The sequence below is a fragment of the Zootermopsis nevadensis genome, unplaced genomic scaffold (assembly GCF_977971745.1).
Source record: "Zootermopsis nevadensis isolate Lab colony 2312 unplaced genomic scaffold, Znev_1.0 Znev_ptg000016l, whole genome shotgun sequence".
In the NCBI taxonomy this organism is placed as follows: Eukaryota; Metazoa; Arthropoda; class Insecta; order Blattodea; family Termopsidae; genus Zootermopsis; species Zootermopsis nevadensis.
In genome coordinates this window covers 10773473-10898970 of record NW_028259148.1, presented here as the reverse complement: position 1 = coordinate 10898970, position 125498 = coordinate 10773473, and the positions used below count along the sequence as shown (strand labels likewise).

Here is a 125498-nt window from a genome sequence, read left to right as displayed (position 1 = left end):
GTGTTGGTATAAATAGCAGGCAACAATCGGCTTTCGTCACTCTGGTTCGAATTGTGCTGCAAAGAGGTTTTGGATTAAGTGCTTCGAGAACGAGATACTTTTGTGTTGCCTTAATTAGCAAAAGCCTTTCGTGGATTTACGTTCTATAATTTAGTGACAATTAATATTTCGTTCGATTAATATTTAATTTATAATTCAACTTTCGCTGCCTGTGAACATCGAGATTTCCTCCTCTCCACAAAGGTGAGCCAAGGGTTTCCTATTTAATATTATTGCTCATTACATTTACAGGTTATCATTTACAATTGTGAGAAGGATTATTGCAGTGATGTGCTGTCTCTTACGAAAGTTTACCGCGGATTTAAACGCTGTTCTTCCCTTCTGGAAGCTGTCGGTCTCCGCATTCCTGCTCGGAATCTGAGGGACTCTTCTCTGTTCAGTTGCAGCCCTTCGATTAAAAACATTCCCTTTGCTGGACGCTCATCAACTGCTGATGCTGTCTGCTGGGGCGTCCATGAATTTGTAAGGAAGATCGCTTCCTTTAATCGGATTTTACGAAGTTCTATTTTATTTGATTTATTTAAATTATTATTACAAACATCTGATGCATTCAGTAGCAATTTTTCTTTGTGCATTAACGTCCTATGCACTCGTGTGTTGTTTGATAATCTCTTTGTTGTTACCTTTCCATCTTCATTGTTGTGTTCGTCTCGCGTGCTGTAACTGTAAATGGCTATTGAATTTTTATTTGTAATTTTCTGTGGCATCGTGAGGATTGGTATGAAATTGTTAAACATTGTTGTTGTCCTCCAAATACTGTCTGCATTTATGGTAAATAGTTCAATTTCTACAGCAATACAAAAAACCTAGTGAATTAATTTCGTAACTATTTTAATTCGTGGATGGCCCAAAGAATATTTAAGAATTCCGAATAATCGCTGCTTACAGAGTAACCCTTAAATAAGGAATGTAGCGTTAACTCGTGTACGAACTAGCACTCGGTTTCAAGTGACGTGAAAACTGTGAAGTTTTTCTTGAAGTTCAGTGCGGAGCAACGAAGCTTAATGGTGTTTTGCTTTTGAGTTTGAAACGATGATGAACCAACTGGCAAGTATGATATCGTCTTATTAACTGAAGGAACGTAAATTCTGTTTCTCGGAATTGAAATCGTAGTAAGTCGATGTACCTGATCTTGCTTTCACCGAAAGAGCAGGAAACGTTTTCTCATTCCGATTTATCCTGCAGTGCGTCCAAGGATGAATAATATATACAAAATATCGTATCCCTGGATTAATTTTTAGCATAATAACAGACTAATCAACCGGTGAAAGAGCAAAATATTAATAATATAAATATAAGAATACGTAGTATAAATTTGTATTTCACGTGTTCCGAATTTCGTGTTGCATTTAAAAGGGCACTGATGCTTTAATAGCATTGGAAGGTAATAAGATGTATCTTTTTTGACTGCAGGTGTCTGAGGAGAAAAGCGATAACGACCATGGAGAACGTTAAGACATTGATAGACGATCTGAATGGTGATGGAAAGAAAGAAAAGTGTGGACAACAAATATTAGCCGAGGCGGACTGCAGTCAGAACAGGGACGAGGACTGCAGTGAGAACAGGGACAAGGACTGCAGTGAGAACTGGGACAAAGACTGCAGTGTGAGAACTGGGACAAGGACTGCAGTGAGAACTGGGACGAGGACTGCATTGAGAACTGGGACGAGGAATGCAGGGAGAACTGGGACGAGGACTGCAGTCAGAACTGGGACGAGGAATGCAGGGAGAACTGGGACGAGGACTGCAGTGAGAACTGGGACGAGGAATGCAGGGAGAACTGGGACGAGGACTGCAGTCAGAACTGGGACGAGGAATGCAGGGAGAACTGGGACGAGGACTGCAGTGAGAACTGGGACGAGGACTGCAGTGAGAAAAGGGACGAGGACTGCAGTGAGAACTGGGACGAGGACTGCACTGAGAACTGGGACGAGGACTGCAGTCAGAACTGGGACAAGGACTGCAGTCAGAACTAGGAAGAGGACTGCAGTTAGAACTGGGACGAGGACTGCAGTGAGAACTGGGACGAGGACTGCAGTCGGAACTGGGACGAGGAATGCAGGGAGAACTGGGACGAGGACTGCAGTGAGAACTGGGACGAGGACTGGAGTCAGAACTGGGACAAGGACTGCAGTCAGAACTGAGACGGGGACTGCAGTGAGAACTGGGGCGAGGTCTGCAGTCGGAACTGGGACGAGGACTGCAGTGTTAACTTGGACGAGGACTGCAGTCGGAACTGAGACGGGGACTGCAGTCAGAACTGAGACGGGGACTGCAGTGAGAACTGAGGCGAGGTCTGCAGTCGGAACTGGGAAGAGGACTGCAGTGTTAACTGGGACGAGGACTGCAGTGTTAATTGGGACGAGGACTGCAGTCAGAAATGAGACGGGGACTGCAGTCATAACTGAGACGGGGACTGCAGTGAGAACTGAGGCGAGGTCTGCAGTCGGAACTGGGACGAGGACTGCAGTGTTAACTTGGACGAGGACTGCAGTCGGAACTGAGACGGGGACTGCAGTCAGAACTGAGACGGGGACTGCAGTGAGAACTGGGGCGAGGTCTGCAGTCGTAACTGGGACGAGGACTGCAGTGTTAACTGGGACGAGGACTGCAGTCGGAACTGGGACGAGGACTGCAGTCAGAACTGAGACGGGGACTGCAGTCAGAACTGAGACGGGGACTGCAGTGTTAACTGGGACGAGGACTGCAGTCGGAACTGGGACAATGACTGCAGTCAGAAATGGGACGAGGCCTGCAATCAGAACTGGGACGAGGACTGCAGTGAGAACTGGGATGAGGACTGCAGCCGGAACTGGGACGAGGACTGCAGTGAGAACAGGGACGAGGACTGCAGTAGGAACTGGGACAAGGACTGCAGTCAGAACTGGGACGAACACTGCAGTCGGAACTGGGACGAGAACTGCAGTGAGAACTGGGACGAAGACTGCAGTCGGAACTGGGCCGAAGACTGCAGTGAGAACTGGGACGAGGACTGCAGTCGGAACTGGGACGAGACTGCAGTGAAAACTGGGACGAGGACTGCACTGAGAACTGGGACGAGGACTGCAGTCAGAACTGGGACAAGGACTGCAGTCAGAACTAGGAAGAGGACTGCAGTTAGAACTGGGACGAGGACTGCAGTGAGAACTGGGACGAGGACTGCAGTGAGAACTGGGACGAGGACTGCAGTCGGAACTGGGACGAGGAATGCAGGGAGAACTGGGACGAGGACTGCAGTGAGAACTGGGACGAGGACTGGAGTCAGAACTGGGACAAGGACTGCAGTCAGAACTGAGACGGGGACTGCAGTGAGAACTGGGGCGAGGTCTGCAGTCGGAACTGGGACGAGGACTGCAGTGTTAACTTGGACGAGGACTGCAGTCGGAACTGAGACGGGGACTGCAGTCAGAACTGAGACGGGGACTGCAGTGAGAACTGAGGCGAGGTCTGCAGTCGGAACTGGGAAGAGGACTGCAGTGTTAACTGGGACGAGGACTGCAGTGTTAATTGGGACGAGGACTGCAGTCAGAAATGAGACGGGGACTGCAGTCATAACTGAGACGGGGACTGCAGTGAGAACTGAGGCGAGGTCTGCAGTCGGAACTGGGACGAGGACTGCAGTGTTAACTTGGACGAGGACTGCAGTCGGAACTGAGACGGGGACTGCAGTCAGAACTGAGACGGGGACTGCAGTGAGAACTGGGGCGAGGTCTGCAGTCGTAACTGGGACGAGGACTGCAGTGTTAACTGGGACGAGGACTGCAGTCGGAACTGGGACGAGGACTGCAGTCAGAACTGAGACGGGGACTGCAGTCAGAACTGAGACGGGGACTGCAGTGTTAACTGTGACGAGGACTGCAGTCGGAACTGGGACAATGACTGCAGTCAGAAATGGGACGAGGCCTGCAATCAGAACTGGGACGAGGACTGCAGTGAGAACTGGGATGAGGACTGCAGCCGGAACTGGGACGAGGACTGCAGTGAGAACAGGGACGAGGACTGCAGTAGGAACTGGGACAAGGACTGCAGTCAGAACTGGGACGAACACTGCAGTCGGAACTGGGACGAGAACTGCAGTGAGAACTGGGACGAAGACTGCAGTCGGAACTGGGCCGAGGACTGCAGTGAGAACTGGGACGAGGACTGCAGTCGGAACTGGGACGAGACTGCAGTGAAAACTGGGACGAGGACTGCAGTTACAATTGGGACGAGGACTGCAGTCAGAACTGGGACGAGGACTCAAGTGAGAAAAGGGACGAGGACTGCAGTGAGAACTATGATGAGGACTGCAGTGAGAACTGAGACGAGGACTGCAGTTAGACCTTTGACGAGGACTGGATTCAGAACTGGGACAAATCCTGCAGCAGAACTGGGACGAGGACTGCAGTCGGAACTGGGACGAGGACTGCAGTGAGAACTTTGACGAGGACTGGAGTCAGAACTGGGACAAGGACTGCAGTCAGCACTGGGACGAGGACTGCAGTGAGAACTGGGACGAGGACTGCAGTCGTAACTGGGAGAGGACTGCGGTGAGAACTGGGACGAAGTCTGCAGTCAGAACTGGGACAAGGACTGTAGTCATAACTGAGACGAGGACTGCAGTGAGAATTGGGTCGAGGACTGCATTCAGAACTGGGACGAGGAATGCAGTGAGAACTGGGATGAGGACTGCAGTCGGAACTGGGACGAGGACTGCAGTGTTAACTGGGACGATGACTGCAGTCGGAACTGGGACGTGGACTGCATTGGAAACTGGGACGAGGACTTTGCACCGTTTTTCAAGTCGATCTATCCTGCTGACTCGTCGTTTGTGTATTCTATGCCCCTATATAAAATTGGTTAAAATAGGGAACATGAAATTAGGTAGTTGTTTATCAGATAAATCACATCCATTAGAATTCAAACAAAACAACTAATGTAATATATTCAAAAAAAAGCAAAGTAATATGACAATATATAATAAAAAATAAACAAGAATATAAACCAAAAAAAATGAATAGGTAATTTGTCTTGTACAATTCTAATATAACAGAAGGAACATTCGTGTTACACACACACGTGGTGCATCCATACTTCACTGGCTACCACACCCAAGACACAGCAGCGAGAAACATTCCCCTATGAAACAGAATTACAGTAAAAAGCTCCCCCCCCTCAAAATTGTAGGGTTGTGTGCGCTGACTTAGCTGCTTGACTTTTCCCGACCACCTACCGGCCCAAACTCGCCACTGCAAGTGGTACCCCTTGTAACCACGTTACAAGATTCAAACAGGAAATGTTCACGTGCATCACCAATGTGATGACACATATGATTTTCCAACTTCAACAGAACTTACATATATGTTACAACAACAAAAAATCCAGAACACCGGGTGCCCCATGGCACGGTTCACACGTTTTTCTTCACTTCACAAATCCAGAAACTACACCTTCTCTAACGACCAAACACCCGCATGGTCAACCAAGCCACACACTAATCTCTCTCAACTCCCACTCTCCTCTGTTTAGCGTCACCAGGCCACGCAAAAATTATGAAATCACGCTAGCCTCTCACCATTCGTAGGCTTTAGAAATCAAGCAATAATTACGCAGTGCCTCCTTGTCAACTGCGTAATTCCTAGAACTGACTACCCTCGCTTGAATATTAAATAAAAAGCATGTTTATAAACTTTCCTTTTGTTATTTTAGCAAAGTAATATTTGAACGTGTCTCCATCCGTGGAATAGAGGATAATGTGCTCGGTACTGGACCCAAGGTACGCGGGTTCAAACCCGGCCGAGGTCGATAAGAATCCATAGCACAGCTTCCTCCAGAGGGGAAGTAGAGCCGGCGGTCCCATGACGTAGATTTACGGCGCGTAAAAGAACCTTACAAGCACGAACGAGATGTTTCTTAAGCAAAATTCAGCCATTAGCAATAATTTTCCGATGAAGGAGAGCATTTTTAGTTTAAACAATTTCAAGATAACGAACCATCGCTGCTACCCGCACTACATGACTGAACATTCGGCCTCTGAATTTATGTTCTTGTACGAGTTCCAAAACGTTTTGCTGATGTAGGACGTGCTTAATTTTGCCCACTGTTTAACAACACATTCCTTCGTTCTATGTAGGATTAGAGGTTTTGATGATACAAGCAATTCTGCATGCAAGCCTTGCGTGCTACATACCCAGCCCATCGGAGCCTGATATATTTCACTACCCTCACTGTTCCAGGTGACCCGTACTCGTTATACAGAATTCTAAATTCCCAACTCACTTCGTCCCTCGCCAGCTGAGTCCGGTCCTCATCCTTAAAGGTTAGACCTCAGACACGCGTTAGCATTATCCTACATTAATACCAACGTGTCGAAATTTATTTCCCCTGCCCTTCTTAAAAAAGCTTCCTCTATTTGCTGTATGAATGTGAACAGAACGTTTCTTGCTCCTTCTACATACGAAGTTACATTATCCTCTTTTAATAGTCCTCAGCGTCTCCCTCTCTTCTGGTTTCAAGACCTCAACTCCACACGAATTTCCCGCTGCTCGTTCACGTACCAGAAGCCGCGTTTTGTTAGGGATAAGAGAGGAGAAGGCGAAGGACGTCGACATGAATGATACACGGTCTCCATCTTCGGGGCATCATATTCCTGAGCAGTTACAATTCGGAAGTTTCGTGGTGACGTAAATGACCCCTTTGTCACGGGGACTGAGTAAAGTCTGGCTTCTTTAATGGACCTTCCAGTGATTACGCTTTCCCGAAATTATAAGAATTAGATAAAGCGCGTACAAAACGAAGTCACAAATAGTTCTTGTGCCTACACATGACTAAGCTTCATCCACCGGACCATTTTAATGGCGTCTGGTAACTGTGATTCTGCCGAATGTTCTCGATGGTTTAATATGAACAAGTTAAATGAAATTCCTACTTTACACACGCCTGTCCATCTGCGTGTCAGCATCTTTACCCTCTAGGACCCCCAGACGGATTTTGATGAAATGATGTATGAACGACACCCAGAATTTACATGTTTGTCGCTTAATCGATAATAAGAACGTGGCGAAACTAGCGCTAATAAATATTTTGACTGGGTGGCAGATGAAAAATTAGGATATTTCACAGAGATAAGAAGAATATAAGTGCCACAAATTTAAGTGGTATTCTTCAAAATAATTTTCTCTAAATTAATTAGGCGCAATTTAAAACATACACAAGAAAAATTTCCCTTGTGAGGATTTAGCGAAAGCGTGTGCATCGTACGGGTAAATTTCGCGAGTGAAAATCCCTCACTGCAACTACCAACAGTCGCAGAATGATTGCACGCAACACATAGTCAGCCATTTTAACAAAATGGAGTGGCCACGAATTCTCAGTCGGTATTGCAGCGGGTAATTATGTCGACAGTTTCTCCGTTCTTGTCAAAACAATTTCCCGCCTATTACCGAACCGAAGACTCGCTATCTTGTTTGCTATTCTGCGCCAGATGATTCCACGGAAGACTTTATATTTATTTACGCTCCATTTTAATATTATACCGTAATCTGCGTCTGGTTCTCTTTGCGAGTATAACACCGCCAGCCAATCACTGATGACGTGAGTCGAGTATCCTGACACTTTTAGTGCAGACAGACAAGAAAAAACTCACGTAGCCTGACTGCCCTCGAAGCTGCAAACTGCTAAATTATTGCCCCTGTAGGACGTCGACCCTTCCTCTTCCATCCTCCTGGAGTCCATCAACAGCCACTTGGACGAAGAAATTCGAAATGGGGTAACATCGGACTAATGCCGAGTTCGGGTTCGAACCGGGTGTTCTTGGTTGCTTGAGCTCTGGACTGGAATATGTTAGATTGTCAAGGACTCTGCTCCATGGAGATCGGCCACGGTAGAAAATACAGGGGAGTAAAACGAAACAGCTGGCAGGCACCAGAAATCATGACTGCCTTATTTATGGCAAGAAAAGACCATGGCTTACCTCCTCCATTAGGTAATAAATCTCTTATTGCGGAAGCCAAGGCCTACTCAAAAATTCCTTCCGCTTCTTGTTCTATCCGTTTTCATTACACGAGTTCTCACTCACTTAAATCAGAAGCTGATATCATGATTCAAGGGAAAAGATTATTAATGTTTAAATATGACAAAGTTAATTGACATAATTACATCTTTTGAATTAAGTGCACGCGAATAATTAAAGACGCAAGGAAAGAAACGAGAATTACGAATATAAATACGACGTTCAAAGCCTCACCAAAGCACTGGTTCGTACACTAGCAAAGAACGCCTGAGAACGCGACACCCAAGGATCTTCTGGAGGCAAAAGCCCCCGGGGGTGGGGCAGACGCCAAAGGACGTCAGACAATACGAAGGAACAGTCTTAATGCTTGAAAGAAGTTCAGGCCAAGAGATAAATCTACGACGCTATGATCATGTAAACTGACTCCTGAGACGCTAATGGTCGCTCAGCTAGTCAAATATACCAAAGAAGCTAGTGAGTCTAATAAAAATGTGCGTAAATGAAACCTGTAGGAAAATTCGAGTAGGTAAATTTGTTTCTGAGACATTCTACATCAAGAACGGTCTAAAACAAGGAGATGCTTTGTCTCCCTTGCTCTTTAACTTTGCGCTAGAATATGCCATCAGGAAAGTCCAACAAAGGCAGGAGGGTTTGCAATTGAATGGGACACATCAGCTATTGGCATATGCTGATGATGTTAATTTATTGGGGGACGATATGAATACAATAAAGAGGAACGCAGAAGTTTTACTAGAGGCTAGTAGACAGAAGGAAATTCAGAAAAAACTAAGTACATGTTAGTATCTTGTCAGCAGACAGGAGGACAAAATTATCTTAGGGTGGATAATAAATCCTTTGAAAGGGTTACAAAGTTCAAATATTTGGGAACAACAATAACAAATCAATATGATACTCGTGAGGAAGTTAGGAGGAGATTAAATTCCGGAAATGCTTGCTACTTCTCAGTCCAAAATATTTTGTCTTCCCGTCTGATTTCTAAGAACCTGAAAATTAAAGTATACAAAACAATAATCTTGCCTGTTGTTTTGTATGGGTGCGAAACATGGTCTCTCACTCAAAGGGAGGAACACAGATTGCAGGTGTTTGAGAATCGGGTGTTGAGGAGGATATTTGGGCCTAGGATAGAAGACGATGGGACATGGAGAAAACTGCACAATGACGAGCTTAAAAATCTGTACTGCTCCCCCAGTATTGTCAGGGTGATTAAGTCGAGAAGAATGAGATGGGCTGGGCATGTAGCGCGCATGGATGGGATATGAGGTATGCACCGGGTACTGGTTGGGAAACTTCAGGGGAAAAGACCGCTGGGGAGACCTAAACGTAGATGGGAGGATAGTATCAAGCGGGATCTATGGGAGATAGGAGTTGAAGAAAACTGGATTTTGTTGGCCCAGGACAGGGTCCGGTGGAGGGCTTTGGTTAATTCGGTGATGAACCTTTGCGTTCGGTAAGCCATCTAGTTAGTTAGTTAGCTAGTCAAATATCCCTCCTCTTAAACGCAAAAACCGAGATTGCATCACAGTCTTCAGCCAGATAAATCCAGTCCAGACCTTACTCCTGGAAGATACATTTTAATATTATATTCATATCTGTGCCTACGTGTCCGAGTTACCTCGTCCCTTCAGGATTCACACCAAAATGCCGTACAAATATCTCGCCTTGCTCACGCATGCTACATGACCTAATCATCTCAGTAACATTGAATTAATCGTCCTAATATAACAATTTTAACAGTAAAATCCATAAGTTCTTTGTTGTGAATTTTTCTCCATTTGTCTCTGGCCTTCACTTACTTTCTCCCTTTGGGTGATGACGTCTGACTTCTAATTCCCTTTCAAGAGGAGCGTAACTCTAGCAATAAATTTCCGTGTTCGTTCATCTGTCGAAACCCTAATCACGCATGCGCCTTGCGAACAAACTTCGACGATGTTTGCATAGACCTTGTGTGCCAGTTACATTTCCACTTTCTGTCGATAGTTATCATCGATTTTATATGCAAGCCAGTACGTTATATAAAACGACTTACAGAATGGAAGAAAGTGTTTTACTCAGACGCACTAATCAAACTAAACCCTTCAATGTTCCTAAAACGGCTTATCAAAGTAAATGAAAATTATCTGTTATCTTTCAATGAAGTGCATTTCAAGAACTCGTTATGGGCTGGTCGTCTCTGTCTGTCCGTCCAGTCGATTCAACTCGAGAACCAGTAGACGGACTTGTTTGATATTTGATGTGGAGGTTGGCTATTCTGCAAGATTCCAAAATCGTACTTTTGAATTTCCTACGAACGGTGAGAACAAGATGGCGTTTGAGGAAAGCAGTGAGGCAGTCGCTGATTTGCTACGATCTGGTGGTCAAAGTGGGAAGTATCGAAATAAGACGGCTTTAATACATCCAAATGCACGCTGCAAAGAACGCGTCACGGAAAACACTTTCCGAGCTTGGTCGATATATCGCTTGGCGCACAGGATCATTAAATTTCGTTGAGGAGGGCTTCAGAATGCAAAACTGCACAGGAAAATTACGACGTCCGATCCTCTCCGACAAAAGGCACAAAGGGAGTTGATCGTGCTCTTGATATTTGTATTTCCCAGTGTAATTAGCCCTCTGACGTCTTCCTCGTGGTTTGTTTCGTCTCGGGACGACAATATAAGGTCGATTGGAAATCATAAAGTTCAAAAATCGTCACAAAATCATCACCACAAAGAAACAAGTGATTTTCAAACAATTAAAGTGGCACAGCTCTTAAGAAGACGAAACTGTTCAATGCATTTACACAAGGGCATTGTAGAAAAATTTAAGCTTTACTTAAACAATACTTTTTTGTTCAAGGGTGGCTTCAAATGTTAACAAGCACGTATTGTTACAAGATGCTTTGGCTTCAATGACCGTCTTCAGGTAACAGGGAACTGACAACATGACGCACTGGTGCAACGTGCTCAATACACAATGTGGACCATTTTCACAATTATAACGATTATCGTTTAGAGTGGCAGAACTGTTATTTGAAAAACCCAGGAAATAACTTCACAACCTGGAGCGGAGTCTCCCGTTAAGTACAACCTTGAACTCCACAACAATGGCAGCTTTTGGGTTTGTCGCCTTTTGGTCAGTGCAGTTGTGCCCTTTCAACTTCTTATCGCATATTTATCAGCCACCAACTAATACGCCGTTGATCATGACCTAGGCCTATTCTTTACGGTCTGGACAACAACAGATGGCGTGGAATCTCCTTTTGGAACTGTGTGACGCGATGCGAAACTGACGATAACATTATAAATCTGTTTCGAATACATTCTCATAAAAGCCGAACTAAATTTGTATTAAATAAACAATTAATAATATCTCAACGTCTTGTCATTAAAGGACGTAAAATACTGAACACATACACAAAAATAAATATTCGAAAACGTCCATCCCAGGCGTTTTCGGCTACACGTAATATTTCACACTACAGTTAATTTCGCGACAAATAAATTACTGCACCCAGTGAACGGAATTTTTCGCCTTGTTAACTTGGAAGTTTATTCTGATCCCTGTTTTACTAATTGTATTTCCCAGTAAGTTAAGAATAATTTTGTTTGGATAAACTCAGCTCACTTCCCTGTAAACATTTTCTTATCAATTCGAGATCGAAAGCAGCTGAAACATTGATTCGTTCTTGATATGCAGACAATTAAACCACTTCAACACTTCACCAAACAGCGAATTCACAGCGAGGGACGGACCGAATCGCAAATTCACTTTTCCTTACGCGACAATAAACTGACAACAGGTCAGAATCCCTTAAAGGAAAGAAGAAATTTTGAAACTGATCCAGCGGGGGCGGGAAGCCTGTGACTTCACAGAAAGTAAGAATTGACCGATAAACCAAATTATCGAAACTACTATTTTCGTGGCGAGCTTCTGCCTTCTGCTGTTCGATTGTTGCTCCTCTGACCAGTCAGAGGCCACGCCCACCATTTCGGAACAATTTATTATTCTCACAGTCGGCAATTGTTAGCCCCGCGACAACCCACAAGTCCGAGAATCACCCCTTATCGGCTGTCCGCGAATGCGTATTCGAAACACTCCGTATCTGGCGGCCATAGTCGATCGCGATCCTAGTTTTGTGTGGACTACGGGGCGAAGTTCTCCTCCTCCCTTTCTGCGTTCAGTCTGCTTCTGGGGCCACCTAGCCTGGTATACCCTGACCACCGAGGGTCAAGCAGGCCGAAGCGTGAAGATGACGCTTGAGCACAGGAACAATTATCGCATCAACGAGTTATCTGAGGCAGAATCGGAATCAACACCAGAAAATTCTCTAACTTAACGAAAGTAAAACCTCGAAGTACTCAAGACAAAGCAGACAGGTTATCCAAGCGATATTCTGCTCGAATCTTCTACAACGAGACAATTTCCACCTTATCGAAGGCAAATTCCTTAGCAATTCCTCAAAACCATTTCCAAACAACGTGCTTTATTCAGCCGCTGGTCGAATGCGGTAAATTATATTACCACAAAAACTTTTCTAATATTTGGGTAACCCTACAAATTGTACAGCACTTTACTTTTGAGACATCTGGTGGCATCCGTGTTAGTCGGCAGTAATACAAATGAAGCTAATTTTGTGTTTCCAAACAATAAAATAGGATTTATCAATGGATTTAATGCTCCTGTGCTACGCCTATTGAAAATGCGTCGTTAAATAAACTACGAATAAATAAAAATAATGGGCTACTATAACCACACAAAATCTGCAGATTAATTCGGAAACACCCGGTAGCTTACAGGCCTCATCATTGAACGTGCGTCGTTTAATACGCCCGTAAAATTACCTCAGAAACAAACATCCTAACAGATACTCGAACAGAGGACTGTTTTCGTGTCTGTGACCTTAGACCACGTAATTTCCTCTCCGAAACGAAAGAATTTTGCCTTGGCGTCGATTTCTTCTCGTGGGTGCTTTCCCGTCAACAGAAACCATCCTTGTCGGGACTCGAACTCAGTGTCGAGGCCTTCGTTTCCGAAATCTCCTCTTCGAAACAAAAAACTCTGATCCTTTCTTCTGTCTCGCTTAGTTTCGGAGCTACAGGAATCGCCCTTGATGGAAATCGAACTCCAGACACTTCTTCCAGAGTTCTTACCTTCCTGCGTTCTCTCATTGGTCAAAATGAATAATCGGGATTCGAAGGAAGGAAACATTTTCCCTGTCGCAGGGGCGATGGGTTCAACAGCGCCCGGGCCCCTCAAAAATCGTCTTTGAAGCATAACACAGAGGATTGCAAACACTCAAGATTGTCAACGGAAGCAACACACAGCCAATTCAGTCCATCACCTACGCTCACAACCTTTTTCTCTAACATCCAGCTTAATGTGTATTCCTGTCTCCTTCTTGGTCTTAGTAATTATGTCCTTGAAAGCATACATGAAGCTGAACAGTGACATCGAGATCTGGATCTACGCCCCCTGCACTGATTCATGAATCATTCATAACGTAATGCAAAGGATGAATGATAAAATATCAGGGTAATGATTAAGTTTATGCTAGACTATTGTTCTGAGAAGGCAGTCAAGAAAGATGGATACTGTTGGAAAAAACATTTTTGATTGCCTTAGTTTACAGATAACAAAATATGTATCTTTATAATTTTCTTCAGCCATTTGTTATGAATTCTTAAAAAAAAAAGATTGACAATAATTCTGATACAAGAATCGTATGTAAAATCAATGAAGACTTGGCTGAGTTTATGAATTTCATAGTTAGATTCAGCTGTTCATAATTGTAAAGGTTTGTACACAGTTAATAATAAGAATAAGAAGAAGAAAGTGACAGTGAACTTGTGTTGAGCTGCTTCAGTACCAGTCGCTGCTTAAGGGCTTAGAAATCAGGTCTGTTTTTTGTAAGCAGAGAAATGGTAATTGTACTTACTGCCTACATGCAGAAGGTTAGGCAGTGGCGGAATCGCGTCACCTTAAAGGAAAATTTGATTTTCTTGCTTTATGAACATTGTTTACAATAGCTAAATGTTGAATCTTAGAGAGTAATTCATTGTGAAGACAACACATAGAAAATTTTGTAATAATTTCTGCTCTATGTTTGATTACCTAACAAAGTTTTGCAAAACCACATTTGGCAGACGTAAGCAGGTATGAGGCATTTCGGGTAGTTATGGTGAATGTATTGTGCTGTGTTGTCTCAGTTCAAAAACCATAGATTCCAAGTACTGACAGCCTGAGTTGCGTGTCGTGTGTTCGTTATTGCATGTGAAGACAAAAGAAGACCCAACTTCCTAAATGTAGTGTTTGTATCCAAAATTTAGATGATGAGCAAAGTGTAAGCCAGCTTTACAGATTATAATGCACCATCATCAGAAACCTTAAGACTTCACTCCTGCAAGGTTTCAACAAAATTTGGGTAATTTCCAAACACCTGTCCTGAGGGTCTATCTTCGCTTGCCATCTGAGAAAGTAATATTTACACAGATAAAACCTCTTGGAGACTGCAAGGACATTCATGCAGCTAATAAACTTCACACCTGCAGACCTAGACAATGACCATCACTCACTCACTCTTTATATTCTGTAGATGATTTTATCTCTGCTGAAAATTTTTAAGCTTTATATATATCTATAATCTATATGTAAAGCAAGTTTTGTATTTCTATTTTAAATGCTGAGGTTTATGTATATTAATTTGTAAAATTATTTTTCACTCTTGTATTGCAGAATATGAAGTTTATGTACATTGATATGTGAAATACGTTCTTGTACTTGTGTCAAAAGTTCTGAAGTTTATGTATATTGTATGAAATGACATGATCTACATCCTTTGGTTGAGTCCTAACAAGGATCTATGGAATGTAAATAAACTCTACTCTTCTATCAACACATCAAATTATTTTTAAAATCAAAACTAAATAAGTTTTAACCTAAAACAAACCTAGCCTAATTTTGTTTACCATAATAGCTTGTTTCCTGTTGCAGAGCAATATATATGTCACTATAAATGACTCACTAGAGCATTTCAGTGGACCATGTAAAGATGTGTCCTTCCCTTTACAACTCATTAATACAGTTAAAAGTATGACAGCCTTGCCACGAATATAAGAGATGCCTCTTGTATGAGTTCCTTTGCTGTCACTCGCAGCCTGCATTCCGATTCACTAGTTGGTTTAATTCCTTGACAACCATTGCTGTTTAATTTCGGGCCCAAGGCACTTTGTAAATATCAAAAGGGTATGAAAGAAATATCGGAAATATTCCTGCAGTTAATGACCACGTTTACCTCTTGATGTTTTTGAGGTTCATTTACTTATTGTAATTCTATGAAACTATTTCAATTGAACTAACTCACATGACCTGCCACGAAGTTGGAATTTCAAATGTATTTACTTTCTAGTAACACACCCCATTTTAACTTACCTCATGCATTAATCACCATATTGTAATTATTTGTCCACAATTGTTGGAAGCAGCAGGAAGAACAAGTCAGGCTTGATGAAAATTAGGAAGTTTTAAGGTTAACAATCCAAAACTCGTACCTTTCATCATTCACAAATACCACCCAGATATTCAACAGGCACACCAACTTAAATACAAATTAAACTAAAACATTGAAATTTCTTAATTAAAATACAACTGTGCCATTCATAACTGCATAAATACGTATTTTAATAGAAGACTCGGCATAATGAGGTGGTATGCGAAACAGAAGGGTAGGGCATGACAAAGAGATCTATGTACCAACACAACACATTTTGAAGATGATGTGATAAAGCTCCTTAAAATCTTAAATGCTGAATAACACAGTAATGCAGCTACATACACCAACCCCCATATTTCAAAGTATGAGCCCGGTTAGAATTGCGTTGGGTATGATGAATAACTGGGTTTCCATTCATGAAAAGAGCAGTCATTTACTCATCAACAACATCTTTTGACAATATTCAACATGATTAGGAAAACAATAAGCTGCACTGTTCAACACCTAGAATGTTTGCTGCAGGTTCCAGTCATGTCCCTATTATTCTCCCAATGTAAATGTGATGGAAACAGGCATGTGGGAAATTTGCTTTTTAATGGTTTGCACAAATGGAGAAGAAGGATATTGATTTCAGTTTTAAAGCATATTTCCTCCACTTCTTGGCTGAGTGGCTATATTAACAGGTATTATTTTAAAAGTCTGTAATCTGCAAAGATGCCTCATGCAAGATAACCCTACTACATAAAATTGATAGAGGGTACTTTATGTGATAGTTTGTACATAAAAAGGTATTGTAAAAATATACAAATGGAGGAAAAAGTGAATGCATATATGACATAAATTAATTGGTAATTGTAACAAAAAGCACTTATATAATTCTTCTGAAATATAAAAATAGGATGTCTTCTAGATCAGTGTTTTGGGTAACACATGCAGATAATTAGAAATGGCCAAATAGTTGGTTCTTCTTAATTGTATGCATCAAACAAAATAATTGTGTTCTATTCTTAAAGCAAACTCATAAAATTATTACAAACATAGGGTTGCAACCTCTTCATTAGTGAGAACTGGAAGCATCAGTAAATCAAATGAGACAAGTAAAACACCTTATTAGAAGCACATTCAATTTTGTTCTTAAAAATACCTTAGCAGTATTTTTATGGTCATAAAGTATTGACAAAACTTTCTGAAAATGTCGTCTGTTACTTTGAATGCGTAGCTGAGCTCTGTGGCACTGGTACACTGAAAAATGTCTGTTGTCACAGCCACTGAATCAAATGCTAAAGCTAGTCCTTCATGTTGACTCTTTCCAAGTAAATTACATCCTTTTGCTTCATTGCTGCAGCCACTAACAAGGCTCTGACCATATCATTACAGGAGCTTTATCTTGGCTTGATTCTAGGAAGGAGTAGAACACAATCCTTAAATGAAATGCATGCAATTAAGAATCAGCCGCCCATATATTATATATTGCAGGAGGTTCAGGCAATTAATCTGCATTTATTCTTCATATTAATACGCCATGACGCGTAATTCATTTCATCGCCTAGCGTGTGAAGGAATCTGGACCATGAAAAACTTGGCATCAAGACAAACTCTTTTTTGCCAGTATGAAGACGCAATTAAGGCTCTCAAGGAGGGAACAATTGCAAAGGCCATGTTCAAGTTGGAGAAGCAGCAACACAGAGTTAGAACTCTTAGCTGTGAAAGACTGTACTTTAATTACTGTAATTTCATTGAAACTTTATTTGTTTAATTATGCTATAACAACAGACAACATTGCAGCATTATGACGCCATTTGCAATGTCCATTCATTATTACCATCAGCAAATCAGTCATAGATTCCACTGCATTTTAGTATCTAATGACCAGCAAGAGGAAACAAAGTGTAACACATCATCATCATATAAAGTTCTTGCATCCAGACCTTCTAAGAAATATCAAATTGTAATACTTAAGTAAATTTAAAATGAATACATAGAGATATTTACTATACACCAATATTAATATAAAAATTACCTGTTCACTTAAAGCTTCTTAAAAGTAACATACAAAGTCATCTGCTGACGGAATGGTAATTCTGACCAGCAAGTGAATGGTCAGGAACAGAAATTACTAGACCTTTTGCCCTCTTAATTAAGTTTGCTTCTACGAGCGTTATTATGATATGTTTTCACTGTGCACTCAACTTATGTATTAACTCTCATGTTCCTGAGTATCAGCTGCAGTTTCTTTTCAGTTATTCGACCCACCATTTGTCTGCCTCTGCTTCTCAGCTTCATCACTTTGGTACTTATGATTGGCGTGACACTTGCCCCTTTTAAACTTCCTCAACACCAAGATATATATCAGTAACAATTGTTTCTAAAGAATGATCCTCTTAACATTTTAGTTTCACTTCCAGGATTTCCACTCATATCCGTTCTATTCCTGAGAAGACCAAAAGATGGTGCCATAGAAAACAAAGTACATTACCTCAAGTATAGTAATTTGCTGACAGTTTAGGTGGATGGAAAATTGTAACGGAACTGTTTCTGAATGTTTTGCATCTTACTCTGAATAATGCAGACAGTGGAGAATGGAGTTCTAACTGCATTAGTTTTCTTACATGTTTTGGAAGAACTTAAAAATGAAAAAAATTGGCAAATATGTAGCAATTTATCAAAAATGTTTATATTCATGTGTATGTTTCACTGGTAAATAACAAAACATCATTTATTGCATAGATTCAAATAAACTATTAATATTATCAGTTGAATTTCAAAGGCACAACATCTGAAAACTGGAGCTGAAATATCACTCAACACATCCCAAAGTTCAACACTGCTGAGAATTTCCACTTCATTATGATCCATTAGGCATCAGGACTGGAGCTATGCAAGAACAAGCCTGCAATACTAATAACAAAGGTAAAAAATTAGTGAGTAAATTCAGATATAGTGGAACTTAATTAATATGGTGTGTAAGAGATAAGTAACAATGTCTTATTAAGACATGATTATAAAAGTGTATTTTTGTTTTAAAATTCAGACTAGGCCCCTGAAAATTAAACAAATGTCTTCATTATGTGTAAAATTCAACAGTGACCTGAAGCTGAATTAGCTTAATGTAATTTACATTACCAATACCAATTTGTTAAGTCATCTTTTCCCACTGCATGGCACTTCCTCTGGTAGCAGGAGAAGGCATCCAGAAATGGAGGATCTCTGGAAATCAGGTGGGATGCTAACTCCTCACCATAAAAGGACTAGCATATTTATACGGGTCTAATTTTTTAACTAGCTGAGCGTGTTGTCAGCCTCTCAAAAAGAATGCTCCATGCAGTACAAATTTTTGTGCACATCTTCATCTCTATTTTCCATTAGGTTTCCTTGACAAGTTTCTCTGTGTATTCAAAATGTGGCAAAAGAAATCAAGCATCTCAAATGTGACCATAAAGTCCCTCTGTGAATTCATGCTGCCTCCTGTCCGAAAACGATCACTAAGCGATCTCTATCCCCCCCCCCCTCATGCCACATTCCCAAGTTTGGCATTCCTGACCTGCAGCATAATTAATTTAAGTAGCCATGGGATCCGCCAACGTAAAGCACTTATGTGAAGTGAATCTATCTTTCATCTACTGCGTGCACAGGGAAAATTTTGAGTGCCTTCACAGTTTATAGCACGCAGTTCCCCCACAACCTGTTAATTCTCGTGGGATGCTCTTCTTTCAAGTGCTTAGAATGAAAACACATTGAGCATTAACAGACTAAGAGCCAGTTGACAGTCTGACTGCATGCAGCCTTTGTAATAACACTGCAACTGCGCTCTCTCATTCAAAAATGAGGTATGGGATGAATGAGACAAGAAAGAAAGGACTCCAGCTCGTGTATTAAATAAAAGCTGATGTTGTAATTAAGAGTCTATAATAATGGAACTGTGTACCAAAGAATTCTAAGGCAATGAAAATTGATTTTGACATGCTGTGTTATATTCATCTCATTTTTATCCTCATAATCATCAACCAGAAATTAGTTCTTGGGCATGTTGTGATTCAGAAGCAACCTTCAACTATGTGACTGCAGGCCTATATTCATAAATTATTTTAGTTATCTTACTGTGTGGGTGTTGACAGAGGTTGAAGGTGCTGTTGCCATGAAAATGTTGAGTGTCTGCCAGTGACATAAAGGACTCCAGGAGGGTAAGGCGAAGACGAATTTTGTTCCTTTTCCCTTCTCTTTCGATCGCAGGAGAACTGTTCACTTTGATTTTGTTGAAAGTTACGCATCGTGACAATGACCTTGGTAATGATGCACTTGCTGTCTACGAGTTTTAGGCCAGAAATTGATGTTGAAACTGGACCATCTACCAGATTCACCACATCTGGCTATGCCAAAAACTGAACACTCATTTGAGGGGCCACAGAATTTCAGGGACATGCAATGGCCACCCTGAAAAGCATTCCTAAAGAGGAGTTACAGAAACGTTTCCAGCAGAGGATAAACCGCTTCACAAAGTGTATTGGTATGCAGGAAGACTGCTTCAAACATAACAGCAACCATTATTCGGCAAGTAATTAAACACAGCTTTTATGGGGCATTTCAGGGATGTAATTGTCACATCTCGTGAAACAAACATATATGTCATATGTTGAAGTTTGAAAAATGGAAATTTATTCTGAACTTCACAGGAAAAAATCTGTACCTCAGAGGATAGCCATTCCATTCTGTTATTCCAAAGATATTTGAGACTATTTTATTGGATCATAAAGTGGTGATTTCAGAGAATAAAGTTAATGCCATGCACTACTAAAAAACCTCATTCTAAGGGTTTTCAGACAGGTAACAAAAGAGGCTTATATTTCAGTGATGACAGCTTACTCTAAGGTAGAAAATTAATTAAACTGTAAACTCATTAACTCACACAACAGCAGAAGAACATTAAATATTGCAAATTAAATTATAATAACTGCAAGAACTAAACAGTTATTCCAATTAATTTCCGTACAAAGCAAGAAGTTAATGAGTAAATTATTAACTTTTCAACTTTACCTGGTGTGGCCAAGAATTTCATTTATGAGACAGAATGCACACTTTCAAAGTGCAGAATAACAAACATTACACTGGCACCAAATGTGACCAGTAAACAACACCGTTTACAATTGTGAAAACAAACATATATTTAAGCCATGAATGCACGACATAAAGGATTCACATTCCTATCAACAGGTGCATTTTTACATCATTTTATGTAGGTCTAATATGAAATCACATTAAACAGTTTGCCCTTATGAGTCCCATGTAAGTTAAAACCCACCCACAAGCATGTGATGGATATGTTCTAATTGTGACCACCTCATTTCCTGGCAGTTTGCTTCCTGCAGCTGCACTGGCAAGTGTCACAGTGGATTCCACATTTAGTGAGACACACTGTATGAGACCACAGACAAGATGATGGAATAATGTGCCTGATAATTGCTACAATACATACACTCCATGTACAGCAGGTATGGGTGGTTGATAATGGCCCTTTATCACTTCAAATGAGGATTTGTCTGAGAAATAAACGAATAATAAAAGACAAAAGTGAAAGGAAACAATGAAGAATTGTAAGGTAAGATCCTTATTTCCTTTTCCTTCTTCAAACATTAGTACTCTACTAATTTTTTTAATATATATACATATATATATATATATATAAAGAACAAAAAGCTGATTACTTATCAAAAGAATTATGAATCTTGTACTTCTTTCTGGGTACGTGGCATTAAAAGAGTGAAGATGAGTCTTATATATAACAATATATTTAAAATTAAAAATACAACACAATTTAATGAAAAAACAATCATATACAGGTTGAGTCAAAAGTATGTTTACAAACTGTGTGTGTGTATTAATGGATCAAAAATAGGAAAGAATGTTTCTATGAACATGTGGCCGCAAATGCTTATTTTTCAAAATAATAGCCATAAATAAGTCTTGATGTATGCCTTTATTGCCAAAGATAAGGACAGGGATGTTTCTTTGTAACAGATGCTCAAAGGTTGCTCCTCCATTCTCCACACATGCCCGAGCACGATGTACACAAGGTTGACGGATTCATTCATACGCAACAGGGTTTCCTCGAATCATCAGGCATGCATTCTGCCAGTACAATCACATAAAGTTTGTAAACATACTTTTGACTCACTCTGTATATATACACATACATATATATAAAAAGGCTAAATAGCTGATTACTTATAAAGAGATTTAAGAACCATGTACTTCTGGGTATATGGCATTAAAGAGTAAACATGAGTCTTATCTAACCATATATTTGAAAATAAAAAATCAACACAATTAATTTGAAAAAACAAATATAACAAAACTAATTTAAACATAACAATCAAATATAACAAAACAATCAGATTCTTCACCGGATGGCGGTGAGGAGGTCTAGGACTGATTTCTTCTCCTGAAACAAGAGATGAAAATCACATCAAACATTTTTATAAATGTCTACAAATGTAACCTTAAAAAATGTTAACATTACAAGATACAAGTTTCCCCCTCCCAATGAATAAGTTAAACATCTTACCTTCCGTGAACGATCTTTACTGAACACTTTCCAGAATCGCAGAGTCTCATCCCCAGCGCCAGTTACAATATCTTCTCTGTCTGGAGACATAGTGAGATTTGCAACCCGTGACATGTATGGATATTTCCAAATGTGTGTGTTGTATTTGGAGTCACTGTGGGTGCTAACCTACAACAAACAATTAAATTTCCATAAAACATAGAATCAAAAGTAATGTAGTGAATTATGAATGTAGAGAATTGAATGTAGTTAGAAGTAAGTATAGTAGACCTTTGCATGTAGGAATCTATTGATTCATTTCCTGTCTAGAGTAAAGCAGCAAGGCTAGTTCACCTTATTCTCAGGATATGAAAAAATGCAGACGTAGCCATTAGGAGTCAGCAAAATAATGTGGGAAAACGCTAACGGAAAGGTTGTGAAAGGAAGTTGAAGTGAGATCTAGAGCAGATGGGCCGAAACTTCGAAGATAGCAGGAGGTTACTAGAATCAAGATGGGCAAGGTGCAGCTGATTGGACTACTTCTAACAGGTAAGCGCTGAGGAGACGTATTCAAGTTTAGTACGGGTGGATGAATAAATATTCAAAATTTCGTAACTAGAATATACTAAGGATAAAGTGAATTAGCCTAAATTAAGAAGGTAATGTTTTAAATTAAATGTAAAGTTTATGTAGAACTTAGTGTTAGAAATAAATGTGATAGTCTTATGAAACAAGTTGTAGCCTCATGGACGTATTATCTATCATATTAGCTGAGCATGTTTAAGCTGACACCAGCATCCTTGGGAACTTGCCTTGCTCCATGCCAAGCCACACTACCACATTAGTAAGACTAATCCACACGAATTTATACAAAGTAGAACGTTACAGTAACAATCTGGAATAACATCCATACCAAATTCCTTGAAAATTTGTCAGCCATTCTCATTAACAGGTAATGATGCAAACAATGACATCATCAGTTAATGCACAGGATAATGGATATTGGTATCACTGTAGATCGTAATCCAGCTACCTCACAACTTGTACCATGTCATGTTGGTATTACAGATTGCAGAGTACAATTATGGAGTAGCCTCAAACAGAGTACTTTACATGCCAAACGTCTATTGTTGTAAGTGTATGGTAGTACAAAGAAAACTTATCAGGTCCTCTGCACGGACTCAAACATGCCTAGGAAACACGCATTGGTACATCGCGCACACCAAAGGTATTCTAAAAAGTAAAAAAAGTTTGTCCCACTATACGCCATGTAGGCGTTTTGGGGTGAGTGGAGGTATAGCTCCTCTCTTCCTTGACCTCAGCACTAGATGGGGGTGAGTGGTCAGCATCACGCCCCGGCCGGCTTTACCCCCGGTACCCATTATAGAGGAGGCTGGGTGGGCCCCAGAGCCGGTCTGGACGCAGAGGCTAGAGGAAAAATCCTCTGCCCCCGTCAGGGATCGAACCCCGGTCGTCCAGCCCGTACCTAGTCACTATACTGACTGAGCTATCCCGAAAGGTATTCTAGGAAAAGGAAAATTCAGCTCTTCATCATTTAAATGTTCCTGGTTTACAATGTCTCTGCTAACTCTGGGCAAGTCTGAGGCAACCACAGGGCAGATTCCATACCGCAACCAAAACGGTGATTAGTAAGAGGGTCCCTAAAGTTTACTGAGTGTTCTGAACCACAGTGGGGGGTACGGTACACTTCATTTCCCAAGAATTTATTTTTGGAAAATTTTAAGACATCAGTTCATAAGCAAAATCTGAGAGATGTGGATGAATGAAAACCCTGTTAATTCCTCTGTAAACGACAAGTATTAACCTAATGAAAACTTATTCGATGTAAAGCTGGCCCTTTTACACTGCCAACACAGGGTGAAGGCAAGGAACCGTCCCAAGTGGAGACGACTTCGCAGTTATAATTTTATGGTTACATTAAGTGCAATCTTCATCAAAGTACAAATGTACAGATTTTATAAATTATGCCTGAGGCAAATGGCATTTCAAAATTATTTTTGCGGTGCCCGAATTTATAACTTGTGTTGGGCAAGGCCGTGGTCTAGGCAACACGGAGTTTTCCTCCGTGGCATCCCAACAATTACTCCATTCACACACAGAAGAAGGCAATGGAAAACCACTTCTGGATCATCTGCCAAGAACGTATATGAACAGGTCCCAGTCCGAGAAAAGGATGGAAGGATCCTGTTCATATGGACCTGTCGTCAGACAGAACACTAAATAATATATAAAATGTTAAGGTGAACACAATATATATTTAAATTTAATCTTCTATTTTACAAATACTTCACTATCCGAAGAAAAAAAAATAATAATAATAATATATCTTACTTCTATCAACAATATCGTTCCAAGTACAAATTGCAGATCACATCGACATGCAAAGAACTTGCCAGTTCAGAGGAATGTTTAGACCAGACAGGATTACAGACTTGAGATCCAGTGTTCACACACTGCTTTGGTTGTCCTGTGAGTGTGTTCCAGAAACGAATACACTGATCAGCTGCGCCTCCACCGCTAGCCAAGAGTCCACGTTGGTGCGGGGACCAGGCAATAGCTGAAAAAAAAAAATGTATTTCTGTATATTAAGAATTGTGTCCAAATCATCAGTTTGATACATCATGCTGCATAGAATATTAAAATAAAGAAAGAGAATGAAGGAGGCAGAGATGAGAAATGTGAAGAAATTTACTTTGCAAATTATAAATGCTGCGCAGAACAGTGAAATCAATGACATCCAAAGAATATGAGCACCATATTGGAGAAACCATGAACTTGTATCAGTTATATTACGCTCTTCTCAATTTTCCATTCCAGCACTCAATTACGAATCATGTGAAGCAGCAAATACTATACACAGTACAGGAAAACGAAATGCATTTACATAAAAAAAATTTGGGGGGGGGGGGGAGGAGGAGGAGATGACCTGGAGTTTTTCAATTAATGCTCAAGGCATGGTATAATGGCATTAAACAAAATTTGCTCCTATTGTTTTCAATCAATCCCTTCCACGATCAATATCTTTTTGAGAATATGAACCAAAACATAACATTCTTTTTATTTCACATTTGGAATATATCCACAAAAATGGTGTCATAAATAAATGTGATTTACGGGCAATGATTGGAACCGATTCTTCCAGCACTTATGGTTTTAAGTGCATGATTTTTCCTGCATCAAAGACTGCACAAACACGTGACAATATAATAACAATATTTATTCACTTCATAGAATCTTATTTTAATCCGTCACAAATGCGGATGATAAACACAATGATTCCTACCTTTCACTGCTGCCAAATGCTGAGTGTAAGTCTGCACAGGTGAATCCAAATGGAGATTCCAAATATTGAGGCGATTGTCATTGCCACCGGATGCCAGGCTCTGCTTGTCTGGAGACCACTTCAAGCTGCAAACCTTTAAACAATGTATATTTATAGTAATTGAAATTGATGACAATAATTTAAAACATATTTTTCAGCTCTAACTATAATAACAATATTAGATGTGAGGTTCTGACCGTGGTGAAGATGTTGATGCTGTTCTTCTGGGTCATGATGCGATGCGGAGATGAAATGTCTTTATCTTCAGAGCTCAAGATGGAGACTGTATGTATGTGTCTCCAAAACTCTGGTATCTATGTCAGTCCACATGGTTTAACAATCCAGAAAAATATTACATCTGTTTTGCAGTAATAACACTTAAATGATTTCCTACTTACCTCTTGTCGATGGCCAAGCAACCTTCTCTCTGGCACAAGACTAGGAGTTCTCACATCACATTGTAAGATAAGTCCATCCCGACTTCCTGACGACACAACATCACCATTCCAAGCAAGCGATCCAACTCTGTCTGGATGGGTCAGCAGCTCATTAACTTGGGAATTTATAGCAACATCCCAGACCTGCACGTAGCCATGATGTGTGCCAACTGCTACCAAATTTCCCTACAAACACAATACACCAGGTCATAAATTTGTCCAATAATAAGAGTCAGTCCTAAATTATGTCAGAGGTGATTTGATGTGTTATCTGTTCGGTAACATTTCCTGGTCAGAATATGCAAATTCTTACCTATTATCTACAGCCGCTGAAGAATATGGCAATAATATTTCATTTATATAAAATTATGACATCATGGTACATCAGAATACAGACAAATACATTTTTCTTTGCAAGTCTTCATGGATGGAGTAGGCTATATAAATAACGCCCTCGTAACTGGCCCCATCTCATACCCACCTTGAATGTGTGTAACTGTAATGTTTGCAAAAATTACTGTTAACACTAAACACCCACAAGCCAAAGTTATACAGACAAATGCATGTATCCTGAAATAAATATGGCTACCTCACAACAAAAATCTCTATAAGACAAACCACTAAAATTTTGGGCTTGGTCTCCCTCACTTGGCAGGCGGAGGACACAATTCTTCTCCACCTTCCTCCAGGAAGTTTGCAACAAGAAATCCAAATTCTTCAGATTTCTTCTAATGCACACAACAGTGAACTTCAGAAATAACAAGGTGTTTCCTTTGTCATGGACACAAAACATAAAATGAAAAGCAGAAAGCACCCACAGAAATGGGGCTAGCAGCTGACACTGATTTGAGATGAGTACAAGGAAGACGAGCAGAAGCAGAATTGCAGCAGCAACAACAAGAGGCCAAAATGGGGACTTTGGCAACTTTCGGAATTAAGAACACAAGTCCACAGACTTACTGGGCATGAGACAAGCCTGAGGAAAGTTACTTTATGACAGGCAATAAAAAGTCTACTCCAACAGATAACAACCCTTCCTGATCCCATGTTGCTGTATAAGAGAGGGACCTTCTTTTGCTCTAACTTCAAGGGCAAAGTCCACAAGTCATATGTTAGCTACAGTTGAACACATCCTTCAATAACATGGTATAAAAAAGCACAGTAGTAGAGTGTTAAACGGGAAGAGGCTATGCAAAGCTCAAGAAATATTGGCCACCTAATATCAGGACCTGCTCTCCAATAAACAAATGTGTTAATTGTAAACCAACAATTACGTCAAATAGTATTCTAGTGGCGGGTGACCATAGGCTGCATCAACATTACGTACTACATGATAATTTTCCTATACAATTAATAATGTATTTATGCACAACACATACTTTAAGATTAACAACAAACACAGCAATAACCAAATACAAGATTTCTAGCTTCTGGGTTGTTGCGCTATGTAGTATGGTCGATGTTTACCAACGTTTCTGAGGGCGTGCTACCTCCGTCATCAAGGCGATGAATACTACACAGCGCAACAACCCAGAAGACAGAAAACTTCGTAATCACCGCTGTGAAAACCTCAAATCTTACAACCAAATTCAAATTTAACAGAAATACTTTTCAACGACCTGAGTAAAAATAGTCTGGCCAATACTTACGTGTTCATTCCATGCAACTGAAGTTACAGAGGTGCCATCTCCAGATAAATCACACAGCCTTCCAGCCTGATTTGTGCTTGCACAAAAAAGATATATGCAAGTTCCTAATCCCACGCTTAACACATTCTCTGAAGACCAGTCAATAACATTGAGGTAGAAGTCATCTTGGAGATAAAAGGCATCCAACATCTTCAACAGAAAAGACATAAAATTCAAATAAGGTAGTACAGCACATGAAACTCTCAATGCTTAATATAAAGAAGAAGAATATTATAACTATTTTATAATAAACACTCTATCACTGTCTCGTGGCTTGTGTTGGCAGAACAGCTGATCACGAAGTCACAACAGACACTTCATTTGTGGATTTTTGAAGATTAAAACTAATACAAAATATGACTAACCTTGTAGGGTATTGGTGATATTTTCCTCCTTGACCTTCTCGGTGCACTAAGCAACTTTTGGCTTTGTGCACTAAGTGGTGACAAGGAAAAGATATTTGATCCTGGAATGAGCGCTCTTCTCTCATCACATTGGTCTCTAAGATCTTGAATGTTGGCGCCAAGAAGTTCGTTTATCAGCAAACATGTGTATGCCAATCTCCCACTCCCTCCGCCACCATTTTCACGAGCCTCTTTCGTAGTAAATCCATTCTGGCCAGACTCATATATTTAAAAACAGACACAAATTTCAGTGACATTTCTACAACTTGCTTATCTTAAGAGAAATTCATAAAGCTTATAGACAATGGGGAGTTGACAACTTCATGCAAAAGACCTGATGGGAAGTGAGCTATACAAGTACATCACAAATAGCAGTTTTAAATGACGGTATGAAACACTAACTCCATGTCCAAACAGAAAAAAAGTAAATTAATTACAGGGCATACAGCACTGCTTATGTCCTCAAGTTGATAATCTGATAACATTTTTGTACAGTGCAATGGTAGTCAATTTTTGTGGATAAAGGTTCATTTACATATCTGATAAAGTACTGTCATGAACATAAATTGATCTCATCCTCAGCACAGCATACTCACTTCATCTATCCACTACTTTTAAAAAGTCACAAAAATCATAACTCAATGAAAAACACTTACTGTGTTCATCTCAAACTTCATCCGCCATCTGTTGCCATAGCGTGGCCGAATAAACCGATCGCCTGTCTGAAAGTAAGGAAAAGATGCCTGTAAAATCTCACAATTCCTTTAACCACATTTTCTCAACTAACTGAGAGAACAATATACAATATGAAGATAACTGTCTTCTGGGGCACTGTGCCAAGTAGCATCGCGGAAGTCCACAGACGTTTCAGAGGTGCTTGCTGCCTTCATCATCAGAGCAAAGAAGGCCGAATGTGCGTCTGAAATGTTGTCAAACTTCGAACAGACTACATGGTGCAACCTCCAGAGGACACTAATTTCCTTACCTGCTGCCATGAGAACCTGAAATGTCACCAGTATGGAAATATGTAACACACTTTTAAATCAGAGAAAAATTCTTATACTCAACTGCACACTTCATGTATTAGAAACCAGAATGCAAGTAAAATCTAGAAGCGTCCTCAGCTCACACACCAGAGACACACACGACTACAGTCAAAATGCCTTCATCACCACTAAGCAGTGCAATAACGAACAAAGCTATCAGAACGACAAAGAAAATTTCCACTTGGGTTGTGAATGAACCTATTCTTTGCTGCTGCAGACTTCAAAGTTGACATGCAGAAATTGTTTGCGATTGTCATACGAAGATGGAAGGATACCATCAGGCAGGATCCATGGGACACAGGAGATGAAGACGATTGGATTTTCATAGCCAACGGCAGGGACGGGGGAGACTTGGGTTGATATGGTGATGAATAGTGTTCCCTAAGCCATCAAGTAAGTAAGTTAGTTAGTTAGTTAGATGGTTGCTTCATCAGCATATATGCAAAACAAAAAGTGCAGCCTCACCTATGAATAAGTAAGGATAAATCACACAAATCACGGATATAATATAAAACGGGAAACTCAAAGCACTTTTCTGTGCATCTATAATTGTAAAATGCTAACTCCTCCAATTTTATCCTTTCCTCTCCCTTAAACAACCACACGTGTACATGCACATGCCACTCTGCCATGCTTATGAAGTCCAACATTTCATCTTACCCAAGAATCCTAATGACCACCAACCAACATCATGTGGGACTGAATGTCATCATGGCAGAAAGTAACAGAAGTGCACGAAATTAATATTGTCTAAAAGTGCCATCTTCAAGTGGTCACCTGCAATAATAAACATATGAAGGGGAAATCTTCACACACACAGAAATATTCATTATTTATTTCCAGTTCACTTGAAGACACTTTCGGTAGCTCTAACTATACAGCATCAAATGCTACAATGGTTTCTGAAGTGGAAGGGACATGGAAGGAAGTGGTCACAGCTTACTTCAAATACTATCACGACATTCGCCCAGAGGGACTGAACACAACCATGAAAAACTTCAAGATTTGAACTCACAACTTCCCAAACACAGTGGTAACCACTTAACAGCGACATTAAGTAAAGAAATGTTACATTCAGCGACAGGTTATAATTTAATAACACTTGAGCAGGTGGAAACCAACAGTCACACTAATTTTCAGCAGGTATATATTACAATCACTAAAGTTGTATTTTTCTCCTTAATGTAAAGAAGATGAATCAGGTGTCTTTATTTGGCCCAGCTCACTCCTCACACCTCTGACATTCCGTGTGAAACAGATCGTGCCCATCAGAGGGTTTCGCTGGATAAATAACAAATTACACTGATCCTATCATTGTAAGCTCACGGCCTGAAGATACACTTCCCAAGTGGGCAGATTTCTGGGTTACATATTCTGATTGCTCTGAATTCTGCCTGCCTAAGGAACAAAGTGCAAGTCTCTCCACAAGGATCAACCATAATATTCAACTTGAAAGTAAATGATGAGCTCCACGTAAACAACGCAAGTGGTCACATTTGCAACCGTTCTTCCTTTAGGTAGGACTTGAGGTACTCATGACAGCGGATGTGAAGACGGCTGTTTTCTGGGTTGTGAAACTGTGTGGTCCGGTAGAAGTTTACCAGCATTTCAGATGTACTTGCTGTCTTCATCATCAGTGTGACTTATAGCCATCATGATTGGAGGAAGCTAGTAACTCTGAATTGTCAGTAAACTTCAACCAGACTACATGGCATGTGAACTCAGAAATGAGCCATCTCCTTACATCCTTTGGACAAAAGACTTGGTTTGGCTCTAGAGGTGTTTTGACACGTTGATAACACAAAACTGAAATGTGTCCACTGGGATTTGTTCCCAGCCATCCAATTCAATTACAGTGAAACCTCGATGCATCGTTTTCGGCGGGGGTGGGAAATAAAAACGATGAATGCGGGAAAACGATAGATGCGGGAAAGCATTAAAAATTTAAAAAAAAACAATGTTTCTCTTTCAAAGTTACTTCTTTTTACCAAAAAAGTCTTTAATGGACAACTGGTTTGTCGAAACTTTACGTTTTAGGCCAAACAGAGCCCTTTCCACGTTCAAAATGTTTTCTTCGTCACGTTCACTAATATTATGCGCATAAAAGAACGACTTCACTTTTGCCAATGCAGCGTGTGCTTCGGCAAAACTCGGCAAAGTTCGGGCTCGCATTCGTCGTTTCTCCCTCTTCCTCACTGCTCCATCAACCTGCGCGGACTATAACAGGAAAAATGGAAGTACCAGTACTGCCGAACTCAACGAAACGTAGCTGTAGAAGACACGAGATGAACCAGAGAATGAAAAAGTTTCGCTCGCCTTTCCTTTGTACTTATAATAAAAGCATTTGTGAAGAAATTCACACTGCACATGCCATCTGGCATCGCTGGAACGAAATATGAGTGCACCCAAATTAAAATTTCTGACAATGGGCACCGCCATTCACTCCAACTATCACCCCTGCACCGCTGACCCCTCATTCCAAAAGAATCTGTGCTGGTTGGGCGACATAACAGGTTACCGCTACTGTGTATTCCAAAAACATTGTGCGTCTTTCGGTATTAATTTATCTCAAAAATCTGCATTTTAAATTCTCAGAAACGATCATTGCGGGAAAATTGTGGGCCGGGACTAAGATTTTTGAACGATCGATGCGATAAAACGATAGTTCGAGGAACGATAGAAGCGGGAAAATGTAACATTATTTTATATGGGATGTATTCGGGACCGAACAAAACGGACGATGCATCCGGGAAAACGATAGTTCCGGGAACGATGGATAGAGGTTTCACTGTATTCATCATGCTACCATAGTCATCAATAAGTTTACAAAATCAGAAATTAACTCCACTTACCATTCTAGTAGACTTAAAGTTGGCAGGAGTAACCTATAAAAGAAGGATTTATAATTAGTCAAGCATTTTAACATCAATCACCTTCTTAACTAACAAATACACACAAATTAGTTCAGGCTCAAAGGGACAAATTATCCTATAAAAGTGGGAAAGGAGATTAACAATGAATAAAAGTTACAACTACTGAAATAATAGAAATATTTGGAAGTTAAAACCAGTACTATTATTATTATTATATAATGTAGGAAAAATTAAATTTCTGCTGTTGTGAAAGGTTTTGTCACAAGACACAGCTCACCACTTTCTGTATGGTGTTCTACTTGGTACTAAGGAGTATTGAAACACAGGTATCAGAATATAACAAATTTCACTAAAGTAAAGAAGAAACTACTGTACCATTACAAATTAAACCCAACTTTAAAGACTTCCTTTACAGCAAATCTGAATTCAAAGATGGAACATTAAGAGAACCAAGAGAATGACACACAAATAGTCAATGTAGGAAAGCATTTAAACACAAACCTACTTACCTAATTACATCAAGTAGTCTAAAGTTTTCCACAAATTAATTTATATATCCAGTGTGTCTACGAACCTTGAATATTTCAGTTTTCAGTAAAAGAACCTACAAAAATTCAAATGCAGAACACAGACAGCTGTTAAAGACAAAAGAGTATCACCAAGCCCCATATCGATTAGGAACATTGCCACCTACACCTGCCATCTATGCATATATCTAAATTACACAAGAATGCAAGGGTGTCAATAGTTGAAACTGCTTTTTGCCAACGTTAAAGCTAAAAGTAATGAACTGTAGGTGTATTTTATTTACATAATTCAGCAAAGGAACCATTTCTTACCTGGCTATATTGTTTTACTCCACACATTAGTAAAAGCGTTGAGAGTGGACCCCGGTTTTTTCGGTTTTGCAGATGAACAATTAGAAAAAACAATTAATTTCAAAAACAAATATAACAAAAGTAATTTGAACATAACAATCAAATATAACAAAACAATCAGATTCTTCACCAGATGGTGGCGAAGAGGTCTAGGACTGATTGCTTCTCCTGAAACAAGATATGAATATCACATCAAACATTTTTATAAATGTCTACAAATGTAACCTTAAAAAGTGTTAACATTACAAGAAATCCCCCTCCCCTCAAATGGATGACTTAAACATCTTACCTTCTTTGAATGAGCTTTGCTGAATACTTTCCAGAACTGAAGAGTCTCATCACAAGTGCCAGTTACGATCACTTCTCCATCAGGTGACATGGCCAGGTAGGGCACACTATACAGATGGCCAGGGAGTTCTGCCTCCTGTCCCAAGCTGGGATACTTCCACACTCTTATTATGTTCTTTGGGTAGCCAAGGGAGCTAAACCTACAACAAACAATCAAACTTCCATTAGAATTGGAATTAAAAGCAACAATATGACATAACATCCATACCAACTTCCATAATAATTTGTCAGCCATTCTCAATTAACAGCCAATGACAGCACAACAGGTGTTGACATCATCAGTTAATGCACATTGGCATCACTGTAGATTGTAATCCAGCTACCTCACAACTTGTACCATGCATGTCATGTTGGTATTACAGATTGCAGAGTACAATTATGGAGTAAAATCAAAACAGCATAATTTCCATGCCAAAGTCATAAAAATCTATTCAGACATTCTAGAGTTGTAAGTGTATGGTAGGACAAAGAAAACTTATCAGGTGCTCTGTACGGACTCAAACATGCCTAGAAAACTTGTACTGGTACACCCAATTTGCCAAAGGTATAGCAGAAAAAGGAAAATTCAGTTCTACATCATTTAAATGTTTCTGGTTTACAATGTCTCCAGGGATGATCTCTCCAGGCCTCTGCCAACTCCGGGTAAGTCTAGAATCTCCTGTTCAGGTGGGGGCAACCACAGGGCAGATTCCATTACCCCAACCAAAAGGGTGATTATTAAGAGGGGCCCTACAGTTTAATGTGTGCTCTGAACCACAGTTGGGGGCCTGGTATACTTAATTTTCCCCAGGTTCAGAGGAATGTTTAGACCAGGCAAGATTACAGACTTGAGATCCAGTGTTTACACACTGCATTGGTAGTCCTGTGAGCGTGTTCCAGAAACGAGTATGCTGATCTGCTACGCCTCCACCACTAGCCAAGAGTCCACGATGGTGCGGGGACCAGGCAATAGGTGCAAAAAAAATGTATTTCTGTATATTAAGGATTGTGTCCAACCAAGTACTCCAACTCTGTCAAAATGGCCTTGCAGCTCATTAACTTTTGAACTTATAGCAACGTCCCAGACCTGCATGTAGCCATGATGTGTGCCAACAGCTATCCCTACAAATGCAAAACACCAGGTCATTATTGTGTCCACTAATTAAAGCAAGTCCTAAATTATATCAGAGGTGATGATGCGTTATCTGTTCGGTAACATTTCCTGGTCAGAACATGCATATCCTTATCTACTATCTACAGCACTTGCAGAATATGGCAATAATTTTTCATTTATACATAATCATGACACCATGGTATATCAAAACACAGACAAATACATTTTGGCTCATAGGTCTTTATGGCTGGAACAGCCTACATAAACAAGGCCTTCACAACTGGCCCCATCCTATAACCAACTTGACTGTGCATAAGTGCATTGTTTGCAAAAATTATGGTAAACATTAAACAACTGACATGTCAATGCATAGTGATAATTTTCCTATACAATTAATAATGCATATATGCATAACAAATACTTTAAAGAATAACAACAAACACAGAAATAACCAAATTCATATTTAACAGAAATAATTTTCAACAATCTGAGTAAAAACAGTCTGGCCAATACTTACGCGCTCATTCCATGCAACTGATATCACAGAGTTGCCATTTCCAGACACATACTTTAATACAGCATCCACAGCAAAGATAGACGCAACTTCCCAATCCCACACTTAACACATTCTCTTAAGACCAATCAATAAGAATGAGGTAGAGGTCATCTTGAAGCTCAGGGGCATCCAACACCTTCAAGAAAAAGACATAACCTTCAATAAATATGGACAAATATTAAAGTACAAAATATGAAACTCACAATGATTAATATAAAGAAGAAGAAAATTAACTATTTCATAATAAACATTCTATCATTGTCTCGTGGCTTGTGTTGGCAGAACAGCTGATCATGGAGTGACAACAGCCACGTCAGCCAATTCAGATTTCATCAGAGACGGGGGAGAATCAGACACTGAGACGGAATGTGGAGTGAGCAGAGATACTTCATTTGTGGATTTTTCAAGATTAAAACTAATACAAAATATGACTAACCTTGAAGGGTATTCTTCATATTTTCCTCCTTCACTTTCTCGGTGCACTAAGCAACTTCTGGCTTTGTGCACTAAGTGGTGACAAGGAAAATATATTTGATCCTGGAATGGACGCTCTTCTCTCATCACATTGGTCTCTAAGATCTTGAATGTTGGCGCCAAGAAGTTCGTTTTTCAGCAGACATGCGTATGCCAATCTCCCACTCCCTCTGTCACCATTTTCACGAGCCTCTTTCGTAGTAAATCCATTCTGGCCAGACTCCTATATTTAAAAACAGACATAAATTTCATTGACATTTCTACAACTGGCTTACATAAAGAGAAATTCATAAAGCTTATAGACAACTTCATGCAAAAGACCTGATGGGAAGTACATCACAAATAGTAGTTTTAAATGATGGCATGATACACTCACTCCAGGTCCAAAGAAAAAAAAAAGTAAATTAATTACCGGGACATACAGCACTTCTTATGTCCTCAATTTCATAATCTGTTATTGTTTTTGTACAGTGCAATTGTAGTCAATTAAGATGAAACCAATTTTTGTGGATAAAGGTTCATTTACATATCTGATAAAGTATTGTCATGAACACAAATTGATTTCATCCTGAGCACAGCATACTCACTTCATCTATCCACTACTCTTATAAAATCACAAAAATCATAACTTAATGAAAAACACTTACTGTGTTCATGAGAAACTTGATGCGCCAACTCTTGCCAGCACGCGGCTCAATAAAGCGATCTCCTGACTGCAAGTAAGGACAAGATGTCGGTAACATTGCAGTTTGAAGTACAAAACAAGTAACGCACTCCTTCCCAACTTAAGAATTTCAACTGCAGACAGGAAACAACAGTTAATGACAAAAGAGAATCAGCAAGGCACAGAGCACATACTAACCTGAAACACCGACTCCTGTCATCCATGCAGAATCTCCAAATTACACAAATATATAGAGGTGGCGGTAGATGGACTTGCTCTCCTCCTTCCCTACTCCAGACCTTCTCCCACCACCTTCCAACCCACATGGTCCTCCTCCAAGACCTGCATCCATCTCTTCCTCGGCCTTCGACGTCTCCTCCTTCCCTACTCCACAGCTTCTCCCACCACCTTCCAACACGCAAGGTCCTCAGGTCCTCCTCCAAGTTCTGCATCCATCTCTTCCTCCGCCTTCGACGTCTCCTCCTTCCCTCCAGTCTTCCCTACTCCTCAGCTTCTCCCACCACCTTCCAACACACATGGTCCTCGAAACAAGTGCTTTTGATGATCACACTATTCTTTAGCCTCTTCCGTGGGTGCATAAGCTGAAACAAAAGACAAGTTTCTGAAGAGTCCTTTGAGCCTTATCTTGCATATTCTGTCTCCTAAAGGCTCAAAACCTAAATAGCTTCGTTATTATCCACCCTGCCATGTCCATTCCACCTCACCTCCTCCAATGCCACCATGTCCATCCCATACTTCAGCACCTCCATCATTTTTCCTACCTTCATCATGGTTCTAACATTCCATGTGGCCATGGTCAATGTCGCAGTTCGCTTCTGAGTCTGTGAACGTTTGCCAGGTCCATTACCAAATGATCCATCCATCCGAGGCTCTTTTGAGAGTATCCTAACAATATTTGTTTTCCGGGGTGGGGTTGTTAACCCCAAGCCCAACCCCCAACCTGGAGGACCAGGGTATCACTCTTAGTCTGGCTCATCGCCTTAGACCTGTCCAGAATGGGTGACCCTACCAGGAGCTGAAGCTCTGGCCGGCATAGCCCTAAGGGTCATTTGAGCACGCAAGCCTCCTCACCCAGCAAAATTTATTTGCCTTCGACAAGGTGGTGATACCTTCAGGAGGAAACAATTTAACTATTTAATAAAACTAATCCATTTAACAAACCACAAATAATTAAACTATTTAACAAAATCTTAACAATTAAGTTATTTAACAAAATACTAAACAATTTAAAAATACTAAACTATTTACTAAAAGAATTTAACAAAAAAAATTTCAACTAATTTCCTAAAAACAATATAAGTACTGAATTGAAAACAATTTAACTATTCAATAAAACTAATCTATTTAACAAGCCACAAATAATTAAACTATTTAACAAAATCTTAACAATTAAGTTATTTAACAATTTAACTATTTAAAAATACTAAACTATTTACTAAAACAATTTAACTATTTATGTAAATGACTATTCTATACTGGTATGGACTTGAGATCTTCCAGAATCGAAGCATATAGATCTTCGTCCATTTCTGGGATCTGGAAAGGAAATAAACATTGGAATCAGAAAATGAACTGGAATAATGGGGAACAAGTATGGAAACACATGCGGCGAATATCTCGTGGAAGGCGATCTCTATGGCTGTGGTCACAGTGGCACTGACATCAGTCGTTTCGGCCGAACTCGCCCGATCTTTTCAAACCAGTTGGAAGGCACGTGCGTGGTCTCAGTGCAACCGATCTCATCGGCCGATTATAGCAGATGTCGGACGGTGATCGGGCGAATTCAAATCAGTTTGTTTTTTTCGGCCGATGTATGATTCATGTGAGAGATACAAAGATGGACTGTGAAAAATTGATAAGTTTGGTGCAGGAAAGAAGAAGTTTGTGGGATCCGCGATGTGGTCAGTATCATAATAGAGATGTAGCTCGGAAGCTGTGGATTGAGATCGCCACTTCATTGGAAACTACAAGTAAGTATTGAAATTATTAACATACACAGATATACAACCATCACACATTATAATTAATTATTAATTCAACCATCACGCAGTGTGTTAACAATTGAATTGTCATTTCTGAAATAATTAACGTAACCAACAAAGTTTTAAGGTACATTTGTGACAAGAAAATATTGTTTAAATGCATCGCGAATTTCATAAGCTCTCCGTGATGACCGATTGAAACGTCTTGTAGAGTTGGCCTGGTCACTATCATTGTTTTCATGGGTTGCGTTGGTATCTGATAATACAGACTCACTTATTCCTTATGTATCGATTACGATATTGTGCAATAAGCAAACGCACTTGACAACAGTATCAACGTGACTTCGATGTAATTGTAGTTCCGTCTTGAGGCATCTCCATTTGCTTACTAAGATTCCGAAGGCACATTCGATTGAGCGTCTAACTCTACTCGGGCGATAATTAAAAATCTCAGTTTCGTGGTCATTATTGTTCCCAGTAGGATACGGTCTCATCAAATATTCCTTTAATGGATATCCTTGATCACCAAGCAATACATGAGGCACACTAACATTTGTTCCTGGCAGTGGTTTATTGGGTGGTACGTTGAATGAATTATTTTCCAAATGATGATAGACACCAGTTTCCATGAAAACACCACTATCGCTCCTTCTTACATATGCTCCTACATCCACGGTTATAAATTTATATTTAGCGTCTGCGATGCCTTGAAGATGGATGGAGAAATTTTTTTTTTTGTAGTTATAAAACATGGAGCCAGATTTAGGGGGACATTTTATGCGGATGTGTTTCCCGTCAATGCTTCCTACACAATCAGGAAAATTCCACAAACGCTCATAATCACTTGCAATCTACTATAGAAATTTGTGATTAGTCGTTGTCGTCAACCAATTTGTCGTCAACCAATTTGTCGTCAAAAAATGATGCCATCAAAAATATCACCTTATATTTGTTTACTCGGCATTGTTGTGGAACACAACAATGCCGAGTAAACAAATAACGCTTCACTACCAAGCCAGTCGCATTATCACTGCTCCAGAAGCAGCACGTCGCATTATTAAAAATTGACCGACATCTGGCCTAAAACATCAGAAAAGTGAAAGAAGAAGTTATCAAGTATTTGAAGTACCAACTCTAACAACTCCTACAAGGTAAACTGATACTTATTCAATATATTACGATTACGAAAGTATTATGAAAACTGACTTTTGATCGATTTTAAGACAAAGATTTGCAGGGGTGGGGCTGGACGTAAAAAGTTGACTGAACAAGAACTGTTGGCCTCTGAACAGGGACGTAAAGAAGTACAACATCAGACCTATTTAAGAAATAAAGAAAAGCGAAAGAAGACTTACATTGATAAACGACACCATATTAACGACACACATAGAAAAACAGACGAAGATTTGCAAGGGTGGGATTGGACGTAGAAAGTTGACTGACCAAGAAGAGTTGGCCTCTGAATAGGGACGCAAAAACTTAAACATCAGACATATTTAACAAATAAAGAAAAGCGAAGGAAGACTTACATTGATCAACGTAGAAAAACTTATTCAACAAGAACAGAAGAGCAGGAGGAAACAAACGAAGACTTGCAAGGGTGGGGTTGGACGTAGATCCAGGCAATACTTTTAAATGAGAGGCACGTCAGTAATTGTGTGGTGGGCATTTTCTGTGGCAATAATTAACTGTGAGCGTGTAATTAGTTCTGTGTGATAATTAGGCAAGTACTGGCTTATACCTCACGCCTTGCCAGGTTCTTTTATTCTATAATACGTATTTCTAGATGTGGATACAAAGATTTTAAACGAGTTTAATTTGGCTAAAAATAGGTTCTTGAATCTGCTCAAAAATGTGCAGTGGCGTTGCACTTATATTTTCTTCTGTGTTTCACTTTACTAAATGTTCAGGGAAAGTTATCTTACATCCCAAATAATTCTGCTGGATAAATGTTCCTTGAGTCCTTTGAGATTGCCACCAAACAATTCAAAATCCCAGTTCGTCAATTTGTAGTTTTTGTTTTCAACAGGGACATTGAAAGTGAAAGTACATATTGAAATGAAGCTCAAAAGGACCATTTTAAAGCCAATTCTATTAACAATCACACATAATTAAAAATACACCTACAAAATCATCATGTGCTCGAATGTTCAGATATTTCTTAACTGTATAGTTAAATTGCCATTTTGAATTTTCTCTTAAACACATTTTACTACACCATTTACATAGATTAGTGCTTTCAGAAATTTATGTTGGGCCCAAATAATTGTTGTAATCAAAAGGAGAGTTGACACTAACCTCATCGTCAATAAACTGTTGGATTTCAGCATTCTCACTGGCGTCCAAAAATTCTGCCAAACCAAAGTCGTCATCAAATGGCACAGGAACATTTTCGTCGTCGGCCACTCTGTCTCCTGCGCATGACGGTTCGACATACATTGGTGGATTAATGGGCTGCAACGAATTAAACAAAATTCTTGTAACTTAAATTATTGATACAACATTCGATATAATAGTACGATGTCAGAAGACCCTGACAATAAAGAATCAGATGCACATTTATATCCAGAATGATAAAGTCTCATCCTTCATTGCAGTGAACGTGATGAATTTTATGCAGATGCACTCTTCCCAAATGGGATGTGATGAAAATGTGACAGAGGGTTTTGATGTAAACCCAACAGAAATGGTTAAGAGCAATAAATGTTTAATTACAGGTGATTTCAGTGCTCATGTAGGAAATGATGTAATTCTCGTAGGTCAAGTAAAATGGCGACCTGTGTATATTTAATGTCCATATAAATATAAACTACTTGTAACATGTCTTTCCTTTCAACGGCCAGTTTCTTTTTAAAATACAGAATTAATGTTTAAAACTTAGGGCAGAGTTTTAGGGATTTAAGTAGTGGAATCTGCTAAATAAATTCAACTGCGATGCGTTCTTCCAAACAGGGGCAGACTTACTTTCCTACTCACCCCGATAATCCAGAGTTTACAGCAGTCATTTTTCACCTCTGACATTCCTCACTCCTTTGTTTTCCATGTGCAAGCGACAGATGTCAGGCAAGTGCAATGACGACGTCTTACCTTTGATGAACTGACACGTTCCCTGCCTGTTGTCTCTGCCCGTTGATGTTCACGGGCAGGCAGGATACGGGCTCTCCTGGTCTTCACCCTGCTGACGCGTCGCTTCGCAGACTGGCGTCGCAACATTTTCTTCCGGGCCTTTGTGCGGAGAATCTTATTTTCGCGGGCCACATTGGGGTTGTAGACATAATCTAAAAACCGAAAGAATGACATTCAGATGACAGCATTCCGTACACGGTTGTTTCTGATCCCGTCATTTGACATCAGAGAAGAAAAATCAGTGACATTCATAAATCATGTATTACAGAAGAACAGAAACAGTACAATGTATTTTGATCATATCTAATTGCAGAATTAAATGTTTAAGTTACTCCATTTTAATATTATAACATCTCGATGCGTTTCGATATCTGGGTTCTGTTGCCTTGACTCATAAGTAGATGAAAACGTTTCGGAGAAACTGTCTCCAGCTTTCCTCAGCTTTCTCGTCGTCTAATATAAATATCTCCATTTCCCCGCATAGCACTACAGCCCTGAAGATTGTGAAAGTACCTTTCTCCAAAACGTTGCATCTACTTATTTGCCATGAAAGCTCCTGATAATACAAAATTAATATTTCCATTACAAATATTAAAATGAAGCAAACATTAATAACACTTTACAGTCAGGTCTTCCGTGTTACGTACTGCCTCAGTATCGAGGTTGAAGTCTCTTCAACTGGTACACACCCACATGACTTTGAGGCTTTCACGGCGGTGGGAATGAGGATGATGATTATATTCTGGATTTTGGTGCAGTGTAGACGTAGCAGGAAAACAAAAAATATATAAGCCGTCTGTACCTTTGCTGATTATTACCACTCCAGCTATGATCAACTCAAATCATAAAGCATGTTACTGAAGAATAAAGACTCAGCAACAGGTCAGTCAATCCCAAATATATCTGAATCGGTGATGTCTCTCAAAATTCTCGGGTACATTTTTTGAAAGTTTTCTGACGTATAAGAGAGCTGCTGCTTATTGACTTTAAAAGAAAAATTACTTACCAGGATATTTCTTCCTATGTTCTTCATCCGCCTGGCGGGCCCGAGCAAAATACTCTTCCTTGTCCTTATTTTGAATAGTCCTCCACATACAGCCAAGTCTGCAAATAGAAAAAGTGAAACTTGTAAGAATACAGGCAGGTTGCAGGACGAACATCAAGGGTTGCAGCTGGGTAAAGGCAAAGGCAGTGGTGTTTGAGAGCGCTCAAAATGTTTCACTTGTTCTCGACGATCAGAACATTTTCAGTAAATGGAAATAAGATATCCAATTTCAAATTTCACCTCATGCATACTCTACCCAGTGTGCATTGTAGTGAAGGACGATGACATTGTGAAGCAGTTCAGGACGATTATTCCTAATTGCATGACGTAAGTTATTCTGCAGAGAGGACATTTCCGACACAGATTGGCAGGATTTGAAGAAGGTGAAGCTGATGGTATTCGCCGTCTTCCTCGTCGTTGGCAGTGAGTACTTGATACACTAGGACACTACTTTGAAGGTTGCGAGTCTTAATGTAAGAATTGTGATTTAACTCACACTGATTTTTTTAATCACAATTGAATTTTTCGAGGATTAAAGAACGAAAAAAGGTCATTCCGTAATGTGTCATTTTTTCTTGCCTACTATACCTACAACCATTCACACCTACCTGATCTGACTACGCCAATCGGAGGAGTATATCGTGCCCTTTCATATGTATATTTTGGACTTACTTCAATATAACGTGTTTGTCCCCAAAAAATTAGTTGACATGACTTTTTAAGTACACACATTGCTTACCTTAAATTAATTTAAAATACCTTAAAATATTTGTAATTACACCATAAAAACACAAAAATATTATATAGTTATACAGTGTAGGCCAGTCAATGTTGAACATAACATAAAGTCATAAAAACATGTACCTAATTTATATTTGTGTTATGTTGTCAATTATCTTCACTTTTTTAAATTGTTTCCCAAGTGACAGCATTATGGAAATAAAAAGTACAGTGGAATGCGATTCATGTAAAAGATTTTGTGATATAATGTCATCTTTCACCAAAAAAGGCACAAGCTAAATACGCTCATCAGAAACCTCAAATAATAGGTCTGCTGAATTTGAATGGCTTTGAAAACAATTTGTCTTTCACAAATGCTCTGCACATTAAATTATTAACAAGTAATTGTCCTCAAGTACATTTTGTATAGAAACTTACCTCACACTAATGTGCTTATTTTTTTCCCCAGGATACAGGGCAGCCAGTGTCTTTCGCCAATCATTGGCGAAGACCAGGAAGGCGTTTGGGGGGCGCGTGATTTTCTGCGCCTGTCCTATGTGTCTCTTATCTTGGTCTGAATCTGTGATCTTAAAATTTCCTGAAAGAAAAGTGGAATCCATATATAACATAGTGTAAAACCTATAAGAATCAGAATATGGTCAACAGTATAATAGAACATGGCTGTCTCCAACGTACGTGGCCCTGCAGATCACTGAAGAGTTACAGACATACAAATCTTAAGTAATACAACATGCTGTGTTAACATATCTGAATGAGGTCTCACTAACATCCGTATAACAGAGAATATCTGAACTGTGAGTAAGAGACAAGAGTTTTGTGTTTCAAATGACTGGTCAGTTTCTGTATCCGTCAGCCGTAACGAATACATTTCCTAGTATTATTCCAGTAGTATTCAGGTAATAAAGCATGCATTGATGCACACAGTACTCAGAAAAAATTATTCCTTGGATGACATTTTACAGAAAAAGACCGATTTCCTCTTGCAGTCCTACTGACATAAATTTGAATAGTTTATTTTACAAGCTCCCTCAACTGCAGCCATTAAGTACTGCACCATATGAACATATTTCATAGGTCCCTTTTCACCACATATGACGCCTCCTCTGGTTGAAGATTGAGGAGGATGTGGCCCTCAAATATAAAAGTAGATGCAAATAAGCAGTCATAGGCAGCCAAAAATAGCGGTCCTTGACTTTATGCTGGATGGGAATTTATAATCTGTCACTGTAATGATCACACAGTGTTTTTACTCGGTGTTTCAAAACAATTAAGATTATTAGAATTGACTATATTTAATTCCACAGATCAGTTACAACCACCAGATGATTTTGTAGATGTAGAGAAACACTACAAGGTTCTTCTATGTCTTTAGTATATGCACCACAATGTACACAACAAATGGCTAGCGATATTGATTTTTCTCCCATGTGCTTTGTAGCATTGTTTCACAGACTAGAAGAGCCACACTCATTTGGCCTCGTAGCTCTGGCAAGGACTGGCATTGGTGGTCTGTAGATGCACACATTGATGACAAAGATGATTAATATATGACAATTCAGACACTATCCCACTGTAGTAATATCTGTGTCTAAATTAGGCCAACTTAATATTAGGTAATAATAATAGGTAATGAAATATTAAAGAAACAGTTGATGGTGTCACAACAGAATTTTTACAAAATTAAATGTTTTCTAGTAATGCCCATTTATAGTATTGTTTAAAGAACAGAACCTAATGGATGTTGGTGTGAGCTCATCATCTTATCATAAGATTTTTTGAATGTATTTTGCCTCATTCTGTCCAAAAATTGATAGTACTGACAATGGTAGAGATGAGAAATGCACAAATACATGCAATTTTAGTTGTAAACCTTAAGGAAAGTGACCTCGTGGAAGTGGGAGAATAATGAAAATGATATGTAAATAGTATTATTGAATTTCTCTGGCTCACGTTACCGTCCAGGGGTGGGCTGTTGGTAAACGGCAACAAACATTTTGATTCCATAAGAGCAACTGTTCCTGATTTATAAGAAAGCTTTTCAAGAGTTGTGTAACTAAAATACGTTGAATGCACACATTTACAAATTTTGAATAGACACAATTTTTATATTTCAGTATTTTCTGTCTATCTGATAAGTTATTTCCATAAAGCAACTAACTTATTAGCTTTGGTGTATCTGATGCAAGTAACAGTGTCCCAACAACAGTACTTGCTAATTTTTCCTTCCATCCAACTTGTTTTCGTTTCTTGGTAGAAATTTCACCTAAGAGATGAGTGAAATTTTATGTAGTTACTTGTGGATCAACCCCTCTGTCAAAAGTCTTATGATAGTCATAAATGATACTTTTATTATACTAATGCAATCTCAACTTATTTTAATTTAAGGTCACATTATGGAGGTAGGAGTCCCAAAATATTTAGGGAATAGGCTTATGTATATAGAATGAGAAAAAACAAACAGATCTACAAGTCGCATACCTTGAATAAATTAAACCACTTTAATGCAATCTCCTTCTGAGTTCATCTGCCCATAATATTTACAGTATCATTAAGTCTTCTGGTGAAAGATGGCAAATTAAGAAAGAATGAAAAAATTAAATTGTCATTATGGGCTCAAATTCACAATAACACTTGAATTAAATCTTAAGCTGACCACACAGAGCATGTTCACTTTATTGTAAAGCTGCCTTTTAACGTGACCAACCACTAATGTTGTAAAACTGCTTTCTCATGAATTTTCATAAGGAACAGTTGAATGGATTTCCATCAAATTGGATATTAGGGATTTTTCAAGTTTTCTGCACATTAAACTTCTTGTAAAAAATTGGCAAATATGGATATTTTACAGGATTGAAATTGTTTCTCAGGCAAGATGTTGAACATAAATTGCCAAGTAGATATTCATTGATGCAAGAATGTTATTAGCAGTAGTTGTAGAGATAAATGGACCACAAGGTTGTCTCGTGCTGTCATTTTATAACTTGGAAACCAATGGAGTAATTTTGATGACCTTTTGTACTGAAGGCACTTGTACAAATTTGCCAAACAATCCAACATGTCCTAAAGAGGAGCCCAAATAATAAAACATTTTCAATAATTGCTGTTTATACGACAGCAAAGTTAAAATATAACAATGACAGCAGAGCAAACACATCATAATCTTTACTTTCTTGGGAGGAGAGAGGTCTTACCTTCATCATCCAGGACACTGTTGATAAAGTCATCTAAGTCTTCCATTGTCGCAGTACTAGAACACACAGAGAGAACAGAATCAGCGATTAAATTCAGCCAACATACTTCTGTCTGTATTTAAAAAAATGACACTTTTGTGAAACTTAGCACCAAATTAACAGACAATTATTATCTTTGTATCACATGTTAAGGGTAAATAGACCATATGTAATGAAACTAGTGTTAATGGTAATCCATTAGTTCAGTTTGCCTAAATGAATAACTTAATGGTTATAAGTACCTGGTTTTACTGTAAGTTTATTTACAAAGGTACCTGCAAATCACCAGGTCAGGATGGTATTAACCAAATTAATTAAATAGGTCATATTCTCGTGCCCTCTAGACAAGGGCTGAGTGATCTGAAGAACCCTTAAGTAAGAATGATGTAAATGCAGAAAGAAATAATGAAAATATTAAACATGCTGCACTGCACAGCCCTTGATGATCCTGCTTTAGAGGAAGTGCAATATTCAAATTACAAAAATAATAAGGCTTCAGGTGAAGACCCTGTTGCTGACAAATGAAGAAAACATGGAGGTCAAGTATTATTTGTTAGAATATATAAATTAATATTTACGATAACAGTCCCTGAAGGAATGCCATCAGAATAGATGGACGGTTTGATATGCCCAATTTTTAACAATGGGGACGAGTATCATTGTAATAATTATGTTAATTGTGACATACAAAATTCTGTTACATATTATTCTTTGAAGACTTATTACATACATCAATGAGATAAGAGGGGTGGATGTGGATTTTGACCAATGCATCATGACCAAATACTTGTGATGAGGCAAGCAATGGGAGTGACGTTCGTTTTACAAATACGAATATTATTGGTGTTACAAGCATATAAGTTAATCCCTCTCCAAATAATGAGTCAGGCAATAAGGCTATACTATACTTTGATGTAAATTATATAGAATAATTTCTTGCATTTCAACACTGCATAAATTACATAAATATATAATGTATTTTACAGGCCTACTATGTGCTTTAATTTACTGCTCAAATACTTTCATTAACGTTGATGTTAATTTGCATTAATGCGGACGATATGGTAGGATACGATTACCTTATATTTGGTTTTACGTATTATAAGACGGAATACATTTCACATGTTTTCAGCTAATATTAAATGTCTCTTTAAATTATAATTATTGTGATGTTAAAATTTAAAACAACATTGACATCATCTTTAATGTCCATGCACTTAACATGTTTGGTATTTGCATCTAACACTAAACCTTCCATTTTCACTCATCAATTTATTATCCAGCTATAACTGGATGATGGATGTTACCGTAATAAGGCGAATTATGCTTAAAATGACAACTATTTTCCAGAAAATCAAACAACACTCACCAGTCCTTGTAGCAAGATGTTCCGGCCGTTTGCATTTGAATGTATTGGCACATCACACCAATCACAGCGATGCTCAATCATCCAATAAGAGTCGAGTACTAATAAAAAGCAGGATTTAAACTAATCTTGGTAATTAATTTATATAAAATATATTTTAAGTTAATAATAGATGTCTCCTTAAATTCGAAATTTTGTGATAATAAAATTTAAAACAACAATTACGTAATCTTTAATATCCACGTTGTTACTACTAAATATTATAATGCGGTAGCGGATGCACTCTATGGAGTACTCTAATTACTATAAGCAGAGGAGAGCACTTACTTGCTCGTTGCGCCATCTTTCGCGAATTGATGAACTTCTTCCGGTTTTGGTAGTTCTATCAATCATTTGAATTGGCATTATGATCGGCTTTTCTCCCGGGTTCTTCAAAAGTGACGTTTTAGACTCCCACATTTCTGCGGTTGTATGTTGAGGAAGCAATGAAGGAAAACTGAAAGAGAAGTTCAGGACAGTAATAAAGGATCAAGGGGAGAGGATAGCAATGTTAAGGTTCACTGATGATATTGCCCTTTTGGCTGAAAAGAAAGAAATAATAATCTACAGCACAATATGTGTGTATTCATTTTGTAGTGTGTTTCCAGGAGTCGCCATCTGACGGATGTCAGCTGTGTGTGTGTGTGTGTAGTGTAGAGTATTGTATTGGAGACTGTAATGTTGGACGTGTGTCCTTCAGACTGTGTCTCATGCGCAAGAAGACATCAAGAAATGTATACACACTTATTGTGTCCCAGAGTGCCAACAATTGTGCATGCCTCCATGTGAATAAATTTATAATATTGTGTTAATTGTCAGACCACAGATTGCAATTTTAAACTTACTTTTTAAATTCTTGTAATGAAAAATTCTAGACAATGGAAAGTTGCATACAACTCTGTTTCACAACAAAAAATGATTCCATAACGGCCTGGAGATGATGAGTGTATGAAATGCGCCCAGATTTAATTTTATATTGTTAATAATACAAAATATATTGTGTGCTGGAATCTTTGTTCTTTTACAGACTCAGTATTTGTTACAAATGGACTACTACAAGGTACATCTGATATGTATTGAATGTGGAAGTTTAAAATCTACAGTGACATTTATGCAGAATGCAGCAATTTCAAGCCGACATTTTGGAAAGGGATAGCATGAACAGATGTTTTTCATTTCTCTTTTTTCCACTCTCCCTTCATTAGACTCAAGAATCCTTCAGCTTTACAGAATTCTATTTAAAAATTTTCGTGTGAATATAAATCCATACATGTTTATCCCTGTTGACTAGTTGGCAAGGAAGGTGTGTAGGAATATCTGAACCTCTTCTGTAATTGTACAAAATAAAATCACAAACAGTCTTTTACCTTACAAATTATTAAGCCCATTATTATGCAGTTTTCACTATGCCCTATCCGTTTCTGTCCTAGGCCCAATTATCCTCATCAACGCCCTCTTCTCCTCAAAGTGAGAGACCATGGTTTTGCACCCATACAAACAACAGGTAAAATTACTGTTTTTTATATTAATCTTTATGTTCTTGGAAATCAAACAGGAAGACAAAATATTTTGAACTGAGAAGTAGCAAGCATTTCTGTAATCCAATCTCACTTCTAATTTCCTTGTGAATATCATTTTCTTTTGTTATTGCTGATCCAAAATATTTGAACTCTGTCACACTTTCAAAGGGTTAGCTGCTACAGAAGATGTGTGCTTTGGGCGTGGGGGTTTGTCAGAGGCCAGACTGGTGCACATGGCTGTGTCTGAACCTTGAGTGATAGAAGAATGTAACTTTCAATCAGGACAGTGTTTTCTTTCATCTGTATTAAATTTTGTATTATTTATTGCAACACTTCATCAACCATTTTTCTTGTGAATTCATACTGCTTTACAGGACTCTGAATATAAAACAAGAAATCTAATCAGAGTCTAAAGTATTTTGGTGATTGTGAAGTATAATGTGCAGAATTGCAATTTCGCACATTGTCCATCTTCTGAATTATTAAATACTAAGACCACAGTGTCTGGAAGCTGAATTCTGCTCTAATCTTCCAGTATTGAAGAGGGAGGATATAATTCTTTTCTTTTTTTAATCTGGAGCAGGTCTTAGGCAGGAGGGCCAAAAGATAGGATTTCTATCCCCTTTTGCTTTTGTATCTGATGACAGAAGCAGAATCCAGTTTTTCAGAATACTTTAGTTTATAATTTGGATGATGAAGTAAGTGAAATAGAATAATTTTATATATTTTAATGATACCAGAATACAGTCTGACATATTTCACTCAGAGATTGAACACAAATTTCAATATCTTATGGCAAGTCCTGACTAACAAACTACATTTTTTTATTCAGCTGTTCACGAAAATCTGTGAGATTATGAAACATCAGGCAGTGTTCATTACCACAAAAGCCCAGAATTGACCCTTATCTTAAGTCAGGTACTTCATCACTCCTGCATTCTCAAAGAGGAGAAATTCTCAACCTTTCCACATTATAACAATTTTTGAACACAAGGAAAGCTGAGCTACAGCCTAAACTGATTCCCATAAATTTTTCTATATTATTCTGCTAGAATTGAAGATCAGCTTTTGGGGAAAAATGTACCAGTCAGTGTACATAAAAATGAATAAGGAAAGTTTAATGAATTGTTCTCGGGCTACCAGCCTTGTAAGTTGCTTTAATGGAGGAAAAAACCTTACACTGTTGGTAGCCCAAGAATTCATTATACTTAGTCCCCGTGAAAGCTTCAGATCTTACACGGAAGGTATTGTCTCAATATGTAACTAACCAGTAAGGCACAGGCTGATCTACAAGTTAATCTCCATCTGGAGACATAGCCAGTTGCAAGACCCGTGCTGTGTGTCCAGTTAATTCGGCAACCTGAAATTAATTCAAGACTTGATTTAATTAACTTAATCAATGCTCTAATTTTACTGATAAAATTGTGCAAGAACCAGTTCTCCAGCTTTGGGGTTTGGCAATAAACTCTTGGAGTAAAAATACAAACTGACTCTGCCTGCAGAAGGTGGTACCGGTATTCGTGTTGTGTTAGTGGTTTGTTTGGACGACAAGATCCTGTCTGACATTTAGATGAAAAATATTTTATGGAAATACTTTATAAATTTGTACGGGGACCACAGAAGTTATTAATGTCTGTGGTTCCTGTACAAATTTAAAATATTCACCCAGTGCAATGATGAAAATAAAAGAGTTTCAATCCAAATTTAAGGATCATAATTCTTATGTTAAATAGTAAACTCCTTAACTACTAGATTAATGGCAGCAGAGATGCAATTTTTAAGAAGCAAAGACTGAAATACTAAAAGAGATAGGATAAAAAATTTAAAAAAATGAAAGAGAATCTAAGTTAAATGCCATGGAAGGAAAACTAGCAAAGAACAGAAGGAAATGGTGTGGACAATGGTTTATTAGGAATGAATAATAGACAAATCCCAAAGAAGGCTTTGAACATGAAAGTGAAAGGAATATGTTCACAATGGAGGCTGTGATAAAGATGGGAATGACAGGTTAAGAAACACAACAGAGACAGAAGAAAGGTCAAGAGGAAGAACCATAGGAGTTGTGGGTTGAGACCAAATTGAGAGGCCAGGAAAACCACCCCATTTTCTTCTTTCATTCCCTCAAGCATGGCAGAGTAAAGGTGATGGGAACAATATCAAAATAACCATAAATTACAAAGTTTGCCATGACAGTATTGGATAAACATTTTCTGAGATTTCAGGTTCTCATGTTGGTGCCATGTACTGCGGCATAAGTATGTATACTGACCCATGATTTATGATGAAGCAAATAGAGAGTGGGGGAAGAAGACTTTCGTTTACAAAATATTTGGTAATGGGTGCCTGACTGGGCATCAGGAACATCATGTTTGTGGTGCTAAACACTAAGTCAGACAGGAAGACAATAATATACAAAAGTGGCTGGTTTCACGAGCCTGTTCTACAAGAATTAAATCTCAGCCACAGGATGCTCAAAAATAAGTGTGAAATAAATCTATCTTCCAACTAAACAATTATATATGTATAATTTTAAAATACATGAAAATATCCTGAGTGAACTTTTGTAGACATCTCCCAATACAAACCGTTCAGAAATAACCAATTCATTTTCAATCCCTTCTCTATTAACATTTCATCTCACTAAAATTATGATCATTTACCTTTGTCATTGATGGATATTTCCACATAATTAGTTGATTATTTGCGTAACCATGACCTGAGATGAGTTCTCTGTATGTAGCTGACCACTGAAAACCACATACCTGTAAGAAATTTTTTACAGTGTAAATATTTCAGTGGATTCAAGGAGGTAACAAAATCCACTAAATAACCCAGTCCAAGGGGACAAATGACTGACAGATTTAAAAATTCAAGACAATTATGAACTAAGAGGATGAAAAAATGTTTAACACACATATCGAGACTTTTATTATTATTATTATTATTTATTATTGACTGCAAATGGGTTTATACCCGGTGGCAGTGACCTACAATAAGATATAAAACAATTAGACACAGCAAAACAATGAGACACTACAGAACAATGAGATACATCAACACAATGAGACAGAACAAAACAATAAAAAAGGACACAACAAAAACAATAAGACACAACAAAACAATGAGATACATCAACACAATGAGACAGAACTAAACAATAAAAAAGGGACACAACAAAACAATGAGATACATCAACACAATGAGGCAGAACAAAACAATAAAAAAGGGACACAACAAAAATAATAAGACACAACAAAACAATGAGATTCATCAACACAATGAGACAGAACTAAACAATAAAAAAGGGACACAACAAAAATAATAAGACACAACAAAACAATGAGATTCATCAACACAATGAGACAGAACTAAACAATAAAAAAGGGACACAACAAAACAATGAGATACATCAACACAATGAGGCAGAACAAAACAATAAAAAAGGGACACAACAAAACAATGAGATACATCAACACAATGAGGCAGAACAAAACAATAAAAAAGGGCACAACAAAACAATGAGGCACAACAAAACAATGAGATACATCAACACAATGAGGCAGAACAAAACAATAAAAAAGGGACACAACAAAAATAATAAGACACAACAAAACAATGAGATTCATCAACACAATGAGACAGAACTAAACAATAAAAAAGGAACACAACAAAAACAATAAGACACAACAAAACAATGAGATACATCAACACAATGAGACAGAACAAAACAATAAAAAAGGGACACAACAAAACAATGAGATACATCAACACAATGAGGCAGAACAAAACAATAAAAAAGGGACACAACAAAACAATGAGATACATCAACACAATGAGACAGAACAAAACAATAAAAAAGGACACAACAAAAACAATAAGACACAACAAAACAACATATCCCACTCAAAATCAACCAACTCTTAGATTACAAAACCATCTAACCTAAAGTACTTAACTTAAAAATAAATACCACCTAGACATAAGACAATAACCGTAATGAATTACAAACGTCATGAACTGATGCACTCACTCAACAATACAATGAGACATAAGGTAGTATATTTGCGTCATATTGTGAATTATGTTAATATTTTAATATTTTCCGTCAAATCACAATTTTAATAAGATAATAAAATATAAAATATTTAAAATATCATTTCACGTTCCGCATCGAATGATCGATTTACATATTGGAACGTCTCTTACGACATGTTTCGGTTATATTTAACCGTCCTCAGGTATAAATTAGATTGGTAAATTTAAAACTCGAATTACAATCATTTACAATGTTATGCAGTTTATTGAAATGTTCTTATCAGATTACTCTTATATATTAGAACGAAGGTATTGTTTTTTATATGGCGTGGTTCATCTGATGTTCAATATTAGTCGGTGATGAGTTGATAGAGACATGACGTGTCTGGCGGAAGACATCTAGAAGTATTACTGTGTCGGGTCGAGGTTTAATATTAATATTAAACCCTGACACAGTAACCACCTGATTAGTGAGAATTGGAAGCATCAGTAAATCAAATGAGACAAGTAAAACAGCTTATTAGACGCACATTCATTTTTGTACTTAAGCATAGTTTAACAGCATCTTAACTTTCAAAAAGCCCCCCCTCCCCCCCCCCCAAAAAAAAAATCTGAAAATACTGCTTCTTCCATTGAGTGCATAAATTACCTCTGATACACCAAGAATTCCTGATAGTAGTGCAATGAAAAATTCCAGTCATATGTGCTACTGTTGTCCCAGCCACTGAATCAAATGCCAAAGGTAGTAATTCATGTGGACTCTTTCCAACAAAATTATGCCGTTCAGATTCCCCCACAGGTAGGAGTTGGTAGATGTAAAATCGGGCCACAAAGTCGATTTGGTTTATCTCATCCATCAATGTGTGTGATGAGAGTGCAAAAGCTGCTTTATGTTGCAGGTAAATGAACAGGAGCTTAGCCTTGCGTAAACCACACAGTTTTTTTTTACACTGTCAATGGTACAGCCAGTAGTATTCAAGGTAATTCTACTGAAAATGTATATAAGACACCCCAAGAGTTTAAACACTAACTCTTAATGTGATCACCAATTATTCCTGTCCAAATATTACGTCTGAACTGATGCTTCATTGCTGCAGCCTCTGACAAGGCAATTGTGACCATTTGTTTATAGGAGCTTCATCTTGGATTGATTTTAGGAGTAGATCACAATCCTTAAATGAAATGAATGCAATTAAGAATCACACGCACATATATTATTTATTGCAGAGGTGTCAGGCAATGAATCTGCATTTATTATTCATTAATTATTGTCATGACACATAATTAATTTCATCGCCTGGCGTATGAAGGCATCTGGAGTATGAAAAACTTGGCATCAAGACAAACTCTTTGTTGTCAGTACGAAGACGCACTTAAGGCTCTCAAGGAGGGAACAACTGCAAAGGCCATGTTCACGTTGAAAAAGAAGCAACACAGATTTAGAACTCTTAGCTGTAAGAGACTGTAGACTTTTTTCGTTTAATTATGGTATAACAGCAGACACATTGCAGCATTATGACACCATTTGCAATGTCCATTCATTATTACCATTAGCATATCAGTCATAGATTTCAGTGCATTTTAGTATCTAATGACCAGAAAATCTCCACTTAATATCGTTATATCGAGTTCCTCCATCCAGAGGGTCTGCTTCTACCATCAAGACCTTCCAGGAACTATAAAATTGTAACACTTAAGTAAAGTTAAAATTAATAGAGAGATATTTACTGAATACCAATATTAATATAAAAAATACCTGTTCACTTAATGCATCTAAAAGGTAACCCAGAAAGTCATTTGCTGACAGAATGGAAAGTGAGTAGTTAGCAACAAACTACTACCCTCTTAATTACATTTCTGCTGTGTTCTGTTTCAGCAAGTATTGTTTCCTTCTCGAGCAAAGTTTATTGCGAGAAATGTTAACTGTGCATTCATTTTATGTACGGTGATCTTTTGTATTAACTCGAATGTTCCTGAGTGTCAGCCTCAGTTTCCTTGCAGTTATTCAACCCATCAAGTGTCTGCCTCTGCCTGTCAGCATCAGCGCATCGGCTCGACTCTTGCCCCTTTTGATAATCCTTCATATCACGATACATTGGGAACATTTCCTTTTAAAGCATGATTTCCTTAACATTTTAGTTTTGTTTCCAGGTTTTCCACCCATTCTCTTTATGTTCCTGAGAAAGACAAAAAACGGTGCCACAGAAAATAAAGAATGTTTCCGCAACTACAGTAATTTGCTGACAGTTCGAGTGGATTGAAAATTGCAAAGGAACTGTTTCTGAATGTTTTGTGTCTTAGTCTGAGGGATGCAGCCTGTAAAGAATGAAGTTCTAACTGAGTTAGTTTTCCTACAAGTATTAGTAATGTCACATAAATCTTCATTGCTGCATAATACTGCGACAGTCAAGTGATGACATACATGCAGATATAAGAATATATTTTGGGAAAACTTAAAAATTATACAAATGGTTAAAAATGTAGCTGTTTATCAAATAATCTGTTTATATTCAAGTATATGTTTCAATGGTAAATATCATTTATTGGAAATAATTAAAATAAATTGTTAATGTTACAAGCTGAATTCCAATAAATTGAAGCACCCAAAATATCACTCATCACATCCCAAACTTCAGAAATGCGGAGAACTCCCTCTTCAGTGCGATCCATTAGGCATCAAGACTGGAGCGATTTAAGAGCATGCCTGCAATACCAATAACAAAATCAAAAAATTAGCAAGTAAATTCAAATGTATTGGAACTTACTTAATATGATGTTGATAAGATAATAAAGTATGTCTTCTATGAATGGCCGTGTCGGGTGACACAAACAGAAAGAAAGCCCACTTAGCTCTGCGGTATTTTCTATGTGTAATAATACATTATACATAATCAGAATTATTTTTGTTAAACACATACTCCTATAATGTTTATGCTTTGAATCGTCTTCGGAGGGTCACTGACCCAGTCACACCAACTTGAAAACACAAGTTAATTTTCGCAGTCCTTCAATGAATGCTGTTTAATCAATATTCAACCATAAAGAAATGTTGTTCAAGAGCGTATCGCCATCTATTAGTCATTTATCAACGGTGATCGTGAAATATTTTAGTAGAGCGTTATCACAACAGAAAATTAGAATATCAATTACATCAAAGGAAGAAGCAGGTTATTTCTGAATATGGGTTCCATCTTATTTTGATCGCCCTCCTCTGGCCCTTTACCTTTGGTAGGGAATCGATTTCCACTAACAACATTTCGCAGATGACATTCAAGAAGAATGTCAATCACCCGTCATCAGAAAGAGAAAATTATCGTTGACAGAAAATTTTGATTGCCTTAGGCTCGGCAGAACAAAATTCCAAGCAATTTGTAACCATCTTCTGGAAGCAATAAACGTTCTCTGATATTCTGACACTAAATCTTTATAGAACATTATTAATCAAGACTTGGCTCTGAGTTTAGGAAGATTATGATCCAACAACACTTGTTCATATTAGCAAATGTCTGAATGGAGTAACTCTTGTAACTGACGTCTAAAATATTTATTGTTTCTGCAGATTCGTTTGCGTAAATGTAAGTCGCGTGAGTGTTCCTAGACGGAGGTTAAGCTCCACTCTTCTCACTTACATTGCTGTTGTCTCAGCTGATTTACTGCTACTGGAGCGGTTCACAAAATCAGGGCCATATTGTATAAGTAGAGAAATCCACAGTTAATTTGTGAAGTTTTTACTACAAGAAATCATACATGCCTCCTGTCCCCAGAAGTTGGAGCGGATCGAAGTCCTTGAGCCTCGGAAGGCCGATCTCTGAATGTTCGACCGCACTTGCAGAACGAACAGCCACATCTAATCTGCCTTGGTCAGCGCCCTGGCCGCTGTAGTCCTCGTCCCAGTTCTCACTGCAGTCCTTGACCAGTCCTCACTGCAATCCTCGTTCCACTCCTCACTGCAGTTCTTGCACCAGTCCTCACTGCAGTCCTCGTCCCAGTTCTGACTGCAGTCCTCGTCCCAGTTCTCACTGCAGTCCTCGTCCCAGTTCTGAATGCAGTCCTCGTCCCAATTATGACTGCAGTCCTCGTCCCAGTTCTCACTGCAGTCATCGTCCCAGTTCTCACTGCGGTCCTCGTCCCTTTTCTCACTGCAGTAATCGTCTCAGTTCTGACTGCAGTCTTCGTCCCAGTTCTCACTGCAGTCCTCGTCCCAGTTCTCACTGCAGTCCTCGTCCCAGTTCTCACTGCAGTCCTCGTCCCAATTCTAACTGCAGTCCTTGCCACAGTTCTCACTGCAGTCCTCGTCCCAGTTCTCACTGCAGTCCTTGTAACAGTTCTCACTGCAGTCCTCGTCCCAATTCTCACTGCTGTCCTCGTCCCAGTTCTTACTGCAGTCCTCGTCACAATTCCTAATGCAGTCCTCGTCCCTTTTCTCACTGCAGTCCTCGTCCCAGTTCTCACTGCAGTCCTCGTCCCTTTTCTCACTACAGTCCTCGTCCCAGTTCTCACTGCATTCCTCGTCCCTTTTCTCAATGCAGTCCTCGTCCCAATTCTCACTGCAGTCCTCGCCCCTTTTCTCAATGCAGTCCTCGTCCCAATTCTCACTGCAGTCCTCGTCCCTTTTCTCACTGCAGTCCTCGTCCCAGTTCTCACTGCAGTCCTCGTCACTTTTCTCACTACAGTCCTCGTCCCAGTTCTCACTGCAGTCCTAGTCCCTTTTCTCAATGAAGTCCTCGTCCCAATTCTCACTGCAGTCCTCGTCCCTTTTCTCAATGCAGTCCTCGTCCCTTTTCTCAATGCAGTCCTCGTCCCAATTCTCACTGCAGTCCTCGTCCCTTTTCTCAATGCAGTCCTCGTCCCAATTCTCACTGCAGTCCTCGTCCCTTTTCTCACTACAGTCCTCATCCCAGTTCTCACTGCAGTCCTCGTCCCTTTTCTTAATGCAGTCCTCGTCCCAATTCTCACTGCAGTCCTCGTCCCAATTCTCACTGCAGTCCTCGTCCCTTTTCTCACTACAGTCCTCGTCCCAGTTCTCACTGCAGTCCTCGTCCCAATTCTCACTGCAGTCCTCGTCCCTTTCCTCAATGCAGTCCTCGTTCCAATTCTCACTGCAGTCCTCGTCCCTTTTCTCAATGTAGTCCTCGTCCCAATTTTCACTGCAGTCCTCGTCCCTTTTCTCACTGCAGTCCTCGTCCCTTTTCTCACTGCAGTCATCGTCCCAATTCCCACTGCAGTCCTCGACCCTTTTCTCAACGCAGTCCTCGTCCCAGTTCTCACTGCAGTCCTCGTCCCTTTTCTCACTGCAGTCCACGTCCCAATTCTCACTGCAGTCCTCGTCCCTTTTCTCACTACAGTCCTCGTCCCAGTTCTCACTGCAGTCCTCGTCCCTTTTCTCAATGCAGTCCTCGTCCCAATTTTCACTGCAGTCCTCGTCCCTTTTCTCACTGCAGTCCTCATCCTAGTTCTCAATGCAGTCCTCGTCCCTTTTCTCAATGCAGTCCTCGTCCCAATTCTCACTGCAGTCCTCGTCCCTTTTCTCAATGCAGTCCTCGTCCCAATTCTCACTGCAGTCCTCGTCCCTTTTCTCAATGCAGTCCTCGTCCCAATTCTCACTGCAGTCCTCGTCCCTTTTCTCAATACAGTCCTCGTCCCAATTCTCAATACAGTCCTCGTCCCAATTCTCACTGCAGTTCTCGGCCCAATTCTCAATGCAGTCTTCCTCCCAATTCTCAATGCAGTCCTCGTCCCAGTTCTCACTGCAGTCCTCGTCCCAATGCTCACTGCAGTCCTCGTCCCTTTTCTCAATGCAGTCCTCGTCCCTTTTCTCAATGCAGTCCTCGTCCCAATTCTCTATGCAGTCCTCGTCCCAATTCTCACTGCAGTCCTCGTCCCAATTCTCACTGCAGTCCTCATCCCAATTCTCACTGCAGTCCTCGTCCCAATTCTCACTGCAGTCCTCGTCCCTTTTCTCACTACAGTCTTCGTCCCAGTTCTCACTGCAGTCCTCGTCCCAATTCTCACTGCAGTCCTCGCCCCTTTTCTCAATGCAGTCCTCGTCCCAATTCTCACTGCAGTCCTCGTCCCTTTTCTCACAGCAGTCCTCGTCCCAGTTCTCACTGCAGTCTTCGTCACTTTTCTCACTACAGTCCTCGTCCCAGTTCTCACTGCAGTCCTAGTCCCTTTTCTCAATGAAGTCCTCGTCCCAATTCTCACTGCAGTCCTCGTCCCTTTTCTCAATGCAGTCCTCGTCCCTTTTCTCAATGCAGTCCTCGTCCCAATTCTCACTGCAGTCCTCGTCCATTTCTCAATGCAGTCCTCGTCCCAATTCTCACTGCAGTCCTCGTCCCTTTTCTCACTAGAGTCCTCATCCCAGTTCTCACTGCAGTCCTCGTCCCTTTTCTCAATGCAGTCCTCGTCCCAATTCTCACTGCAGTCCTCGTCCCAATTCTCACTGCAGTCCTCGTCCCTTTTCTCACTACAGTCCTCGTCCCAGTTCTCACTGCAGTCCTCGTCCCAATTCTCACTGCAGTCCTCGTCCCTTTCCTCAATGCAGTCCTCGTCCCAATTCTCCCTGCAGTCCTCGTCCCTTTTCTCAATGCAGTCATCGTCCCAATATTCACTGCAGTCCTCGTCCCTTTTCTCACTGCAGTCCTCGTCCCTTTTCTCACTGCAGTCCTCGTCCCAATTCCCACTGCAGTCCTCGACCCTTTTCTCAACGCAGTCCTCGTCCCAGTTCTCACTGCAGTCCTCGTCCCTTTTCTCACTGCAGTCCACGTCCCAATTCTCACTGCAGTCCTCGTCCCTTTTCTCACTACAGTCCTCGTCCCAGTTCTCACTGCAGTCCTCGTCCCAATTCTCACTGCAGTCCTCGTCCCTTTTCTCAATGCAGTCCTCGTCCCAATTTTCACTGCAGTCCTCGTCCCTTTTCTCACTGCAGTCCTCATCCTAGTTCTCAATGCAGTCCTCGTCCCTTTTCTCAATGCAGTCCTCGTCCCAATTCTCACTGCAGTCATCGTCCCTTTTCTCAATGCAGTCCTCGTCCCAATTCTCACTGCAGTCCTCGTCCCTTTTCTCAATGCAGTCCTCGTCCCAATTCTCAATGCAGTCCTCGTCCCTTTTCTCAATACAGTCCTCGTCCCAATTCTCAATACAGTCCTCGTCCCAATTCTCACTGCAGTCCTCGTCCCAATTCTCAATGCAGTCCTCGTCCCAGTTCTCACTGCAGTCCTCGTCCCAATGCTCACTGCAGTCCTCGTCCCTTTTCTCAATGCAGTCCTCGTCCCTTTTCTCAATGCAGTCCTCGTCCCAATTCTCACTGCAGTCCTCGTACCTTTTCTCACTGCAGTCCTCGTCCCAATTCTCACTGCAGTCCTCGTCCCAATTCTCACTGCAGTCCTCGTCCCTTTTCTCACTACAGTCTTCGTCCCAGTTCTCACTGCAGTCCTCGTCCCAATTCTCACTGCAGTCCTCGTCCCTTTTCTCAATGCAGTCCTCGTCCCAATTCTCACTGCAGTCCTCTTCCCTTTTCTCAATGCAGTCCTCGTCCCAATTCTCACTGCAGTCCTCGTCCCTTTTCTCAATGCAGTCCACGTCCCAGTTCTCACTGCAGTCCTAGTCCCTTTTCTCAATGAAGTCCTCGTCCCAATTCTCACTGCAGTCCTCGTCCCTTTTCTCAATGCAGTCCTCGTCCCTTTTCTCAATGCAGTCCTCGTCCCAATTCTCACTGCAGTCCTCGTCCCTTTTCTCAATGCAGTCCTCGTCCCAATTCTCACTGCAGTCCTCGTCCCTTTTCTCACTACAGTCCTCATCCCAGTTCTCACTGCAGTCCTCGTCCCTTTTCTCAATGCAGTCCTTGTCCCAATTCTCACTGCAGTCCTCGTCCCAATTCTCACTGCAGTCCTCGTCCCTTTTCTCACTACAGTCCTCGTCCCAGTTCTCACTGCAGTCCTCGTCCCTTTCCTCACTGCAGTCCTCGTCCCAATTCTCACTGCAGTCCTCGTCCCTTTCCTCAATGCAGTCCTCGTCCCAATTCTCACTGCAGTCCTCGTCCCAATTTTCACTGCAGTCCTCGTCCCAGTTCTCACTGCAGTCCTCGTCCCTTTTCTCACTGCAGTCCTCGTCCCAATTCCCACTGCAGTCCTCGACCCTTTTCTCAACGCAGTCCTCGTCCCAGTTCTCACTGCAGTCCTCGTCCCTTTTCTCACTGCAGTCCACGTCCCAATTCTCACTGCAGTCCTCGTCCCTTTTCTCACTACAGTCCTCGTCCCAGTTCTCACTGCAGTCCTCGTCCCAATTCTCACTGCAGTCCTCGTCCCTTTTCTCAATGCAGTCCTCGTCCCAATTTTCACTGCAGTCCTCGTCCCTTTTCTCACTGCAGTCCTCATCCTAGTTCTCAATGCAGTCCTCGTCCCTTTTCTCAATGCAGTCCTCGTCCCAATTCTCACTGCAGTCCTCGTCCCTTTTCTCAATGCAGTCCTCGTCCCAATTCTCACTGCAGTCCTCTTCCCTTTTCTCAATGCAGTCCTCGTCCCAATTCTCACTGCAGTCCTCGTCCCTTTTCTCAATACAGTCCTCGTCCCAATTCTCAATACAGTCCTCGTCCCAATTCTCACTGCAGTCCTCGTCCCAATTCTCAATGCAGTCCTCGTCCCAATTCTCAATGCAGTCCTCGTCCCAGTTCTCACTGCAGTCCTCGTCCCAATGCTCACTGCAGTCCTCGTCCCTTTTCTCAATGCAGTCCTCGTCCCTTTTCTCAATGCAGTCCTCGTCCCAATTCTCACTGCAGTCCTCGTACCTTTTCTCACTGCAGTCCTCGTCCCAATTCTCACTGCAGTCCTCGTCCCAATTCTCACTGCAGTCCTCGTCCCTTTTCTCACTACAGTCTTCGTCCCAGTTCTCACTGCAGTCCTCGTCCCAATTCTCACTGTAGTCCTCGTCCCTTTTCTCAATGCAGTCCTCGTCCCAATTCTCACTGCAGTCCTCTTCCCTTTTCTCAATGCAGTCCTCGTCCCAATTCTCACTGCAGTCCTCGTCCCTTTTCTCAATGCAGTCCACGTCCCAATTCTCACTGTAGTCCTCGTCCCTTTTCTCACTACAGTCCTCATCCCAGTTCTCACTGCAGTCCTCGTCCCTTTTCTCAATGCAGTCCTCGTCCCAATTCTCACTGCAGTCCTCGTCCCAATTCTCACTGCAGTCCTCGTCCCTTTTCTCACTACAGTCCTCGTCCCAGTTCTCACTGCAGTCCTCGTCCCAATTCTCACTGCAGTCCTCGTCCCTTTTCTCAATGCAGTCCTCGTCCCAATTCTCACTGCAGTCCTCGTCCCTTTTCTCAATGCAGTCCTCGTCCCAATTTTCACTGCAGTCCTCGTCCCAATTCTCACTGCAGTCCTCGTCCCTTTTCTCACTGCAGTCCTCGTCCTAATTCTCACTGCAGTCCTCGTCCCTTTTCTCACTGCAGTCCTCGTCCCTTTTCTCACTGCAGGCAACGTCCCAATTCTCACTGCAGTCCTCGTCCCAATTCTCACTGCAGTCCTCGTCCCAGTTCTCACTGCAGTCCTCGTCCCTTTTCTCACTGCAGTCCACGTCCCAGTTCTCACTGCAGTCCTCGTCCCTTTTCTCACTGCAGTCCTCGTCCCTTTTCTCACTGCAGTCCTAGTCCCAGTTCTCACTGCAGTCCTCGTCCCAGTTCTCACTGCAGTCCTCGTCCCTTTTCTCACTGCAGTCCACGTCCCAGTTCTCACTGCAGTCCTCGTCCCTTTTCTCACTGCAGTCCACGTCCCAATTCTCACTGCAGTCCTCGTCCCAGTTCTCACTGCAGTCCTCGTCCCTTTTCTCACTGCAGTCCACGTCCCAGTTTTCACTGCAGTCCTCTTCCCTTTTCTCACTGCAGTCCTCGTCCCAATTCTCACTGCAGTCCTCGTCCCAATTCTCACTGCAGTCCTCGTCCCAATTCTCACTGCAGTCCTCGTCCCAATTCTCACTGCAGTCCACGTCCCAGTTCTCACTGCAGTCCTCGTCCCTTTTCTCACTGCAGTCCACGTCCCAATTCTCACTGCAGTCCTCGTCCCAGTTCTCACTGCAGTCCTCGTCCCTTTTCTCACTGCAGTCCACGTCCCAGTTCTCACTGCAGTCTTCGTCCCTTTTGTCACTGCAGTCCTCGTCCCTTTTCTCACTGCAGTCCTCGTCCCAATTCTCACTGCAGTCCTCGTACCAGTTCTCACTGCAGTCCTCGTCCCTTTTCTCACTGCAATCCTCGTCCCAATTCTCACTGCAGTCCTCGTCCCAATTCTCACTGCAGTCCTCGTACCAGTTCTCACTCCAGTCCTCGTCCCTTTTGTCACTGCAGTCCTCGTCCCAGTTCTCACTGCAGGCTGGCGCCAAGTTCTGATAGTGGCAGTCACGTAAGCTCTGAATCTGCTCGTTCAGGTTGACGCTTTCGGCCATGATATTTGATACTACATGAATCAGACCATTTATCGTTTCGTGTGTGCTTCTATTGTCAATCACTTTTCGCTTCTCTAAGTTCTTGATTTTTGTTCTCATGTCCTCGACGTCTTTGTTTCGCTCACGAAGGACCTCCAGCTCTTTCTCCATGCGAGCGAAATGAGCTATTATCATAAATAAAGTTTCTGCTAATATTTGTTCTCCACAATTTTCTTTCTTTCCATCACCAATCAGATCGTCTATCAATGTCTTAACGTTCTCCATGGTTGTTATCGCTTTTCTCCTCAGGCACCTGTAGTCAAAAAAGATACATCTTATTACCTTCCAATGCTATTATAGCATCAGTGCCCTTTTAAATGCAACACGAAATTCGGAACACGTGAAATACTAATTTATACTACGTATTCTTATATTTATATTGTAACGTGGGTCGGCGTTGCGACCTTGGATTGTCAACCCTGATTTATTCACATCAAACTAAATCAGTTACAGTGGTCTGCACATACAGTCAACTCTCTACAACAATACACTCGAGTCTTTGTGCACACACACACACACACACATTCTCTCGCACTGTCCATCGAGTCTATCTGGTCCCCGAGCTCCGCTCTTCACACTCTTCTCTTACACGTCAGCCCGTAGCACCCCACTGGACTCTCGCTGGCTCCTCAGCCGCCCCGGTCCACGTACCCGGTGCTCGCTCACGTAGCCGACCCGTCCTTACTCGGCGTCGGCCCGTAGCACCCCACTGGACACACGCTGGCTCCTCAGCCGCCCCGGTCCACGTACCCGGTGCTCGCTCACGTAGCCGACCCGTCCTTACTCGGCGTCGGCCCGTAGCACCCCACTGGACTCTCGCTGGCTCCTCAGCCGCCCCGGTCCACGTACCCGGTGCTCGCTCACGTAGCCGACCCTTCCTTACTCGGCGTCGGCCCGTAGCACCCCACTGGACTCTCGCTGGCTCCTCAGCAGCCCCGGTCCACGTACCCAGTGCTCGCTCACGTAGCCGACCCGTCCTTACTCGGCGTCGGCCCGTAGCACCCCACTGGACTCTCGCTGGCTCCTCAGCCGCCCCGGTCCACGTACCCGGTGCTCGCTCACGTAGCCGACCCTTCCTTACTCGGCGTCGGCCCGTAGCACCCCACTGGACTCTCGCTGGCTCCTCAGCCGCCCCGGTCCACGTACCCGGTGCTCCCACACGTAGCCGACCAGTCCTTACTCGGCGCCACACCAGACCTCTCGTTGACTCCACTCACTCGACTCCCCCAATGTCCGCAACAGCATATCGCTTGCAACTAACTTCTACATCCTGATTCTCCTCAACACTCTCTCCAACACTCTCCCTTTCCAACTACTCTAAAACCAACCAACCAACCAAAGAAGCTAACTGAGGGCAGAGGCCTGCGCAAGCGCAAGCATCGTCCCTACCTAGGTGAAACCATTCCTGCGCACAAGACGCATTGCTGGAAATGGTAAACGGTCGTAATATAAGAACGGAAATTTTGCTAACGCTAACGGGGTTTCGTCGTGGCGGGAGCCTCGACCATTCAAACTGGGATTTGTTGCTGCTGATTACTCTAAAACCGCTTGTCATTCGGCTTTTATACAAATACAACAATGTCATTAAATAGACACAACAATTATAAATGAATACAACAATGTCATTAAACAGACACAACAATGCTAAACGCAACAATGCTAAACGCAACAATGTCTATAAACTAACAACAATGCCAGACGCGACAATGTCAATAAACAGACTACTAAACTGTTTATTGACATTGTTATGCTGCTCTCAAGGCAACACGTCACAATATTATTAATATTTTGGTCTTTGACCGGTCGATTAGTCTGTTATTATGCTAAAAATTAATCCAGGGATACGATATTTTGTATGTATTATTCATCCTTGGACGCACTGCAGGATAAATCGAAATGAGAAAACGTTTCCTGCACTTTCGGTGAAAGCAAGGACAGGTACATCGAGATACTACGATTTCAATTCCGAGAAACAGAATTTACGTTCCTTCAGTTAATAAGACGATATCATACTTGCCAGTTGGTTCATCATCGTTTCAAACTCAAAAGCAAAACGCTACTAAGCTTCGTTGCTCCGCACTGAACTTCAAGAAGAACTTCACAGTTTTCACGACACTTGAAACCGAGTGCTAGTTCGTACACGAGTTAACGTTACATTCCTTATTTAAGGGTTACTCTGTAAGCAGCGATTATTCGGAATTCTTAAATATTCTTTGGGCCGTCTACGAATTAAAAGAGTTACGAAATTAATTCACTAGGTTTTTTGTATTGCTGTAGAAATTGAACTATTTACTATAAATGCAGACAGTATTTGGAGCACAACAACAATGTTTAACAATTGCATACCAATCCTCACGATGCCACAGAAAATTACAAATAAAAATTCAATAGCCAATTACAGATACAGCACGCGAGACGAATACAACAATCAAGATGGAAAGGTAACAACAAAGAGATTATCAAACAACACACGAGTGCATAGGACGTTAATGCACAAAGAAAAATTGCTACTGAATGCATCAGATGTTTGTAATAATAATTTAAATAAATCAAATAAAATAGAACTTCGTAAAATCCGATTAAAGGAAGCGATCTTCCTTACAAATTCATGGACGCCCCAGCAGACAGCATCAGCAGTTGATGAGCGTCCAGCAAAGGGAATGTTTTTAATCGAAGGGCTGCAACTGGACATAGAAGAGTCTCTCAGATTCCGAGCAGGAATGCGGAGACCGACAGCTTCCAGAAGGGAAGAACAGCGTTTAAATCCGCGGTAAACTTTCGTAAGAGACAGCACATCACTGCAATAATCCTTCTCACAATTGTAAATGATAACCTGTAAATGTAATGAGCAATAATATTAAATAGGAAACCCTTGGCTCACCTTTGTGGAGAGGAGGAAATCTCGATGTTCACAGGCAGCGAAAGTTTAATTATAAATTAAATATTAATCGAACGAAATATTAATTGTCACTAAATTATAGAACGTAAATCCACGAAAGGCTTTTGCTAATTAAGGCAACACAAAAGTATCTCGTTCTCGAAGCACTTAAACCAAAACCTCTTTGCAGCACAATTCGAACCAGAGTGACGAAAGTCGATTGTTGCCTGCTATTTATACCAACACAACAAAGCAGACGTAACTATGACGCAACAGTCAGTAGAGGGAGTGCAATACGGTTCATTCAAGCGTGCATATGGACTGAGAAATGAACCTTATCGCATGCCAGCCTTGATTGTTGCAGGCGTTCGTATTTTATATGAACACATATATTTACACATTCTTTGTAGTTAAAGAAATACAAATTCGATTACTCCAAGTTATAATTTGTAAGAAATCAAAAATTAATATTAAACATTTTCTGTGTAAAAGGAAATTAATTTAAAAGTAACGAAACGAGGCTTGAAGTAAATTTTGCAATTTACTTTTCCCTTGTTTAAAAATAACGTCGTGTTTTGTATAATTTTTTAATTTTAAAGACGATTTTTGAGGGGCCCGGGCGCTGTTGAACCCATCGCCCCTGCGACAGGGAAAATGCTTCCTTCCTTCGAATCCCGATTATTCATTTTGACCAATGAGAGAACGCAGGAAGGTAAGAACTCTGGAAGAAGCCTGTAAGCTACCGGGTGTTTCCGAATTAATCTGCAGATTTTGTGTGGTTATAGCAAACCATGTATTTTTATTTATTCGTAGTTTGTTTAACGACGCAAGTTTTTACCCCCAAGGCTTCCTTCACTGTTTTGAGGTATTGGCGGACATTAGCCACGAGGGCTGAGATAGACGTAGTTTGATGGGTAAATATGAGCTGCCAATACACTGTACAAGGTTGCACAAAATGTGTCCAAAATTGGAATGTGCAGTTCAAATTTATACCACCATACTCACACATGACAGCAGCACTGTGGCATTTCCTGGTGGATTCCAATAAAGTCTGTGGGCCAGACGCTGGTAAGACTCTGAAAGACTTCAGAAACATCTGATACACAGGCTCATAAATATATCAGAAATCAAACAGAGCTCACAAAATGCATTTGATAAAACTACCTACAAATCTGTGCACTGTAACTGTCACAGAAGTGACTTGTTAGGTTGATCTAAGTCCTATGCTTCTTGGTTCGTATTTAGTATTTATTGGGTGTGTGATTTATCAAGTCTTTCGCAGCTTTACAAGTGCCTTTTGACCTGGTCAACTGGACCATTCCCTTGTACGACATTTAGAAGCACAAGCAACTGGAGTTATCAGCGTGCACATTCTATACCTAAATACTGTTTCAAGATTAAACTTCCTAATTCTAGGCAAAACTGCACTGATTATACGGTCAAAAGAATCTGGGAGTCTAAAATGTCAGATTTCGGAAACTGTGATTAAAGTAGATAATAATGCTGATTCACTTTATTGATAGAGCTACCAAAACCGGTTGAACTTCTTTATTTCCCCGAGAGATGGCACAACGAGTATGAACCCCCGACCCCCCAACGCTCATAGTACCAAGAGTACTCCATAGAGTGCATCCGCTATCGCACATTAATATTGATTTTAGTTGGACAGGTTTCGCCTGCGTGAAAGAACGCTGTATAGAACACAGGTTTTAACATCACAATTGAAATGAGGCAGTGAAATTTATTTTACCCATTACTTTTACGAGCTGCATACAGACCTGTCCCTCTGATCCAGTAACCAAATCAGCCAACATTTCTTCATTAAATCTGGCGTGAACAGAGTGCACTGCAAGCCTTTTTAAGGAGTAATTAGATTTTTGTCAGCCCAGCGGAATTCGGCGTACTAATACTAATACCCACCTATCATATATTAGCCAACATAGACATATGCTTATATTGCATGCATCGCGTTAAAGAGCAAATGAGCATAAGAACAAGTCATTTGTCTTTTATTTTTGATTACGCTTAGTCCAGCTTAGGTCGTTGCAAATATTCCGTCCCAGTCAGAGGACACGCACAAAACGTCGGAACAATTTCTTATTCTCACAGTCGGCAATTGTTAGCCCCACGACAACCCACAAGTCCGAGAATCACCCCTTGTCGGCTGTCCGCGAATGCTTATCCGAAACACTCCGTATCTGGCGGCCATAGTCGATCGCGATCCTAGTTTTGTGTGGACTACGGGGCGAAGTTCTCGATATTAAGTTCGAATCTCGTACAACGACACAATCCCCACCTTGTCGAAGGCAAATTCCTTAGCAGTTCCTAAAATCCATTTACACATTCAGCCTGTCCCATTCACAATTCATAACAAACTTTGCATCCGCCATTTGAAGCCGTCTCTGAGATTATTGAAACTCTGTGGCACCATAATCTAAAAGAAAAATAGATCCAATTCCTGCTCCCCCTTAAAACACGCCGAAAATATCGGCTTCATCCAATCGCAGTTAACTAACATGTTGGCACCGGCTAACCCCAGCCTCCTGGTTCTTCTCAGTTACTTTAAAGCAAGCACAGAATGTACTCCCGCGATTTATCATTCATAATCATCCTTTCATATTTAATTAATGGATACGCAACATTATCAGTGAACGCCTTCTAACTGGTTTACCCATCAAACTACGTACACCTCAGCCCTCGTGGCCAATGTCCGCAGTTAAGGAGGCCGTGGGGGTAGAAACTTGAAAGTCCTCCCTCTGTAGGCCTTATCTCCGCCTGGACCAGCAGCTTCAGGGCTCTGACGTCACCCCAGAGAACAGCCCAAGTTCTCGATTTTGCACGTACAGTTCACGCTTGAGGCGAAAAAACCAATTGTCGGGAGTTGGTAGTCAGTCCAGTGCTTTAAAAACATTCGTGTGCACAAGAACTTGTCAGTGGGGCACATTTTCATACACTTTTTATTCTTATCCACCAAACTATGTGCTTTATTCATCCACTGGTCAAATGCGGTAAATTATATTACCACAAAAACTTTTCCGATATTTGGGTAACCCTACAAATTGTACAGCACTTTATTTTTGAGACATCTGGTGGCATCCGTGTTAGTCGACAGGAATTCAAAATGAAGCTAGTTTTGTGTTTCCAAACAATAAAATAGGATTTATCAATGGATTTAATGCTCGGAGCTTCTGAAATTGCGTCGTTAAATAAACTACGAATAAATAAAAATTATGGGCTACTATAACCACACAAAATCTGCAGATTAATTCGGAAACACCCGGTAGCTTACAGGCCTCATCATTGAACGTGCGAGTTTAATACGCCCGTAAAAATTACCCCAGAAACAAACATCCTAACAGAGACTCGAACAGAGGACTGTTTTCGTGTCTGTGACCTTAGACCCCGTAATTTCCTCTCCGAAACAAAAGAATTTTGCCTTGGCGTCGATTTCTTCTCGTGGGTGCTTTCCCGTCAACAGAAACCATCCTTGTCGGGACTCGAACTCAGTGTCGAAGCCTTCGTTTCCGAAATCTCCTCTTCGAAGCAAAAAACTCTGATCCCTTCTTCTGGCTCGCTTAGATTCGGAGCCAAAGGAACCGCCCTTGAAGGAAATCGAACTCAGGACACTTCTTCCAGAGCTTTTACCTTCCTGCGTTCTCTCATTGGTCAAAATGAATAATCGGGATCCGAAGGAAGGAAACATTTTCCCTGTCGCAGGGGCGATGGGTTCAACAGCGCCCAGGCCCCTCAAAAATCGTCTTTAAAATTAAAAAAGGATAAAAAACACGACGTTATTTTTAAACAAGGGCAAATTAAATTGCAAAATTTACTTCAAGCCTCGTTTCATTACTTTTCAATTAATTTCCTTTTACACAGAAAATATTTAATATTAATTTTTGATTTCTTACAAATTATAACTTATAGTAATCCAATTTGTATTTCTTTAACTACAAAGAATGTGTAAATATGAAACGCAGGTGTTCATATTAAATACGAACACGTGCAACAATCTCGGCTGGCATGCCATAAGGTTCATTTCTCAGTCCTTATGCACCCTTGAATGAACCGTATTGCACTCCCTCTACTGACTGTTGCGTCATAGTTACGTCTGCTTTGTTGTGTTGGTATAAATAGCAGGCAACAATCGGCTTTCGTCACTCTGGTTCGAATTGTGCTGCAAAGAGGTTTTGGATTAAGTGCTTCGAGAACGAGATACTTTTGTGTTGCCTTAATTAGCAAAAGCCTTTCGTGGATTTACGTTCTATAATTTAGTGACAATTAATATTTCGTTCGATTAATATTTAAGTTATAATTAAACGTTTGCTGCCTGTGGACATCGAGATTTCCTCCTCTCCACAAAGGTGAGCCAAGGGTTTCCTATTTAATATTATTGCTCATTACATTTACAGGTTATCATTTACAATTGTGAGAAGGATTATTGCAGTGATGTGCTGTCTCTTACGAAAGTTTACCGCGGATTTAAACGCTGTTCTTCCCTTCTGGAAGCTGTCGGTCTCCGCATTCCTGCTCGGAATCTGATAGACTCTTCTATGTCCAGTTGCAGCCCTTCGATTAAAAACATTCCCTTTGCTGGACGCTCATCAACTGCTGATGCTGTCTGCTGGGGCGTCCATGAATTTGTAAGGAAGATCGCTTCCTTTAATCGGATTTTACGAAGTTCTATTTTATTTGATTTATTTAAATTATTATTACAAACATCTGATGCATTCAGTAGCAATTTTTCTTTGTGCATTAACGTCCTATGCACTCGTGTGTTGTTTGATAATCTCTTTGTTGTTACCTTTCCATCTTGATTGTTGTGTTCGTCTCGCGTGCTGTAACTGTAAATGGCTATTGAATTTTTATTTGTAATTTTCTGTGGCATCGTGAGGATTGGTATGAAATTGTTAAACATTGTTGTTGTCCTCCAAATACTGTCTGCATTTATGGTAAATAGTTCAATTTCTACAGCAATACAAAAAACCTAGTGAATTAATTTCGTAACTATTTTAATTCGTGGATGGCCCAAAGAATATTTAAGAATTCCGAATAATCGCTGCTTACAGAGTAACCCTTAAATAAGGAATGTAGTGTTAACTCGTGTACGAACTAGCACTCGGTTTCAAGTGACGTGAAAACTGTGAAGTTTTTCTTGAAGTTCAGTGCGGAGCAACGAAGCTTAGTAGCGTTTTGCTTTTGAGTTTGAAACGATGATGAACCAACTGGCAAGTATGATATCGTCTTATTAACTGAAGGAACGTAAATTCTGTTTCTCGGAATTTAAATCGTAGTAAGTCGATGTACCTGATCTTGCTTTCACCGAAAGAGCAGGAAACGTTTTCTCATTCCGATTTATCCTGCAGTGCGTCCAAGGATGAATAATATATACAAAATATCGTATCCCTGGATTAATTTTTAGCATAATAACAGACTAATCAACCGGTGAAAGAGCAAAATATTAATAATATAAATATAAGAATACGTAGTATAAATTTGTATTTCACGTGTTCCGAATTTCGTGTTGCATTTAAAAGGGCACTGATGCTTTAATAGCATTGGAAGGTAATAAGATGTATCTTTTTTGACTGCAGGTGTCTGAGGAGAAAAGCGATAACGACCATGGAGAACGTTAAGACATTGATAGACGATCTGATTGGTGATGGAAAGAAAGAAAAGTGTGGACAACAAATATTAGCCGAGGCGGACTGCAGTCAGAACTGGGACGAGGACTGCAGTGAGAACAGGGACAAGGACTGCAGTGAGAACTGGGACAAAGACTGCAGTGTGAGAACTGGGACAAGGACTGCAGTGAGAACTGGGACGAGGACTGCAGTCGGAAATGGGACGAGGACTGCAGTGAGAACTGGGACGAGGACTGCAGTCAGAACTGGGACAAGGACTGCAGTCAGAACTGGGACGAGGGCTGCAGTGAGAACTGGGACGAGGACTGCAGTCGGAAATGGGACGAGGACTGCAGTGAGAACTGGGACGAGGACTGCAGTGAGAAAAGGGACGAGCACTGCAGTGAGAACTGGGACGAGGACTGCACTGAGAACTGGGACGAGGACTGCAGTCAGAACTGGGACAAGGACTGCAGTCAGAACTAGGACGAGGACTGCAGTTAGAACTGGGACGAGGACTGCAGTGAGAACTGGGACGAGGACTGCAGTCGGAACTGGGACGAGGAATGCAGGGAGAACTGGGACGAGGACTGCAGTGAGAACTGGGACGAGGACTGGAGTCAGAACTGGGACAAGGACTGCAGTCACAACTGAGTCTAGGACTGCAGTCGGTACTGGGATGAGGAATGCAGTGAGAACTTGGACGAGGACTGCAGTTAGAATTGGGACGAGGACTGCAGTCAGAACTGAGACGAGGACTGCAGTGAGAACTGAGACGGGGACTGCAGTGAGAACTGGGGCGAGGTCTGCAGTCGGAACTGGGACGAGGACTGCAGTGTTAACTGGGACGAGGACTGCAGTCGGAACTGGGACGAGGACTGCAGTGTTAACTTGGACGAGGACTGCAGTCGGAACTGAGACGGGGACTGCAGTCAGAACTGAGACGGGGACTGCAGTGAGAACTGGGGCGAGGTCTGCAGTCGGAACTGGGACGAGGACTGCAGTGTTAACTGGGACGAGGACTGCAGTCGGAACTGGGACGAGGACTGCAGTCAGAACTGACACGGGGACTGCAGTCAGAACTGAGACGTGGACTGCAGTGAGAACTGGGGCGAGGTCTGCAGTCGGAACTGGGAAGAGGACTGCAGTGTTAACTTGGACGAGGACTGCAGTCGGAACTGGGACGAGGACTGCAGTGTTAACTTGGACGAGGACTGCAGTCGGAACTGAGACGGGGACTGCAGTCAGAACTGAGACGGGGACTGCAGTGAGAACTGGGGCGAGGTCTGCAGTCGGAACTGGGACGAGGACTGCAGTGTTAACTGGGACGAGGACTGCAGTCGGAACTGGGACGAGGACTGCAGTCAGAACTGAGACGGGGACTGCAGTCAGAACTGAGACGGGGACTGCAGTGTTAACTGGGACGAGGTCTGCAGTCGGAACTGGGACAATGACTGCAGTCAGAACTGGGACGATGCCTGCAATCAGAACTGGGACGAGGACTGCAGTGAGAACTGGGATGAGGACTGCAGCCGGAACTGGGACGAGGACTGCAGTGAGAACAGGGACGAGGACTGCAGTAGGTACTGGGACAAGGACTGTAGTCAGAACTGGGACGAACACTGCAGTCGGAACTGGGACGAGAACTGCAGTGAGAACTGGGACGAGGACTGCAGTCGGAACTGGGCCGAGGACTGCAGTGAGAACTGGGACGAGGACTGCAGTCGGAACTGGGACGAGACTGCAGTGAAACCTGGGACGAGGACTGCAGTTACAATTGGGACGAGGACTGCAGTCAGAACTGGGACGAGGACTTAAGTGAGAAAAGGGACGAGGACTGCAGTGAGAACTGGGATGAGGACTGCAGTGAGAACTGAGACGAGGACTGCAGTCGGAACTGGGAGAGGACTGCAGTGAGAACTGGGACGAGGACTGCAATCAGAACTGGGACAAGGTCTGCAGTCAGAACTGAGACTATAACTGCAGTGAGAAGTGGAACGAGGACTGCAGTCGCAACTGGGACGAGGACTGCAGTGAAAACTGGGACGAGGACTGCAGTTAGAATTGGGACGAGGACTGCAGTCAGAACTGTGACGAGGACTCAAGTGAGAAAAAGGACGAGTACTGCAGTGAGAACTGGGATGAGGACTGCAGTGAGGACTGGGACGAACACTGTAGTCGGAACTGGGTGAGGACTGCAGTCAGAACTGGGACAAGTTCTGCAGTCAGAACTTAGACTATAACTGTAGTGAGAAGTGCAACGAGGACTGCAGTCGGAACTGGGACGAGGAATGCAGTGAGAACTGGGACGAGGACTGCAGTGAGAACTGGGACGAGGACCGGTGTCAGAACTGGGACAAGGACTGCAGTCAGAACTAGGACGAGGACTGCGGTCAGATCTGGGACGAGGACTGCAGTGAGAACTGGGACGAGGACTGCATTCAGAACTGAGACGAGGACTGCAGTGAGAACTGGGACGAGGACTGCAGTCGGAACTGGGCCGATGACTGCAGTGAGAATTGGGACGAGGACTGCAGTGAGAACTGGGACGAGGACTGCAGTTAGAATTGGGACGAGGACTGCAGTCTGAACTGGGACGAGGACTGCAGTGAGAAAAGGGACGAGGACTGCAGTCAGAACTGGGACGAGGACTGCATTCCTAACTGGGAGAGGACTGCAGTGAGAACTGGGACGAGGACTGCAGTCGGAATTGGGACGAAGAATGCAGGGTGAACTGGGACGAGGACTGCAGTGAGAACTGGGACGAGGACTGGAGTCAGAACTGGGACAAGGACTGCAGTCAGAACTGGGTCTAGGACTGCAGTCGGAACTGGGACGAGGAATGCAGTGAGATTTTGGACGAGGACTGCAGTTAGAATTGGGACGAGGACTGCAGTCAGAACTGGGACGAGGAATGAAGTGAAAACTGGGACGAGGACTGCAGTGAGAACTGGGACGAGGACTGTAGTTATAACTGGGACAAGGACTGCAGTCAGAAGTGGGACTAGGACTGCAGTGAGAACTGGGACGAGGACTGCAGTGAGAACTGGGACGAGGACTGCAGTTAGAATTGGGACGAGGACTGCAGTGAGAAGAGAGACGAGGACTTCAGTGAGAAAAGGGACGAGGACTTCAGTGAGAAAAGAGACAAGGTCTGCAGTGAGAACTTGGACGAGGACTGCAGTGAGAACTGGGACGAGGACTGTAGTCAGAACTGAGACGGGGACTGCAGTGAGAACTGGGACGAGGACTGCAGTCGGAACTGGGACGAGGTCTGCAGTGAGAACTGGGACGAGGACTGCAGTGAAAACTGGAACGAGGTCTGCATTCGGAACTGGGACGAGGACTGCAGTCAGAACTGGAACGCGGACTGCAGTGAGAACTGGAACGAGAACTGGAGTCGGAACTGGGATGAGGACCGCAGTGAGTACTGGGACGTGGACTGCAGTGAGAACTGGAACGAGGACTGCAGTGAGAACTGGAACGAGGACTGCATTCGGAACTGGGACAAGGACTGCATTCGGAACTGGGACGAGGACTGCAGTCAGAACTGGGACGAGGACTGTTGTGAGAACTGGAACGAGGACTGCAGTCGGAACTGGGACGAGGACTGCAGTCAGAACTTGGACGAGGACTGCAGTGAGAACTGGGACGAGGACTGCATTCGGAACTGGGACGAGGACTGCAGTGTTAACTGGGACGAGGATTGCAGTCGGAACTGGGACGAGGTCTGCAGTGAGAAGTGGGACGAGGACTGCAGTGAGAACTGGAACGAGGACTGCAGTCGGAACTGGGACGGGGACTGCAGTGAGAACTGGGACGAGGACTGCTGTCGGAACTGGGACGAGGACTAACTAACTAACTAACTAGATGGCTTACCGAACCCGAAGGTTCATCACCGAATTAACCAAAGCCCTCCACCGGACCCTGTCCTGGGCCAACAAAATCCAGTTTCCTTCAACTCCTATCTCGGATAGATCCCGCCTGAGATTATCCTCCCATCTACGTCTAGGTCTCCCCAGCGGTCTCTTCCCTTCAGGTTTCCCAACCAGTACCCGGTGCACACCTCTTGTCCCATCCATGCGCGCTACATGTCCCGCCCATCTCACTCTTCTCGACTTAATCACCCTCACAATACTGGGGGAGCAGTACAGATTTTTAAGCTCGTCATTGTGCAGTTTTCTCCACGCCCCATCGTCTTCCCTCTTAGGCCCAAATATCCTCCTCAACACCCGATTCTCAAACACCTGCAATCTGTGTTCCTCCCTCTGAGTGAGAGACCATGTTTCGCACCCATACAAAACAACAGGCAAGATTATTGTTTTGTATACTTTAATTTTCAGGTTCTTAGAAATCAGACGGGAAGACAAAATATTTTGGACTGAGAAGTAGCAAGCATTTCCGGAATTTAGTCTCCTCCTAACTTCCTCACAAGTATCATTTTGATTTGTTATTGTTGTTCCCAAATATTTGAACTTTGTAACCCTTTCAAAGGATTTATTAGCTACCCTAAGATAATTTTGCCCGCCTGTCTTCTGATGACGAGATACTAACATGTACTTAGTTTTTTCTGAATTTACTTCCAGCCCCACTTGTCTACCAGCCTCTAGTAAAACTTCTGCGTTCCTCTTTATTGTATTTATATCGTCCCCCAATAAATTAACATCATCAGCATATGCCAATAGCTGATGTGTCCCGTTCAATTGCAAACCCTCCTGCCTACCTTGGACCTTCCTGATGGCGTATTCTAGCGCAAAGTTAAAGAGCAAGGGAGACAAAGCATCTCCTTGTTTTAGACCGTTCTTGATGAGGAATGTCTCAGATACATATTTACCTACTCGAATTTTGCTGCAGGTTTCATTTAAGCACATTTTTATTAGACCCACTAGCTTCTTTGGTATACCAAATTCAATAAGAATATTATATAGCACTTCTCTCTTCACAGAGTCATAGGCTTTTTTTAAATCTATAAATAACTGATGTACAGTCCCACCGAACTCCCATTTTTTCTCTAGTATCTGACGAATGCAAAAGATCTGATCAATCGTTGATCTGTTTCGTCTGAACCCACACTGATGATCCCCAATAGTTTCATTCGCATATGGGGTTAATCTTGCCAAAAGAATGTTGGATAGAATTTTGTATGAGGTTGATAGCAGCGATATTCCTCGGTAATTACCACACTCAGTCAGTATTAACTGGGACGAAGATTGCAGTCGGAACTGGGACGAGGTCTGCAGTGAGAACTGCTACGAGGACTGCAGTGAGAACTGGAACGAGGACTGCATTCGGAACTGGGACGAGGACTGCAGTCAGAACTCGGACGAGGACTGCAGTGAGAACTGGAACGAGGACTGCAGTCGGAACTGGGACGAGGACTGCAGTCAGAACTGGGACGAGGACTGCAGAGAGAACTGGAACGAGGACTGCAGTCGGAACTGGGACGAGGACTGGAGTCAGAACTGGGACAAGGACTGCAGTCAGCACTGGGACGAGGACTGCGGTGAGAACTGGGACGAGGTCTGCAGTCAGAACTGGGACAAGGACTGCAGTCAGAACTGAGACGAGGACTGCAGTGAGAATTGGGTCGAGGACTGCATTCGGAACTGGGACGAGGAATGCAGTGAGAACTGGGATGAGGACTGCAGTCGGAACTGGGACGAGGACTGCAGTGTTAACTGGGACGATGACTGCAGTCGGAACTGGGACGTGGACTGCATTGGAAACTGGGACGAGGACTTTGCACCGTTTTTCAAGTCGATCTATCCTGCTGACTCGTCGTTTGTGTATTCTATGCCCCTATATAAAATTGGTAAAATAAGGAACATGAAATTGGGTAGTTGTTTATCAGATAAATCACATCCATTAGAATTCAAACCAAACAACTAATGTAATATATTCAAAAAAAAAGCAAAGTAATATGACAATATGTAGTAAAAATAAACAAAAATATAAACCAAAAAAAAATGAATAGGTAATTTGTCTTGTACAATGCTAATATAACAGAAGGAACATTCGTGTTACACACACACGTGGTGCATCCATACTTCACTGGCTACCACACCCAAGACACAGCAGCGAGAAACATTCCCCTATGAAACAGAATTACAGTAAAAAGCTCCCCCCCCCCTCAAAATTGTAGGGTTGTGTGCGCTGACTTAGCTGCTCGACTTTACCAGACCACCTACCGGCCCAAACTCGCCACTGCAAGTGGTACCCCTTGTAACCACGTTACAAGATTCAAACAGGAAATGTTCACGTGCATCACCAATGTGATGACACATATGATTTTCCAACTTCAACAGAACTTACATATATGTTACAACAACAAAAAATCCAGAACACCGGGTGCCCCATGGCACGGTTCACACGTTTTTCTTCACTTCACAAATCCAGAAACTACACCTTCTCTAACGACCAAGCACCCGCATGGTCAACCAATCCACACACTAATCTCTCTCAACTCCCACTCTCCTCTGTTTAGCGTCACCAGGCCACGCAAAAATTATGAAATCACGCTAGCCTCTCACCATTCGTAGGCTTTAGAAATCAAGCAATAATTACGCAGTGCCTCCTTGTCAACTGCGTAATTCCTAGAACTGACTACCCTCGCTTGAATATTAAATAAAAAGCATGTTTATAAACTTTCCTTTTGTTATTTTAGCAAAGTAATATTTGAACGTGTCTCCATCCGTGGAATAGAGGATAATGTGCTCGGTACTGGACCCAAGGTACGCGGGTTCAAACCCAGCCGAGGTCGATAAGAATCCATAGCACAGCTTCCTCCAGAGGGGAAGTAGAGCCGGCGGTCCCATGACGTAGATTTACGGCGCGTAAAAGAACCTTACAAGCACGATCGAGATGTTTCTTAAGCAAAATTCAGCCATTAGCAATAATTTTCCGATGAAGGAGAGCATTTTTAGTTTAAACAATTTCAAGATAACGAACCATCGCTGCTACCCGCACTACATGACTGAACATTCGGCCTCTGAATTTATGTTCTTGTACGAGTTCCAAAACCTTTTGCTGATGTAGGACGTGCTTAATTTTGCCCACTGTTTAACAACACATTCCTTCGTTCTATGTAGGATTAGAGGTTTTGATGATACAAGCAATTCTGCATGCAAGCCTTGCGTGCTACATACCCAGCCCATCGGAGCCTGATATATTTCACTACCCTCACTGTTCCAGGTGACCCGTACTCGTTATACAGAATTCTAAATTCCCAACTCACTTCGTCCCTCGCCAGCTGAGTCCGGTCCTCATCCTTAAAGGTTAGACCTCAGACACGCGTTAGCATTATCCTACATTAATACCAACGTGTCGAAATTTATTTCCCCTGCCCTTCTTAAAAAAGCTTCCTCTATTTGCTGTATGAATGTGAACAGAACGTTTCTTGCTCCTTCTACATACGAAGTTACATTATCCTCTTTTAATATTCCTCGGCGTCTCCCTCTCTTCTGGTTTCAAGACCTCAACTCCACACGAATTTCCCGCTGCTCGTTCACGTACCAGAAGCCGCGTTTTGTTAGGGATAAGAGAGGAGAAGGCGAAGGACGTCGACATGAATGATACACGGTCTCCATCTTCGGGGCATCATATTCCTGAGCAGTTACAATTCGGAAGTTTCGTGGTGACGTAAATGACCCCTTTGTCACGGGGACTGGGTAAAGTCTGGCTTCTTTAATGGACCTTCCAGTGATTACGCTTTCCCGAAATTATAAGAATTAGATAAAGCGCGTACAAAACGAAGTCACAAATAGTTCTTGTGCCTACACATGACTAAGCTTCATCCACCGGACCATTTTAATGGCGTCTGGTAACTGTGATTCTGCCGAATGTTCTCGATGGTTTAATATGAACAAGTTAAATGAAATTCCTACTTTACACACGCCTGTCCATCTGCGTGTCAGCATCTTTACCCTCTAGGACCCCCAGACGGATTTTGATGAAATGATGTATGAACGACACCCAGAATTTACATGCTTGTCGCTTAATCGATAATAAGAACGTGGCGAAACTAGCGCTAATAAATATTTTGACTGGGTGGCAGATGAAAAATTAGGATATTTCACAGAGATAAAAAGAATATAAGTGCCACAAATTTAAGTGGTATTCTTCAAAATAATTTTCTCTAAATTAATTAGGCGCAATTTAAAACATACACAAGAAAAATTTCCTTTAGGAGGATTTAGCGAAAGCGTGTGCATCGTACGGGTAAATTTCGCGAGTGAAAATCCCTCACTGCAACTACCAACAGTCGCAGAATGATTGCACGCAACACATAGTAAGCCATTTTAACTAAATGGAGTGGCCACGAATTCTCAGTCGGTATTGCAGCGGGTAATTATGTCGACAGTTTCTCCGTTCTTGTCAAAACAATTTCCCGCCTATTACCGAACCGAAGACTCGCTATCTTGTTTGCTATTCTGCGCCAGATGATTCCACGGAAGACTTTATATTTATTTACGCTCCATTTTAATATTATACCGTAATCTGCGTCTGGTTCTCTTTGCGAGTATAACACCGCCAGCCAATCACTGATGACGTGAGTCGAGTATCCTGACACTTTTAGTGCAGACAGACAAGAAAAAACTCACGTAGCCTGACTGCCCTCGAAGCTGCAAACTGCTAAATTATTGCCCCTGTAGGACGTCGACCCTTCCTCTGCCATCCTCCTGGAGTCCATCAACAGCCACTTGGACGAAGAAATTCGAAATGGGGTAACATCGGACTAATGCCGAGTTCGGGTTCGAACCGGGTGTTCTTGATTGCTTGAGCTCTGGACTGGAATATGTTAGATTGTCAAGGACTCTGCTCCATGGAGATCGGCCACGCTACAAAATACAGGGGAGTAAAACGAAACAGCTGGCAGGCACCAGAAATCATGACTGCCTTATTTATGGCAAGAAAAGCCCATGGCTTACCTCCTCCATTAGGTAATAAATCTCTTAATGCGGAAGCCAAGGCCTACTCAAAAATTCCTTCCGCTTCTTGTTCTATCCGTTTTCATTGCACGAGTTCTCACTCACTTAAATCAGAAGCTGATATCATGATTCCAGGCAAAAGATTATTAATGTTTAAATATGACAAAGTTAATTGACATAATTACATCTTTTGAATTAAGTGCACGCAAGTATTTAAAGACGCAAGGAAAGAAACGAGAATTACGAATATAAATACGACGTTCAAAGCCTCACCAAAGCACTGGTTCGTACACTAGCAAAGAACGCCTGAGAACGCGACACCCAAGGATCTTCTGGCGGCACAAGCCCCTGGGGGTGGGGCAGACGCCAAAGGACGTCAGACAATACGAAGGAACAGTCTTAATGCTTGAAAGAAGTTCAGGCCAAGAGATAAATCTACGACGCTATGATCATGTAAACTGACTCCTGAGACGCTAATGGTCGCTCAGCTAGTCAAATATACAAAAGAAGCTAGTGAGTCTAATAAAAATGTGCGTAAATGAAACCTGTAGCAAAATTCGAGTAGGTAAATTTGTTTCTGAGACATTCCTCATCAAGAACGGTCTAAAACAAGGAGATGCTTTGTCTCCCTTGCTCTTTAACTTTGCGCTACAATACGCCATCAGGAAGGTCCAAGGTAGGCAGGAGGGTTTGCAATTGAATGGGACACATCAGCTATTGGAGTATGCTGATGTTGATAATTTATTGGGGGACGATATGAATGCAATAAAGAGGAACGCAGAAGTTTTACTAGAGGCTAGTAGACAGAAGGAAATTCAGAAAAAACTAAGTACATGTTAGTATCTTGTCAGCAGACAGGAGGGCAAAATGATCTTAGGGTGGCTAATAAATCCTTTGAAATGGTTACAAAGTTCAAATATTTGGGAACAACAATAACAAATCAAAATGATACTCGTGAGGAAGTTAGGAGGAGACTAAATTCCGGAAATGCTTGCTACTTCTCAGTCCAAAATAATTTGTCTTCCCGTCTGATTTCTAAGAACCTGAAAATTAAAGTATACAAAACAATAATCTTGCCTGTTGTTTTGTATGGGTGCGAAACATGGTCTCTCACTCAGAGGGAGGAACACAGATTGCAGGTGTTTGAGAATCGGGTGTTGAGGAGGATATTTGGGCCTAGGATAGAAGACGATGGGACATGGAGAAAACTGCACAATGACGAGCTTAAAAATCTGTACTGCTCCCCCAGTATTGTCAGGGTAATTAAGTCGAGAAGAATGAGATGGGCGGGCATGTAGCGCGCATGGATGGGATATGAGGTATGCACCTGGTACTGGTTGGGAAACTTCAGGGGAGGAGACCGCTGGGGAGACCTAAACGTAGATGGGAGGATAATCTCAGGCGGGATCTATGGGAGATAGGAGTTGAAGGAGACTGGATTTTGTTGGCCCAGGAAAGGGTCCGGTGGAGGGCTTTGGTTAATTCGGTGATGAACCTTTGCGTTCGGTAAGCCATCTAGTTAGTTAGTTAGCTAGTCAAATATCCCTCCTCTTAAACGGAAAAACCGAGATTGCATCACAGTCTTCAGCCAGATAAATCCAGTCCAGACCTTACTCCTGGAAGATCCATTTTAATATTATATTCATATCTGTGCCTACGTGTCTGAGTTACCTCGTCCCTTCAGGATTCACACCAAAATGCCGTACAAATATCTCGCCTTGCTCACGCATGCTACATGACCTAACCATCTCAGTAACATTGAATTAATCGTCCTAATATAACAATTTTAACAGTAAAATCCATAAGTTCTTTTTTGTAAATTTTTCTCCATTTGTCTCTGGCCTTCACTTACTTTCTCCCTTTGGGTGATGACGTCTGACTTCGAATTCCCTTTCAAGAGGAGCGTAACTCTAGCAATAAATTTCCGTGTTCGTTCATCTGTCGAAACCCTAATCACGCATGCGCCTTGTGAACAAACTTCGACGATGTTTGCATAGACCTTGTGTGCCAGTTACATTTCCTCTTTCTGTCGATAGTTATCATCGATTTTATATGCAAATCAGTACGTTATATAAAACGACTTACAGAATGGAAGAAAGTGTTTTACTCAGACGCACTAATCAAACTAAACCCTTCAATGTTCCTAAAACGGCTTATCAAAGTAAACGAAAATTATCTGTTATCTTTCAATGAAGTGCATTTCAAGAACTCGTTATGGGCTGGTCGTCTCTGTCTGTCCGTCCAGTCGATTCAACTCGAGAACCAGTGGACGGACTTGTTTGAAATTTGATGTGGAGGTTGGCTATTCTGCAAGATTCCAAAATCGTACTTTTGAATTTCCTACGAACGGTGAGAACAAGATGGCGTTTGAGGAAAGCTGCGATCTGGTGGCCAAAGTGGGAAGTATCGAAATAAGACGGCTTTAATACATCCAAATGCACGCTGCAAAGAACGCGTCACGGAAAACACTTTCCGAGCTTGGTCGATATATCGCTTGGCGCACAGGATCATTAAATTTCGTTGAGGAGGGCGTCAGAATGCAAAACTGCACAGGAAAATTACGACGTCCGATGCTCTCCGACAAAAGGCACAAAGGGAGTTATTTATTATTATTTATTATTGACTGCAAATGGGTTTATACCCGGTGGCAGTGTCCTACAATAACATACAAAACAATGAGACAGAACAGAACAATGAGATACATCAACACAATGAGGCAGAACAAAACAATAAACAAAAGGACACAACAAAAACAATAAGACACAATAAACAATGAGATACATCAACACAGAGACAGAACAAAACAATAAACAAAAGGACACAACAAAAACAATATGACACCCAAACAATGGGATACATCAACACAATGAGACACAACAAAACAATAAACAAAGGACACAACAAAAACAATAAGACACAATAAACAATGAGATACATCAACACAGAGACAGAACAAAACAATAAACAAAAGGACACAACAAAAACAATATGACACACAAACAATGGGATACATCAACACAATGAGACACAACAAAACAATAAACAAAGGACACAACAAAAACCATAAGACACAACATACAATGAGATACATCAACACAGAGACAGAACAAAACAATAAAAAAGGACACAACAAAAACAACACATCCCACTCAAAATCAACCAACTCATAAATTACAAAACCATCCAACCTCAAGTACTTAACTTAAAAAAAAGAACTTAATACCACCTAGACATAAGACAACTGTAATGTATTACAAACGTCATGAACTGATGCACTCACACAACAATACAATGAGACACAACAATACAACATACCACACTCAAAATAAAACATCTGACACAATAAAAAAACACACATCCACTAATTAATCACAATACTTAAGAGTGGAATATAAAGTCCGCTCTCAGTACATGAAAATTTTATCCCAAAGAACTACAGCCCTTCATCACTTGGAGACTAAGACACTTCACTTCACTTATCACCATTTATTCCCAACTTAATAACCCTTAGCTTGTAACTACTTTTCTGACCCTCTTTCTAAAGGTGCCTAATTTACAGGGGAAAGACTCTAGCACGCCTGGAGGTAATTGGTTCCAGCTTCTTATGGTCCTATTTACAAAGGAATATTTGCCTACATCCGTTCTTTGTTTCCTAGTCCTAATTTTCCGAGTATGATCGTCCCTGCCCAGGTAGCATGGCTTTAATAATCTATCCTCTATCATTTTCCAAGCCCGGCCCCCCGTGTATGCTTTGAAAAGGGCGCACATTCGGGCTATCAATCTACGCTGTGCCAATGTTTCCCAACCAGATTCGTTCGTGAAATTAGCAAATTTAGCCGCTCTCTTCTGCACCCGATTTAGTGCTCTTACCTGTCCTTCCCTGTAAGGGTCCCAACACACAGCTCCATATTCAAGTATCGGTCTCACTAGCGACGTATAAGCTAAACGTTTCGTATTGTTATTTCCCTTTTTTAGTATACGCATTACGAAATGGAGAGCCTTCCATGCTTTAATTAGTGTATAATTCACATGATCTGCCCAGCTCAGATCACTGCGAATAAGTATTCCTAAGTACTTAAAGCTATTTGCCTCTGGAATTAATTGATCCCCAAAAAAGTAACTCAGCTTATCCTTCACCCTAGCTCTATTGAAGCTGACTGCTTTACTTTTACCTGGATTTATCTTCATTTCATTTTCTACCGCCCATTCCCATAATCTATTCATATCTGTCTGTAACTTATCAATGTCACTACTATCCATTATTTTCCTGTATACTATACAATCATCAGCGAAAAGCCGTATATTTGAATCAATGTTTTTCCAAATATCATTAACATAAGCTAGGAATAGCAAGGGACCTAATACGCTCCCTTGCGGCACCCCTGACGTTACCCTGACTTCATGAGATAGCTGTCCTTCCACTCTTACTCTTTGCGAACGTCCTAAGAGAAATTCCTTTACCCATAACACTACCCTCAAGTCCACACCGGTTGCAGCAATTTTTGTAATCAGCCTATCGTGTGGGACTAAATCGAATGCCTTTGAGAAATCTATTATAACCGCATCAGTCCTGATTCCCTCGTCCAATGAATCAGCAACATCTTGACAAACCGTGACTACTTGACTTTCGCATGAGTACCCTGGTCTAAACCCATGTTGACCCTCATATAACCACTCACTCCTTTCCCAGACTTGCCTTAGATACCCTGCTATAACGTGCTCCATTTGCTTGCAAACCACCGAGGTTAAACTGACCGGTCTATAGTTCCCAACTACCGATCGAAAGTTCCCAACTACCGATCGTGCTCTTGATATTTGTATTTCCCAGTGTAATTAACCCTCTGACGTCTTCCTCGTGGTTTATTTCGTCTCGGGACGACAATATAAGGTCGATTGTAAATCATAAAGTTCAAAAATCGTCACAAAATCATCACCACAAAGAAACAAGTGATTTTCAAACAATTAAAGTGGCACAGCTGTTAAGAAGACGAAACGGTTCAATGCATTTACACAAGGGCATTGTAGAAAAATTTAAGCTTTACTTAAACAATACTTTTTTGTTCAAGGGTGGCTTAAAATGTTAACAAGCACGTATTGTTACAAGATGCTTTGGCTTCAATGACCGTCTTCAGGTAACAGGGAACTGACAACATGACGCACTGGTGCAACGTGCTCAATACACAATATGGACCATTTTCACAATTATCGTTTAGAGTGGCAGTACTGTTATTTAAAAGAACCAGGAAATAACTTCACCACCTGGAGCGGAGTCTCTCGTTAAGTACAACCTTGAAGTCCACAACAATGGCAGCTTTTGGGTTTGTCGCCTTTTGGTCAGTGCAGTTGTGCCCTTTCAACTTCTTATCGCCAACAACTAATACGCCGTTGATAATGACCTAGGCCTATTCGTTACGGTCTGGACAACAACAGATGGCGTGGAATCTCCTTTTGGAACTGTGTGACGCAATGCGAAACTGACGATAACATTATAAATCTGTTTCGAATACATTCTCATAAAAGCCGAGCTAAATTTGTATTAAATAAACAATTAATAATATCTCAACGTCTTGTCATTAAAGGACGTAAAATACTGAACACATACACAAAAATAAATATTCGAAAACGTCCATCCCAGGCGTTTTCGGCTACACGTAATATTTCACACTACAGTTAATTTCGCGACAAATCAATTACTGCACCCAGTGAACGGAATTTTTCGTCTTGTTAACTTGGAAGTTTATTCTAATCCCTGTTTTAGTAATTGTATTTCCCAGTAAGTTAAGAATAATTTTGTTTGGATAAACTCAGCTCACTTCCCTGTAAACATTTTCTTATCAATTCGAGATCGAAAGCAGCTGAAACATTGATTCGTTCTTGATATGCAGACAATTAAACCACTTCAACACTTCACCAAACAGCGAATTCACAGCGAGGGACGGACCGAATCGCAAATTCACTTCCTTACGCGACAATAAACTGACAACAGGTCAGAATCCCTTGAAGGAAAGAAGAAATTTTGAAACTGTTCCAGCGGGGGCGGGAAGCCTGTGACTTCACAGAAAGTAAGAATTGACCGATAAACCAAATTATCGAAACTACTATTTTCGTGGCGAGCTTCTGCCTTCTGCTGTTTGTCTCTTCAGCGTCCCACAGTTCGATTGTCGTTCCTTGTTGCTCCTCTGACCAGTCAGAGGCCACGCCCACCATTTCGGAACAATTTATTATTCTCACAGTCGGTAATTGTTAGCCCCGCGACAACCCACAAGTCCGAGAATCACCCCTTATCGGCTGTCCGCGAATGCGTATTCGAAACACTCCGTATCTGGCGGCCATAGTCGATCGCGATCCTAGTTTTGTGTGGACTACGGGGCGAAATTCCCTCCCTCTCTCTGGGTTCAGTCTGTTTCTGGGGCCCACCTAGCCTGGTATACCCTGACCACCGAGGGTCAAGCAGGCCGAAGCGTGAAGATGACGCTTGAGCACAGGAACAATTATCGCATCAACGAATTATCTGAGGCAGAATCGGAATCAACACCAGAAAATTCTCTAACTTAACGAAAGTAAAACCTCGAAGTACTCAAGACAAAGCAGACAGGTTATCCAAGCGATATTCTGCTCGAATCTTCTACAACGAGACAATTTCCACCTTATCGAAGGCAAATTCCTTAGCAATTCCTCAAAACCATTTCCAAACAACGTGCTTTATTCAGCCGCTGGTCGAATGCGGTAAATTATATTACCACAAAAACTTTTCTAATATTTGGGTAACCCTACAAATTGTACAGCACTTTACTTTTGAGACATCTGGTGGCATCCGTGTTAGTCGGCAGTAATACAAAATGAAGCTAGTTTTGTGTTTCCAAACAATAAAATAGGATTTATCAATGGATTTAATGCTCCTGTGCTACGCCTATTGAAAATGCGTCGTTAAATAAACTACGAATAAATAAAAAATTATGGGCTACTATAACCACACAAAATCTGCAGATTAATTCGGAAACACCCGGTAGCTTACAGGCCTCATCATTGAACGTGCGTCGTTTAATACGCCCATAAAATTACCTCAGAAACAAACATCCTAACAGAGACTCGAACAGAGGACTGTTTTCGTGTCTGTGACCTTAGACCCCGTAATTTCCTCTCCGAAACGAAAGAATTTTGCCTTGGCGTCGATTTCTTCTCGTGGGTGCTTTCCCGTCAACAGAAACCATCCTTGTCGGGACTCGAACTCAGTGTCGAGGCCTTCGTTTCCGAAATCTCCTCTACGAAGCAAAAAACTCTTCTTCTGTCTCGCTTAGTTTCGGAGCTACAGGAATCGCCCTTGATGGAAATCGAACTCCAGACACTTCTTCCAGAGTTCTGACTTTCCTGCTTTCTCTCATACCACCCAGACATTCAACAGGCACACCAACTTAAATACAAATTAAACTAAAACATTGAAATTTCTTAATTAAAATACAACTGTGCCATTCATAACTGCATAAATATGTATTTTAATAGAAGACTCAGCATGATGAGGTGGTATGCAAAACAGAAGGGTAGGACATGACAAAGAGATCTATGTACCAAGACAACACATTTTGAAGATGATGTGATAAAGCTCCTTAAAATATTAAATGATGAATAACACAGTAATGCAACTACATACACCAACCCCCATATTTCAAAGTATGAGCCTGGTTAGAATTGCGTTGGGTATGATGAATAACTGGGTTTCCATTCATGAAAAGAGCAGTCATTTACTCATCAACAACATCTTTTGACAATATTCAACATGATTAGGAAAACAATAAGCTGCACTGTTCAACACCTAGAATGTTTGCTGCAGGTTCCAGTCATGTCCCTATTATTCTCCCAATGTAAATGTGATGGAAACAGGCATGTGGGAAATTTGCTTTTTAATGGTTTGCACAAATGGAGAAGAAGGATATTGATTTCAGTTTTAAAGCATATTTCCTCCACTTCTTGGCTGAGTGGCTATATTAACAGGTATTATTTTAAAAGTCTGTAATCTGCAAAGATGCCTCATGCAAGATAACCCTACTACATAAAATTGATAGAGGGTACTTTATGTGATAGTTTGTACATAAAAAGGTATTGTAAAAATATACAAATGGAGGAGAAAGTGAATGCATATATGACATGAATTAATTGGTAATTGTAACAAAAAGCACTTATATAATTCTTCTGAAGTATAAAAATAGGATGTCTTCTAGATCAGTGTTTTGGGTAACATATGCAGATAATTAGAAATGGCCAAATAGTTGGTTCTTCTTAAATGTATGCATCAAACAAAATGATTGTGTTCTATTCTTAAAGCAAACTCATAAAATTATTATAAACATAGGGTTGCAACCTCTTCATTAGTGAGAACTGGAAGCATCAGTAAATCAAATGAGACAAGTAAAACACCTTATTAGAAGCACATTCAATTTTGTTCTTAAAAATACCTTAGCAGTATTTTTATGGTCATAAAGTATTGACAAAACTTTCTGAAAATGTCGTCTGTTACTTTGAATGCGTAGCTGAGCTCTGTGGCTCTGGTACACTGAAAAATATCTGTTGTCACAGCCACTGAATCAAATGCTAAAGCTAGTCCTTCATGTTGACTCTTTCCAAGTAAATTACATCCTTTAGATGCCCCCACAGGTAGGATTTGGTAGATGTAAAATCAGACCACAGATTTGGTTCATCTCATCCATCAGCATGTGTGACAAGAGTCTAAAAGCTGATTTATGTTGCAGGTAAAATGGACAGGAGCTTTGCCATGCATAAACCACAGTTTGTTACATTGTCAATGGTACAGCCAACATTATTTGAGATAATTCTGTTGAAAATGGAAATAAGACACCCTAAGAGTTGAAATACTAACTCATAAAGTGATCACCAGTTATTCCTGTCCAAATGTTACTTTTGAATTGATGCTTCATTGCTGCAGCCACTAACAAGGCTCTGACCATATCATTACAGGAGCTTTATCTTGGCTTGATTCTAGGAAGGAGTAGAACACAATCCTTAAATGAAATGCATGCAATTAAGAATCAGCCGCCTATATATTATATATTGCAGGAGGTGTCAGGCAATTAATCTGCATTTATTCTTCATATTAATACGCCATGACGCGTAATTAATTTCATCGCCTAGCGTGTGAAGGAATCTGGACCATGAAAAACTTGGCATCAAGACAAACTCTTTTTTGCCAGTATGAAGACGCAATTAAGGCTCTCAAGGAGGGAACAATTGCAAAGGCCATGTTCAAGTTGGAGAAGCAGCAACACAGAGTTAGAACTCTTAGCTGTGAAAGACTGTACTTCAATTACTGTAATTTCATTGAAACTTTATTTGTTTAATTATGCTATAACAACAGACAACATTGCAGCATTATGACGCCATTTGCAATGTCCATTCATTATTACCATCAGCAAATCAGTCATAGATTCCACTGCATTTTAGTATCTAATAACCAGCAAGTGTCCAGATCTTTCTAGAGGAAACAAAGTGTAACACATCATCATCATATAAAGTTCTTGCATCCAGACCTTCTAAGAAACATCAAATTGTAACACTTAAGTAAATTTAAAATGAATACATAGAGATATTTACTGTACACCAATATTAATATAAAAATTACCTGTTCACTTAAAGCTTCTTAAAAGTAACATACAAAGTCATCTGCTGACGGAATGGTAATTCTGACCAGCAAGTGAGTGGTCAGGAACAGAAATTACTAGACCTTTTGCCCTCTTAATTAAGTTTGCTTCTACGAGCGTTATTATGATATGTTTTCACTGTGCACTCAACTTATGTATTAACTCTCATGTTCCTGAGTATCAGCTGCAGTTTCTTTTCAGTTATTCGACCCACCATTTGTCTGCCTCTGCTTCTCAGCATCATCACTTTGCTACTTATGATTGGTGTGACACTTGCCCCTTTTAAACTTCCTCAACACCAAGATATATATCAGTAACAATTGTTTCTAAAGAATGATCCTCTTAACATTTTAGTTTCACTTCCAGGATTTCCACTCATATCCGTTCTATTCCTGAGAAGGACAAAAGATGGTGCCATAGAAAACAAAGTACATTACCTCAAGTATAGTAATTTGCTGACAGTTTAGGTTGATGGAAAATTGTAACGGAACTGTTTCTGAATGTTTTGCATCTTACTCTGAATAATGCAGACAGTGGAGAATGGAGTTCTAACTGCATTAGTTTTCTTACATGTTTTGGAAGAACTTAAAAATGGAAAAAATTGGCAAATATGTAGCAATTTATCAAAAATGTTTATATTCATGTGTATGTTTCACTGGTAAATAACAAAACATCATTTATTGCATAGATTCAAATAAACTATTAATATTATCAGTTGAATTTCAAAGGCACAACATCTGAAAACTGGAGCTGAAATATCACTCAACACATCCCAAAGTTCAACACTGCTGAGAATTTCCACTTCATTATGATCCATTAGGCATCAGGACTGGAGCTATGCAAGAACAAGCCTGCAATACTAATAACAAAGGTAAAAAATTAGTGAGTAAATTCAGATATAGTGGAACTTAATTAATATGGTGTGTAAGAGATAAGTAACAATGTCTCATTAAGACATGATTATAAAAGTGTATTTTGTTTTAAAATTCAGACTAGGCCCCTGAAAATTAAACAAATGTCTTCATTATGTGTAAAGTTCAACAGTGAACCTGAAGCTGAATTAGCTTAATGTAATTTACATTACCAATACCAATTTGTTAAGTCATCTTTTCCCACTGCATGGCACTTCCTCTGGTAGCAGGAGAAGGCATCCAGAAATGGAGGATCTCTGGAAATCAGGTGGGATGCTAACTCCTCACCATAAAAGGACTAGCATATTTATACGGGTCTAATTTTTTAACTAGCTGAGCGTGCTGTCAGCCTCTCCAAAAGAATGCTCCATGCAGTACAAATTTTTGTGCACATCTTCATCTCTATTTTCCATTAGGTTTCCTTGACAAGTTTCTCTGTGTATTCAAAATGTGGCAAAAGAAATCAAGCATCTCAAATGTGACCATGAAGTCCCTCTGTGAATTCATGCTGCCTCCTGTCCGAAAACGATCACTAAGCGATCTCTATCCCCCCCCCCCCCTCTTACCACATTCCCAAGTTTGGCATTCCTGACCTGCAGCATAATTAATTTAAGTAGCCATGGGATCTGCCAACGTAAAGCACTTATGTGAAGTGAATCTATCTTTCATCTACTGCGTGCACAGGGAAAATTTTGAGTGCCTTCACAGTTTATAGCATGCAGTCCCCCCACAACCTGTTAATTCTCGTGGAATGCTCTTCTTTCAAGTGCTTAGAATGAAAACACATTGAGCATTAACAGACTAAGAGCCAGTTGACAGTCTGACTGCATGCAGCCTTTGTAATAACACTGCAACTGCGCTCTCTCATTCAAAAATGAGGTATGGGATGAATGAGACAAGAAAGAAAGGATTGAAGAAAGTAAGAAAGGACTCCAGCTCGTGTATTAAATAAAAGCTGATGTTGTAATTAAGAGTCTATAATAATGGAACTGTGTACCAAAGAATTCTAAGGCAATGAAAATTGATTTTGACATGCTGTGTTATATTCATCTCATTTTTATCCTCATAATCATCAACCAGAAATTAGTTCTTGGGCATGTTGTGATTCAGAAGCAACCTTCAACTATGTGACTGCAGGCCTATATTCATAAATTATTTTAGTTATCTTACTGTGCGGGTGTTGACAGAGGTTGAAGGTGCTGTTGCCATGAAAATGTTGAGTGTCTGCCAGTGACATAAAGGACTCCAGGAAAGTAAGGTGAAGACAAATTTTGTTCCTTTTCCCTTCTCTTTCGATCGCAGGAGAACTGTTCACTTTGATTTTGTTGAAAGTTACGCATCGTGACAATGACCTTGGTAATGATGCACTTGCTGTCTACGAGTTTTAGGCCAGAAATTGATGTTGAAACTGGACCATCTACCAGATTCACCACATCTGGCTATGCCAAAAACTGAAAACTCATTTGAGGGGCCACAGAATTTCAGGGACATGCAATGGCCACCCTGAAAAGCATTCCTAAAGAGGAGTTACAGAAACGTTTCCAGCAGAGGATAAACCGCTTCACAAAGTGTATTGGTATGCAGGAAGACTGCTTCAAACATAACAGCAACCATTATTGGGCAAGTAATTAAACACAGCTTTTATGGGGCATTTCATGGATGTAATTGTCACATCTCGTGAAACAAACATATATGTCATATGTTGAAGTTTGAAAAATGGAAATTTATTCTGAACTTCACAGGAAAAAATCTGTACCTCAGAGGATAGCCATTCCATTCTGTTATTCCAAAGATATTTGAGACTATTTTATTGGATCATAAAGTGGTGATTTCAGAGAATAAAGTTAATGCCATGCACTACTAATAAATCTCATTCTAAGGGTTTTCAGACAGGTAACAAAAGAGGCTTATATTTTGGTAATGACAGCTTACTCTAAGGTAGAAAATTAATTATACTGTAAACTCATTAACTCACACAACAGCAGAAGAACATTAAATATTGCAAATTAAATTATAATAACTGCAAGAACTAAACAGTTATTCCAATTAATTTCCGTACAAAGCAAGAACTTAATGAGTAAATTATCAACTTTTCAACTTTACCTGGTGTGGCCAAGAATTTCATTTATGAGACAGAATGCACACTTTCAAAGTGCAGAATAACAAACATTACACTGGCACAGGGCACCAAATGTGACCAGTAAACAACACCGTTTACAATTGTGAAAACAAACATATATTTAAGCCATGAATGCATGACATAAAGGATTCACATTCCTATCAACAGGTGCATTTTTACATCATTTTATGTAGGTCTAATATGAAATCACATTAAACAGTTTGCCCATATGAGTCCCATTAAGTTAAAACCCACCCACAAGCATGTGATGGCTATGTTCTAATTGTGACCACCTCATTTCCTGGCAGTTTGCTTCCTGCTGCTGCACTGGCAAGTGTCACAGTGGATTCCACATTTAGTGAGACACACTGTATGAGACCAGACAAGATGATGGAATAATGCGCCTGATAATTGCTACAATACATACACTCCATGTACAGCAGGTATGGGTGGTTGATAATGGCCCTTTATCACTTCAAATGAGGATTTGTCTGAGAAATAAACAAATAATAAAAGACAAAAGTGAAAGGAAACAATGAAGAATTGTGAGGTAAGATCCTTATTTCCTTTTCCTTCTTCAAACATTAGTACTCTACTATTTTTTTAATATATATACATATATATATATAAAGAACAAAAAGCTGATTACTTATCAAAATAATTATGAATCTTGTACTTCTTTCTGGGTACGTGGCATTAAAAGAGTGAAGATGAGTCTTATATATAAAATAATATATTTAAAATTAAAAATACAACACAATTTAATGAAAAAACAATCATATACAGGTTGAGTCAAAAGTATGTTTACAAACTGTGTGTGTGTATTAATGGATCAAAAATAGGAAAGAATGTTTCTATGAACATGTGGCCGCAAATGCTTATTTTTCAAAATAATAGCCAAAAATAAGTCTCGATGTATGCCTTTATTGCCAAGGATAAGGACAGGGATGTTTCTTTGTAACAGATGCTCAAAGGTTGCTCCTCCATTCTCCACACATGCCCGAGCACAATGTACACAAGGTTGACGGATTCATTCATACGCAACAGGGTTTCCTCGAATCATCAGGCATGCATTCTGCCAGTACAATCACATAAAGTTTGTAAACATACTTTTGACTCACTCTGTATATATACACATACATATATATAAAAAGGCTAAATAGCTGATTACTTATAAAGAGATTTAAGAACCATGTACTTCTGGGTATATGGCATTAAAGAGTAAACATGAGTCTTATCTAACCATATATTTGAAAATAAAAAATCAACACAATTAATTTGAAAAAACAAATATAACAAAACTAATTTGAACATAACAATCATATTCTTCACCGGATGGCGGTGAGGAGGTCTAGGACTGATTTCTTCTCCTGAAACAAGAGATGAAAATCACATCAAACATTTTTATAAATGTCTACAAATGTAACCTTAAAAAATGTTAACATTACAAGATACAAGTTTCCCCCTCCCAATGAATAAGTTAAACATCTTACCTTCCGTGAACGATCTTTACTGAACACTTTCCAGAATCGCAGAGTCTCATCCCCAGTGCCGGTTACAATATCTTCTCTGTCTGGAGACACGGCAAGATACGGCACTCCAGATGAATGGCCAGTGAGATTTGCAACCCGTGACATGTATGGATATTTCCAAATGTGTGTGTTGTATTTGGAGTCACTGTGGGTGCTAACCTACAACAAACAATTAAATTTCCATAAAACATAGAATCAAAAGTAATGTAGTGAATTATGAATGTAGAGAATTGAATGTAGTTAGAAGTAAGTATAGTAGACCTTTGCATGTAGAAATCTGTTGATTCATTTCCTGTCTAGAGTAAAGCAGCAAGGCTAGTTCACCTTATTCTCAGGATATGAAAAAATGCAGATGTAGCCATTAGGAGTCAGCAAAATAATGTGGGAAAACGCTAACGGAAAGGTTGTGAAAGGAAGTTGAAGTGAGATCTAGAGCAGATGGGCCGAAACTTCGAAGATAGCAGGAGGTTACTAGAATCAAGATGGGCAAGGTGCAGCTGATTGGGCTACTTCTAACAGGTAAGCGCTGAGGAGACGTATCCAAGTTTAGTACGGGTGGATGAATAAATATTCAAAATTTCGTAACTAGAATATACTAAGGATAAAGTGAATTAGCCTAAATTAAGAAAGTAATGTTTTAAATTAAATGTAAAATTTATGTAGAACTTAGTGTTAGAAATAAATGTGATAGTCTTATGAAACAAGTTGTAGCCTCATGGACGTATTATCTATCATATTAGCTGAGCATGTTTAAGCTGACACCAGCATCCTTGGGAACTTGCCTTGCTCCATGCCAAGCCACACTACCACATTAATAAGACTAATCCACACGAATTTATACAAAGTAGAACGTTACAGTAACAATCTGGAATAACATCCATACCAAATTCCTTGAAAATTTGTCAGCCATTCTCATTAACAGGTAATGATGCAAACAATGACATCATCAGTTAATGCACAGGATAATGGATATTGGCATCACTGTAGATCGTAATCCAGCTACCTCACAACTTGTACCATGTCATGTTGGTATTACAGATTGCAGAGTACAATTATGGAGTAGCCTCAAACAGAGTACTTTACATGCCAAACGTCTATTGTTGTAAGTGTATGGTAGTACAAAGAAAACTTATCAGGTCCTCTGCACGGACTCAAACATGCCTAGGAAACACGCATTGGTACATCGCGCACACCAAAGGTATTCTAAAAAGTAAAAAAAGTTTGTCCCACTATACGCCATGTAGGCGTTTTGGGGTGAGTGGAGGTATAGCTCCTCTCTTCCTTGACCTCGGCACTAGATGGGGGTGAGTGGTCAGCATCACGCCCCGGCCGGCTTTACCCCCGGGGAAGGACCCCCGGTACCCATTGTAGAGGAGGCTGGGTGGGCCCCAGAGCCGGTCTGGACACAGAGGCTAGAGGAAAAATCCTCTGCCCCCGTCGGGGATCGAACCCCGGTCGTCCAGCCCGTACCTAGTCACTATACTGACTGAGCTATCCCGAAAGGTATTCTAGGAAAAGGAAAATTCAGCTCTTCATCATTTAAATGTTCCTGGTTTACAATGTCTCTGCTAACTCTGGGCAAGTCTGAGGCAACCACAGGGCAGATTCCATACCGCAACCAAAACGGTGATTACTAAGAGGGTCCCTAAAGTTTACTGAGTGTTCTGAACCACAGTGGGGGGTACGGTACACTTCATTTCCCAAGAATTTATTTTTGGAAAATTTGAAGACATCAGTTCATAAGCAAAATCTGAGAGATGTGGATGAATGAAAACCCTGTTAATTCCTCTGTAAACGACAAGTATTAACCTAATGAAAACTTATTTGATGTAAAGCTGGCCCTTTTACACTGCCAACACAGGGTGAAGGCAAGGAAGCGTCCCAAGTGGAGACGACTTCACAGTTATAATTTTATGGTTACATTAAGTGCAATCTTCATCAAAGTACAAATGTACAGATTTTATAAATTATGCCTGAGGCAAATGGCATTTCAAAATTATTTTTGCGGTGCCCGAATTTATAACTTGTGTTGGGCAAGGCCGTGGTCTAGGCAACACGGAGTTTTCCTCCGTGGCATCCCAACAATTACTCCATTCACACACAGAAGAAGGCAATGGCAAACCACTTCTGGATCATCTGCCAAGAACATATATGAACAGGTCCCAGTCCGAGAAAAGGATGGAAGGATCCTGTTCATATGGACCTGTCGTCAGACAGAACACTAAATAATATATAAAATGTTAAGGTGAACACAATATATATTTAAATTTAATCTTCTATTTTACAAATACTTCACTATCCGAAGAAAAAAAAAATAATAATAATATATCTTACTTCTATCAACAATATCGTTCCAAGTACAAATTGCAGATCACATCGACATGCAAAGAACTTGCCAGTTCAGAGGAATGTTTAGACCAGACAGGATTACAGACTTGAGATCCAGTGTTCACACACTGCTTTGGTTGTCCTGTGAGTGTGTTCCAGAAACGAATACACTGATCAGCTGCGCCTCCACCGCTAGCCAAGAGTCCACGTTGGTGCGGGGACCAGGCAATAGCTGAAAATAAATGTATTTCTGTATATTAAGAATTGTGTCCAAATGATCAGTTTGATACATCATGCTGCATAGAATATTAAAATAAAGAAAGAGAATGAAGGAGGCAGAGATGAGAAATGTGAAGAAATTTACTTTGCAAATTATAAATGCTGCGCAGAACAGTGAAATCAATGACATCCAAAGAATATGAGCACCATATTGGAGAAACCATGAACTTGTATCAGTTATATTACGCTCTTCTCAATTTTCCATTCCAGCACTCAATTACGAATCATGTGAAGCAGCAAATACTATACACAGTACAGGAAAACGAAATGCATTTACATAAAAAAAATTTGGGGGGGGGGGGGAGGAGGAGGAGATGACCTGGAGTTTTTCAATTAATGCTCAAGGCATGGTATAATGGCATTAAACAAAATTTGCTCCTATTGTTTTCAATCAATCCCTTCCACGATCAATATCTTTTTGAGAATATGAACCAAAACATAACATTCTTTTTATTTCACATTTGGAATATATCCACAAAAATGGTGTCATAAATAAATGTGATTTACGGGCAATGATTGGAACCGATTCTTCCAGCACTTATGGTTTTAAGTGCATGATTTTTCCTGCATCAAAGACTGCACAAACACGTGACAATATAATAACAATATTTATTCACTTCATAGAATCTTATTTTAATCCATCACAAATGCGGATGATAAACACAATGATTTCTACCTTTCACTGCTGCCAAATGCTGAGTGTAAGTCTGCACAGGTGAATCCAAATGGAGATTCCAAATATTGAGGCGATTGTCATTGCCACCGGATGCCAGGCTCTGCTTGTCTGGAGACCACTTCAAGCCGCAAACCTTTAAACAATGGATATTTATAGTAATTGAAATTGATGACAATAATTTAAAACATATTTTTCAGCTCTAACTATAATAACAATATTAGATGTGAGGTTCTGACCGTGGTGAAGATGTTGATGCTGTTCTTCTGGGTCATGATGCGATGCGGAGATGAAATGTCTTTATCTTCAGAGCTCAAGATGGAGACTGTATGTATGTGTCTCCAAAACTCTGGTATCTATGTCAGTCCACATGGTTTAACAATCCAGAAAAATATTACATCTGTTTTGCAGTAATAACACTTAAATGATTTCCTACTTACCTCTTGTCGATGGCCAAGCAACCTTCTCTCTGGCACAAGACTAGGAGTTCTCACATCACATTGTAAGATAAGTCCATCCCGACTTCCTGACGACACAACATCACCATTCCAAGCAAGCGATCCAACTCTGTCTGGATGGGTCAGCAGCTCATTAACTTGGGAATTTATAGCAACATCCCAGACCTGCACGTAGCCATGATGTGTGCCAACTGCTACCAAATTTCCCTACAAATACAATACACCAGGTCATAAATTTGTCCAATAATAAGAGTCAGTCCTAAATTATGTCAGAGGTGATTTGATGTGTTATCTGTTCGGTAACATTTCCTGGTCAGAATATGCAAATTCTTACCTATTATCTACAGCCACTGAAGAATATGGCAATAATATTTCATTTATATAAAATTATGACATCATGGTACATCAGAATACAGACAAATACATTTTTCTTTGCAAGTCTTCATGGATGGAGTAGGCTATATAAATAACGCCCTCGTAACTGGCCCCATCTCATACCCACCTTGAATGTGTGTAACTGTAATGTTTGCAAAAATTACTGTTAACACTAAACACCCACAAGCCAAAGTTATACAGACAAATGCATGTATCCTGAAATAAATATGACTACCTCACAACAAAAATCTCTATAAGACAAACCACTAAAATTTTGGGCTTGGTCTCCCTCACTTGGCAGGCGGAGGACACAATTCTTCTCCACCTTCCTCCAGGAAGTTTGCAACAAGAAATCCAAATTCTTCAGATTTCTTCTAATGCACACAACAGTGAACTTCAGAAATAACAAGGTGTTTCCTTTGTCATGGACACAAAACATAAAATGAAAAGCAGAAAGCACCCACAGAAATGGGGCTAGCAGCTGACACTGATTTGAGATGGGTACAAGGAAGACGAGCAGAAGCAGAATTGCAGCAGCAACAACAAGAGGCCAAAATGGGGACTTTGGCAACTTTCGGAATTAAGAACACAAGTCCACAGACTTACTGGGCATGAGACAAGCCTGAGGAAAGTTACTTTATGACAGGCAATAAAAAGTCTACTCCAACAGATAACAACCCTTCCTGATCCCATGTTGCTGTATAAGAAAGGGACCTTCTTTTGCTCTAACTTCAAGGGCAAAGTCCACAAGTCATATGTTAGCTACAGTTGAACACAACCTCCAATAACATGGTATAAAAAGCACAGTAGTAGAGTGTTAAACGGGAAGAGGCTATGCAAAGCTCAAGAAATATTGGCCACCTAATATCAGGACCTGCTCTCCAATAAACAAATGTGTTAATTGTAAACCAACAATTATGTCAAATAGTATTCTAGTGGCGGGTGACCATAGGCTGCATCAACATTACGCACTACATGATAATTTTCCTATACAATTAATAATGTATTTATGCACAACACATACTTTAAGATTAACAACAAACACAGCAATAACTAAATACAAGATTTCTAGCTTCTGGGTTGTTGCGCTATGTAGTATGGTCGATGTTTACCAACGTTTCTGAGGGCGTGCTGCCTCCGTCATCAAGGCGATGAATACTACACAGCGCAACAACCCAGAATACAGAAAACTTCGTAATCACCGCTGTGAAAACCTCAAATCTTACAACCAAATTCAAATTTAACAGAAATACTTTTCAACGACCTGAGTAAAAATAGTCTGGCCAATACTTACGTGTTCATTCCATGCAACTGAAGTTACAGAGGTGCCATCTCCAGATAAATCACACAGCCTTCCAGCCTGATTTGTGCTTGCACAAAAAAGATATATGCAAGTTCCTAATCCCACGCTTAACACATTCTCTGAAGACCAGTCAATAACATTGAGGTAGAAGTCATCTTGGAGATAAAAGGCATCCAACATCTTCAACAGAAAAGACATAAAATTCAAATAAGGTAGTACAGCACATGAAACTCTCAATGCTTAATATAAAGAAGAAGAATATTATAACTATTTTATAATAAACACTCTATCACTGTCTCGTGGCTTGTGTTGGCAGAACAGCTGATCACGAAGTCACAACAGACACTTCATTTGTGGATTTTTGAAGATTAAAACTAATACAAAATATGACTAACCTTGTAGGGTATTGGTGATATTTTCCTCCTTGACCTTCTCGGTGCACTAAGCAACTTTTGGCTCTGTGCACTAAGTGGTGACAAGGAAAAGATATTTGATCCTGGAATGAGCGCTCTTCTCTCATCACATTGGTCTCTAAGATCTTGAATGTTGGCGCCAAGAAGTTCGTTTATCAGCAAACATGTGTATGCCAATCTCCCACTCCCTCCGCCACCATTTTCACGAGCCTCTTTCGTAGTAAATCCATTCTGGCCAGACTCATATATTTAAAAACAGACACAAATTTCAGTGACATTTCTACAACTTGCTTATCTTAAGAGAAATTCATAAAGCTTATAGACAATGGGGAGTTGACAACTTCATGCAAAAGACCTGATGGGAAGTGAGCTATACAAGTACATCACAAATAGCAGTTTTAAATGACGGTATGAAACACTAACTCCATGTCCAAACAGAAAAAAAGTAAATTAATTACAGGGCATGCAGCACTGCTTATGTCCTCAAGTTGATAATCTGATAACATTTTTGTACAGTGCAATGGTAGTCAATTTTTGTGGATAAAGGTTCATTTACATATCTGATAAAGTACTGTCATGAACATAAATTGATCTCATCCTCAGCACAGCATACTCACTTCATCTATCCACTACTTTTAAAAAGTCACAAAAATCATAACTCAATGAAAAACACTTACTGTGTTCATCTCAAACTTCATCCGCCATCTGTTGCCATAGCGTGGCCGAATAAACCGATCGCCTGTCTGAAAGTAAGGAAAAGATGCCTGTAAAATCTCACAATTCCTTTAACCACATTTTCTCAACTAACTGAGAGAACAATATACAATATGAAGATAACTGTCTTCTGGGGCACTGTGCCAAGTAGCATCGCGGAAGTCCACAGACGTTTCAGAGGTGCTTGCTGCCTTCATCATCAGAGCAAAGAAGGCCGAATGTGCGTCTGAAATGTTGTCAAACTTCGAACAGACTACATGGTGCAACCTCCAGAGGACACTAATTTCCTTACCTGCTGCCATGAGAACCTGAAATGTCACCAGTATGGAAATATGTAACACACTTTTAAATCAGAGAAAAATTCTTATACTCAACTGCACACTTCATGTATTAGAAACCAGAATGCAAGTAAAATCTAGAATCGTCCTCAGCTCATACACCAGAGACACACACGACTACAGTCAAAATGCCTTCATCACCACTAAGCAGTGCAATAACGAACAAAGCTATCAGAACGACAAAGAAAATTTACACTTGGGTTATGAATGAACCTATTCTTTGCTGCTGCAGACTTCAAAGTTTACTTGCAGAAATTGTTTGCGATGGTCATACGAAGATGGAAGGATACCATCAGGCAGGATCCATGGGACACAGGATTGTCATTCTGGTTACTGCCAACCACACCTCCTACATCAGTTCTAGCTGCAACATCTCGTCAGGTTAAACTTATAGATGATGGAATGAAGCAGCGGATGGTGGAAGGTCTTGCTGCTGAGACTGGAATGAATAAGCAGTGGGCAAGAAAGTGTCTTGATGAATGCAACTGGGACAATACCAGCAGAAGCTTTTATTAGTGAACCTTTCATCAGAGAATTATTTGATAATTTTTGAGAGGGCAATTTTCAGTCTACAGTTTGTCTCAATATACATGTGAAAAATTGTGGATTGATACATTAAATAATATGGTTTTCCTTATTCTTACTTGTGCCATTATTGAATAAACTAATGTTACCCTATAAACTGCCACTCTACAAAGGAGCAAAAATGGGTGTACTGTGTGCCAGTGTCCACACTAAGGAGATCAGTTATCCTGCCTACATGCAACCCCCATTTTTGTTTTACTAACGTTATGGACTTCCATGTTTTGGCATCTGAGATGTTGGTAAGTATACCACTAGGGTCAGTATGGTGAAACCCAAGTTGTCAGGTCAAATCACCAGGGTTTTAAGACAGTTCTAGACATGTAAATGAACTTTTACCTGAGGCTGACAACAATGAAGAAGGAATTGGGCAAGTTTGTGATATAAGCCTGTGGACAGTAAATTTTAAATATGAAGATTGCTGTCTTCACTGTTGTGCTGTGTAGTCTGGTAGAAGTTTACTGACATTTCAGAGATCCATGCTTCCTCCATTATCACCATGATGATGGAGGCAGCAAGGACCTCTGAAACTGGATAAGTGAGCTGATTTCCTACCTCGCATGTGTACTTTCAAGCTACTACATATGAAAGTAAGACAAAATTAAACATTCTGTAGGCAGGCCCATGTTGCCTTACAAAAGTACTTTTATGCATTAAGTGGGGTTTTAAATTTGTAAATATGAATAAATGCTTAAACTTGAGAACTTTCAATTAAACTTCACAGAACATGTCAAATGTAGTTTCAAGGGTTGCGTCCTGTTGTGTTAGTATCTTAGCCCTGAAAAGTCCAATTTTTAAGGCCTGAATTCTGTAAAAGGATGCCCAGAATCCCTGAGGTTCAACACAAACAGTCATCTTATCTCAGTACAGACGCAATTAGATTCTCAACTCACTACCAGAGAATGTGGATGGCCAAGTCAAGTACGTTCATCACCTCCGATCTGCTGTGGAACTTGGTCACATGTCCTAGAATAATTATTAATATTAAGCCACACTTTCCTTCAAATTAGGCGACATATTGGTCTCTCTGCTTAACAGGCATGTGGCATAAATAAACGTAATTAATGGGAGATACAGACTAGCTGTATATTGACAAATATTATTGGAACTTAAAGCAGCTGTATGCTTTCAAGCACTAGATTTTTGTTGCACAGAGTGTACAAATACAATTTACATCAGTGACTTCCATAATTTCCAGTAGCAGTGCCAGCCTCCAATTAACAAACTGTGGAGTATATGCATACATGAAATTATCAGCTATACATATGAATAATATTTTTCTGTTTCATCATTTACACACAGGAGTGATGAAAAATGTATTACAATGAAAGAGACACTTCAAGTAAATTTGAAACTTTGAAATTTCAAACAGACCAGTCACTCTGGTAGGTGTTTTATTCTGCTATGTATTATTAATAAGAATAACCAGTGGTTATTTTTCTCTGGGTCATAAGAAGCTGCTTGTAATAAATACTTTGAAAATGTGGCAAAGTTCAAACATTTAAAAATGACAGTATTAAATCAGAACTGTATTCAGGACAAAATTATAGCTTGCTTACTACCATGCAGCTGAAAATCTTTTGCATTTCCATCTGTAATCTAATAATGTGAAGATTACATATACAAAATTATACTTTTACTGGCTGTAGTGAATGGGCGTGAAAGTTGTGTGTCAAACTACTGAGACTACACAAACTGAGGATGATTGAAAACATGGTGATTAAGAGAATATCTGGCCCTAAGAGGAATGAAACAGGAAGCTCTACAAAATTGCACCAAATAGTATTTGGAGCATGAATTAGTTTCATCTGCCTTAGGATACAGACTGTTGATATGCTCTTGCAAACATGGCAACAAATTCTTTGGGTTCCACAAAGGACAGGAAACATCCTAACTAATTCAGCTACCAGCTTCTCCAGAAGGATTCTGTTCCACGGAGTTAGTTACTTGTTTCATAACCATGCTTTCAATTAACTACAACTCCTCCTTCCTACATTAGCAAGAATAATTTGGGGTGGAGTTCTGTTGCTCTGATAGGAAATGAGTGTACAGTGAATAAGAAGTGCTCAGGGAACCTATGGGGGGGGGGGGGGGAGAATAAGAATGGAGTACAGAAAATTACATAACAAGGAGTTTCATAATTTATATTCTTCACTTAATAATGTAACCATAATTAAATTAAGATAGATGAGGAAATATTGTGGCTAAATATTAGAAGTGCATAGAGAATTTTTGTCAGAATAGAAAGCAAAGAGACTTCTTGACCACCTAATAACCATATCAGGAAGACAATTTACCACAGAAAGCATATTTCTACATCACACAGAATACTACATGTTTGGTAATATTACCTACATCAATGGTTAAGCACACTTGTATGATGGCTGTGATGGTTCTGCAGAAGTGATCAAAATAATATATGAAAAATGGTACCGTTTCATGAGTCAGTATAGTGACTGAGATGCAGGCTGATGACTGGGCTAGGAAGGAATTTTTCTCTTTGTCACAATGTCCAGTCTGGATGTGGGGCCCACCCTACCTCCCATCCAATCCATTGAATACCAGGGTTCTTTTCTCAGGCTTAAGGCAGCTGTGGCATGAAGTTGACCCCTTGCCCCCTTCTACTGCCAAGGTTAAGAATGCATGGAGCTTTACCTCCAACCCCCTCCAGTAATGACTATGCTTTCACCATTTATTTCCTATGGAAATTGAACCCAATGCAGTGACTTTGTAAGTGCAGCTTCTAGCTATTTTTGTGAATAGCCATATTCATTCCATCCTCACACTTAATTATTTTCTGCATATGCAGAATAAATTTAGCTTCTAAAAATATTTTGTATGTACAATGATGAAGTTCCTTATATACTGAGGAGCATCCACATCAATTCCCTGTTTTACAACTGCATGTGATTACTAAAAATCTCTTGTCATGCAAAATCTTCGGTTATAAATTTCTGTAATATTATGCAGTTATTTATGGGCGTTTCTAAGGCAAACATGACTTTGAGTACAGTCGTCAAAATTACTAGGTATGTATGTTCCTGAAAACTTTTCTGTAGGAGGTCAAATTTTGGAATCTCTGCTTTGGGTTTCTGACATGATAAAATGTGAATTTCATTACACCACACATAACCTTTCAAAATCTTGGATTCCACTTAATCTCTTGTTATTCATCTTCATATATCTCATAGCAGACTAATGCATCTCCAGCTTTTAAACCAATCCATCCACCAGCTGAGGACTACATTCAACAACCTTCATTTTTAAGGTGGCACATGCGAGCTAACAGTCGTAATAAACTACAGTTCATACATTCTACAACGTATTATGCAGAATATTTCAGAAGTGTATGAAATGGCATTCAACAGATCTGTTGCTCTGTTTATTAATTTGTAAATTCTTTGCAAGTAAGCATTTTTTCTTATTCCCACCCACCCCCCAGTTATCACCTCTTGCTCTTTCTCACATTCTATCTATTTGAAAATGGTCAAGGACCCCATTCATGTTCACCATAATGTGGCTTATGTTTTAAAGTGATCATAAATATGTACCATGATAATTTGGTTTCCATTTTTACATTGAAACTTTCACAAGAAAGTAATTCATAATAACAAAATTGACTATCATATTGTAGTGTAGACAACTGGATTAGAAACATGTAATATTTTGTAAAATTTAATGTTGTTTATTGCTTTCCCTTGCAAAATTCACACAAGAAACTGAAAAACCAATTTGCTAAATTTCACACGGATTTTCTCTATTTACATTTTTAAAGAATCTGTTTCTTTACATTCTTCACCTTTCTAAACACATTTCAGATTATTTCCTGACTACAGTGTAATTTGATGACATGGAAAGACTTGCAGAAAAAATTCTATCACTTAGCTGTAGGTCCAAGAATGACAGAAAATGCCAAACGAAGAACAACAATACATTCATAACATGTTTCATTCAACTCACCCATAAACAAAATCTCGCAGAATGAAGTAGATGAAGCTTAATGAATTTTTCCTGGCCTACCAGCCGTGTCAGATGGTCAGCAGACTGCTTTCTGTTCTGCAAACTACCTGTGCCATGGAAACAGTTCACCAAATGTGATATTGTCAATTGTTTTTGGCACAGGAGACTCAGAATATGTATCCCTAAACACTAAGTTAAGTAAAAACAAGATGCTAGGTACTGCTTCACAATGAATAAACATTATGCTGTGAAAAAGACATCAACTGCTGAAAAAGGATGGATGGACTGGTGCCAGCATATTACAACATACGACCTGCGAGGGCTCTTGTATAGTCAGAGTCATAATACATGTTAATTACTTCACTCATTTTGTACTGAATTGCAATCATCAATAAATATTTTAATATGGTCACACGACTCTTTGATCACTTTCTACAATCTGCACATATGAAACATCTGAATTCATGTACAAAATTTGAAAAGACCACTTACCACAAGAGGTAATTTATTTAATTCTTAATTTAAACTGCAGGTCTCACTTGTGACACATGCTAACATTTACCATTTGTATGCATTCCATCCATCTTGAATGCTTATTATGAGGTATTCTTGTGTAAAGAATCCTCATTACAGACAAAGTAGAAATCAAAGTTGTTCTTCAGATTCGGATGCTTAGCTGTGCCACTCTCTCGGAAGATGCCAACTACGTCTCTCCACATTCCAGGGAACATTTAGTTGACATGAAATGCCAGTCATTTTCAGACAAGAGTTCAGTGCAGTGATGACATCTGCGGGGCATGATGTCTTTCACTCGAGAACAAGGTTACAATGTTGCTGCGGATCCAAACAGGTATAAAAAAGACCTGGTGGTGTTAGTACACCAATAACAAACATAGGAAATATGCTTGGTAGAAGTTTGCCCCAGTTCTGTTTTTTTTATGTTACCCTGGCAAAATTTTGTGCATTTAAATTCCTCCTCGTACAACAGAACTCATTATACAACCTTTTTTACCATATGTTTCATTACCTGTCTTTGGTTCAAGTATTGACACATGTCTGGAACTATGAAACTTTCTTGAACAAGTTCTAGAACATGGTATTAAGATACTGAAACAGAATGAAGTGATGTAAGGACAGAAAGGACACTACAGTGGGTGCATGTCACATGGTAATTACAACCACTGCAGTGGTGTTGGGATTGAAAAGAGCATGGGGACTGGGCAGAGTTCTGCGTGGTGCCAGCTGACCAGGTGCTCAAACTACCCAATAATGTCTCACTCCAGCAAGGATGTGAAAATACTCCCATATCGAACCAAATATTCTTCAATGCAATCTCCAAAAAACCTACAAATAAAATATGATGTAATAGCATTCTCATGACCTCTCAAGTGATGTTTTCCAACAAAAACGTAAAATTCAACTTTTGTTTCTACATTTGCAACAATTTGAATTTGCTTATTTAAATTCTCTTACAATAACAGGTGAAGCGCAAAAACAATTTCCATATTAGGCCATTCCACTACCATCAGAGTTACCTTTTACTTGGATTCTAACACTTGCACCTTCCTGACTTGGCTGCTGGCAGCCGACCTCCAGATCGGGCATGGGTATTCCATCTTGGGATGGATGAGCTGCTTGTAGAGCAGCACACCGTTCTCGATGGACAGGCCACTTCTCCTATTAAGGAGCGGGCCTAGCACGCCCTCTTTCCCGCCTGGTTGACGTGCGCCGACCAGGTAAGACCAGTATCAAGTGTGACCCCCAGATACTGCGTTCTTTTGACCCATTGTATCAGTTGTCCGAGAAACTGCACCGCTCTGGGCTGATGGATGCGTCTCCCGGTCTTAACGAAGAGAACTGCGGTGCTCTTCGAGACGCTGATAGCAATCCTCCAGGCCCTGAGCCAGAGCTCAAGTCTACCGAGGTAGGCCTCCAGATAACCGACTAGATGCTTTGGACTAAGGGATGTGGTCACGACAGCCGTGTCATCCGCGTACTGCGCTAACTCGACGTGGGTTTGTCGTTGACATACAGACTGAAGATCACAGGGGAGACGAGTCCACCCTGCACGACTCTGGCCCGCATGGCACGAAGTGCGGACGTGGCCAACTGGAAGGACGTGTGGAATGTCCGGCAAGCAGGGTAGGATGAGATGGTTTTCACCAGGTATGACGGGAAGTTGAGGACGGTCAGCTTGTAGAGGAGGCCTTCGATCCACACTGTGTCAAAGGCTTTGGCCTCGTCCAGGAAAACCGCGCCGGTTAGCCGCCTCTCGTCGAAGTTCCTGTCGACCCTTTCAACGAGGCGAGCCAGCTGCATCGTCGTGCTGTGTCCGGGTCGAAAACCAAACTGCTCGTCGCACAGCAGCCAGCGTTCGTTCACCTCGTGTAGGACCCTTGTTAATAGGATCCTATCACAGAGCTTGCCTTCCGTGTCAGGAAGACTGATGGGTCTGTAGGAAGAAGGTAGCGTGAGGTCTTTCCCCGGTTTCAGTAGTACTGCGCAGGACCGCGTTTATGTAAATATGGAACAACAATGGTCAGCTTTTATATAAACACCTCAATCTACAACAATGCAAGAAAAAGTATTGGAATTTCTAAACCACACCTGTAACAATCTTGACCGTGCATACCATAAGGCTCATTTCTCATTTCTTATGCACGCCTGAATAAACCTTATTGCACTCCATTTCTTTACTGATTGTTACGTCATAGTTTTCGTCGGCTTTCGTTAGTGTGGAAAGAACAGAGCTGTGAATCGCTTGTAGAAGTGCATTGTAGACGAGATACTTTTTGTGCTGTTAAAAACATTCAGAATAAATATAAGGTAAGATATGTGAATTATTAAGAAATTCATGATACTGTACTCTCTCATTTTAACCTTGTATTCTATTGTTTATTGCGGGTGGACATCAAGTTCTCTTCCCTTGAACGAAGAGTTAGGCAAAGGGTTGCAATATTTTATTGTTATTATCATTTTTCAACATATTTACATGTTTTCATTTATATTTAGTTACAATTGTAAGAAAATTAACCTTGTATTTCTTATGTAAGATTTGAGGTTTTCACAGCGGTGAGTATGAAGATTTCCTCTTACATAATTTCAAATAATACGAGACTGACGTCTGTTAGTTTACGGCATTGTTTATAGTAAAATAATGTTCTAGTAAACAATTAAGAATTTAAAATTTTAAGGGGTAAGACGTGTTCAGTAGCCCAGAGACTTAATAAAAATATATTGCATGTATCGCATTGATACTTAAAACTCTACAGAATTTTCACCTGGTGTGAACAATGAAAAACGTTGCTTATTACATGACACTGCATATATTTCTCATATGTAGAGCTTCGCGGTTCACCTTAGCGATCGCCAAAATCGTATAGAATCTCGATAGGCATTTCTATAACTAGCAAACAAACTGACGACACAGAGCCAAGTCCTGCTTGAGAATCCAGTAGCAGCGCATTTAATCATGATCCACTCTCCCCTTTTCAGCAACAGTCGAAAGGGGGAGGAGGTGTTCAGTTCTGTATGTCGTTGGTTCACTTCGCCCACGCCCCTGAAAAAGGGTGTACTCAAAACACAGCAATGTACAATTAGAAACAAAATAATTTACTTTCTTAAGACAAATTGTAATACATACACGTTACACGGGGTCATTGATTACCCTACTACAAACAAACAAAACAAAAAGCCCCACGACTCGGCTCGCTCTCGGCCCCTCCCTGGCCTTGACCACCCTGAGGGACCAAGAATAACCCAAAAACACTGTAGTTGCCCCTTCCACCAACACAACAAAATCAAAACCTATTCAGACGGGCAACTACAACGTCAAACCAAATACAAACCAAGGTCACCTCGAAGGTGGTGCCCAGCTGGAGAGACGTTGCCTACCGGATCCGTAGCCACAGCCTGAGTGAGCCTCCGTGTTCTGGCGAGAAGAGGTCTCCCCAAATCAGCCCCCTCTCCTAAACCGGCCTAACCTCCCCACACTCATGCCCACCCCTTTCGAAGTTTCACCGTCACAACATCAGAGCCGAATTTAGTCGGCTCAATCAAAAATGCTTCGCTTTTATAAAAGCGGACATTTTATTACCAAGGTTACTAAGGACCGCGGACCTGGACCATATCCTGAAGCACATGAAGTCAGTCCATACCCTCAAACCCATTTACTTAGTGCCCGTTTTAATATTATCATCCCACCAATATTTGGGTTTCCGAAATGGTCTCTTCCTTTCGGGTTTTCCGATAGAAATATCGCATTCCTTGCCTCTGCTATGCGTACTGCATGCCCCACCCATGTCATCCTCCTTGATTTTATCACCCGAGAAAAATTCCAATTATAAAGCTCCACTTTGTGTAATTTTAAACATTATCCGGCAGGACCAAATATTCTTCTCAATGCCACATTGTCAGACACACTCAGTTGATAAGCAGGTATGTCAATGAGAAGAAAAACCTGTTATAACAATGGGAGACTATTTTTCAGGAAATGGAGTTAAAACAAGAAATCTGCTGTTCTCGACAAGATGGCAGGTGCATGTGCACCGAAGAGCTGTCCTCTCTGAATGACTTGAGACAGAAGAACTTGCTGTGTGACGCAGTTTTAAGGTTGGATGACGGTGGCGCTTTTCCTGTCCACAGAGTTATCCTCTCGATGTGCAGCGAATATTTCAGGTTTGTTTGGGCGCTCTTGAGTTCCGCGCCGTAGCCGCGCGGTCTGAGGCATCATGCTTCGGACCGGCGATACGGAATGCGCGCTGGTTCGAGTCTCAGGGGAGAAGAGATTTTCGACCGGAATATGGGAAATTAGGACATAACAGGACTTCAGGATGTAACAGACGTCAATTAGAATGTGAAATTTGATATCGTTTCTTCTTTTTTGCAGGAAATTGTAATTTTTCTATTGTGGTGAGATATCAGGTTCTCACGGCGGTAAGTATGAAGATGGCTCTCTTCTGGATTGCAATGTAGAAGTTGACTGCCGTTACTCCCTGGTTATGGGGCAGTTGCCACAATGTACAAACACTAACGTATATCTTCAATTGTTTGTCGGCAAGGGGTTGGTGACAGAACACTCATTCAGGGGGCCTTCGCTTTGTACAACAATGATCTATCAGTGCAATGCATAGCCTGAGATATGTGCGATGCCCCCTAAATCATCCATTACCAAGATGGCTTCTTCTCGTTTGTAGCGCCGTGAAGTCTGTCAGTCATCTTCTTACCGCCGTGAGAACCTAAAATCCTTCTATATATAGATCTATGTGTGCGTGCGTGCTCACGCAACGTATAGAAAGTATTCACATAAAATAAAAATATATTCATCACACAACAGACGTTAACAAAAGTGACATTACTTTTTGACTACGTAAATTATAAAGATAAATGAAACTTCATGTAAATTACTATTATGAATTTCTGTTCGCATTTCTCAAAATCAGGCCGCTTCGAGGGAGCACAAGCCCTGTGTACTTATATATTAACGGCTGCTTCGTGACGTTACAGGAACCTCTTCACCACGACACTGCACGCCCGTGAGCAGAACGACGTTCTCCTTCACGGAGTCAACTCGGATATCATGGCTCAAATATTGGATTATATTTACACAAGGAAGGTGGACATTCATTACGGAAACGTGTGTCAGCTGTTAAGGTCAATACCAGAATAAAAATTCATATCGAATGCAGTTAGATCATCTGCTCAAATTTTCTCCTTGCTCTACTTTTCATATCTCTACCTCCTTCACTTTCGAACGTCTTGCCTTCTCTTCAACCTTCCTGTACCAGAAGGACGAGTGGGCTCTGCCTGGGGACCTTCACAGTTCGTAAACTTCTCCCTTTTCCCCAGTTAAATGAAGCGCCTGTCACTACTTCGTCTCCACGTTCTCTCCTCTTCATCCGGGTTTCAAAGGGTTTTTGGTAAAAGATGTCGGCGAAATTCTGTGGTGTGCCGACAATACAGAATCTAGTTCTAGTTGCAGTGTTTCACTTCGTCGAGATTTCGAAGGAGCTCATGAGCCCGTTCTTATTCTCGCTGCCGCAGGTGTCACTTTTGCGCCGGCCTTGAATCTCACGCTCGTCGCTTCGTTTCGCGCCACTTCGCTCATTTGTCTCAGCACAGCGAGGAACTCCTGGAAATGCCAGTAGAGGAGCTGCAGGCGATTATCGGGGCGGAAGATCTGAACGTCAAAGACGAGGAAGTCGTGTGGAACTGCGTACTCCGGTGGATCGACCACGACGCAGAAAACAGAAAAGGACACATCGCAGAGCTCATGACGAACGTCAGGCTGGGACTAATTGACGAAGATTTCTTCCTTGAGAGGGTCAGTATGCCCCTGAAATCGTGGATGTTTACATGCAGAGAAAGCACGCAAGTCCAAATCCACTTACTCTTAAGCAGCGATTTAAGCTGGGCTGATCAAGTAGATTATACGGTGAAGAAAGCCTGGAAGGAACTTCATTTTACAATGCGTGTTCTCAAAAAGGGGAATAGTAGCACTAAAAGTCTAGCCTACACATCACTAGTGCGTCCGATTCTGGAATATGGGGCGGCGTGCTGGGATCCTTACAGGGAGGGGCAGATAAATGCGTTAGAACGGGTGCAAAAGAAAGCAAGTAAATTTGCATATCATAGGAGCGATTCGAACTGGGAAACCCTGGCACAGCGTAGAAAGATAGCACGTATATGTGCTCTCTTCAAAGCGTGTACGGGAGACCGGGCATGGAAGGCTATAGGTGACAGATTGCAAAGGCCATACTACCTGAGCAGAGTCGATCATATTCGGAAAGTTAGGAGCAGAAAACAAAGAACAGATATCGGAAAATATTCCTTTGTAAATAGGACCATCCAACTCTGGAACCGGCTACCTGCTGGGGTTTTAAGGACTCTCTCCTGTAAACCAAGTGCTTTTAGGAAGAAGGTTAGAAAAGTGATAAATGAGTTGGAGTGAAGGGAATACGAGGGAAACAATCAAGAATTCGGTGAAGTAAGTGAGGTGAAGGGGGGTAAATCGGGGTGAGGGTGGGAAGGCTACATAAGTGGAGTGACGAGGAGGTCCTGATGAAATGTGAGTGCATCAGTCATAACGTTATGTAATTCATTACTGCTATCGTCTTCTACTTTAGGTTATCTGTTGTGTTTAAACACTTTTTTTTTATTTTGCGTAATGTGTGTGCCTTGGGGGTTTGTAATTTTATGACCTTTTCTTTAGTGTGTTGTTTGTGTATTATTGTAGCAACACTGCCATCCGGTATAAACCCATCTGCAGTAATAATAATAATATAAATATATGCACATGTGTTAGTGTGTGTTCATGTATTGTTCAAAACAACTAATTATTTATCCTTTACCTTTTATTCACCGTAGATCTAATTTTTCGTAACTTTCGTTCCACGCCACATCATTTTGAAGATGAATTCGAGTTATCAACTCAAGACGATCGAAGCAAGCAGCTCGCATGGGAGAGATAATAAATACGTATCCATGTTTGGTTGTAACTCGAAATACAGATCTTACTGAAATCTGTATCTTGCAACTGAAATATTTTTCAATAGAAATCTTCAAGGTCGATTTTAACATTGTTCTCCCTATTCTCTGTAACCTGTACAGTTGTGAGAGCGACATTACGTAAAGCAAGAAATTTCTTCTCCTGTGTATGCCATAATCTCTTTCAGTGGGTTTTCCCAACCAAAACTGTGTGTTCGTTTGTAATGAAACCTCCAAAGATTCATACTCTCTCTTCTTAAATGTTTATAAGGTGTACATTGCACTGTTAAACAGGTAAGACATCACCCTTATGTGACGGACAATGAGACATGTAGACCCGTGATCGAAGAGATGCAGAAGTTTTTGCACGACAAAGAAATGATCTTGGCGAACGACAAAGAATTTCTGACTCCAAAGTTTGCCAGCCCGCGGATCCCTCATGACATTCTCTTTGTTATTGGAGGGTGGACCGCGGGAACTATCGCTGATTCGATCGAAACATACGACACGCGGGCAGACCGATGGATTAAGGTGAGTACCACACAAATGCTCCGTGTTGAATAATGTCTGCAGAAAAACCCTTTTATCTTTTGTTATTTCTGCCACTTAATTTATTTTCTCATTTCATTTAAAGTATTTGAACTCTCTTTGCCTATTTTCTTGCCTTCATTTATTTCCACTGCATTCGAACGTTTTTTTAAAAAAAAATAAGTTACAGGCACGAGAATTAAACCGAATAAACAAATTAAATAAACGTTTCTCGTATGTGAAATACGAGGTGCGATCGGAAAGTTTCAAGACTGTGTCAATAGAGGGCGAACCGGATGTAGTACGAGCTTCTGCCTTTAGGGGGTGCGGCCTACGTTCATAGTGAATCAGTGTGCCAGCCGGCATCATCGAATTAGCATTTGTTTCTTAATTACGGGCGTTTTGGTAGTGCATTACACCGACCCTCCTGCGATTTCGGAATGGCGTGTGCATCAAATTTTGCCAAAGACTCGCCAAAACGGCTACGGAAACCTATGAAATGCTAAAGCAAGCATTTGGGGAGTCCGCAATGGGTCGTGCACAAACTTTTGTGTGGCATTCACGTTTTAAAAATGGCCGAACCTCTGTCGATGATGACGAGCGTTCTGGACGACCATCTTCGAGCACAACGCCCGAAAATGTTACGAAGATTCGGCAGGCCATTCACGAAGATCGACGTCGTACCATCAACGACTTGTGCGACATTGTTGGGATAGGCTATGGGACCTGTCAGCTGATTCTAAAGGAAGAACTCCACATGCGACGCATCCTGTCTGAGGACCAGAAGCAGAATCGACTTCTCGTTTGTCAGGAGCTCAAAGATCTTGCAAGAACCGACCCCAACTTCCTTTCTAAGCTCCGTGTGACTTCTTCCTCTTCCCAAATATGAAAATTCAGCTAAAGGGAAGGAGATTTGAGACGATAGAAGAGATTCAGGCAGAATCGCAGATGGTGCTTGACAGGCTGACAAAGAAAGATTTCCAGGGATGCTTCCAGGCTTGGCAGCGGCGCTGGGATCGTTGTGTTCACTCCCAGGGGAACTACTTCGAGGGTGATGGATGAATTTAATACCTGAGATAAGTGTACGGGTTTTTATACGCGCAGTCTGGAAACCTTTCGATCGCACCTCGTATGTGTTAAAATTGGAGTCCACGAAATAAATTTTGTTCGCCAAATACAACATTCACTATAAACGTCCTACATGAAATGTTATAACAACTTGTCTGATGAGTTTGCACCTTAAACGAAATTATTGTCGTCCATCATTGTTATTTACAATATTATAAATTACGTTAAGTATCGAGCAGCGAGAATGTTGGTCATTTGGTTGGTAACATCGTGTGAATCGGTACGTAATTTCATTGTTTCCGGGGAACGTACTACCTCCAGCTTCGCGTCGTTTAAGACCCTTATTAACAACCGCTGTCTTCATCGCTTTCAGAGCCTCATATGTCAGAAATGTATAACATATCCCACATCCATCTGAGAGCAGAGACAGAACTGAAGTAGAATAGCAGTGGATCAGTCACTTAGAGACTTCAAGAAAACATTAACCACAATTTCACCGTTGTTTCTCATTCATTTCTCACGACTTTTCTCGCGTGCGGTAGGCCGGTCCAGCCAGCACGGTGTAGCAATATTCGTCCACTGTTGAGGGCTTTACCTCTACTCCCTTGGTTGCCCATAATCTTAGGTAAAATATTAAACTTTGGTGGACCTCACGAACAAAAGAATTATATGCCCGTATTATGTCGTTGTTGTAGATGGAGGAAGGCGATCCGACCGGACCGCGAGTCTGCCATGGCACGGCGGTAGTCGGTTTTAACATTTACGTAATCGGTGGTTCTGACGGCGTGCAATTCTTGAGCTCAGTCCGCTGTTTCAACGCTGTTACAAAGACATGTCACGAGGTGGCGCCCATGAATGCCAGCAGGTAAGATACGAACTCCGTCCTTCTTGAAAAGCTGATAGTTATTCTGCTAGTCAATAAATATATGTGTGCAATGGCTATAATATGTACCGCTCACATACAGGAGCATTCAGTAGAGTGCATCAGTGTCGGTCTTCGTTAAAACCCGAATAGAAGCCAGTTATTAATTTCGTTCTTAGTTTCTCCGGGTTCTAAGTATACTCGTTTGAGTTACGATTCAACAGTAGAGAATGCAGAGTGAGGTTCTGCGAAAGAGAATCTGTTTGTGTGAGCAATAAATGAGCTTCAAAGCCAGAGGAGAGTGAAGCATATCAACGTCTGTACTCTTTGGTTTCAGAGGCTACCTCAGTGTCGCAGTGCTCGGGGGTCTGGTGTACGTTGCTGGTGGCTACGCTGACAGTCGTCGACATAGAACGGCCGAGCGATACGACTACAGGACGAACCAGTGGTCTATGATCGCTTCTATGAACACGCACCGATCCGACGCAAGTGCGACCGTACTCAGTGGTAAAGTGAATCTCGTGAAACAGAACCTCGTCGATTAATGCAAAATGGCGAGGCTATCAGAACTGAGAGATAGAATCCAGTTACACTGCAGGTGATAGAGCGCAGTAAGATCCAATAACAGACTAAGAGAAACTATTGTATAGAAATAGGTCTAGTCCTGAACGTATTTCCTGTAATTTGCCAACATTTCAAATATGCAGGATTTAATTAACTGTGATCGGAAGTGAGAAGCTAACGACAGAATGGAACACAGAGGAATTGCTTGCTGTTGCTAGGACATTAAATGCATCCACAACTACAAATTGTCCCACATCTGTATTACGTACGGATCGGTACAATTACTCAGAACATCTCAAATATATTGTATCATATAGCTTGGTTCCTCTTTATAGATAAAATCTACGTCGTTGGCGGATGCAGTGGAGATGGATATCTGGCCTCAGCAGAGGTGTATCACCCACAGACAAACCAATGGACAAACATTTCCCCGATGTTTTCCACACGCAGCGGCCTGTCTTGCGTCGCCTTCCAGGGCAGCGTGTACGCCGTAGGTAAGAATTTGCGACTTTGTGAGCAGCATTTTTCTCCTGCTTTTACGGAATTAGTTTGTCAACATTTTGAACCTCGTATTATGTGATTTGTGTATCGCGGTTTCGACGAATTTCTCCACAAAGCTCACTAACAACAACAACAACGCGTAATCTTTTCTTAAGCGTGGGAGAGAAATTTCAATTCGCCGTGCGCTGTGGCAAAACTGGTGTAACCGTCCTCTCTCACACACGGCTCGCTGTTTGTTTATTGTAGTCAAAACCAGTGTCTCTCATGCGGTTACAACGTTTAATACTTAGGAAGCGAATTCTCTTGTCTTGGGAAACTGATAGACGTCACTGGGATGATCTTGGAGAAGTATACTTTTATTGTCTCTTGAGACACACAAACGTATATATATCCAAACAAACTTATTGTAAGGTAGCACAATGATTCGGCTATTTTTCCTTATATAAAATTTTACGTTTGAATAAAACATGTCTGCTCGATTGAAGAACCAAAACTTGAGAGCGCCCCGTAACCACAGTCGCCCTTAAATACTCCCGTATTACGAAATTGTTATTAAATTAGAATTAAATGCGGCGATCTGATTCGTCCCCCCAAAATCACACCTTAACGGCGGGAACGCGCCTATAAGCCATATTCAAATTTCATTGGTCAGTCGCAGTGAGGCGATGGTTGTAATGCAATCGTCATTCCACATCTGGAAAGGCTTAAGTGCACAACTTATATGATTGCGCAATCTTTGTTTATTTCACGTTCCCTCTAGACGGAAAGTCGAGAGGAGAGACGTTCAAGCGACTGAGTGTGGCCACTTTCTTCCAATTTAATACATTTAACAAGGCTAAAATTAATAAAATCAATCAATTTTGGATGAAGTAAGGCGTTCTAAATACCATCTAATCACAGCTCCTTCGTTTATATAAACCAGATTAACATGCCAACGCCTGGTTTACCCTTCATCTCAAGGTTCAGCCCGTTCGGGAATCGAACTATGAACTTGGACTGCCACACTGGCCTCGTCTCCCTACAGAGTCCGCGTTGTTTAAAGCGGTTTCTTTGAATTCCGTGCTCTTCAATCAGTGGTTTATGTAACAAATTACGTTTTCAACAATGTCATGTGTTTATTGTTGAACATTGTTTTCGGACGTAGTCGTATGTAGTAGTTAAGTGCTGCAATACAAAATGATTTTGGAAATTCGATGGAGTCACTCGTCAGTCGTCAGATTGCCTGGGAATGTGTTGAAACGGATTCCGTTGTTTACGCGTGGGTTCGGAATGCTTTCAACACATGTTTCGACTATGTAATTATAAGCTTCGTACGTGACTGTAATCTAATATGCACATTGAACGTGGCATTAAACTTGGGTTGGGTGACTTCCGAGACACTGCATAGTTCAGGACAACCTTCTTGTGATGGCGTACTGTAAATGAACTACAGAACTGTGATTTGCGAGTTTCATAAATTCCGTCATTCATTAATCGAGCTATAAGGATGAGAAAATGTGCTCCATCTTAGCCATTTTTTCTTGATTTTGTTGCTGTTACAAACATGAAAATTGCAAAAAGGAGTGAATTTGTCTCTTCTCACTCATGTGGCTTTAGATATTTTTTGTTTCGTTCGTTCATTCATTACGTGGACCGAATTTCATATTTATGAGGTGGGCGGAGTATGTAGTACTCAAGGAATATAGAGAAATGCTAAGTTTTAATCTGAAAACCTGAAGGGAAAAGACCACGTAAACAGGAGGATAATATTAAAAATAACTTTAGAAAAAATAAGTTACGTGAGAACGGTCGAATGATATGATCTTGTGACATGGTAATGAAAATTCTGGTTCCATTGAAGGGCAGAAATTCCTTGACCAGTTCAAGGAGTAATAATTATCGGCAAGTACTTGAACACTTTTCGTTCGGCAGCCCAATTTCGTATTTTGTGACCTAACACAGAGCATTTGTACCCGCAGGAGGATTTGTCCGAGCGTTTGGCGCTACGAGCAGTGGCGAGAAATACGACCCAGAAACAGACACGTGGACCCAGATCTCCCACCTGCTTAATCCACGTGGCAACTTGGCGCTTCAAGTGATTGACGACGCCATCTTCGCCATCGGTGGTTTCAGTAGCGAAACCAGCTCTTGCCAAGTGGAGCGTTTCGACGACCGCAGAAATAAATGGTTCGTTTGTTTCTTTGTTAGTTTAGGATCTTTTTACGAACTATAACTTGTGAAGCATGAATGAGTTTCGATCAAGGTGGCCAGTCCTATGGAGTTTTTTGGTTGGCCTTGTGGGCTCTTAGAAATTGTCCGAAGTTTCAGAGGCGTTTGCTGCTTCCATCATCACGGATGCAAGTAAGCCGCACGCGAAATGTGGGCGGGGCTTGTGTGTTGCACTGAGAGAGTGCAGGACAATGTTTCAATCAAGTTCGATCATTAAATCCAAGCTGCAGATGGCTGAGTAATGCTAAGCGGACGTAAACAATAACTGTGCTGATAAGACGAAGTGTCTTTGATCAGGGATACCCTTTCGGGGCTCAGCACATCGACGCCGCCATAATAATCTCGATACTAGGTCAGATTTAACGACATTTTGTGTCCATCCCGAGTTCTTTGTAGCTGATGGGAGATCATTAGCTTTAGTGTGTTCTTCTTCTTCTTTTTGTTACGCTGACAGCCCCTCTCCAGAAACGTTTTCTATTGGTCGAACAACTGATTTTCAAACTACATTGATAAAAGAGGGCAATTTGTTATGATCATACAGATTAGACCCCACCGACGCAATTCGTAGTAAGGCATGTTTCGATGGGAGGATACTATTAAAACGGATCATGAAATCCGATCTGGATCAGAAACTGGACCGGTGGCGGTACGGGTACGAGAAGTAGGCACAAAAGTCGTGTTGGGGGAATTTCAGTTGGAGATTGACTGGGAAGAAACTAGAAGGTTAAAGAATCGGGCTTCGACGTCCCTTCTGCCTGAATCCAGAGCAACCCCGTCGAACGTCGATACAGAAAATGGTTAAGCTTTTGTACGTAATAGCACTGACATTCGTTCGTTAGACGTAGGCGACGTAAATTTAAAAGAAAAATATTTAAGGGTGAATATAAAGGTCTTGATAAGTTTTTTCTTTTTTGTCATGAAGGGGCTACGTATTTTCTGTGGTTCTGTCTTTATGTGTGACGACATTGGTTTTGAGCTTTAGATTATGTATAACCTTAATTATTCTCAAACTGCAGGTACGAGGTTGCAGACATGAATACATACAGAACTGCGATGTCGGCCTGTGTGGTCAAGGGACTTCCGAATGCAGGCGACTACATCTACAAACACAGAGATCGGTTGCTGGAGGAGAAACGGCAGAGGATTCTGACGATATTGCGTGCTTTGACAGTTTAAGACGATTGGGAATAAGAGGAACAGGAAAACCAGGACATCGACGACGATTACCCTTGAGGAAGGAAGAAATTGACTGAAGTTTACTTCTTCCTGTGTGATGGCCACCCGAGGGCTTGCCACTGGATCTGAAATAAGTTCCTGGCGGTGGATTTGAATAACTTGAATGAGGAAATTCAAAATTTTGAAGATCTTCTCGAGACACCTCGCGTCCTTGCCGATGCGTCTTTTAAAAAAATCTCTTTCCCTCGTGTCCGCTCGGCGGGAACAGTCAAATTCTGCAGCAGCTCCGATACAGACGCACGTTGAAAGTGGAACCTTTGCAGTCTGTAAACGTTTTGGATCATAGAATATGACAGTCTGTCTGCTGGGAGGGAATGAAGAACGACACAGAAGACTGTAATGCGAGCAGAATAAACTGACTCAGGGTAATGCAAAGATGCCTCTGGTCCTGGCCACCACACCACCAGTTATAAGGGAGAAATGTAGTGTTGATGTTGTGGGACCTCTGAATGTTAGCTAGAAGGGAAATCGATATAAACTAACAGAACAGGACGAACATAAAATAAGCAAACAAACATTAGTGGCATCAGGGAAACTAATTCATTTAATGAAAATGGTTTAAAATTGGTTTAAAGATGGTTTAGAAAACAAATCATGAAGTAGAGTATTTTACAAAAGCATACCAAGCAACACGACACTAGATGTTGGTTTCACAGGAGTTGAACTCTGCACTTAGCTACTGATCCAATGATCCGGTGGCCGTAGCTGGTCTGCGGCGAGCCGTGGTTGCGTCGTCCGAACACGGACATGAATACGGCCCCATAGATGATATCACGGACGTATTAAGAGTAGCTTCAAAGGGTAAAATGCTAGATATTTTAGAAAAGTTCCGTATATACAAAAGTAATAAACACAAATCCATCATTAACGAACAAAACGCCCAAAATTCTAACGTATTATTTGACCTGTGCGTTAAACAGGAGAAAATCAATTTTCAAAACCAACATCTAATGTCGTGTTGTTTGGTATGTTTTTGTAAAATAACTCCACTTCATAAAAATTAATTAATTTCCCTTTTGCCACTGATGATGACCTCTTGAGGTTGAAACGCGTTTGGCACTAGTGTCTTTTTTATAGTGTTAATAGTTGTTTGTTTACTTATTTTATGTTCTGATACACTACATTAAATTAGACTCTTTTCTACAGAAGCCTTGGGCCCACCCAAACACATTCGTTCATTACAAGCTTCTTCGTCTATATAAGAAAAGAAGCTAAGAGGAAAGAGACCACTCAGAAGACCAATGAGAAGATGAAAGGATAACATTAAACAGCATCATAAATAGTGTGTGAGGACGTTGACTAAATCCACGTGGCTCAGGATAGGGACAATGGCGGGTTATCTCGAACACGGATACGAAACGTCGTGTTCCATAAAATGCAGAAAATTATTTTTACTAGTTCGGCGCACTGTTAGATTCTCAAGGACTCTGCTCCATGAAGTTCGGATAAGGTAAAATTTACATGGGAATAAAACGAAACAGCTGACGGGCACCAAAATTCATGACGGCCTTATTTGTGGCAAGAAAAAATCATGACTTACCTCCTCCATTAGCTATTAATCTCTTATTTTGCAAGCCAAGGCCTACTTAAAAATTCCTTCCGCTTCGTCTTCTATCCGTTTTCATTGCACGATTTCTCAGTTACGAGGTTTAAATGAGAAGCTTAATCATGATTAAAGGCAAAAGATTATTAATTTTTATACATGACAAAATTAATTGACACGATTAAATCTTTTGTAATTAACTGCAAGCGAGTATTTAAAGACGCATGAGCAGAAACGAGAATAACGCGTATAAAAACAAACGTTAAAAGCCTCGCAAAAGCAGTGGTTCGTACATTCGCAAAGAACGCCTGAGCACACGATACGCAGCGTCTTCTGTCAGTTCAAGCCGAAGGGCGGGAGACGCCAAAGGACGTCAGACAAAACGAAGGAACACTCTAAATCCGCGACGCTGATGATCATATAAACTGACTACATGGAACAGAAATCCTGAAACGCTAATGGTCGCTCATCTAGTCAAATATCCCTTCTATTATATGTAAAAACCCAAATTGTATTACAGTCTTAAAAAGAGACCGTCATTGGTCCCTGTCTTCAGCCAGATAAATCCAGTCCAGACCTTACTCCTGTAAGATCCATTTTAATATTATATTCATATCTGTGCCTACGTGTCCGAGTTACCTCGCCCCTTCAGGCTTCACACCAAAATGCTGTACAAATATCTCGTCATGACCTAACCATTTTAGTAGCATTGACCTAAACGTCCTAATATAACTATTTTTAAGAGTAAAATCCTTCAAGTTCTTTATTGTTAATTTTTCTCTACTTATCTCCTGCCTTCCCTTGTTTTCTCCCTTTGGGTGATGACGTGTGACTTCGAATTCCCCTGCAAGAAGGGCATAACTCTCAAAGTTACAGAGCAATGGATTTTCGTGTTCGTAAGTCCGTGTGTCGAAACTCTGATTACGCTTGCGTCTTGTGAACAAACTTCGACGATGTTTGCAAATGTATAGGCCTCGTGTGCCTATTACACTTCCACGTTCTATCGATAGTTACAATCGATTGTGTATGCAAGTTTGTACGTTATATAAAACGACTTACAGAATGGAAGAAAGTATTTTGCTCAGACGCATTATTCAAACTGAAAGCAACAATGATCCTATTCTTGGAAATATAATGTGTACTACATTCTTAATACGTCTCCCAAATTAAGTTTTTTTTTTCTGAAATACAGAAGGAAAATAGGTGAATCAACAATTTTTGCTTTCCTGCGCAGTTAAATTACCTGAGAAACTAAATCTGAATCACGAAGAAACACGAGATGGTTCGTCACTCAGGACTCTCTTAAAAACAGTGGAATTCGCAATTCCCATATTTACTCTTCACGACCACTTGAAATTGAACCAGCTATCTACCAAACTTCGCCGTCAGACAACGCTCGGTTAGCATAAAGTAAAGCAAGTTAGTAAATTTTGTTAAATTACCTCGAAAACCACGAGACTTGCGAAAAATGCAGAGCTACTAGGCAAACTGCTGTACATTCCAGTTGCGCGGGAGATACGTAGAGAAAAAAGCAAGCAACCTGAAATTATCGCCCGACCTTAACCACAACTGAACTCTAGGGACACGTTTTAATGAAACTGGCCAAATCTCAAAACTGACAGACAGACATTACAAAGCTGTTAGGCGCATTTGCAACTTTTCGTTAAGAACGTTCTAAAAGAAATTCTTTTTATTTGTGTGTCCCTCGACACTTAATTTAGCCAACTCATACAGACTTATCTTAACATCGCATAAAACCTGCAATTGTACTCACCAAAATTATTTTCTCTCATTCATATTTCCACCAAATACAAATTAACTGGAAAACATGGCGACCAAATGGGTTTAGTAACGTAAATGGCTATTATCTGTCATTAGGCGATCTTTGAAGATACGAAACTGGTGTGAATAGAAATCGCATCACTGACTTACACTTGCCGGTTCAATTATATCGACTTGGAAAATAGGGCGTGTGACGGGGGTAAGGCGGACGGATCATTTTGTTTTCTCTGAAATCTAAACTTCTCTATATTTTTACTAGGGAAGTTTTAAAGAACAGTTTATTCGTGAAAGAAAGCTTGACTTTAGCACTTCTATCTCAGTAACTGGTTTTCTTGAAAAGAATTCGTTACACGTGACAGGCTCTTAGTAAGTAATGTGCAGTCCTTCATCGCCTACTGCAGGTGTGTAAAGTACGTCCTTCGTAAGGAAATTAATTTGGGTAATGTTTTTATGCTATAAAATTATAAACTTAGCGATTAATTGTAATGCAGATGATAAAGTACACACAAACAAAAATTTAAGAGTGTAGTTAGCCCTCCTTACGTCTCCTCGTGGTTTGCTTCGTCTCGGGACGCCAATATAAGATCGGTTGAAAATCAGTAAGTTTAAAAAATCATCTTCCGATTCCCACAGATGAACAAGTGAGTTCCAGACAATTAAAATGTCACAGCTGTTAAAAAGGCGATCAGGTTCAATGCATTTACACAAAGGCATTCCAGAAAAATTTAAGTTTTAATAAAATATTCACCTTACACAAGCATCAAAATCTCGGTTTTTAAACAAGTGACTTGTGATTTCATAACATTACAAACAATAATCTTTTTCAAGGGTCGCTGCTAATGTAAACAAGTACGTATTGTTACAACACGCTTTGGCTACAATGGCCGTCCTCAGGTAATAGTGAAATGACAGCATGACGTACAGATGTAACGGCTGAATAATCAATATGCAACATTTTTACTTCATTTTCACAGTGACAACGATTATAGCTTGTGTGGCAGCACCGTTAATTAAATAAGCAAATAACTTCATCACCTGGAGCTGAGTCTGTTGCCAAACTAAATTTATAGTAAACAAACAATTAATATCTCAAAGTCTCGTCATTAAAGTACTTAATATACTGAACAAATACACAAAAATAAATAGAATTCTACAACGTCCAACACAGACGTTTTCGGCTGTACTGAATTTTTCACAGATTGT

At 40.7% G+C, this 125498-nt stretch overlaps 7 protein-coding genes and 1 long non-coding RNA gene across 13 annotated transcripts; 2 read left to right on the top strand and 6 right to left on the bottom strand.

The window, feature by feature from the left end:
• Window positions 1-21328: 21328 nt before the first annotated feature.
• On the bottom strand, window positions 21329-35317 carry LOC147873754 (fizzy-related protein homolog). Of its 4 annotated transcripts, none has more exons than XM_087349902.1 (13): window positions 35178-35317; window positions 34703-34877; window positions 32706-33232; window positions 31846-31878; window positions 29654-29770; window positions 28604-28669; window positions 27909-28169; window positions 27505-27693; window positions 25817-26041; window positions 25380-25512; window positions 24490-24653; window positions 22097-22264; window positions 21329-21973 (listed from the first exon to the last, which is right to left on the bottom strand). In XM_087349902.1, the coding sequence occupies exons 6-13, from the start codon at window positions 28622-28624 to the stop codon at window positions 21932-21934; spliced, it is 1203 nt and encodes a 400-aa protein (XP_087206028.1). In that variant the 5' UTR covers window positions 28625-28669; window positions 29654-29770; window positions 31846-31878; window positions 32706-33232; window positions 34703-34877; window positions 35178-35317; the 3' UTR covers window positions 21329-21931. The 4 variants fall into 4 exon arrangements, with proteins under 4 accessions (XP_087206028.1, XP_087206026.1, XP_087206025.1 ...); XM_087349900.1 differs by lacking the exon at window positions 21329-21973 and adding an exon at window positions 33942-34193 and having other exon boundaries at window positions 22009-22264; window positions 24428-24653; XM_087349899.1 differs by lacking the exon at window positions 21329-21973 and having other exon boundaries at window positions 22009-22264; window positions 24428-24653.
• Window positions 32871-35958, bottom strand: LOC147873753 (fizzy-related protein homolog). The gene is made up of 6 exons (XM_087349803.1): window positions 35863-35958; window positions 35306-35438; window positions 34089-34193; window positions 33692-33821; window positions 33034-33232; window positions 32871-32912 (listed from the first exon to the last, which is right to left on the bottom strand). Exons 1-6 carry the CDS (start codon window positions 35956-35958, stop codon window positions 32871-32873), a joined length of 705 nt encoding a protein of 234 aa, XP_087205929.1.
• Window positions 35959-36090: 132 nt separating this feature from the next.
• Window positions 36091-47484, bottom strand: LOC147873752 (uncharacterized). 2 transcript variants are annotated; one of them, XM_087349922.1, is made up of 7 exons: window positions 47394-47484; window positions 45986-46041; window positions 43212-43371; window positions 42015-42112; window positions 40970-41160; window positions 40181-40336; window positions 36091-36481 (listed from the first exon to the last, which is right to left on the bottom strand). In XM_087349922.1, the coding sequence occupies exons 1-7, from the start codon at window positions 47444-47446 to the stop codon at window positions 36380-36382; spliced, it is 816 nt and encodes a 271-aa protein (XP_087206048.1). In that variant the 5' UTR covers window positions 47447-47484; the 3' UTR covers window positions 36091-36379. The 2 variants fall into 2 exon arrangements, with proteins under 2 accessions (XP_087206048.1, XP_087206049.1); XM_087349923.1 differs by lacking the exon at window positions 36091-36481 and adding an exon at window positions 37226-37436.
• LOC147873751 (uncharacterized) lies at window positions 43302-48790 on the top strand. Its single transcript, XR_015535401.1, has 3 exons — window positions 43302-43588; window positions 47375-47522; window positions 48457-48790. It is a non-coding gene; the product is annotated as an uncharacterized LOC147873751 (long non-coding RNA).
• A 6711-nt stretch (window positions 48791-55501) lies between these two features.
• On the bottom strand, window positions 55502-59580 carry LOC147873750 (uncharacterized). The gene is made up of 3 exons (XM_087349802.1): window positions 59575-59580; window positions 56736-58433; window positions 55502-55688 (listed from the first exon to the last, which is right to left on the bottom strand). Exons 1-2 carry the CDS (start codon window positions 59578-59580, stop codon window positions 57684-57686), a joined length of 756 nt encoding a protein of 251 aa, XP_087205928.1. The 3' UTR covers window positions 55502-55688; window positions 56736-57683.
• Window positions 59581-62386: 2806 nt separating this feature from the next.
• LOC147873749 (uncharacterized) lies at window positions 62387-66527 on the bottom strand. The gene is made up of 2 exons (XM_087349898.1): window positions 66339-66527; window positions 62387-63710 (listed from the first exon to the last, which is right to left on the bottom strand). The coding sequence occupies exon 2, from the start codon at window positions 63680-63682 to the stop codon at window positions 62627-62629; it is 1056 nt and encodes a 351-aa protein (XP_087206024.1). The 5' UTR covers window positions 63683-63710; window positions 66339-66527; the 3' UTR covers window positions 62387-62626.
• A 27747-nt stretch (window positions 66528-94274) lies between these two features.
• On the bottom strand, window positions 94275-102479 carry LOC147873748 (fizzy-related protein homolog). Of its 2 annotated transcripts, XM_087349912.1 has the most exons (8): window positions 101602-102479; window positions 100907-101164; window positions 100503-100691; window positions 98816-99040; window positions 98379-98511; window positions 97492-97655; window positions 95057-95254; window positions 94275-94933 (listed from the first exon to the last, which is right to left on the bottom strand). In XM_087349912.1, exons 1-8 carry the CDS (start codon window positions 101620-101622, stop codon window positions 94892-94894), a joined length of 1230 nt encoding a protein of 409 aa, XP_087206038.1. In that variant the 5' UTR covers window positions 101623-102479; the 3' UTR covers window positions 94275-94891. The 2 variants fall into 2 exon arrangements, with proteins under 2 accessions (XP_087206038.1, XP_087206037.1); XM_087349911.1 differs by lacking the exon at window positions 94275-94933 and having other exon boundaries at window positions 95128-95254; window positions 97430-97655; window positions 101602-102456.
• A 6703-nt stretch (window positions 102480-109182) lies between these two features.
• LOC110836855 (kelch-like protein 10) lies at window positions 109183-123614 on the top strand. Its single transcript, XM_022078509.2, has 10 exons — window positions 109183-109344; window positions 111008-111195; window positions 112024-112170; window positions 112561-112840; window positions 114298-114534; window positions 116295-116464; window positions 116799-116968; window positions 117361-117519; window positions 119485-119692; window positions 120751-123614. The coding sequence occupies exons 2-10, from the start codon at window positions 111011-111013 to the stop codon at window positions 120908-120910; spliced, it is 1716 nt and encodes a 571-aa protein (XP_021934201.2). The 5' UTR covers window positions 109183-109344; window positions 111008-111010; the 3' UTR covers window positions 120911-123614.
• The last annotated feature ends 1884 nt before the right edge of the window (window positions 123615-125498 follow it).

Coding starts and splice junctions, on each gene's coding strand:
- LOC147873754 (XM_087349902.1), bottom strand. CDS start 28,624: ATGAAGTTTGAGATGAACACA. Junction 27,694..27,908: donor TATCACCAATACCCTACAAG/GTTAGTCATATT, acceptor TTTCTGTTGAAG/ATGTTGGATGCCTTTTATCT. Junction 22,265..24,489: donor CTAAACATTCCTCTGAACTG/GCAAGTTCTTTG, acceptor TGTTTGTTGTAG/GTTAGCACCCACAGTGACTC.
- LOC110836855 (XM_022078509.2), top strand. CDS start 111,011: ATGGAGTTAAAACAAGAAATCTGCTGTTCTCGACAAGATGGCAGGTGC. Junction 112,171..112,560: donor AACGTGTGTCAGCTGTTAAG/GTCAATACCAGA, acceptor TCGCTGCCGCAG/GTGTCACTTTTGCGCCGGCC. Junction 119,693..120,750: donor GACGACCGCAGAAATAAATG/GTTCGTTTGTTT, acceptor CTCAAACTGCAG/GTACGAGGTTGCAGACATGA.
- LOC147873748 (XM_087349912.1), bottom strand. CDS start 101,622: ATGAAGTTTGAGATGAACACA. Junction 100,692..100,906: donor TATCACCAATACCCTACAAG/GTTAGTCATATT, acceptor TTTCTGTTGAAG/ATGTTGGATGCCTTTTATCT. Junction 99,041..100,502: donor CAGTTGCATGGAATGAACAC/GTAAGTATTGGC, acceptor TTGTATTTGTAG/GGAAATTTGGTAGCAGTTGG.
- LOC147873752 (XM_087349922.1), bottom strand. CDS start 47,446: ATGTGCCAATACATTCAAATGCAAACGGCCGGAACATCTTGCTACAAG. Junction 43,372..45,985: donor CAGTGTCCTGGATGATGAAG/GTAAGACCTCTC, acceptor CTTTTCTTTCAG/GAAATTTTAAGATCACAGAT. Junction 42,113..43,211: donor AATAAGCACATTAGTGTGAG/GTAAGTTTCTAT, acceptor TTCTATTTGCAG/ACTTGGCTGTATGTGGAGGA.
- LOC147873753 (XM_087349803.1), bottom strand. CDS start 35,958: ATGTTACCGACATCTTGTCCTTACTTGCAGTCAGGAGATCGCTTTATT. Junction 33,233..33,691: donor AGATCATCCCTGGAGACATT/GTAAACCAGAAA, acceptor TGTTTGTTGTAG/GTTTAGCTCCCTTGGCTACC. Junction 32,913..33,033: donor GCAAAGCTCATTCAAAGAAG/GTAAGATGTTTA, acceptor ATCTTGTTTCAG/GAGAAGCAATCAGTCCTAGA.
- LOC147873749 (XM_087349898.1), bottom strand. CDS start 63,682: ATGGAGAACGTTAAGACATTGATAGACGATCTGATTGGTGATGGAAAG.